Source organism: Delphinapterus leucas, chromosome 17 (assembly GCF_059928025.1).
Source record: "Delphinapterus leucas isolate spDelLeu-1000000601 "Yukka" chromosome 17, BTC_Dleu_Yukka2, whole genome shotgun sequence".
Classification (NCBI taxonomy): Eukaryota; Metazoa; Chordata; class Mammalia; order Artiodactyla; family Monodontidae; genus Delphinapterus; species Delphinapterus leucas.
The window spans coordinates 29,158,834-29,303,012 of NC_143145.1; the positions used below are offsets into that span (position 1 = coordinate 29,158,834).

General features: G+C 37.0%; 2 protein-coding genes across 5 annotated transcripts; one reads left to right on the top strand and one right to left on the bottom strand.

Annotated features, from left to right (window-relative positions):
- Positions 1–8,420: 8,420 nt before the first annotated feature.
- Positions 8,421–18,048, bottom strand: ENY2 (ENY2 transcription and export complex 2 subunit). 2 transcript variants are annotated; one of them, XM_022584578.2, is made up of 5 exons: positions 17,949–18,048; positions 16,384–16,460; positions 12,542–12,612; positions 11,154–11,228; positions 8,421–8,701 (listed from the first exon to the last, which is right to left on the bottom strand). In XM_022584578.2, exons 2-5 carry the CDS (start codon positions 16,449–16,451, stop codon positions 8,625–8,627), a joined length of 291 nt encoding a protein of 96 aa, XP_022440286.1. In that variant the 5' UTR covers positions 16,452–16,460; positions 17,949–18,048; the 3' UTR covers positions 8,421–8,624. The 2 variants fall into 2 exon arrangements, with proteins under 2 accessions (XP_022440286.1, XP_022440285.1); XM_022584577.2 differs by having other exon boundaries at positions 17,877–18,003.
- Positions 18,049–18,224: 176 nt separating this feature from the next.
- On the top strand, positions 18,225–106,273 carry NUDCD1 (NudC domain containing 1). 3 transcript variants are annotated; one of them, XM_022584579.3, is made up of 10 exons: positions 18,225–18,458; positions 29,751–29,905; positions 45,987–46,172; positions 49,986–50,166; positions 53,572–53,754; positions 57,567–57,771; positions 60,874–61,018; positions 65,620–65,745; positions 102,776–102,935; positions 104,946–106,273. In XM_022584579.3, exons 1-10 carry the CDS (start codon positions 18,341–18,343, stop codon positions 105,236–105,238), a joined length of 1,752 nt encoding a protein of 583 aa, XP_022440287.1. In that variant the 5' UTR covers positions 18,225–18,340; the 3' UTR covers positions 105,239–106,273. The 3 variants fall into 3 exon arrangements, with proteins under 3 accessions (XP_022440287.1, XP_022440288.1, XP_089754939.1); XM_022584580.3 differs by lacking the exon at positions 65,620–65,745; XM_089898813.1 differs by lacking the exons at positions 18,225–18,458; positions 29,751–29,905 and adding an exon at positions 45,188–45,833.
- The last annotated feature ends 37,906 nt before the right edge of the window (positions 106,274–144,179 follow it).

The window sequence follows — 144,179 nt, forward strand, 5'->3', positions numbered from 1 at the left end:
CTTGAGAAGTAAGGTGTTGTTGAGACCATCTGGACTGAATATGTGACTGCACCCCGTTAAGGCCTCCATATAAACTTTAAAAAAGGGGGTGGGGGGAGGCAGGTGCAGAAATCTACTTGTCTTGAAGCCACCCAAGATAAGCCTCACATGTAAAGTTCCCTTATTTATTAAACCTTCCACCTACCAATCTGGAGTCATCTGCCTCTTTTTTCAGTCTCTCCTTGCCCTCCATGCATGGGGGCCAGTTTCAAATTTCACCTGGTTAGCTCCCAAGGTTTCAAACCAACAGAAATCTAGGAAAGGTTCTAATGTCAAATGTTTTGATACATTGTAGAATTATGGAAATATCTTAACATTTTGAAACAAGCAATGGAGGAATTAACAGCCTCACCATTCCCCTTGAGTATGCACCTGGAAGAAGAATTCTTATTTTGTGAGTTTCTTTGGAAACTATCAAGGCTGTTGACATGTTGGAAATGGTGAAAAGTTGTTTTATTGGTCTAGTTTTTAAAAATTATTTTTCCAAATAAAACTTCAACTGGAAAAAAAGCATTATACTCCTTACATGACTGGTCCCAGCAATGCTTGGTAATATATCTGGTATTGCAACCTTAATGGAATAGGAAGCACCTCATGATGTCATCACTTCTTGTTTTTTTACACAGACATGCACCAGGAATTAAAACTTTTCTTCTAATCTTGGGAGAAGCTTTGCCAACCATCAGAAAAGTCATCAACATTAACCTCTGATAATTCCTCTGAATCATTGCATTTTTAAGAGTGTCAATAAGAGGACCGGGTTAGGAAGTCCATCTTTACCAAATAGTTCACTGGCTTTCCCAGAGAACGAGACCTAAGGGCTTGTTTGAATTAAAGACAGTTGCTTTAGTTTTTCTGAAAGAAAAGAAATTCCGCACTCAATACCTTGAAAAGAATGATTTATCCTTGTGCTGACTCACCTGGCAGTTTTTAATCATATGAATGAGATATAGCATTCATTTCAAGCCCATTATGGTTTCTACTTTAAAATAAAAAGTTGTAAGCTCTCTAGGATTAGCAGCTGATTGGGAAGACCAGAACAGAGACTGACATCCTTTCCAAACTTTGAAATGCTGGAGAAGGTGCTTTACCCTGAGATGGCTATCAATTTTTCTAAAAAAAGAAATCTATGGACACCTAGGAACTACTGAGGACTCCTTCAGAAGTTACTTCTATCTTGATTGTATTAAAGCTGAACCACAGATCTATAACCCTTTTCTTCCTGATATAAACTCTATCAAAGATTTTGGGGCTTCCCTGGTGGCACAGTGGTTGAGGATCTGCCTGCCAATGCAGGGGACACGGGTTCGAGCCCTGGTCTGGGAAGATCCCACAGGCCGCGGAGCAACTAGGCCCGTGAGCCACAACTGCTGAGCCTGCGCGCCTGGAGCTTGTGCTCCGCAACAAGAGAGGCCGCGACAGTGAGAGGCCCGCGCACCACGATGAAGAGTGGCCCCCGCTCGCCGCAACTAGAGAAAGCCCTCGCACAGAAACGAAGACCCAACACAGCAAAAATAAATAAATTAATTAATTAAAAAAAAAAGATTTTGTCCTAGCTTATGACCTTTGATCTTAGAACCAAATCATATTAGAGTTAAACACAAAAAGCCTTTGAGAATTCTGGTGTTCTTTGAGATAAGATTTTTGGCCTTGCAGAGTAAGGTAAAGAAGCTTTAACTCCATTTGCAAAAATATATATATCTTAACCAATCAAGAGTTTCAATACTTGCAACCATTAAAACAAAAAATTGAAATTGATGGAATGTCCAACATACCATGTATAGATGATGTATATATGTTGTCCTGTTGAATACCATCTCACAATTTAATGTTCTTATACAAGTTAATAAATAACTTGAATAAGCCTTTACACTGATATTTTAAAATAATAATACATGAAGCTTACCTGTGTTTGAAATACATTGCCTTATTTTTGCGTTAATAAAGAGGAATATCATGCATTTATTTGGAAATATCTTATAATTATATTTTAGTATAGTTTTCCTGCATAATTCTAAGAATTTTATCTTGTGCATTTAAATATATTATTCTGGGAGAGAATTCATAGGCTTCACTTTACTGCTAAAGTAACACAAAAACAGCTAAGAACCCTTGATTTAGGGAGAGTGCAGATAGAGAAAAAACTAAATCACGTGATTAGGATTTGAGAAACTCTTAACAATTAGAGGTCTAGCCGAAGTCAGCAAACAAGACAGAAAGCAGCTGTGAGTTAGGCGGAAAGTCAGATAGTTTTGTAGCTCAGAAATCAAGGAAAGAATGTGTCTGAGGAAGGAGAGTGGTCACTTGTTACGGTGCTGCCAAGAGGTTGATTAAGGTAGTAAGTCTCTCTTGACCTTGACATGAATAGGTTCACTGGAATGTAATTCCCATGAGTGAATGAGTGGCAGGTGAAGAAGTGGAGACAGTACCTAGAGACAACTCAGTGATGCCGCCTTCCTTGCTTTGAATGGGAGCAGAGAAATGGGGCGGTTCCTTGAGGGAGATTTGTGATCAAGGCATGGTTTTTATAAAAGAGGGACACTACTGCGCTAAGTGACTGTGCTGCTAGAGAGAAACTTCTGACGGAAGAGGGGGACAACCACAGGAGGGCAATCATTGAGAAAGAGAGAGAAGCACAGAGCACAGGCAGAGGAAAGGCTGGATGTGTGGGTGCAGATTCAGGAAGGCTGGTAGTTTTGGTGATGCTGGGTTCTTGTCTGATTGCAGCTGTCCCTTGATAAAGCATAAGGCAGTGTTGTTAGTACAGGGGAGGAGTGTGAAATAAGCGTTTCAGGGGGGTGGGAAAATGTATATATTCAATACTAGAAAAGCGCAGGAGAGTTCTTAAGCAGTGAAAAGTGTTCATTGAGATTTGTGATCATTTCTTCTTTTCAAAATTTTACTTTGAAAAATTTCAAACCTATCTGAAATAAGCATTTACATCCTCTTCTGTTAGATTCACATGATCTTTCTCTCTCTCTCCATATTAAATATGTATACATTTCTGTTGTTGAACCACTGGAGAGTTAGTTACAATGTGACACTTCACCCCTAAATGCTTCACCATGGAACAAGGTCATTCTACTTGAATACAAATGTAACATTCAGGAATTTTAAGTGCCACAGTTCATGTTTAAAGTTCTCCAATTACCCTAATAATGTTCTTAATAGTTGTTTTATTTCTTTATTTACACATTGCTTTAAATACTAATGTATCTTCATTCTCTTTTAACATAGAATGGTTCCTGACCTTTGTGTCTTTTTTTTTTTTTTTTTTTAGTCTTTCATTCTTTCTTGACAGTAACATTTTTGAAAAGTTCATGCCAGTTGTTTTTGAGAATGTTGTTATTTTAGAGTGGAACTTACAGAAGGGTTGTGTGATTTTTCTCAACAGAGTTCAGGTGATCAGGTGCACGCAGCGAGGAAGCGCTCAGGGTAACTAGGTTTAAGCACGACTGTGTGAGGTTAGAAAAAAAGAAGAGAGAAGTTCAGGGTAATTGTATAGGAGTTCTAATGATAAACCATCAAATCTAAGCGGGTAGGGAGGGAAGAGAGAACATGAAGGGAGTGATGGATAATAATGATAAAGGGGTCATTAACTGACGAGGTCTCTACAAAGTCTCTGTAAAGTGAAAGAATTGTATCAGGAACATAGGAAATGCAGCTGATCAGTGAAAGCCTCAGTGCTTTTTCATGAAATAGTCTGCTGAAAGCCTGATGTTTATGGATGGGGTAAAATATGGGAGATAGACTCCATACACAAAACTGTTTTATGAGCACCGTTACAAGGAGAAAAGTACAGCACATATATAAGGACTTGTAAAGTCCTTTACCATAACTTTGACTTTATGTCACACCTCCGAAGAGGAGTGCCCATAATTCCCATACTTTATTATACTCCCAGCATCCCTAGCGGAAAGGAGATGTGTTATTGATAGGCAACTGCACGTAGAACATTTAAGTGACTAATGAAGTCTTTAAGCACAATAGTGGTAGAACTGAGAAGACCAGAGCACTCACTTACATACTGTACTAGCCACACTGAACACTCCCCAAATGACACGATGTGTATCACTACCTAAATCACCCAGTCACACAGGCTGTGGTTTAACGGACATCTCTATTTCAATTACTCTATTTAGTGCCTCTTACCCTGCCGAAGCCCAACTTTGATGTAACTAGCTGCCTAGGAAGGATAAATTCTCAAAGCTGTGCCCTCCACCAATAATTTTAGAATACGAAGGTATAAAGTAAATGAAAGGCATTTATTATCACTTAATTCTGGTGATCCCAGGCACAAAGCCAAAGCATTTATAGATGTGGTAAGTACCAGCTGCTGTACTTGAAACTATTTTATGAGCAACATTGCACCGTGAGTGCAGGTTCTGCCTGCCTTCATTTGTTGGCTTTCTTCACCACTGTCATCCTAAGCCAACGTTCATTGAATGTCCACAGGGTTTGGAACTATATAATGCTCCATTTATGCACATATGTATATTTTTTAACAAAGTTACATAGTAAGAAAAAGGAAAATATGAATATTATTACCTTTTAAAAGGGCGTTCTGAGAGAGGAGCATGACGGAAAATATACTGGAAATTATTTTATGTATTAATGTACACACTGTGCTTCTTTCTTGATAAAATAGCTGAGATAGAATCATTTCAGTTGTGATGTATGCTATTTAAATCAACTTGCTGCCTGAATTACTAACTTGGCTTCAGAAAATGATCCCAGTAAAATAGCATCTACATTATTATTATTCTTATCCCAGTAAAATAACATCTCAGTGTAGCTTCATCTTAACTTATACTAGAAGCACATTCTGAGGTCCTCATATTAAGCTTTAATTCAATTACACTTTCATCTTGAAAAAGCTGACTGGCCTGCTTTTGGGCCTGTTGAAATGAGAGCCCATTTCAGTGAGCCCCCGAGAGGATCAACATACAGGCTTCAAATGCCCCCTGGTGGCTGATAAGCAGAATAACCAAATAAATTCGAAGTCTGGAATAAACAGGTTTTCCCTATTGCCGTTTATTTATTAATTCATTTAAAAGAACATGTCAAGAATTTACTCTGTTTCACACCGAAGATCAAAAGATAAGTGGGATACAGTTTGTGTCATAGTAAAACGAGGGTAAAAAGATAATTTCAACTCACCCTGCTAAGTGCCATTATAGTGATTTTTTTCCTATTCTGATCAAGTTATGCTGGTCTTTATTTTTGTAGGTATTCTCATGGCAATTAATATTATATATAAATTCCTGAAAAATAAAAGCAGCTATTTTCCACACAAGTGTAATTCATGTATCTAAATAAATCTAGAAGACACATAGTAAATAATTACATATTTTTAGTTTTTCCTAGGAGTAATGTGAATCCATATTGCTTTTTCTGATTACCCAGATTGCTTTTTATAATTATCCTAATAATATTTACAGTTTTAAAAATTATTTTCATTCTTTCCAGGTCAGCATTATCAGATCTGTTGAGCAGATGAGGAAACTGAGGCAGAAGAGTCAGCCTTACCTGATAATTCAGTATAATAGATGAGACCACAGTTCAAATTGTCTGATTGCACCTCTTAGTTTTCTTGGAAGATTCATCCAATGACTTTTGTGTGGTTTCTAATGGTAAATATGAGGGGTTTTTATGGAGTCACTGAGTAACATGAGATAGCCATTTACAAGAAGGGTTAACACACACACACACACACACACACACACACACATTGGATCATTTCCAACATCAGCTACTGAGCAGCTGTCACAATTCTCTTGAGTTGGATGGAGTCTTTTTTCAAGTTATGAAATGTCCCATATCCAATTACCAATCCCCAGAAAACCCAGGCCCTGGCTTTGCACTGTGCAAGCAAATGATACACTTGTGATGCCAGAGCAAAGCGATTACATAAATAATTTACTTAGGTCTTCTTTAATCCTATACAAGAGAAGCTTATGGTAATCTTAATTAGTATTTTACTCACCCAGCACAGTCATGTAACAGTAATCTTCTATTGAATTTCCAACATTGAGCACGAAAGGGTGCAAGATTTTTAAAGAATGTGTTCCTAGTTTACATAAATCAGTGATGTGAGTCAAAATATACACAAAGTCGGTTTATTTAAAAGGTATCAGTGTTCTAGATGCAAACTATAATTTCCAAGATGTCAAAAAAAACCCTAGAGGTGGTGGGGGAGTTCTCAGCATTATTATTTTAAATCTAGGCTCTTTAGTATTTTGAATTGCTATTACATATTTTCGATTCAGCTATTTTTGTTCCATTTCAAAATATTTTCATAATAACTTGTTTTCCATTTTCTCATATTTGCTTTTGAGCTATTATTTCTATGAGCAATTTTTGATTCGCTTTCATATACAGTACTATGAAATAAAAACTCATTTTTAACATTTATGTACCATTTAAGATTGTTTCCTTTTTGATAATCGGTAGCAGAATGGTGAATATAACTATCATTACTTTGGATCATTGCTTTACAAGAGATGAGGCAAAACAAAAAATTCTTTGGGGTAGTTTTATGATTTTTTTTGTGTATCTTGGACTCAAAATTTACATAATTAAGTCTAGTTGGTTCAATGACTACACTTAAACTATAAATTCATCAGAAATATAAAGTTGTATCTCTAGAACATGAACCAAAAATTAACATAAAGGCTTTCCTCAGCTACACTCAATTGTTACCTTCTTTGGTGCTCCTATAACGTTCATTCACTAGTGCATTCATATATTCCTTTGTCCATTCATCCACCAATGAGTATCATACAAAGTAAAAATTAGTCATGTTTCCTTCCCTCCAGGAGATGCATGTTGAAGTTGGAAAACCAGTGTTGAAATTAGGCACAGGTGCTTCTTACAGAAAAACAGTGGTGGGGAATCTAAACCAGAGCAAGAAACGTCAGAATATTTCGGCAATGACTCAAGCTGAATTTTGAAGGGCAAGTAGGAATGCTGTAAGTAGAAAGGCTTTCCATTTTCGTGGATTTTCCAATGTATTACAGATGTAACAACTTGGTACTTTTGGGGACTCTTTACCCAGAGAAATAAGTAAATGGCAGATCAAGAAGGGCCTAGGTGGTACGGCAGAGCTTGAATTTTACCTTGCAAACTAAGAAGTTATTGAGAAATTTCAAGTAGGGGAATAAAATGACCAGGTTTGAATTTTAGTAAGGTCACTTAGGCAATAATGTGGAAGATATATTGGAGGAAACATGGAGCAACTGGAGTGCGGAAATATTAAGAGCCGACTGAAGTAATCTGGGCTTGAACTAAGAGGGCCTAAGTTAAGCAGGCAGGGGGACAATTTAGTCTTGCTACACTCAAAATGGTCTTGATCAGCAGCACGAGCATGTTTGAGAAGCTTGCCTGAAATACAGAATCTTGTGCCGTATCCCTTACCTTCAGAATCAGTATTTTAACAAGCTCCTCAGGTAATCTGTATGTCTGGGAAGCACCACACAGTAGGGGCAGTTACTGGAGGAAAAAGAAAATCACTCTCAGGTGGGGTCAGTTTGAGGTGTTTATGGAACATTCAAGGAAGCTGATCCATAGCAGTTGAGTATATGGATCTGGAGGCTGGGCTGGAGATGCAATTTAACATTTATCAACCTGTTAGTATTTGAAGCCATGGTCCGACCCAACTTTCCTGGTATCTGCCCAGGAAATTATATCATTAGGCAGAGGGCCCAGAGGGAGCACTAAGAAACACCATTATTTAAAGTTCCATACAGCAAAAGGTATCCACAAGAAACAGAAGGAGCTTCCAGTGGTAGGTATAAACAACGTGAGCAGTGGGAAGAGTTCCAAGTGGCCGGATGGTCAACATTCTTGTTTTCCAGCAGAGGTCACATAAGAATAGACAAAAGTCCATGGATTTGCCAATCTTGATGTCAGAGTAAAGCTATGGGTGGAGATTATTTCCCATTAAGTTCTTTCTTGACCTTAGTAAGTGGGGATGCAATTTAGTTTCTGCTTTCAAAGTTCAGATGAGTAGAGTATGTGAGAGGAGCTTGGTATGGAGCCAGTTTGCAAATGTTCTCTCTTCCAGTAAGATGGTAAATTCTTTGAGGAATAAGGAAGGCACATAAAGATGAGTAAGACCCGGTCCTAACCCTCAGCGTTTATAACAAATAAGATATCTGTAGTACAAGGTGGGACATATATTATAAAATATTATAGGAATTCAAAAGAGGCATACACTACATCCAAACAATCAGAAGAGGCTGCTTACCTCTCCTCAACTGTTATTACAGAGATTTGCTTACTTAACATTTACATACTTAACACTTAAACTATATTCACTGCCTGACTTTTTCTCTTAACAAATCTGATGAATTATTAATAAAGTTCCATTTATTCCAAAATCCAAGGAAACTTCAAACTCATTCATGAGATATTTATTAAAATAACACATTTAGGGAAAAAAATCAATACAATTGTATACATCATTACTGAAAACTGTATACCATCATACAAAAAAGGATTTTATTTTGGGAAATCAATTCCTAATTTATGGCAAGTTTTACTTTCAGAAATAAAACCACAAAACAACACAATCTAATTCAATCTTAAAGGCTGGCATGCTGAGCAAGGAATGTTCTTATTCTTTGTAGGAGCTCCTTCTTTACACTGTCAGGTACCAGGGCTGAAATATAAAAATAAAAACATAAGAGTAAAGAAGATCCCAATTAATATATGTCAATTTGAGATTTGGTATTTTATTCAGGACTACCAACAAAATAATTTCAAAAGTAACCCTTATGCTTCAATAAAAAAATAAAGACATTTGAGAAAATAAAGTATATTTGCAATTCATTATTTGAATGAATTATCCAATACCTAAAAATATATTGCACATGTGAAAATTCTTTAAACTAGGAACAGAAAAGGCCTTTTTTAAACAGAGGCTGTAAAAGATTGATGAATGTGATTCAAATGCAACAACTTAGTAAGCTTGGTCAAAATTACCATAAACAAAAACAAAAACTGAGAAAACACTGCTAATCTCTCTACTACACAATTTCTTCAATTTGATATGAAAAAGATCAGCAGGCTTACAGAAAAATGAGCAAAGGAGATGAAGAAAAGGAAAGGCATATAGTTCTTGAATGTAAAAGGAGTTTAACCTCACAACAGAAATGAAAATTAAAACCACATTCACATAGCATGTTTTACCAATGAGACTGGCTAAAATCCAAAGGTCAGTAATGTATGTATTGGCAAGACTGAGGGAAAACTGGCCCTCTCATATTAGCTGGTGGGAGAATAAACTGACAAAACATTTTGGGGAAGGTAATTTGGCAATACTGTATTGAAATAAATGCATATGCTTGAATGAGCAAAGATGCAAAAGCTTCAACAGTAGCTGTATTTGTTATAGGCTTATTTTTAAAATTTTGAACCATGTAACTGTATTATCTACTCAGAATATTAAACTAAAAATGGGAAAATGGGAGTTCTCTGGTGGCCTAGTGGCTAGGATCCCAGGCTTTCACTGTTGTGTGGCCCAAGTTCAATCCCTGGTTGGGAAACAGAGATCCTGCAAGCCGTGTGGCATGGAAAAAATAAAAATAATAAAGGAAAAAAAGCCCTGCTCTTTGAAATTTAAATTAATATTAAATGTCAATAAATAAATCTACACTATTTTCCCCCTTTTTGGCTACTAAAAATAAGGACAATAGGGAATTAACTATACAGATACTCCTCTTTATAAATTTACTGTAAGCCTGCCTAGAAATAAAGACTACATAATTAATTCAAGTCCACTGCAAATGTGATCACTCTATATGTTAAATATACTTTTAATCAAAATTATGGTGATGGAGAACAGATCAGCTGCCTTGGGGTTAGAGATGTGGTGTGACTATGAAGGAACAGCTTGAGGGAGTTTTTTAGAGTGAATCTATACATGTGTATAAAGTTCATAGAACTGACACTAAAAAAGGGTCAATTTTACTGTATGTTAATTTAAAACATAAAAACAAATACCTCTCTTGACAATAAAAAGAACACTATGAAAATAAAAGAAAAGATTTATTTTTACTTCTCTTTTCTTTTTTGCTCATTCTCTAGCAAGGGAGCTACAACGGATTGAAATGTCCAACACACAAGTATTGAAGGAGAAGCAAAGGATGATTTCTACCCTGTTAACAGATTAAGTTCTTAAATGTTAACAGATTAAGCATAAATTACAGAAGAAAAGTAGAAAAAGAAATTATAGAAATTTATTTTAAAACATAAATCCATGGGGAGAACAATAAATACTGCTTTTTCCCCCACATGGTAGCAGTTCAGGGGACTAGTATTCCCTAGTAATAATTTTAAAATCATTTACTTTTCACACCTATTCTTTTTACTATTTCTGTGTGAGGAAATAACTAACGGGTCATCTAATTTACCTGCTTCCACTTATAATACAACTCTCCCTCCCCCCACTGACTTCCTCAAATGAAATGATGAAAATAATCTCATTACACTTAATTATATGATGTAATTCCTGACTTAATACTTATTACATATAAATATTTTGTTAATATACTACTTCCTCTCTTTCCTTTGGCTTCTCTAAACAAGGTATTAAAGGGAGAAATTAAGAAGGCAGTTGAAGTATGAGTCTTAAATATGAATTACCCTGACCATGAAGTTATGGAGCTACCAAATTCGTAATTAGACATTCAAGAAGACATTTTTGTTTATTTTTAATAAGGAAAGAGAGCAATGACTCAGGGGCTGGTGTAAAACTCTGAATTATTAAATATCAGGCTAAAGTTTACAAATCCTAGCTTCAGGTAATATTTGCCTCTACAAAATCCTGTATTATAAAAATGATCTAACAACCACATCAACTTACATTTGTGTACTGTTTTAACAGTGCAAAAACGTTTTACACCTCTTACTTGTTTGTTGCTCAAGACCATGCACAAAAGTTGGTGAGGCAACTATAACTCTTCCCAAAGAGGAGATGCAAGTACCCACATAATTTTGGAAAGGGTGCTTTTCCTTGTAAAAAGAAAGAAAAGCTGCACCAGCAAAAGAGAGAAAAAAAAATCATGTCTTAGCCCACAATTCCTTTCACACAATTTGTATTCATTCCTTACCTCTGCCTTTTGGTGTGATTTCAGCCACCAAGTCATCAACAGTAACGTGTTCTAGTCCTTTTTCTTTAATTACCTCTTATGCAAAAGCAAAAAACAAATCATATCATTTAAAATCATTATCTGTAAGAAAGATTTTCATAGAGGAAGGGTTAAGATCATGTTTTTAGAGTACAGACTGGTCTTTAAAAAAAAAAAAGAGGACACTTCTTTTTTTCTTTTCTAATGAAGGTTTATTTCAACCTTAAACACAGTATGTATTCACCAGATCCAAAACATAAAATAATTATAACACTTAGAATGAATCTGAACTGTAAATTCAAATCTAATATTTGTAAAAAACTGGAAACTTACAACTGCACAGATCTTATTTCACGATAATAATATCAGCTCTTGAATGTATGGAGGGAAAAAAATGTAATTTAAGTCTAACTTGTAATTTCACAGCCCCAAATTAAAATATAGAACAACTCCTTTGCTCCTTTCTCTTCTCTAGGCTGGGCCAAAAGAAGGAGAAAGGAGTTTACACTTATTGGACCCCTATTATGTGCTGGGTGCTTTGCATCATTTAATATTCACGATAAGCTGACAGGCTGGGCATTTTTCCCACTTCAGAGGTGCGGCAAGTGAGGCTTAAAGATTAAATAACTCATTCAAACACGACTTGAAATCCAGCTCTAGTCTTACCAGTGAAGGTCTGTATGACCTCAAAGTCTATGCTTTTATTAATTTGGCACATTGCCTTCTTCCGGTTAATGATATAAATAGTTTCTATTATCATTTGTAGAAACCAATACGAGAATTCATTGTAAATATCCAGAATTCCAGCATACCAAAAGCTGAGCCAGAAAGGAAGGAGGCTCATCTTAGTGACACTTGTAATTGTATCTAATGGCATAATCATCAATACCTAATTGCAATTTAACAAGCTCCCATTTTATAATTTTAAAAATACATGTAATTTTCTAAGAGCTTTTATAGATGATTTTTTCAAAAATAACACTGTTAAAGATAGGAGATATAATTCCTGTAAGTCTGCCAACCGTAAAGTGCTCAATGTGTTAAGAAAAACAGACTAGGAATAATTAATGTTTCACTTTGAGTAGGCACAGCAAAAAAGGTGGGATTCCATATTCCATGCCAGAGGAAATCTTGCCTCACTTGTTTTAAGAGAAACACAAAGAAAATTTCTACAAATTAAGGAATAGGTCTACATATTATCACTGAGAGGAGGTAATCTATTACCACAAGCTTCAATTTTCTATTTGTTTAAAATTATGCTTGAGCACTCAATATATCTTAAAATACTGACTATAATTTTTCTAATGAATTCCAAACCAACACAGTTGAGAGCTATGGAATTAGCTTATCTTCTAAATGAAACAGATTACCTTTACAGTGTGCCTTCAACTGATCCTTCCAGCCACATTCAATTAATTTAGCTCTCAGCAACTCTTTGAGGCTGTTGAAAAAGAAGTGTTTCCAAATTAAACTACAATAGTGTTCAAGTGTACAATATCTTAGATAGGAATGCTTGAAGCAAAGCTTCAACTGTTCAATTAAAAATCCCACCTTCCAGTTATAAAACTTTAACCATGGCCTAATCTTGGTTCTACCACTAAAAAGTTCTTTGGTCTTATGCAAGTCATTTAAAGGCTGGGCCTCATTTCTGTCATCAGTAAAATTCAATGAAGTGGATGGGGTACAATTCTTCTTAAGAAACCCTACTCTCTGGCCTTCTTACACACTTTCTACTTCCCTCCACCAACAGGAATATTGTGGGTTTTGTACAACTTCAGAAGGGTATTAGTTGAGTTTGAAGCAGCTGTACTTTTGAAATCTTCAAACTCCAAAATCCATTCTTTAACTACAAATTCTTACCCATTAGCTCTCTTATTGCCCCGTTATATATCTAATCTCAGGCTTGCCCCTCCCTTTTTCTCATTGTCCTTCTAAATTACACATTAACTATGGTATTTCATTAATTCTAAGACTGTGTTTTCCCACATTTTAACAAGTCAGTAATTGGCATGCCTATCATAATTTAATTGGCAGTATTTTCTTTATTCTTAAAGGTTAAAAAAATATTGGTGGGTATTACAACTAATGGCATCATGGGTGCAATAAAATATTTTATCCTTCTGCAATACCTAGTCTTATAAAACCTCAATCTTCAACCTAAATCACCTCATTTCTCAGCTTAAACATGTCAAGTCCCAAACCAAACTGCTTCTTTTTCAGTATTCCTAACATCCACTATGTGACATTTCCATCTAGATGTTTAAGTCATTTAATCGTAACAGGGACAAAACCCAACTCTTGCTTCTCTTCCATCTCAAGCTGTTCTCCTTGTCAGACTGGCAACTCCATTCTTCTGGATCCTCAGACTAGAAACCTTGGCAGCAACCTTCACTCAGCAATTTTTATTTATTTATGATTATTATTTTTTGCCGTACGCGGGCCTCTCACTGTTGTGGCCTCTCCTGTTGCGGAGCACAGGCTCCGGACACGCAGGCTCAGCGGCCATGGCTCACGGGCCCAGCCGCTCCGCAGCATGTGGGGTCCTCCCGGACCGGGGCACAAACCTGCATCCCCTGCATCGGCAGGCGGACTCTCAACCACTGCGCCACCAGGGAAGCCCCACTCAGCAATTTTGATAACACTAACGTCCAACCCATAAGCACATCCTATTGGTTCCAGTTTTAAAATATATACCTGAAATCCAAATGTTTCTCACCACCTCTGCCATTACTACCTAGTTGAAGCCACCATCTTCTCTTGACTGGACTGTTGCCAAAGCCTCCTAACTCGTCCCCCTGCTACTTTCCTTGTACACGTCCTTCTCCTCTCACTGCTCAAAACCCTCCAGTGGCTTCCCAATTTACTCAGAATACAATTTCAAGTCCTTACTACAACCTAAATGACCCTGCAAGGTCTGTCCCCTCCGAAGCAATGCCTCTGACTTTACTGTTTCTCTCCTTCACCCAGCTGACTCAGTCTTATTAGTTTCCATGGGTTCCTCAAAATGCCAGGCAAGGGAACTCCCTGGCTGTCCAGTGGTTAGGACTTGGCGCTTTCACTGCTGGAGCCTCGGTTCCATCCCTGGTCCGGGAACTAAGGTCCCACAAGGCACACAAGGAAAAAAAAAATGCCAGGAAAGCTCCTGTGTCAGGACCATGGCTCTTAGGAGTCCGCTCACTCCCTCATATCCTTTTGATCTCAGTGAAGCCTACTTTTTTTTCTTATCCAAAATAACACACCTGATTATTCTCTGCTTTATTTTCCCTCTAGAACATCACCATCTGACATATTACACATTATTTTCTGTCTCCTCCCATTAGAATGTAAGCTGTGTAAAAGAACAGGCTTCATTTTGTTCACTACTATATCTCCAGCACCTAACAGGACATGGCATATGGTAGAAACTCAGTAACTTTAAGCTGCATGAATGAAAACAGATAAAAAAACAGTAATACATAATACCCTACACCCATTATTGGCAATACTATCCTCTCAGTTTCCCAAGGCACTGTTCTAGAGGCTTTCTTCTTCCTCATTCCTCATGTCAAGGGTTGTTGATTTTACTTAAAAAAAAAACCTGTAAGTTCTCCTTTCCATTTTTGCTGTTTTCCACTTTTAACCTATTATCTTCTGCAATTTATCTCTAGCCCTTCAAGTCTATCCTCCATACTGCCAAAATAACATTCCTAAAGTGCAAATATGATCTAGTCAGTCCCTTTCTTAGAATTTTTTAATGACTCCCACCACCCAAGGATAAAGTCAACAACAGATGTTTTTGCAAACTACCACCTATTTTCCTGCCATTTCTTTGACAGTAAAAACACTTCACAACTCTCGGTGTAAGAAATCTGGGTAGGGCTCTAGCAATGGAAATGTGACCTAGGCAACGCTGATTATGAATGGCCTATTACCTTAAGTAGGATGGTAATCTAGCTAGGTCCTTTGCTGAAACTACTAGGAGAACGGTAGTCTCAGGTGGAGAGATGTAAATTTTGAACCGCTAATTTCTGCCACCTTGTGGGTAGTACCTTCTTGAGAATAAAGCCAACAGAGAGGAAAGCAGAGATGAGAGACCGAAAGACAGACATGTTCTTGGCAACAAGTTTTGAGTGCCTGAAGCACCTAAAAGCCCTAGACTTTTAGTCACACGATCTTATATAGAAATTGGCTGAGCCAGTTACTGAGTTCAGTTTCTTATCATTGTGAATGGAAAGATTTCTGATTATACAAAAGCCACATTTCTCCTGTCCACTGTCTTTCACATTTTAACTGCACAGTTTCCCAGAATATTATCATATTGTAACAAATCTCTTTGACTTTGCATATTGGGTTCCATTTGCCTAGACTGTCCTTTCTCCTTTACCGGGTTGGGGAACTGCGAATCCTTCTTACCCAGCTGAAGTACCACTTCTACTATTTTGTGAGAGCTTTACTGATTACCTTAATCCCCAGGTAGAACTGAGAGATCCCTCTTGTTCCTTATATATATTTCTCTCATACAATTTATCACCCTGCTCCTGGAAGCCTTTTTTGATTCCTTAGACTCTCCTCTGTACTTCCAAACCTGTTCATTCTTCAAATATTTACCTGGCCAATTATGTGCTAGGCACGATGCTCGGTATACAGTAGTATTTCTGCTGTCGAGGAACTCAGATTCTATTGATACAAACTAGCAAAGGAGGTGATTATAATACAAAGTGATTAAATACTATGATGGAACAAGGTATTTGGGAGTTAACAGATTTCTAGAAGAGATGATACTTAAATTAAGACCTGATAATGAGCTAGAATTAGTTAAAGATGGGGGGAAGGAAGAAGAATGTTTCAGAGAGTAGGAATAGCACACACTGCTCTGAGGTTAAGAGAGCTTGGTAACTGAAACTGGTTCCATCATGTTGTCTCCCTGTTAAAAAGTGGGTAACATTTTATCTTCAATTGTAGTTATCTGGGTATGTATTTTTCTTCTCCATTAGATTAGACATTTTTTTGAGAGAGAGTCACTTCCTGTTCATCTTTGTACATGATCCACTTCCCCCCAAGTCTTGCAATATTGAACAGACCTAAGCATTTTTAACAGATGTTAGGAATTGCTTTTGATAATCTCAATTTTCTGTAATTATTTCCACTGACATCAGTTTTGTTACTTTTTAGATTCTTATAACTGTAATTTAAAGATGTTAAACGTAATTAATTAACACAATCGATTACTTACCGTTCTCTTTCTCCAGTTTCTATCAACTTTTGGTTAATTGCTGCTCTCATCTGCGCATCTTTGTTCATCTTGCTAACCTGAACATCAACATGTATTTTCAGATATAGAACACTTACAAAGCATTTTCTTCTAAATCCTCTCAAGCACCTCAACACATTTAACATTCTGTCTATCGACTGAAGGGGTGATAAATTTCAACAATGTGTTAACAAGGTCCTTACTCCTAATATTATTTACTGCATCCCAAGAAGTCATGATCATGACTTTACAATTTTCTTCCCCCATGTACCCTTTATTAATGAGTCTCTGGATAATGACAATTACTGTAACATTTATTAAACACTTATGTACCTGGAACTGAGCTAACGCACTGAGTTTTTAATCTCATTTAATTCCCAGATCTTATTCTTTTATGCAAGTACTATTAACATAGTTCGTATTTTACAGATGAGGAAACTGAGGCACCGAGATAGAAAAGTGGTGAAGGCAGGACTTGAACTCAGGTACTGTGACCCCAGAAGCCGCAAAATACTTTAACCGCACATAATAACTGACTGCTAATCATTTCTGCATCTTAATTAACTGTATTCAAAATTTGGGGTAAGCTATATAACCTAAGTATCAATAGAAGAGTAAGCACAGTTTGTGAAAAATGAAATTCCTGGGTAAGGATCTGAAGTGCTTTACTTTACTTTCCACTAGTATGTACCCAGAATTACAACTGCCAAACTAGCTGTAAGTATGTGTGTGTGTATATGCTCTTTATCAAAGCTTGCTGGTTGGGTTAAGGAGAAAACAAGTATCAAATTAATTCCTAACTTAGAAAATTCTCAGTTTTCAGTAAAAACGGACAACCAAAACGGTGTAAAAAGGACTGGGAGGATAAACTGTAAAACTTGGAATAAGCTAACGTTACTCCACTTATCTGTCACCAACTTGAGACTACTTTTGTTGTCCCCAACCTCGCCGCCTCTATGAAGACTCAAGACTGGCAGTGAGTTTTCGGAGTTTTTTTTTTTTTTTTTTTTTTTAATGGAACAGGAAAAAGGAGAGATTGAGAAGTGACTAGGATATGTTTGCTTTTGCAGTTGGAGGCTAACATTTTCAAAATAATACTAAGGTCTAGTCCGTACCATTAGCAGAATACTGAACTTGATCTTGCCTTGGCCCCCAAAATACGGAGAGTGACCTTGGACAAGTCAGTTCTTAAAGGCCTCAGTTTTCTCACTGGTAAAACAAGGGCGCTAGGGGATCCCTCCCAGTTCAGACAGTCTTTGGGAAAACAGAATAGGGCGGAGACAGCGGGAGAGGCGGGAGGGGAGGAGCCAGAAACAAAGCGAGGACTGGCTTCAGGCCAACTCCGGTAGCACGCCCTGTCGGAGAGCCCTACAGGCCCGCGAGCGCGGGTCGGGGAAGCTAACGAAAGACAGCACATCGAAAGGAGCCTGGGCTGGGCCCGGGTCCCGGCCCTGAGGACCACGGGCATAGCTCACCACCATCACCGCGGGCGAGGGCCGTCCCTTCCCAGCGACGAAATGACCCTTGCGCTGACGACCGTTACCTACCACACTCTTCGGCTGCCCGGACCTAGACCCTCAGTAGCTCGGGCACCTAAGCACACAGAAAGCTAGCACACGCATTTCCGGGGCGGGGTCTCGCCACCCTGCCTATAATGTGAGAATTTAACCAGCGCGGGCCGCCTCCTGGTCGCTCAGCCCTCTGGGTAAGAGAGTCCAGATCCTACTGTCGCACGGGCATTAAGTTCCCTAAAAACTACATATCCCAATATGCAACAGAGCCAACTTCCCCGTGGGCACTACGTTACCCAGAAGGGATGTTACGCCGCAGTGTTTTCTGGGATGGGAAGCACGCCGCCTCCCAGCCACGGTAATATGCGTGAAGCGCGGACCTTTCAACCCGAACTTTATTAATTCTCCGGCTAGGCCCCTGGAAGGCGATGGAGGTGGCCGCTAATTGCTCCCTGCGGGTGAAGAGACCTCTGTTGGATCCCCGCTTCGAGGGTTATAAGCTTTCCCTCGAGCCACTGCCCTGTTACCAGCTGGAGCTTGACGCAGGTGGGTAGCGGCGGTGCCCCCTAGTACTCTGTTCCTTTCTCCTTTTGGCTTCCGAAACTCGACGCTTCCCGCATTTTCTTCTTTTCTGACTCCGTGTAGCCAGGCGACCGTGGCCTTCCTCACGGCCTGCCGGGCAGGGGTGGACCAGAGTGGCTGGTTCTGGAGAATGATGCCCATCCCCGGCCCCCGAGGGAGCCGCCTTCGAGTGGCTCTGCCGTATCGGGACCCTGGGCCGGCTCTAGGCTCCGCTGCCCGTGCTCCGAGGTCCTGCATGCGGGTGCTTTCTGGGCTCCGCCCGCCTGTCGGTCCTGGCCTGGCCTCTGCTGCGGAGAGAGCTCAGGGCAGGCTTTCCTCCTGGAGCATTCCCTGTAAACGTGTGCGTTGAGAAGTCACACCTCTTTGGAGGACCTTCTGCTTCTGTTTCCTCTGGCCGAGACCCAGTTCTTAGAAGAGAAACTCCATTGCAGTTAGGAGCGTTTTCAATTACCTACGCGCCATCAGATTAAGGACTCTATCGTAGATTACATCTCGAGAAATACTTGAGGAAAAGTTGGTTTAGTACCCAGACTTCTACTACTTGTTTTGTTTATCTGTAGGTGGCGGGAATATTCATCCTTGTTTTTACAAGGTATGTCATTTTTGTTAATGATAAAGAGCTCAAAGATTGCATTTTTAATACACAGCCCTGCTGATTCTGATGCATGATGTCAGTGGATCACACTTTGAGAAGCAATCTAGAGTTAATAAGTTTTATAGAATCAAATACATGTTTATTCATTTAATATATAAATTATATAAGTTCAGAAATCTCTGTTGAGAGCCTGTTTTATGTTACATGTTGATACAATCAAGATGAATATGACACAGCCAGTAACATAAAAATGCTGTTGTCTAGTTAGGAAGAAAAGTGTAAGCAAATAATTACAAGACAGTAAGGCAGTGATAGGGATATGTACAAAACATATTGATAATGTTTCAGTATCTTTCCCAAACCAGCCTGGGACATCTGGGAAAGCTTCCAAAAGAAGTTGATATCTAAGTTGAGCTTTAAAGAATAGGTAGTTGATCAGGGTAAGAGAAAATGAGCTTGATGTTTCTTTTCATTCCCTTCCTTTCTCTCTCCCACCCCATATAAATGAATGATACCACCATGTTAGTTAGCCTTGCATTAAAAAACCACCCCAAAACTCAGTGGCTCAAAACAGTAAGCAGTTATTATTGCTTACAAGCCTACAGGTCAGCTAGGTGGTTCTAGTCATGACTGTACTTTCTCATATGTTTGGGGTTTCTCTGGCTGTAGGCTGGTTTAAGATGATTTCAGATGGTCTTTATCCTTCAGCATGCTGGCACAGGGTTATTCCAAGAGTCTTGTCTTGAAGAGTTTTTCAAGCTCTGATTGCAGTAAGTGTGCTATTGTCCCGTTGGCCGAAGCAAGTCGTATAATCAAGCTTAGAGTCAATATGGGAAGCTCAAACCAAAGGGCATAATAGGTCCAGGGAAGCATAAAAAATTGGGACTACTAGTGCAGGTTGACATAATTGCTCATGCGAGAGTCACCTTTGGTGTATTTCTTCTCTTTTATCCCCTATTGTTTCTCAGCAAATCTAGTCAGCTCAAAATCTTGACTTCTCCATGCCTCTACCGTTGTGCAAATCCTTGTTATCTCTTACCTGAACTATAGTACCTTCCTGACTAGGCTTCCTGCCTTCGATTTTGGGCTCCTTCATTCCATTCTTTGGAAGGCAGTACTTATAGTTTTTATTGATAACTCTGCATTTGTTTGATATCTGTTTCCTCCAGTAGACTGTGAGCTCCATGGATACAGTGGTGTTTCTCTTGTGCTTGGCATAGTGGGTACTCAATACATTGAGTGAATGAAGAAGAGAGGTTGTTGAGGTCATTCCATTCATGGGAAGCATGAGCAAACCGAAAAAATTAGATTGTGTGCAGGGCCCTACTGCTGTATTGCCTGAGCAAAAAATCTACTGGGAAAATGAGAGGACTTAGGTGAGGGCACGTTTTGTCTTTTGGACTTTATCCTGTGAGTCAGTGTTTCCCAGACTTTTCCATGGGCAATTACAATAAAAAATAAAGCTCAGCTGTCATTGATTTACCAACTTTTTAATTTGCTAAGTGCAGGTGTTTCTTAAGAACTGTCACGTACTCACCCACCCTTTCATAAACAAAAGGATATTTTGACACCAAAAAAGCAGGAAGCAAAATCTCACAATAAATAGTCCTCTTAATCGAATACATTAACTTTATGAAAAGCTGAGTTGTTCTTTTACGCCCCTCATTTCACCAGTGTTGGTCTTAGATTCTGTTTGGGATGCACAGGTGGAGGTGATGAGGTGCCATTTAGGGTTTTAAGTGTGGAAGGGAAGTGGCAGGTTTGGGGATTCAGTAGTTCACTCCTAGGCTCTGTGGAGATTGAGTTTGGAAGATGAGGGGAATGGAGATGGGGAGACCAGCTTGGAGGCTTTACAACAGTTCACATGAGGAGCTTTCATTAAGAATTAATTACTTGAGGAGGAGGATGAAGAAGAGGTTAATTCTTTTAAAAACTGCCATTTCTAGAGGTATTGTGAGGTGTGATTGAGCTACTTCTCCTGACAGTTTGATTTCTTTTATAACCAACCTAAAGGGTTCATGTTAATTCAGCAGACTGTTGGTGGGCACCTGTGGTGTGTGAAGCTTCCCAATTGGGATGTGAGAATGAAGATGTGGTGTCTGGTCTCAACTTGCTTGGAGCTTTGAGTTTTATTCTCTTGTCTTAAATGTTATTAAGTTGTTCTGAAACCCCCTATGCTACATAAACAGTAAATGTCACTTTGTCTTTTTCTTTTCCAAAGAACTAAGCAAAAAAACCTTTTGTATAAAATTGTAACTGCCCTTTGAGCCAGCAGTTCCACTTCTGGACATTTATCTTATATTTTTTCCCTAGACTCTTCATTAAGTAAATGTATATATTTTCCTCCTATATTTCACCTAGCTAACTCATACTCTGTTCTTTCATCTTGGTTTACATGTTACTCAGATTCCTTTCTTGACTATCTAGTAAAAATCTATACTATAGAATCTATACAAATTACAATCTGTACTTTTCCACAGTACCTGATTCTTCATAGACTTTATCACACTTTAGCATTTGGTGTTTCTCTGCTATATCCATTTCTCTGCTAAGACTGCTAGTTCTGTATTGAGGGTCCTGTGTCCGTCTTTTTCAGTGTTTCATCTCTGGAGCTGCAGCATGACTGATGAATAATAGAAGATTTTATATCAAAACCTAAACAGCTTTATTGAGCTATAACAATAATCTACACATATCTAAGTGTATAGGTTGATAAGTTTTGACATATGTTCATATACACTCATGAATTCATCACCACAATCAAGATATTAAACTTAGGGCTTCCCTGGTGGCGCAGTGGTTGAGAGTCCGCCTGCCGATGCAAGGGACACGGGTTCATGCCCCGGTCCGGGAAGGAAGATTCCACAGGCCGTGGAGCGGCTGGGCCTGTAAGCCATGGCTGCTGAGCCTGCGCGTCCGGAGCCTCTGCTCCGCAAAGGGAGAGGCCATAACAGTGAGAGGCCCACCTACTGCAAAAAAAAAAAAAAAAAAAAAAGATATTAAACTTAGCTACCATCCCCAAAAGTTCCCTTGTGTCTTTCTGTAACTGGCCCTCTGTTCCTCCCTCTCCCCTCTCAGTCCCTAAGCCACAACTGCTCTGTCACTGTAGATTCGTTTGTATTTTCTAAAGTATTATATACATAGAATTACACAGTATGTACTTTCTTGTCTGGCTTCTCTTACTCAGCATAATTACTTTGAATTTATTCTTGTTGCATGAGAGAGAGATTTTGAAATCTCTGGCTATAATTGTGGATTTTTCTCTTCTTCCTTGCAGTTCTGTCAGTTTTTGCTTCATATATTTTATGTTGCATAAACATTATTGATTATTATGTTCTCTTGATAAATTGACCACTTTATCATTATGAAAGAACCTTTATATCCTTGGCGATAGTCTGCCCTGAATTCTCCTGTTTGATAGTAAAATAGTCACTTCAGCTTTCTTCTAATTAATGTTACCATAGTGTATACATATATATCTTCCATTCTTTTACTTTTAACCTATTTGTGTCTTAGTATTTAACATGCATTTCTTTCTTTTTTTAAAATTTATTTTATTGAAGTATAGTTGATTACAATGTTGTGTTGATAACATTTCTTTTTGGCAAAAATAGGTCTTTTTTATTCAAACTGATAGTCTTTATCTTGTGATAAGACTTTACATTTAATGTGTTTATTGATTTTGTTAGGTTTGGGTCTTTCATCTTGCTGTTGGTAGTCTGTTGGTCCCATTTAGTCTTTGGGAGAATGGAAGTTTCCTGCTTTTCTGCCTTCTTTTGGATTGAGTGTTTTTAAATGAATCCATTTTTATCACATTTGTTGGCTTATTAGCTATAGCTCTTTGTTTTGTTATTTTAGGGTTTATAGTATACATCTTTAAATTATTACATGGTGCATTCAAATGATATTGTACTGTTTCATGTGTAGTATAAGAACTTAACAAAAGTATACTTCCATTTCCTTTATGCTATTGTTGTTGTGCATTTTACTTTTACATATTACTATAAACTTGTAATAAGTTGTTATTATTTTTGTTTAAATAGTTAATTATCTCTTAAAGAGAAGTAAAAAGTAGAGAAAAAAATCTTATATATTTACATTTCTGGTGCTCTTCATTCCTTTATGTAGATCCATATTTTTATCTGTATAATTTTCCTCCGCCTGAAGGACTTTTAATATTTCTTGCAGTGTGGGTCTTCTGGTGATTAAATATTTCAGCTTTTGTATGTCTGAAAACATTTTTATTTTGCCTTGATTTTCAAAAGATACTTTTGCTATGTGCGGAATTCTAGGTTAACAGCTTTTTGCTTTCAGTACTTTAAAGATGTTACCCCTTGTCTTATTACTTTTATTGTTTCTGATGAGAAATTGTATGTTAGCCTTTGTTCTTTTATGCATAATATCTTTTTCTTCTCTGGCTGCTTTTAAGACTTTTCTCTTTCATATTGGTTTGGAGCGGTTTGATTATGTTGTGTGTTGATGTGGTTTTCCTCATGATACTTGTGCTTGGGGTTTGTTGAACTTCCTAGATCCATGGGTTTATAGTTTTCATCAAGTTTGGAAAGTTTTCAGCCATTATTTCTTCCAGTTTTTTTTTTTTTTTTTCCTCTGTTTTCTCCTTTGAGGAATCTAGTTACCCATTTTTGGATTACTGGAAGTTAACCCCAGCTCATCAATGTTCTTTTTATTTTTTTCTGTTTTTTTTACATCTTTCTTTGGGTTTTTTTGTTTGTTTTTTTGGCCCTGCTGCGCAGCATGCAGGATCTTAGTTCCCCGACCAGAGATTGAACCTGTGCCCCCTGCAGTGAAAGCATGGGAGTTTTAATCACTGGATCACCAGGGGAGTCCCTTAAATCTGTTTTATTTTGGATAGTTTCTATTTTCATGCCTTTAATTTCACTAATCTTTTTTTTTGCAATGTCTATTCTGTCATTAATCCCATCTAGTGTATTTTTCATCTTAGCTATTGTAGTTTTCATCTCTAGAAGTTTGATTTAAATGATTTTTAATACCTTTCATGTCTCTGGTTGTCATTTTGAACATTTGGAATGTACTTTAATAAATATTTTAATTTTTTTAATTTAATGTTTCATTAAACATTTTAATGTTTTAAAACATTTTAATGTTTTGTTCTGCTAATTATAACTTCTGTGTCAGTTATGTGTTGCCTTCTGTCGATTGGGTATTCTCATTGTGGGTTTTGTTTTCTTTCCTCTTTGCATGCCTGGTAATCTTTGGATGCAAAAAGTTGTGGATTTTACCCTATTGAGTGTAAGACATTTTTGTATCCTTATAAATCTTCTTGAACTTTGTTCTGTGATGCAGTTGAGTTACTTGGATTAATTAGATTAATTCCACTAGGTCTTGCGTTTATGCTTTTTTAGCCTTGTCTGGAGCAATGCTCAGTCTATGGCTGATTATTCCTCACCACTGAGACAAGACTTTTCTGTGTACTCTGCCTATGAATTCGGAGTTTTCTCTGGTCTGCCTAGTGGGAACAGTGACAGCTCCTAGCCTTGTGTGAGTACCCAACACTGTTCCCTCTAATCCGTTCAGACGGTTCTTTCCCTAGTCTGGGGTAGTTTGCTCAGACATATGCCATTAGTTCTCTGCTGAATATTTGAGAGAGACTCTCTGCAGATCTCTGGAGTTCTCTCTCTCTATGGCTCTCTCTTCTCTGGTACTCTGTCCGATGAACTGTAGCTGTCTTGGTCTCCCCAGACTTTCAGCTCAGAAATCTCAACCCAGGGAGCTGGTCAGGTTCTACCTCACTTTCCCCTCTTTGTGATGTGGGCTGGAAACTCACTCATGGCACTAAGCTGGGGCAGTAGTAGAGCTCACCTCATTTGTTTCTCATCTCTTAACGATCACTATCCTTTGTTGCCTGTTGTCTTGTGTCTTGAAAGTTATTGTTTCATGTAATTTTGTCTGGTTCATTTTATTTTGTCTTACTGGTTGTTTCTGAGGGAGGGATAAATCTGATTACTATTATTCCATCTTGGCTGCTCAACGCATATTTTTAAGGGAAAAATAATTTTATAGAGTGGTAGAGCTAGAAACAAAATTAAAATGGGTTAATGAGGGTAATGAGAAAATGGGAGTGTAGACTCTTTTTTAGAGAAGTACAGGGTGGGAGAGAGCTCTGCTTTGAGTGCAGAGCAAAGAAGAGGAAATCTTTTTCATGTGTTTTGAGAGTGGGGAAGTTTTCAGCATATTTAAGTGGAGGAGAAGGGGCCAGTGGAGAGGAGATAACCTGAGGAGAGGCCTAGAAGAGGCAGGAGAGAATGGAATCATAAACAGCTGTGAGAATTAGCCTTGGGAGGGAGAAGAGGAACCGGGAGATTAACACTTACTCTTTTTCTTAGGTGTCACGTAGCAAATACTTCACATAATTTAAACTTGTCAATAATTTCACAGGATAAGTATTATTAACTTTTATTACAGGTGAGGAATCAGGGTAGAAAGTTAGGTAACTTAACCTTAGCCATCAGTGGCTAACCTGACCCTACAGCTCATGCTTTTTCTAATGCACTTTGTGGTCTCTGGGCTGTTTCTTCAGGGCAGGGAGAATAAAAGCTGGCGAAGGTTCAGGCTATAATTGGAATAAAGGGAGAGAAGAGCCATGTAACTTATTTATGTAAGTTTACTATAAAATTCATGCCTACTCTTCTGGAGGAAAATTTGGGGAAGAGAAGCTGTGTTATGGTGCAGAAGCATTGTATAGAAGAGTAGCGGGAGCAATGCTGCTAATTCTAGCCCTGCCTTGTTCTGTACATTTTGCTTCAGAACTAATACAAACCTGTACTCTTGCTGTTTTACATCTTTATATGCAAAGAGCAAACACAGTAACTAGGTGAACAGAAGACTTAACTGATCATTTTTAGAAGATAAATGGTCTAAGAAGTGACCTTTGTGAGTTAACGTTCTTTGGCCCTTCCCCTCCTTTAAAAAAAATACTGTACTTATGTAAGTATTAGATTGAATCATATTCAGTTGGTGTCAAAAGAGTTGAATATTGACAATTTCATGTGGTTCAACCTAACTGTGTATTTTGAAAGGACAAGAAGCAGTAATTGTGACCACTGTTAGCACGATTAGGACACAGAGATCATGTCTGTTTTATTTACCAGTATTTGCCCAATGCCAAGCACCATGTCGGGCCCATAGTAGACATTCAATAAATAATTTGTGAATGAAAAACTATAGGTTTTTGAGGTTCCATGCATGTTTTATAAGAAATATAGGTAAAGATTAAGGGAGATTCCCTTTTTGTTAGGCCCTAAGTTCTTTTTCATAGAATAAGAGAGAAGGCTTTTTCAGCAAAGCTGTTTTATTTCTAATGTAAGATAATGTTAATAAAATATTTTACTACAGTGGCTTCTTAGCCCTCTGTTAAAGAGGTTCCTCTTCTTCAGTCATATCAAAGATCAAGCTGGATTGGAGACTCCCTGCTGTCCACCCCTCCCTTAGTCTTTACAAAAGAGCCCCATCAGTGGTTAAGCTCTGTCACATTCTGGACATTGCTTTTCTCCTTTCATTTTTCTCTGCCTGCCCTTTTATACTCAAGTTGATTGACAGGGTAAATGCAATAACTTTTCCTTTCTCATTTGGGGCCAGAGAGGTGGCCTTTTTCTGAGCACTGTCAGCTTTTGCAAAATAGCAAGTATGTAATGTGCCCTTCATTTGTGTCCTAATAACCTACATAAATTAATCTTGTCAGAATGCAGCAACCTAAGACTTAGACTATTTCATGGTTTCCTAATAATGGTTTTCCAGAATCAATACAGTTACAGACAAGGTGTTGTACCAAGGCAAATGGCTAAGAAGTCTCTGGCTTGTTCAGGTTTGGTCAGGGGTCTTTGGTACAAATATGAAGAAAATGTATTTGTTGTATCATTGCCTAATATTACTGCTTTGGAACATTCTGTTACCACGTACACTTCCTGCAGCATCGAGTTGAATCCACACAGTGGTGCTAGAAAAACAAGAATTAATGATTGTTTCCCTTCTAATCAGTGAATATGTATTTTTAACTTCCTTATAAAATAAACACTTCCTTGAGTCATGTAATAATTTCCTCAGCCTCTATCAAATCCATCACAAAGTTAAAATGATTTAACCTCTGATAGGTCTCCAAATTTCAACCATCCTTTACCTGGATGACTGCAGTAGCTTCCTGGTGGATCTTCCTGGGCTTACTTTGCTTTGCTCTGGTCTGTTTTCCATAGGTAGTTATAAGTAACCTTTTTTTAATTTTTTTATTTTTTTATTTTTGGCTGCGTTGGGTCTTCGTTGTTGCGCGTGGGCTTTCTCTAGTTGCGGCAAGCGGGGACTACTCTTCATTGCGGCGCATGGGCTTCTAATTGCAGTGGCTTCTCTTGTTGCAGAGCATGGGCTCTAGGCACGCGGGCTTCAGTAGTTGTGGCATGCAGGCTCAGTAGTTGTGGCTCGCGGGCTGTAGAGCACAGGCTCAGTAGTTGTGGCGCGTGGGCTTAGTTGCTCCGCGGCATGTGGGATCTTCCTGGACCAGGGTTCGAACCCGTGTCCCCTGCACTGGCAGGCGGATTCTTAACCACTGCGCCACCAGGGAAGTCCCTATAAGCAACCTTTTATACATTCGAATCTGGACTTTACTCTCCTGCTTAAAAGTTCTTAAATGAGCTCTTATTACATTGAGTTTATCAACAATGACAAATAAAGGCAAGGCCTTTTGTGATCCAGCTTCTGCCCAGTTCTCTAGCTTTATTCACCTGTTGCCTTTCCTTGTGCAGTTCTCCATGTTGCTCTGTATTTCAGCCAGTCTGGCTGACTTTTAGTTTTTTGAACACAAGTGTTTCCTTCTACTTTCGCCTGCTCTCATTTTGCCTGTGATAAGTAGTTTGTGTGTGTGTGTGTGTGTGTGTGTGTGTGTGTGTAGGGATGTTTCTTAACTCTACCTTGTCCTTTGTAGCTTGGCTCAAATTTTTTAAAGCCTTCTTTAATCTCCCCAAGTAGATCAGCTTCCAGTGTTATTTGTTCTCACAGTATCCAATACTTTTCCTTTATAACATTTATTACAGTTTAATTATATATTTATTTATTTGACTAACGTCCATTTCCCCACTGGATCATAAGTGTTAAGAAGGTAGATTCTGTGCTCTTTTCTCATCATTGTATCATTTGTGCCTATTAAAATATTTGCTAAATAAATGAATGAATAAATGTAAGTCAGCCAGGCCTCAAGGCAGGTAATAGAAGTACGAACAGGTGAGCATTTGGGGAAAAAAGATGAAAATACTTGCAATCAGAATACAGTAAGGTGAGCTTCATAATTAAGGTAAAATATTGGCCCAGCATAGTCTACTTATGTATCTCCTGTTGGAGCAGAAATTAATTCTAGGTCACTGGTAGCCCTGAACTATAAGTTTCTCTCTACATAGAAGGGAAGGAGGAGTGGGAGGCAGAGATCAGGCTTGGCAGATTTAAAATTATGGAAGCAGGACTTCCCTGGTGGCGCAGTGGTTAAGAATCTGCCAGGGTTTGGGCCCTGGTCCAGGAAGATCCCACATGCCACGGAGCAACTAAGCCCGTGCGCCACGACTACTAAGCCCGTGCGCCACGACTGCTGAGCCCGCATGCCACAACTACTGAGGCCTGCGCGCCTAGAGCCCGTGCTCTGCAACAAGAGAAGCCACCGCAGTGAGAAGCCCATGCACCGCCACGAAGAGTAGCCCCCACTCACCACAACTAGAGAAAGCCCGTGCGCAGCAGCGAAGACCCAATGCAGCCAAAAATAAAATAAATAAGCAAATAAATAAATAAAAAGGAAACATAAAATGATGGAAGCAGCTAAGAGAGTAGATCTTAAAAGTTCTTATAACTAGAAGAACAGTTGTAACTATGAGGTGATGTCTGTGTTAAGTAAACTTATTTTGATAATCATTTCACAATAAATACATATATCAAATCATTATGTTGTGTACCTTAAACTTATACAATGTCATATGCCAACTACATCTCAATAAAGCTGGAACAAGGTAAAATAAAGTTATGGAAGCTTCCAATGCCCTAGTGGAAAAAACACTGTTCTTTAAATAAGAAACCTTGTTTCTGTTCCAGATATGATCACTGTTTTGTTCTGTACTCTTGGGAAAGATGTGGTATAGCATTAGAGAAGTCACCATTTGCACTTACATTTATTTCCATAATTATTTTGTGGGATAATAAAAACATTCTCTTTATTTCTTAATGTGTGGTAAAAAATGAACGAGGTGATAGAGGTAGAGCATTTTAAAAAGCACACACTTTATAAAGTGTACTTAATATTTGCCCAGAAAACAGGAAATCTTTCAATTTTATGATTTCTCTGTCCTTTTTATTTATAATTACAAGGAAGAGGTACCTAAAAGAAAAGAGTGTGGTATGAAGAGCTCTATCTCCTCTGGCCACTGTATTCTGAGTTCTGTAAGGGCAGGGGCCTTGTCAGTTTTACTCACTGTTTATCCTCTGCACACAGTGCCTAGTAGGGGCCCAGAAATTGTTTTTGAAATGAAAAATGTAGTGAATTGTCCTGAGGCCTTGGTAATTAGTATTCTGTGATTTTTTTGCCTTGTTGGCATTCTGCAGAAAAGAACAATCTGAGGCAGAACTCTTGATGTTTGTTTATTTTTCTTATATTTCAGCTGTGGCAGAAGTAAAACTTCGAGATGATCAGTATACACTGGAACACATGCATGCTTTTGGAATGTATAATTACCTACACTGTGATTCATGGTATCAAGACAGTGTCTACTATGTTGATAGCCTTGGAAGAATTATGAATTTAACAGTGATGCTGGTAAGAAAAAAATTTGTAATACTAGGATTTTCCAATAAATTTGTTACTTAATTTTCCCTTTTCATCTAATGTCTAGAGAATTGAGGTACACATACCTTTAATATATGGAATCCTATCATCAGTTTATGTAAGGCTTCATTTTGTTTAATTCAATTTTAATTTTTCCCCTTATTCCTGTTACTTAAATTTACTTATTCCCCTCCACTCTTAGCAACAGGCAACTACTCTGATGTGTTGTATATGTCAATATTGATGTAACTGCTTTTTCTATGTGAGTAGTTAATCCTATGACAGTGGATTTATCTGTTTTTTCCTTTTAGTTAATTTTTGCTTTATGTATTTTTAAGTATGTTAATTGGGTGCAGACATTTTATCAATAGGATTGTTTTGTCTGTTATGCAACGTCCTTTTAACATTATAAAATATCCCTCTTTATCTCTGGGCTCTGGGAATAATTTGTCTTGAAGTCTTCTGATATTAATATAGCTGTCCTGGCTTTTTTTGTTTGTTTGTTTAATTAGTATTTGTCTTCTTCTTTCCATTTTCTTTGAATTTGTCAGTGTTGTTATTTTTAAAGTGTGTCTCTTGTAAAGAGCATATAGTTGGGTCTTGTTTTTTATCCAGAATGACAATCTTTGTCCTTTAATTGGCTTAGTACATTTATATTTAATGTCATTACTGATATGGCTGGGTTTATGTTACCGTTTGCTAATTCTTTCCATTTTGTCCCATCTGCTCTTTGTTCCTTTGTGTCTCTCTTCCTATCTGTTTTTTTAATTCATCACAGTTTTTCTTTTTAAAAATTTTTTTTCTTAAAATTCCACTTAATTTTCTCTTTTAGCTTTTTATTTAAACCTGTTTGTATTGTTATTATTTTTAATGGTTAATGTAGAGATTGTAGTACTCATCCTTAATTTATCCTACTTTGCCTCCAATTAATGTTATTCCACTTTAAAAAAAATGTAAAAATCTTATGATATTATAATTCCTTTTACTTTTCCATCCTCTGCGCTATTGTCATACATTTTATACTTCTTCATATGTTGTAAGCTTCACAATACATTGTTAATGTATTTGCTTTAAGTAATCAGTGGTCTGTCAGTAGCTTCCTGACTACTCTGCTCCTTTCAGCTTTCCTTTGTGTTGCATCTACAGAATAATCTATCCAGTTTGCTTGTTTAATCTTATCACTTCTCATTTAAATTCCTAAAATATTTCCTTTATGACAAAATCCACACTTATTAATATGTAATTTTAGAATAGATAATGCATTCATGTGATTTAAAAAACAAGAAATTTAAAAAGGTATTTAGTAAAGTCTCTCTGACCCCAGTTTTATCTGTCCTGTGTTCAGTACCCCTTTTCCCTCCGTAACTTCTTCTTATTAGTTTCTTGTATATTCTTCCAGAGGTGGGGTTTTTTGTGTGTGTGTTTGTTTGATTTTGATTTTCCTAGCAAGTATAAGCATAAAGTGATGTATTTGTTTAAAAAATACAAACTCCTCACCTTGGCAAATGCAGCTTATAATGCCCTTTTCTCCAGCCTTGTCTTTCACCACTTTGTACACTACATTCTAACAATACTAAACTCTTGCAGTTACTGAAACATGCTCTGTATCCTTTTCCCTCCAGCCCTTTTCCCACATAATTTACTCTACCTGAAACATTCTCTCTTACTTGTGTGTCAGGTTGTTTCCCAGTCTTCACTTGAGTTTCAGCTAACTATTTCATCTAGGAGGCTTGATGACGTCCTCCCTTTGTTCCCCCAGGGATATTCAAACCATTGGCTCTCAGATCTGCACGGACTTTGAATTCCTGCTAGGCCAGGGGTTGGCAGACTTCTTCTGCACGGGGCCAGATAATAAATGTTACAGGGTTTATGGACCAGTCTTATGTCACAGGTGCTCAGTTTTGCTGTAGTAATGTTAAAACAGCAGTTCACGATATGTAAACAGTGATTGTGGCTGTGTTCCAATAAAACTTTATTTGCAAAACCAACAGGCTAATTTGGCTCATGGGCTATAGTTTGCCAACACTTGGTCTAGGCTGTGGGTCTTTCTTATATTTCTGTAATCCTAGCAGCCAGCAGAAGGCTTAATCAGTATGTTTATACAATGGATAACAGTTGTTTAAAGCTTGTTCTTACTCTTTGGAGTTGGCTTTTCATTCTTTTTTTTTTTTTTTTTCCCCTTTGTGGTACGCGGGCCTCTCACTGTTGTGCCCTCTCCCGTTGCGGAGCACAGGCTCCGGACGCACAGGCTCAGCGGCCATGGCTCACAGGCCTAGCCGCTCTGCGGCATGTGGGATCTTTCCGGACCGGGGCACGAACCTGTGTCCCCTGCATTGGCAGGTGGACTCTCAACCACTGCGCCACCAGGGAAGCCCGGCTTTACATTCTTGATAGGATCTTTTTATTCTTCAGGTACAAGTATGAGTCTGGTTTGTTGAGATAATTTTACTGAAAAAGAAAGATTTATTTTTCTTCAACAAACATGTATTGAATACAGCTGCATGCTTTGTAGCCACACAGACAAATAAATTGATAATGTCACAGCGGAAGTAAGGATAAGATGCAGAAGTAGTATGGAGGAGGAAATAGTTTACTACTATGCATGGCTAGGAGAGGGATGTGGATAGGGTCACATTTTAGAGCCAGAAGCTTGGTTTCATCAGTTCACTCATTGATAATCATGATTTGGGATACTAATTCCAACTTAAATCAAAAGATTGGAAATCTAGAATTAAAGCTCATGACTGCATTTGCAATACTGTAGATAAGCAGTGTGGACTGGTCAGTATATTTTTCTTCTATTGCAGAGTTTCCATAGGAAATAAAATTATTTTATTTATTTATTTATTTTGAGGAGACTATTTACAGCTTTCTTTTTTTTTAATTTTTAAATTTTATTTACTTTTTATACAGCAGGTTCTTATTACTCATCAGTTTTATACACATCAGTGTATACATGTCAGTCCCAATCGCCCAATTCATCACCCCCCCACCCCCACCCCATCCCCCTGCGGCTTCCCCCCTTGGTGTCCATACGTTTATTCTCTACATCTGTGTCTCAACTTCTGCCCCGCAAACCACTTCATCTGTACCATTTTTCTAGGTTCCACATACATGCATTAATATATGATATTTGTTTTTCTCTTTCTGACTTGCTTCACTCTGTATGACGGTCTCTAGATCCATCCACGTCTCAACAAATGACCCAATTTTGTTCCTTTTTATGGCTGAGTAATATTCCATAGTATATATATACCACATCTTCTTTATCCATTCGTCTGTCGATGGGCATTTAAGTTGCTTCCATGACCTGGCTATTGTAAATAGTGCTGCAATGAACATTGGGGTACATGTGTCTTTTTGAATTATGGTTTTATCAGGGTATATGCCTAGTAGTGGGATTGCTGGATCATATGGTAATTCTATTTTTAGTTTTTTAAGGAACCTCCATACTGTTCTCCATAGTGGCTGTGTCAATTTACATTCCCACCAACACTACAAGAGGGTTCCCTTTTCTCCACACCCTCTCCAGCATTTGTTGTTTGTAGATTTTCTGATGATGCCCATTCTAACTGGTGTGAGGTGATACCTCATTGTAGTTTTGATTTGCATTTCTCTAATAATTAGTGATGTTGAGCAGCTTTTCATGTGCTTCTTGGCCATCTGTATGTCTTCTTTGGAGAAATGTCTGTTTAGGTCTTCTGCCCATTTTTGGATTGGGTTGTTTGTTTCTTTAAAATTGAGCTGCATGAGCTGTTTATATATTTTGGAGATTAATCCTTTGTCCGTTGATTTGTTTGCAAGTATTTTCTCCCATTCTGTGGGTTGTATTTTTGTCTTGTTTATGGTTTCCTTTGCTGTGCAAAAGCTTTGAAGTTTCATTAGGTCCCATTTGTTTATTTTTGGTTTTATTTCCATTACTCTAGGAGGCAGATCCAAAAAGATCTTGCTGTGATTTATGTCAAAGAGTGTTCTTCCTATGTTTTCCTCCAAGAGTTTTAGAGCGTCGGTCTTACATTTAGGCCTCTGATCGATTTTGAGTCTATTTTTGTGTATGGTGTTAGGGACTGTCCTAATTTCATTCTTTTACATGTAGCTGTCCAGTTTTCCCAGCACCACTTATTGAAGACACTGTCTTTTCTCCCTTGTATATCCTTGCCTCCTTTGTCTTAGATTAGTTGACCATAGGTGCGTGGGTTTATCTCTGGGCTTTCTATCTTGTTCCATTGATCTATGTTTCTGGTTTTGTGCCAGTACCATACTGTCTTGAATACTGTAGCTTTGTAATATAGTCTGAAGTCAGGGAGTCTGATTCCTCCAGCTCCGTTTTTTTCCCTCAAGACTGCTTTGGCTATTCAGGGTCTTTTGTGTCTCCATACAAATTTTAAGATTTTTTGTTCTAGTTCCGTAAAAAATGCCATTGGTAATTTGATAGGGATTGCATTGAACCTGTAGATTGCTTTGGGTAGTATAGTCATTTTCACAGTATTGATTCTTCCAATCCAAGAACATGGTATATCTCTCCATCTGTTGGTATCATGTTTAATTTCTTTCATCAGTGTTTATAGTTTTCTGCATACAGGTCTTCTGTCTCCCTAGGTAAGTTTATTTTTATGTATTTTAATTTTTTTGTTGCAATGATAAATGGGAGTGTTTCCTTAATTTCCCTTTCAGATTTTTCATCATTAGTGTATAGGAATGCAAGAGATTTCTGTGCATTAATTTTGTATCCTACTACTTTACCAAATTCATTGATTAGCTCTAGTAGTTTTCTGGTGGCATCTTTAGGATTCTCTCTATATAGTATCATGTCATGTGCAAACAGTGACAGTTTTACTTCTTCTTTTCCAATTTTATTCCTTTTATTTATTTTTCTTCTCTGATTGCCATGGCTAGGACTTCCACAACTATGTTGAATAATAGTGGTGAGAGTGGACATCCTTGTCTTGTTCCTGATCATAGAGGAAATGCTTTCAGTTTTTCACCATTGAGAATGATGTTTGCTGTGGGTTTGTCGTATATGGCCTTTATTATGTTGAGGTACGTTCCCTCTGTGCCCATTTTCTGGAGAGTTTTTATCATAAATGGGTGTTGAATTTTGTCAAAAGCTTTTCTCTGCATTCATTGAGATGATTATATGGTTTTTCTTCTTCAGTTTGTTGATATGGTGTATCACATTGATTGATTTGCGTATATTGAAGAATCCTTGCATCCTTTGTCATGGTGTATGATCCTTTTAATGTGTTGTTGAATTCTGTTTGCTAGTCTTTTGTTGATGATTTTTGCATCTATATTCATCAGTGATACTGGTCTGTAAATTTCTTTTTTTGTAGTATATTTGTCTGGTTTTGGCATCAGGGTGATGGTGGCCTCATAGAATGTGTTTGGGAGTGTTCCTTCCTCTGCAATTTTTTTGACGAGTTTGAGAAGGATGGGTGTTAGCTCTTCTCTAAATGTTTGATAGAATTCACCTGTGAAGCCATTGTTTGTTGGAAGATTTTTAATCACAGTTCCAATTCCATTACTTGTGATTGGTCTGTTCATATTTTCTACTTCTTCCTGGTTCAGTCTTGGAAGGTTATACCTTTCTAAGAATTTGTCCATTTCTTCCAGTTTGTCCATTTTATTGGCATAGAGTTGCTTGTAGTAGTCTCTTAGGATGCTTTGTATTTTGACGGTGTCGTAACTTCTCCTTTTTCATTTCTAATCTTATTGATTTGAGTCCTCTCCCTCTTTTTCTTGATGAGTCTGGCTAATGGTTAATCAATTTTGTTTATTTTCTCAAAGAACCAGCTTTTAGTTTTATTGACCTTTGCTATTGTTTTCTTTGTTTCTATTTCATTTATTTCTGCTCTGATCTTTATGATTTCTTTCCTTCTGCTAACTTTGGGTTTTGTTTGTTCTTCTCTCTCTAGTTCCTTTAGGTGTAAGTTTAGATTGTTTATCTGAGATTTTTCTTGTTTCTTGAGGTAGGCTTGTATAGCTATAAACTTCCCTCTTAGAACTCCTTTTGCTGCATCCCATAGGTTTTGGATCGTCGTGTTTTCATTGTCATTTGTCTCTAGGTATGTTTTGATTTCCTCTTTGATTTCTTCAGTGATCCTGTTGGTTATTTAGTAACATATTGTTTAGCCTCCACGTCTTTGTGTTTTTTACCATTTTTTCCCTGTAATTCATCTCTAATCTTGTAGAGTTGTGGTCAGAAAAGATGCTTGATATGATTTCAATTTTCTTAAATTTACTGAGGCTTGATTTGTGACCCAAGATGTGATCTATCCTGGAGAATGTTACGTGCACACTTGAGAAGAAAGTGTAATCTGCTGTTTTTGGATGGAATGTCCTATAAATATCAATTAAATCTATGTGGTCTCTTGTGTCATTTAAAGTTTCTGTTTTCTTATTTATTTTCATTTTGGATGATCTGTTCATTGACGTAAGTGAGGTGTTAAAGTCCCCCACTATTATTGTGTTATTGTCGATTTCCTTTTTAGCTGTTAGCAGTTGCCTTATTGTGTTATTGTCGATTTCCTTTTTAGCTGTTAGCAGTTGCCTTATGTATTGAGGTGCTCCTGTGTTGGGTGCATATGTATTTATAATTGTTACATCTTGGATTGATCCCTTGATCATTATGTAGTGTCCTTCCTTGTCTCTTGTAACATTCTTTATTTTAAAGTGTATTTTGTCTGATATGAGAATTGCTACTCCAGCTTTCTTTTGATTTCCATTTGCATGGAATATCTTTTTCCATCCCCTCACTTTCAGTCTGTACGTGTCCCTAGGTCTGAAGTGGGTCTCTTGTAGACAGCATCTATATGGGTCTTGTTTTTGTATCCATTCAGCAAGCTTGTGTCTTTTGGTTGGAGCATTTAATCCATTTACGTTTAAGGTAATTATCGATATGTATGTTCCTATGACCATGTTCTTAATTGTTTTGAGTTTGTTTTTGTAGGTCCTTTTCTTCTCTTGTGTCTCCCACTTAGAGAAGTTCCTTTATCATTTGTTGTAGAGCTGGTTTAGTGGTGCCGAATTCTCTTAGCTTTTGCTTGTCTGTAAAGCTTTTGATTTCTCCATCAAATCTGAATGAGATCCTTGTAGAGTAATCTTGGTTGTAGGTTCTTTACTTTCATCACCTTAAGTATATCATGCCACTCCCTTGTGGCTTGTAGAGTTTCTGCTGAAAAATCAGCTGTTGACCTTATGGGAATTCCCTTATATGTTATTTGTCGTTTTTCCCTTGCTGCTTTCAGTAATTTTTCTTTGTCTTTAATTTTTGCCAATTTGATTACTGTGTGTCTTGGTGTGTTTCTCCTTGGGTTTATCCTGTATGGGACTCGCTGTGCTTCCTGGACTTGGGTGGCTATTTCTTTTCCCCTGTTAGGGAAATTTTCAACTATAATCTCTTCAAATATTTTCTCAGGTCCTCTCTCTCTCTCTTCTCCTTCTGGGACCCCTATAATGCGAATGTTGTTGCGTTTAATGTTGTCCCAGAGGTCTCTTAGGCTGTCTTCATTTCTTTTCATTGTTTTTTCTTTATTCTGTTCCGCAGCAGTGTATTCCACCCTTCTGTCTTCCAGGTCACTTATCCGTTCTTCTGCCTCAGTTATTCTGCTATTGATTCCTTCTAGTGTAGTTTTCATTTCAGTTATTGTATTGTTCATCTCTGTTTGTTTGTTCTTTAATTCTTCTAGGTCTTTGTTAAACATTTCTTGCATCTTCTCGATCTTTGCCTCCAGTCCTTTTCTGAGGTCCTGGATCATCTTCACTATCATTATTCTGAATTCTTTTTTTGGAAGGTTGCCTATCTCCACTTCATTTAGTTGTTTTTCTGGGGTTTTATCTTGTTCCTTCATCTGGTACATAGCCCTCTGCCTTTTCATCTTGTCTTTCTGTGAATGTGGTTTTTGTTCCACAGGCTGCATGATTATAGTTCTTGCTTCTGCTGCCTGCCCTCTGGTGGGTGAGGCTATCTCAAAATAATTTTATTTGATAGCTTACTTGACGTGAATCAGAGCGAAGACTAATATGTCTTTGATTCCTTTTCCTGTCCTATTGTCTAGCTTCTGTGGACACCTTAGAATAATTTGTTATAGTTCCTTATTTGGTTTAGTCTCTCTTTGCCTGTCTGTTGACTCATTAAAGACACTAAATACACACACACTCTATATACACTATATACTGGATAGTGTATGCACACAGCCAGATGCCCTATAGACATACATGTGTGCTATATTGCCCATACATGATCATACACATCCATACTCTGCATATGCATAGTTAGCATTTTATTGTGTGTTTTAAATTTAAGGGCTTTTACTTTTTTTTTTAAGATTCTGTTATATTTTGTTTAGAAAGACAAATCTAAAATCTGGATATTCTTTAAGAATATTTACTTATGGAGCCTAACTCAGTCACATAGTCTAATATAATACTATTCATTCAACATTCAAAATGTTTATTGAATACTTGCTATATGTTATGCATTATTGTAGGCACTGGGAATGCTGCAGTATACAAAGTAAAGTCTCTTCCAGTTTATTAATTTACAGTAGAATATGAACAGCTCCCTTCCCTCTCTTCCCCAATTTGAACTTAACATTGAAATAACAACCTCTTTTGTATGTTTGTACATCTTCCTAATTATAGTGTACATTTAAATTTGTTTAGTTTCCTGGTAAAATTGGAAAGTTGTGTTTTTTTCTCCTCTTCGAAAGCAATAAGGAAACTATAATTTAGACTGCATGACTTCTGGGAAAGTTTCTACAAGGTGCATTCTTTCCTAGTTCTCAGTTGTCATTCTCATCCCTGAATTGTTTTAGCACTTCATATGTATTCTCTTTTTAGCAATTGGGTTACAAAGTCCTTGAATTATTTAGTCAAAAACATATAATACCCACTCTAAAAATAGTTTATTAGACCCTCTATCAAAAAGACCTACCATATACCTATGTATACCTTTTTTGTTTTTTTCCCCAACTGTTAAGTGACAACTGTATGTTTGAGTGAGAATCCCCTGACCTGAATGTTAGTTTTTGTAAGTTATATCTCCTGGGCTGGCAGGTGTCCTCAGAGAGGAGTCCTCTGGTTTCTTGTCTGAGAAGTATTAAGGCCTGATTTTGGCTTTCTGGGATCCAAAGGAAAGAAAAGAGTTTGTAGTCTCATCTTTTAATATGTGGGGATTTGCTGATTCCTCTGTTTTCTTTCATTGGTGTCCTTTACCCCTGTACTTAGCTAGGCCTGATGGCCAGAGTCAGTCTAGTTAAAACTTTCATTAGAGAAATCTCCAGTGTTTTGCTAGAGTGGGTAGTTTTTTTTGTTGGGGAGAATTGGCTTTTTTTTTTTTTTTACCCAAGAACATGGTATGTCCTTTCATTTATTTAGATCTTCTTTTATGTCCTTAAGTAAGAGTTTATAGTTTTCCCTTGATCTTATGCTTATTAAGTTTATTCTTGAATATTTTATGGTTTCTGCCTCTCATTAATATAGTTTTTTCTGTTTTCTTTCCTAGATGCTTATTGATAAAGACTATTTGTTGTATAAGCAGTCACCTTATTTGACAATTGAGTAATTTTTACCTACTCCCATTTAGGTTTTCAAAGTACATAGACAGTTCCATCCTTAGCAAAAGGAAATGGTTTTATCTCTCCTTTTCCAGTATTTATGAAAGTAGAAATAACATTCCTGTGTCATTTTATTTTTGTCTTATTGAGGTTAGTAGACAGAACCTCTGAGACAATGTTGAATAATAATGTGGACTGCAAGTATCCCTGTTTAGCTTTTGATTTTAATTGTAATGGCTTTTAAATTAAGAGAATACTTATTGTCAGTTTTAGATAAATAGCTTTTATTGTTCTAAAGTTGCTTCTTTGAGTTTCTGTTTCTGTTTAATGTTTTTATTATGCCTGCTGAATTTTATTGCATGCCTTTTCAGAACCCACCTATTAATGATTGTGTGCCTTTTATTAATTTGTCAGTGTAGTGAATTAAATTGATATATTGTAGTTTTAAAATTCTTTAATTTCGTAATTCCTTAAGTTCCTGGAATAAATTATTTTTGGTTAGAGTGTGTTATTCTTTTGATACATTATTGGTTTCTATTTGCTGACATTTGTAATATTTGTATTTGTTTTCACAAGTTATATTGGTTTTTGGTTTTGATTTTGTTGATATCTGTCAGATTTTGATTAAAGTTTTTTGCTGGCTTCCTTGAATTGGAGAGCTTTTTGGAACTGGAATAGTTTCAGATTGGAATAATCTGTTATTTTTCTGATCAGCAACAAAGGCAATTGACTTGCTCTTTGAACTGTGCTGGGGGCAGGTGGAGAGTATTGGCTGCTAGATACTCATTGACTTTTTTTAAAGCAGAAAACAGTTCTAAGATACATTTTATTGTCTGATTTTTTTTTTTTTTTTTGAGTCAAAGGCACACATGCACAAATCCCAGAGAGGTTCTTTTCTTGTGGCTGATTTACAAAAATGACCATCCATGTTAATCTGGGCTAAACAGTATTGTGGTCAAGATGAAGGCTGTAGGGCCCAGGAAAGGAAATCCACAAGTTGCTTGACCGTTAGGTTTGTCAGGAGCCAGCAGGTGGCAGCAGTTCAACACACAGGTTTATAGAGGCATTACACTTCTAAGTCAGTCTAACTTGTGGTTTACAATTGTTAATTTTAGAGAAATGTCAATTGGGAGGAAGTACAGTTAGGAAGTAGAAAATTCCTTAGGAAAGAAAAATAAATTGTGTTTTAAAATTTGGTTCTTTATTATTTTGTCATTTTATTATGATATTAGGGCTTATTTTAAAGTAATGTGTTCTGTTTCTTAATATTTACGGAATTAATTTTGTCCTAATTTATTTTTCCGTTTATCTGAAAAACTCATGTTTTTGCTACTAGAGAAGAGCGTCATCTTGTGGTGTCTCTTTAAATTGCATGTAAAGATGGAGAGGAGAGTTACTGGATTCCATTTGAAGCATGCATTTGTGAGGTTGCTTGTTAGTCCAGCTCAGTTGTATGCCAGTATGTTCTTATCTAGACCTGAATCTAGCTTATTTTCTACAGCTGAATTTATTAATAGGGAGTCAGTAATTTACCTGGTTAAAGAAAAACGAGTGGAGTAAGTTCTTGGAACTGTGTGTGCTTAATGCATTATTGAAAGCTTTGTGGTACATAAAGACGTTACTCAGTCAAATTGCAATTAATTTAAAACACCCTTCCTTAAAGCTTTAGCGCAAAAAAAAAAAAAAAGGGTGGGGGCAGAAAAAGGAAGACTTTTTTTTTCTTCCAAATAAAATTAATAGTTATTAGTGATAAAAGCCTTTCTCCAGAAAAAGATCACTCCCTTTTAAAAGGGCAAATTTTTAAATGTCAGTGTCTAATAATACTAGTAAATGGCATCCGTATTTAATTTAGCTTGACCAGTTTTTTGAGTAGTGTTTTCTGTAAATGTACATGTATTAGAAAAATGCTTTGTCAGTTCAGAGCTTGTCTCCTTGTAGCTGTAACTAAGAGATCCCCAAATGGTTTTGAGATGTTTTCATAAATATGTACAGTTTATGAAAACAGTACTTATTTACTGTTTAGTGTCATTTATATACAATATGTGGACATTGAGATTTTTGTATTATGTTTTGTTGACTCAGGAATCTAATTAAAATACTGCGTAATATATTAGCCTGAAAGAAAAACTGAATATGGTAGTTTCGTTCATATTAGGGGTTTTTTTTTGGCGGGATGGGGAGTTATTCTATAAGTTGCATTGAGTTCTGGGGTATCATTTGTTTAGAAAACCTTGAGAATTGGTTTCTTCTCAAGAAAGTGTGGAATACAGGAAAGACCAGCTTTTGGAGTGTGGTCAAACAAGATTTGACTATTGGCCCTGCCATTTTCTAGCAGTGGAATTCCAGGCAAATTATTTAATCTTTTTGAACAGAGTTCTTTATCTTCTTAAAGTGGGATAATAATTTCAACTTCATAGGGTTTGGAAATAATTAAATGAGATGGCAAAAAGTCAAAGCACTTATTTAATACAATACTGTACATTGTAGTCATTCAATAAGTGCTCCATTTATCAATGAAATTTTAAGTCTTTTGCAATTCACCTGTGAAATGTTAGAATGATTTTCAACAGCTTTGAACATAGTTACGTTAATTTTTTTTTTGACTGGAGGAAGAAAATGATTGGGTGGGACCAGGACATTATAGATGCACATTACATAAAGCTTTATTATTAGGACACTGTAAAACTGTTATTGAAGGTTATTCAGAAATAACTTAGTACTGTAATTTACACAAGAAAATATTTTATTGGTACAGTCCATTTAAAATTAAAATGTACTCTTTGAGAATTAGGTTTCAAAAATCAGGAACATTTAGGTTCTTTCACATAAACTATCATATAACTTTGAGATACTGTATGTTTTCTTTTGAATTTTAATTTAATTTTGGCCTCACATTTATAGACTTGAATATCTTAATCATTCTACTAGATATTGCACTCATTTATCTGATAATTAGATACCTAGCAATCTCAGTTATATGGAACCTTGTATTTAAAAGAAGATGGCTTAAAGCCACCTTTATAATTGAATATGAAATGAAGAATAGTGGCTTCCTAATAATGCTTCCCTAGATTAGACATAGTGAAGAGCATGTAATGGAGGAGACCACTAGAAACTTTTACTTTGAAACAACTATTCTGAGGAAGAAGTTCCATTTTATTTTATCTTATTCACATCCTTTAATTATGTATATCACATGTAAATTATTCAATATGGAAAAAAAACAGTCAAGCAATGTATTTGAAGCAGTAATGGAAAATTCTTCTTTACCCCCAATCTCCCTTACCACCAGTTGCACTTTGATCTCATTTTCCTAATAGTAAACGCTATTAACAGAATAGCACGTGTCTGTCTACAGCTTACTCTGTGCTGTCATATCGCAGTGTTTGTTTCAACGTACATGGATTTATACATATTCTGCATCTTTTTTCCCGGTTATTATCTTGGTGATCTTTTTGATGTATTGTAAATCTACTTCAGTATATTTAACAGTTATTTGGTATTCCAAAGGATGATTATTCCACAGTTAACCATTCCTCTGCCAATGCTCTCCAGACAATGATGCCAGGTACACATCTATAGTTGAACACATTGGATTTATTACTTTTTGCAGCAGAGGAGAATGCATACCATGTGGAACCATAGGGTATCTCAGAAGATGTTAGAAAGGACTTATTGTAGGATTGAGCTTATATTAGATGATTTGGGGGGAGGATTTAAGAGACTGGGGCTTTGCTCTGGATTGGATACTGTCAGGAAACTGGATAATTCCATGATGGATATCTTAATAAGTCTTATCCAGAAGGAGGGAAGAAGACTGGGCCAAGGCTCAAGCTGTGGTTAGTAATAGTGGCATGGATTAGGGTCCTGTTTGTAGCTTTGGCAATGTACATGTTTTATCTGTGTTCAGGTACCATTACAGGGTGATGCTGTTTTTGTCTTGTTCTGTTATGGTGACAGAGGTCACACAGCGGCCTTGTCTGATGACAGTGTTCTGTGAAGTTGTTTATATTCATCAGGAGAACATAGCTGTTAGTGTCACCAGCTCATAGCAAAACCAAGGCCTAGCTGATACTACCAGGCTAGCACTGGGATGCCAAGGGCTGCTATTTTCTTACTTACTGTTGATAAACAGCTAGGTTGTATCTTAGTTTTTATTGACACAACTTTTCATTTTCATCGTTAAAATAAACATTCTCGTTATATGGATCTTAGTGTACATGTGCAAGTATTCTTATAATATAAATTCCTAGAAGTGGAATTATATTAAATGGTATATAATGCATCATAAAATTTGATTTATAATCATTGCTGAAAGCCTATACTTATTTCTGTTCCCACCAACAGGGCACCTTAGCCAAGAATAGACATTAACAGTCTGAGATTTTTTTTTTCTGGCTAATAGAGATATCTTATTATTTTAATCATATATTTTTTTTACTAGTGAGTTTGAGCATTTTGCTCATTTTTTTAAAGCAATAGTTTTCCTGTTCATATTCTTTTCCCATTAAAAAAATTTTAATAACCTTGTCTTTCTTGTTGAGTTTTAAGGGTACTTCGTATGTTATAGATATTTGTACTGCTTTATATTTGTGGCAAGTATTTCTCTCCCTACCTCCTATATGTCTTTTATTTACATAGGAAGGCTTTCTCCACCTTGAGATTATTAAAACATTATTAATCTTCTAGCACAGTTATTTTACTTTTCCCTTAAGACATTTATTTTATTAATCTATCTGGAGTAAGGAATATTTTTGTGTAATTTTTTCCCTAAAGATCCCTAGTGTTCCACTATCATTTGTTGACCAGTCCATTTCCTTCACAATAATTGGAAATACCACATCATGTTCTAAATGCCTACGTAGACATCAGCCTGCAGTAAAATTTCTCTTACTTGCCCTTCACTTAACTAACTGGGTTAACTGATATTCTCTATTCTCTTTGAATAACATACTGACTCAAGACCACGGTAAGCTTAATGTTTATTGCCAGTAGGCTACTCAGTACTATGCTGTTACAATTCTGTTTCTGTTAGTTTAGCTTTACATCACTAATACCGAGATTTTGTCATTCTAAAAACTTTATGCCAGCTGTGTTTGTCGTTGCATTTTCATTATTTAATGCAATATTATGTAAATCAGTAAAATATGAGTACAGAAAGAAGGAAAGTTGCTGTTTTAAAGAAAATTGCATGCTTTAGAAAGAAACAGTGGGTCACTAAAAAACTTGAGGCTAATAAGGACATAGTTTACTTAAATTTTTTTAATATGTACATATATTGACCTAAACAGTTCTAGGAGTAGAGAATGAAATACATGAATCAAGGATTATTTTTGTACTGCAGGAAAACCTGTTAACTAAAAACTAAAACAACAATAAAAAATTAATTGAGGGCTTCCCTGGTGGCGCAGTGGTTAAGAATCTGCCTGCCAATGCAGGGGACACGGGTTCGAGCCCTGGTGCGGGAAGATGGCACATGCCGTGGAGCAACTAGGCCCGTGAGCCACAACTACTGAGCCTGCGCGTCTGGAACCTGTGCTCCACAACGGGAGAGGCCGTGATAGTGAGAGACCCGCACACCGCGATGAAGAGTGGCCCCCGCTTGCCACAACTAGAGAAAGCCCTCGCACAGAAACGAAGACCCAGCACAGCCAAAACTAAACGAATTAATTAATTTTTAAAAAATTAATTGAATTGAATACAGTTTGGTGTATGAGAGGAAGTTTATTTTCTCAGTTGTAGCCCTTTTTATATATTTTCTTGTAAAACATTTTAATGATGTGTAATCCATCTTACAACTTTATATTGTAAGGACATATACATGATAAAAATGTGTCAACAAAAACCCAAGCTGTTAATAACATAATACAGCATTTTCATACCACAGGAATGTCCGTGTAGGCGTTTAGAACATGATGCAGTATTTCCAATTAGTTAAAAATACTGATCATTAATTTTAAACTTAGAAGAATGAAGACTAGATTACTGCATTGTATTAGTTTTCTGCCATATTGCTATGTAACAACTTACTTCAGAGCTTAGTGACTTGAAACAAATGTTTGTCATCTCACAGTTTCAGTGAGATATCAGAGTGGCTTAGCTGGGTGGTTCTGTTCCAGGGTTTCTCAAGAGAATGTAGCCAAGGTGTCAGCCAAGACTGCAGTGATCTGAAGGCTTTACTAGGGCTAAAGTGTACACTCCCAAAATGATTCACTCACAGGGTGCTGGTTTTTGTCAGGAGCCCTCACTTCCTCCTCATGTGTGTCTGCCATGTGCAATCCAAGAGAAAGCAAGATAGAAGATGTAAAGTCTTTTATGACCGAGTCCGAGAAGTCACATACCGTCGCTTTTATTTCTTCGAAGTGAGTCAGTGGGACAGCTCACACTGAAAGGCAGGGAAATTAGGCACCTACTCTTGAAGAGGAGCGTAACCAGTGCACTGAAGATATTTATTCTGTGTGTGTATGGGTCACGGAGAGGGCGGGATTCATTTATAATGTTTTGCTTCTTTTTAGGACACTGCCTTAGGAAAACCACGAGAGGTGTTTCGACTTCCTACAGATTTGATAGCATATGACAATCGCCTTTGCGCATCCATGCATTTCACATCTTCTACTTGGGTTACCTTGTCAGATGGAACTGGAAGATTGTATCTCATTGGAACGGGTGAACGTGGAAATAGTGCTTCTGAAAAATGGGAGGTGAGGTTTTTTTTTTTTCTTTAGACTTAGCAAAGTCTGGAAAGTATATTCAAATTAGATCTTAATGATTTTGAAATAACACTTTTTTAGGGATAGTTTACATGTGACCTCTTGATTTTTATAATATATAATGTTTTGGATATCTTTTTAAGTTAAATTATAAAATGTATACCTTTTATGAAACTGATATATTAGCTATTCCTGTTTTGATCTGGGGTGCGTGCAGTTGTCAAGAATTGCATTTGCTTTTCAGCAAATACCTATTGAGTGTTTTATAAGTGTAAAGCAGTACACTAAGCAATGATGCTGCCACCTTCTTCTTCTTGAAGAGTTGGCCAGAAAATTGCATTGTCATGTCTTTTCTCCTCTACTCTTGTTTTATTTGCTGGTATGTTTAAGGGCCCAGCACACTGCTGCACCACTCTGCTAACTGTCTGGTATGTTTAAACTGGTCAAATAGTAACTATACCAGAGTATTCCCAACGTAGAAAAATATACTGTAGAATAAATAACTATAGTTACGTACCAGTCTCCAAGATGTCATTTTTACTTCAGTTTTTTAAAAACAATGTAACAGACTTAAATCTGAGGGGCAGGTGTTAGGATTTTAATAGTAATAAATATGGAATTATTTTCTCTAGAGCCACAGTTTTTGAAGGTAGAGAAGAATGACACTGAGTTGTGCTAATAAGTACAATGTGATATTGCTACTGTCTAAATCTCAGCAGGTGGCCTTTCGTTCTGGGTAGCTAAAGCGATATGAATTTAATATTTTACATCTTATAAAATATTTTTATCAGACCAATAGGTGCCTACAAAGACCAGGCTTTAATTATTTGAGAAAAACCAAGAAGGCCTTAGTGGTTTACCTTTCTTACTAAGTTATACCAAATGCTATACTTCCAAATTGTAGTATGTTCAAAAAACTAAACAAAAAACACAGTAAATTATCAGAACAACAATAGCCTGTTTATAGGGGGCCTTTGTAGTCACAGTTTCAAATAGTTATTGGACATTGTGACATTTTCTGTTCTGGCCTCCAGTAATAACTTTTTTTTTTTTTTTTTTCCTTGCTGAGGCAATGTGGTATATAGCACAGCTACCTGAAATAGTTGGAAGGAATTTGGAGAATGATGGGCAGGAGAGATATGAATGAGAATTTATCTGTTATCAAGCCGTGTGGATTCTGTTGGTTTTCAGTAGTAAGAAACACACTGACCTTGTTCACCTTCAGATTAAAAATAACACCACATATTCCACCAGAAGGAAATTCATATGGGTTTATATTTCATTTGGTTTTTGCTGTGTATATCTCCTTGGCACATATTAGGCCTTCAATAATATTTTGTAAATGAATTCAAAATTTAAATTCACTCCACATCCTCTTCAGTATTTGTACTATCATAATGAAATCAACACTCTCTGGGGAGGTGGGGGGAGTGGGAAAGGGATGGGACTTGGGCATTACTGAGGTGGGAGGAATACTGAGGGATATTGGTCGCTTTGAGAGAAATAACTCAGTAGAGTTTCGAGACTTTGGGGGAATTCGTGTAAGAGAGGAGGCTAAAAGTGAGCGTGACGGGGGCATGGTAGGGCCTAAGGGGGCCAAGCAGGCGTGGTGGTGATGACTCAAATGTAGAAAGAGAAATAAAAGAAGGCAAGGAAGACTGCCTGTTTCCAAATGTGTGGCCTCTAATGTGATGGGGGTGCTATATATCAACAATATCACAGTTGATTTGCTAGGTTTGTTCAGAAGACTGGAAACTTCAGCCTAAGAATTTTTAAGAGTCCAGACATCTACTCCTGTGGTCTCATGAGAGAGAAAGAAGAGAAGGAAATAGTAAACTGGCTACTTGTGCTTGGCAGAACTTTCAATTTTTTCTCCCTGTGGTTTATTTCTTGTCCCCCAAACAAAAGCAGAACCCAGTCAACCAACTATAAAAAACCATGTCTGTCATCTCTGTTTTGAGTATTTGAGGTGTTTTTGGTTTTTTATCCCTGCTTATGGAAGACTTTAGAATGGATTTCAAAGCTCTACTATTCGAATAATTTTGGCAGAGTTGCTCAAACATAAAGAGAAAATGATGACGTTAAAGCACACTTTTTTTAAAATTTTCTTTTACTTTTTTTTTTGCGGTACGCGGGCCTCTCACTGCTGTGGCCTCTCCCGTTGCGGAGCACAGGCTCCGGACGTGCAGGCCCAGTGGCCATGGCTCATGGGCCCAGCCGCTCCGCAGCACGTGAGATCCTCCCGGACCAGGGCACGAGCCCGTGTCCCCTGCATCGGCAGGCGGACTCTCAACCACTGCACCACCAGGGAAGCCTTTCTTTTATTTTTTATTGAAGTATAGTTAACTTACAATGTTTTGTTAGTTTCTGGTATACAGCAAAGTGATTCAGTTTTACATATATATATTCTTTTTCATATTCTTTTCCATTATAGTTTATTACAAGATACTGAATATGTTCCCTATGCTATACAGTAGGATCTTGTTGTTTATCTGTTTTATATATAGTAGTTTGAATCTGCTAATCCCAAACTCCTAATTTATCCCTCTTCCCCTTTGGTAGCCGTAAGTTTGTTTTCTGAGTCTGAGTCTGTTTCTGTTTTGTAAGTTCATCTGTATCATATTTTAGATTCCACATATAAGTGATGTCATATGGTATTTGTCTGACTTACTTCACTTAGTATGATATTCTCTAGGTCCATCCATGTTGCTGCAGATGGCATTATTTCATTCTTTTTTATGGCTGAGTAGTATTCCATTGTAGGTATACCACATCTTCTTTATCCATTCATCTGTCAATTGACATTTAGATTGCTTCCATGTCTTGGCTATTGTAAATAGTGCTGCTGTGAACATTGGGGTAAAGCACATTTTTCTTTATAAGGCTTTCAGGTAGGAGCTGATATGAGGGGATTCCAGATAATGGGTTTAAAAAGAATAAAAAAGCTAATTTTTGTCTCAGATTAGTATTCAGCTATTTATTTTTTCATTTATTTGAAAAGCTTGTTTAGAAATTAGTCTTAAAACCTCTCCTATTTGGTATTTAATAAAAATATAATAGTCTTTTAGATTATGTGTTTGTCTTATAAAAAGAATTTGATAAGATTTTGTGTGTCTTTGCATAATGCTTTGATTCGCTTTTTAAAAAGGAGCTTCAGTATTTAAATAGAGTTGGTGGAATTATACCTTTTAAATGTAAGTGGGCTCTTTTGTTTTTGAAGAACAAGAAAGTTTTTGTGATTTGTTCTCTAATTCCTTTGACTCTTACCTTTGTAAATTTCCAGAAAACAAAGACAAACAAACCAAACCAAAAACAAAAGGAAAAAGCATACACACACCCACTCACAAATACACACGAACTGTATTCAGAAACTAAGAGGAAGAAAGCAGAAATAAATCAGAGATGAGACAGGGGAAGAGATGCAGTAATGCATGTTGACTTGCTCATGTCCTGTACAGAACATTCTTTAAATTTGACAGTTCTTTTCTAGAAGATTGCTTTTAATTCCCTTTCTCCTTTAGATGCTGTTTGGATGCCCTGTTGTTTTCTTTGTTTTTAAGCCAAGAGTACTGATCAGTTTTTTCTGTTAAACAATTAGGTATTTTCCAAAAGTTCTTTCTTCAAGCAATATGATTTAAACTTGTACGCTTTATTTAAGGGCTTTTTTCATTTTTGTATCCTTGTAGTAAATATGGATGGTATCCGAGTTATTTGTTGGATTGTCAGAATTCTGTATATTTCCTCTGTGCCGTATACATTCATCTGATACATTTTTGTGAGTGGCATCTTTTTTCTTTTTTGTAGATTATGTTTAATGAAGAGCTTGGAAATCCTTTTATCATAATTCACAGTATCTCATTGCTGAAAGCTGAAGAACATTCGATAGCTACCCTGCTTCTTCGAATAGAGAAAGAGGAATTGGATATGAAAGGAAGTGGTTTCTATGTTTCCTTGGAGTGGGTCACTATTAATAAGAAAAGTAAAGGTAAAACAACAAAAATCTGATCTCTCTGTAGTGGTTGCCGTAATTTAGTAGGTTTTGAAATGCAAAGAAGTTCCTGTAAATGCTATTTGCTTTTTCTTAGGCACTGTGTTATGATTCTGGTACCTGCCACCCGGTGGAATGAATATTTATACATAGTTTCTCCTTAGGTATGGATTATAAAAAAATAATAATGTGTTTCCATAGTCAGATGTGCCTTTTTGTGTAAAAGGAGACACTATTACATAATTTTGGAATAATTTAAGTGTATATTTTTAATATATACAAAAGTATATGTTAATATGTGTATGTGTATGTACACACACACACACACACACACACACACACACACACAGACACAAGATTTGTTCTTCGAAATATTTAATGTAATTTGTTTTTTCTTTCCAGTGTTGTAGTTTTATCTCTGGAGGAACACAGTAACTGAAAACTTTAGATTACGTGTTAGAAAGTTTCTGTAAAGGGCTAGATGGTAACCATTTGACTTATATCATAACTACTCAACTATGATGTTGTGGTGCAAGAGCAGCCATAGATGAATGCATAAATGAATGAGTAAGGCTGTATTCTGGTGTTTATGGACACTGACATTTGAATTTTATAAAATTTTTACATGTATTTAAATATTCTTTTGATTTTTTGTGATTTAAAAATATAAAATTCATTCTTTGGCTCACAACTTTCTTTTCTTAATATCTCAGTTCCTCTTGTCCCTGAATTACTAACATAATTGTGTTACTTTTTATTTTCCCTGAACATTACAGAGCAGTGTTATATTTCTAAACTCTTTTGAGTGGAACATTTGATGTTATATTTTATGGTCAAGTAAGTTTGAAAATGTGGGCATACGATATCTCCATTTCACATTAAGCATATTCAAGTTTCTAGAAATTTTGAGTAGAAAAAATTTAATTTTGACCCAGCATTTCCCAACTCATTTAGCCATGGAATAATTCACTTGAGACCTACTGTTTTCTGTCCCACACGTGTTGGGAAAAACCATCCAGTAAAATATACAGTGTCTAAGTTTGGGTCTTTAGAGGAAGCTAGGACTCTTTGCTGTGCATGTACCTGTGGAGGAAAAATAGGAGTTTTTATTTCATTCATGAAATGAAAAGTCTATTCCTAAATATGTATGAAGTGAATGTGTGAATGTAGGTGAGGATTTAGAGAAAAAACACTGACAGATGTTTTAGAACAAATTGTATTATTATGTATGTATATGTGTTACTATGTGTAACTCATGACATTGAGTTATGATTTTTGACTGTTCATTATGAAGCTTACAAGCACTACCCACTGTAATAAAAATTTGTTACCCACAGTAACAATATAAGTAAAGGTACGGACTCAACTGAAATGTTTGGGTACTTTTTAAAGCAAAAAACAAAGACAAAAACCCCTTATTTTCATAGAATAAATTCAGTTAATTTACCAGAAACTCAGAATACAGTTAATTGTTTATATCTTAAAAATTCCAAGTACAGTTATTTATATTTGGTTATAGTAGGCAGATAGATCTATATCTGAGTGTGTATAAAAATCATTTCTGCCATAAACATATTTCATTTAAAAAAAGACCCTTATCAGTAGCTAGAATGGGAAGAAAATAGTCCACACCACACTTTTTCTGGTATCATCAGTTTGTAGCTTTTTTCAGAAGACACTTATCATATACTGGCTGAGAAAGTAGACAGGCTGTAGTCAAGGAACGGGTAGTTTTTTTCAGAGGTTGATGTTTCAGGTAAGGCAGTCACTTTTATGATTTAGAGCACTGCTCTCCAATAGAAATTTTTCCAAAATGGATGTGTTTATATGTGAGCCACTCAATGTGATAGCAGGTAGCCATGTGTGGCTTTTGAGCACTTGAAGTGTGGCTAGTGTGACTGAGGCATTGAATTTCAAATTTTACTTAATTTTAATTAAATAGCTACTCTGGCCAGTGGCTACCACTTGGACACCACAATCTAGAACAAATTTCATCAGACCCAGTATTTTTTTTTTAACATCTTTATTGGAGTATAATTGCTTTACAATGGTGTGTTAATTTCTGCTTTATATCAAAGTGAATCAGCTATACATATACATATATCCCCATATCTCCTCCCTCTTGCATCTCCCTCCCACCCTCTAGGTGGTCACAAAGCACCAAGCTGATCTCCCTGTGCTACACGGCTGCTTCCCACTAGCTATCGGTTTTACATTTGGTATTATATATATGTCCATGCCACTCTCTAACTTCATCCCAGCTTACCCTTCGCCCTCCCCATGTCCTCAAGTCCAGTCTCTATGTCTGCATCTTTATTCCTGTCCTGCCCCTAGGTTCATGAGAACCATTTACTTTTTATTCCATATATATGTGTTAGCATACAATATTTGTTTTTCTCTTTCTGACTTATTTCACGCGGTATGACAGACTTTAGGTCCATCGACCTCACTACAAATAACTCAGTTTCGTTTCTTTTTATGGCTGAGTAATATTCCATTGTATATATGTGCCACATCTTCTTTATCCATTCATCTGTCAGTGGACACTTAGGTTGCTTCCATGTCCTGGCTGTTGTAAACAGAGCTGCAGTGAACATTGTGGTACATGCCTCTTTTTGAATTATGGTTTTCTCAGGGTATATGCCCAGTAGTGGGATTGCTGGGTCGTATGGTAGTTCTATTTTTAGTTTTTTAAGGGACCTCCATACTGTTCTCCATAGTGGCTGTATCAATTTTACAGTCCCACCAGCAGTGCAAGAGGGTTCCCTTTTCTCTACACCCTCTCCAGCATTTATTGTTTGTAGATTTTTTGATGATGGCCATTCTGACTGGTGTGAGGTGATACCTCATTGTAGCTTTGATTTGCATTTCTCTAATGATTAGTGATGTTGAGCATCCTTTCATATGTTTGTTGGCAGTCTGTATATCTTCTTTGGAAAAATGTCTGTTTAGGTCTTCTGCCCATTTTTTGATTGGGTTGTTTGTTTTTTTAATATTGAGCTGCATGAGCTGGTAAATTTTGGAGATTAATCCTTTGTCAGTTGTTTCATTAGCAAATATTTTCTCCCATTCTGAGGGTTGTCTTTTCATCTTGTTGATGGTTTCCTTTGCTGTGCAAAAGCTTTTAAGTTTCATTAGGTCCCATTTGTTTATTTTTGTTTTTATTTCCATTTCTCTAGGAGGTGCAGACCCAGTATTTTAAAATAGGGATTTATTTACAGAATATTAGGTTGTAAGTTTTTTTATCCTTTTTAAAAAAGATACCTAATAGTGTGCTTTTTAATAGTACATTTAAAATATTTAGTTTAAATTAGAATTAATATACAAATATATTCAAATATTTTTATTATATAGTTTTTTATTTGTAATTTTTTTGTTCTAAAATGCTTTATTTTCTTACAGATAAAAAAAAATATGAAATTACTAAGCGTAATATTCTCCGTGGAAAGTCAGTGCCCCATTATGCCGCTATTGAGCCCAATGGGAATGGTCTAATGATTGTCTCTTACAAGTCCTTCACATTTGTTCAAGTTGGTCAAAATCTTGAAGAAAGTAAGGATGAAGACATGTCAGAGAAAATCAAAGGTAATTTTACTTCGAATATCCATAGAGCTCCTGTGTAAAATATATCTGATTTGTCCTCCCAGCTAGGTTATGAGTTTTACCAGGTCAAGATAGGTGCTTAATTTTTCTTTATTTTCCTTTATATTTCCCAGAATGGTCTTTTATAAAATATACCACCTAAGTAGTGTGAACTGTTCAATTTAATACTTTTGTAATTACCAAAAATGTTTTTAAAACCTATATATTATCTTACCTGACTAGATATTTAATAAATACTTATTGAATGAATAAACAAATACTAATGTCTACTTGTTGGTGTTTGAAAATCCAGCATATTAGTATTGTCAATAATAATTTTTAAAAATAAGCTAACCTCTGTTCATTATAGGTGTCCTAATTACATGTTCTTATCTTTCATACTAAACTGAAAGAAGGTTCCTTGGGGGTAGAATCACTAAGTTTTCTCAGTGTTGCATTCATTCATGAATGCATGAGTGAATGAATGAAGGTAATGTTTTAGAATGAAAAGAGTAAAAAGGTCTTTCAGGAGAAATTTATATTTGTATACAAAGAGTACATATTCTTTAAAAGTATTCCAGAGAACATTTTTCTATAATCATTACTGTTTATATTTCTGGTATTTATAGCCAGGGACTAGTATATTTTACTTAACAGAGATTTTCACAATATTTAACAATTATATATATTACTCTTTGAATCTACCCTTTTTATTACTTTAACAACTTAATTATTTAAAATAAAAATTAGTTTCACTATTTTTATAAGTATATTTTTATATACTTTTATAGCTTAAAAAATGAATCCTTCGAAAAGTATTTAAAAATACTTTTCAAGCACTTAATTTATATGTTATATAATATTTGAATATGAAATAAATATTTGAAAAATACTTTCTCCAGGTTTGTAAACATGTACAACTCCAATTATAAGGGTTGTGCTTGGTAGCGTTTTATTTAGCATCTTGTGATGTTTTTATGTGAGATGCCTTTCTGAATAAATTCTACTATTTTGTCTTAATTATAATGTTAAACTCTCCTAAAGCTTAGCCAGAGCAGCTATCCATATCTCTAGACCACATGCGCTTTTGAACTCCTTTGGTGAGCGATTGTGGAAGAATGAAAGACTGCCTTAATCCTTAGAACCAGTCTGCCTAGTAGCTAGGACCATGTGGTTCCAAGACAGATTTGCAGGCTAGTTGGGACACATCATGTGTTTAAATCACTAGCCACTAGTCCAGTGTTTCTTTTGTTGACATCTCACACTATATTTTGCATTCCTCCTGAATTCGTTTTCCCCTTTTAGTGTAAACCACAAGTCCCTTCCATTTTTCTGTTTCCTTTCTAATAAATAGCCCTTTCTTGTACCCACTTTCTCTTGGGAAATTTCTTCTGTATTTATTTTATCATTGGACTTTCACAATAAGAAAGTAAAATTGTTCTAATTTTTAAAAATTATGCATAGTTTGTTAATTAGTATGCTTTCTTTTAAGCACTCTTTTGAGTATGTATACCGGTTTCATTTTCTATAAACTTCAAGAAGACTGATATTATCTATTACCTATTTGGTATTGTCATGATATTATAAATAATGATATTTTCTTTGAAGACCTAATACAGTCTATAGAGTTATAGAAAGGTACTCAAAGCAACCAACAATGGAAAAAATTATTTAGGTGTTTGTATAGTTTTGATGGAGAGGGGAGTAAGAAAATTCTGGCTTTCTCTTCAGTCTATGTCCATGGCCTTAATTTATACTAAAAGCTCATGTGATTTTGCAGGTTCCTCCCATCCCCATATCTGGCAGAAATTATATATTGCATGATTATTATGTATAAACTGCCTTGTTAATGTTTGTGGGAGACGAGGGATGAGTAAAACATTTCTTAGAGAGCTTATAGTATGTCTTTTAAGCTATATTTCAAGCTTTTTCAGTAAGTTTTTATTAAAAGTACTTCTAAAGGCAAAAGATAGAGGATCTGAGACTTAAAGGAATGTGATGCAAGTTAGATATTACCCCGAAGTAACAATTTTATCCTAAAAATTCATGCTTTTTTTTTTTTTTTTCGGTACGTGGGCCTCTCACTGTTGTGGCCTTTCCCCTTGCGGAGCACAGGCTCCGGACGCACAGGCTCAGCGGTCATGGCTCACAGGCCCAGCCGCTCCGCGGCACGTGGGGTCTTCCCGGACCGGGGCATGAACCTGTGTCCCCTGCATTGGCAGGCGGACTCTCAACCACTGCACCACCAGGGAAGCCCCCCATGCATTTATTTTTAATTTATTTTATTTTTGGCTGCGTTGGGCCTTCTGTTGCTGCGCGTGGGCTTTTCTCTAGTTGTGGCGAGCAGGGGCCTCTTGTCTTTGCAGTGTGCGGGCTTCTCATTGCGGTGCCTTCTCCTGTTGCAGAGCACGGGCTCCAGGCGCGTGAGCTTCAGCAGTTGTGGCTCACAGGCCTCCAGAGTGCAGGCTCAGCAGTTGCGGTGCCTGGGCCCAGTTGCTCCGCAGCATGGGGGATCCTCCCAGACCAGGGCTCAAACTTGTGTCCCCTGCATTGGCAGGCAGATTCTTAACTGCTGCACCACCAGGGAAGCCCGCATGTTTTATATTTATTTCTATATTATCATATTTGTTAAAAGAAAAATTTTAATATCAGATAAAAGTGACCCTTCCAGGAGACACACCATGCTTATGCTATATCTTTCAGCATATCAAGTACCCCCCCAAGTTTTAACATAAAACCACACAAAAATAAAAAGAATAATAACCCACATTTAGTGAGAGTTTATAATATATTTAGCTAACAGAGTTGATATTAAATGTTTTACATGCATTAACTCATTTAAATGTCACCAGTCAGTCCTAAGAGGTGTGTAATATTCTGTTACACTGTTTTACAGATTAGAAAAATGAGGATTGTGTATCAGAATTATTAAATGGTTGAACCAGGATTCAGACCATGGACTAGCCAACTCTGGAGCACTAGTTCCTAACAGCCCTGTTATATTCCTTTCTGATGAGTGGATAGACAGATTAATGTTTATGGATGCCATTAAGCAAATATTCATTTTGCATTTAAGCCCTATTTTCCTACTTCCATGGTGATAGTATGATGGGTCTCAAAGTGTCTCTTTAGTAGATAGCTTTTTAGGAGACAAGGTGAGGAGTTAAGAGAAGGTGATGAAGGGAGGATTCTTTTATTGGGAACTTAGACAAAATATACTGACAGCCCTTGAATTTGCTATGAAATTGCTTTCATGTTGTGAATGAGGTAGAATAGCCAATACCTTTATAAGGAAAATATCTTTTATTTTTGTGTGGACATGTATCCCACCAAATAACAGTAGTCTCCTGTATCACAGAGTTACTATATTGCTCCAACATTGGCAAATCAAGGCTGTGGTGAAAATTTCAGACAGGAGTTTATGACATATTTGGTATTCTTTTGAACTCGGAATCCACTGTGTGTGTGTGTGTGTGTGTGTGTGCGTGCGTGCACGTGTATAAGAGGAAGAGGGAGAAGTAGGGAAGTAGGGATACTGAGAGGCAGGGAGAGAAGGAATGGGGATGAAAGAGTTGCTATGATTTGTACTTTATGAATGTGTATCTCTTGGAGCATGAGGTAATCCTGGAACAGGAAAATGTCAAGTAAATTGCTACAACTCTTTAAGTGAAAATTCCCCATGGACATCTCTCTGTGTTTGTTCATAATTATTTTTTTGTGAGACGATCACTAGAAAATATGCTAAGATAGGTTTTCTTTTGTATGACCTAGTCTCAGCTTTTTAATTACATAATGCATTTTTCTTTTCCTAAAAGAACCTCTGTATTACTGGCAACAGACTGAAGATGATTTGACAGTAACAATATCGCTTCCAGAAGACTGTACTAAGGAAGACATTCAAATACAGTTTTTGCCTGATCATGTCAACGTTGTGCTGAAGGGTCAGAGGTTTTTGGAAGGAAATCTCTATTCATCTATTGATCATGAAAGCAGTACATGGATAATTAAAGAGAATAATAGGTATTTTTATAGTTTTATTTATATTTAAAATTTTTATTATTTCACTTTTTCCTTGTTTTCTTTTTATACTTTTTGCAGTGGTTACATCATAGGGGAATACTACAATAGGTCCATCATTATTGCTGATTATTTTTCTTAAGATAGATTAAAAATGGAATTACTGTAGTTAAGATTAAAGATACTATTATTGTTTACATTATACTGCGTGCTTTTCATTACCAGCTCTGGATACAATAATAATAATAACAGAAACAATAATAATAATAAATAGGTGAAATTGGTCATTTATTTAAATTTGTGCTTTTTAAACTTTTTGATAGAAATAATTTTTTTCTATTAACTTTAATTTGCTAATTAGTGGAATGCTACTCTGCAATATGAACCTCAAAAACGTTACGTGGACTGAAAGAAGCCAGAGACAAAAAGTATGCCCTGTGCAATTCCACATAAGTGAAGTTCTAGAACTGGCAGAACTAATCTATGGTGATACAAATTAGAACCGTGGTTACCTCTAGGGTGCAGGAGGATTGGCTGGAAAAATGCACAAGGGAACTTCCTGGATGTTTCACTATCTTTATTGGGTTATACGGGCGTATGCATTTGTCAAACAGTGAATTCTACACTTAAAATCCATGAATTTCATCTATAAATTACACCTCAGTAAAAAGAATATGTAAATAAAAGGTAAACAAAGGTTGTGTCTTGTAAGACTATAATCCTCTATCCCAACTACCATTCCTCTTTGTAAATCTATTGTTCCAGATACTTCATTCCCTAATCATTTGGATTAATAAAATTAGTCTCTTTCATTTTAGATCAAGTCTTAGTAATTATTGAATTCAGTGATGGTTAATGAATGGTATTAGGCACTTAATTTTTAAAATGGTCAGATTTTGTCAGAAGTGGATTAAAATTAGATATTTTTATTAAATATAATTCTTGGTTAGTGGTATTTTACCCATCCATGTGAGTCTTGATGTGACTCTGAATTCTGCTAGTCTAAGAAATATATATCTAGTTCAAAATTGTTTTTAAATTAAGCAGATACCTTGAAATCATTTTATTAATGGAGAAATTTGGTGACTTCGTTATACTTTTTAATGTATTATTTTAAAAACTCAATATCTGAAAGTTTCTTTCAAAAATATTTTATATTTCCATATATTCTATTTAAACATATCTTACTAGTGTGTGTGAGAGATGAGGATAGCATTTTTAAATTGGCAAACCAGCTGGAACATACTGCTAAATATAAGTCATCAAGCAGTAACCCAGCCAAGGTTTAGGAGAAGAGCTGGACCTTATGCAAATAGTTTCAGCATTTAACACATGAATATAGACCAGTGTTCTTTTTTCATTAAATTTGAGGTGCTTGATTACTATTTTATGTTACAAAAGATAATTACAGTGCTGTGTTGGTGGTATCATTGGTTTAAAAATACATGATTTTTTGGTACTTGATTATATTATTCATCTCATTTTCAGTAGTTAATGTTCCTTGTAGTTTTGGAAGGATTTGTTAACTAATCTGTAGTTTATTATGTATGGGGCTGTGTGTTCCTTTTTGCTTGGATGATAGGATGTGATTCTAGTTTTAAAATGTAGAAATGCATTTGTGCTAAAAGAGTAACATTGACTAGATATGCCAGTTTAATGATGGTTCATAAATTCTTTATAACTAAAACTGTACGAATTCTAACTTCTTTAGCTAGCAACTGACTGAGAACAGTATTTATGCATTCTGGTCACTAGGTACAAGTTCTTTAATAGTTATTTACATATATTTTTTCAGAGAGGCAGAATAGTGCAGTAGTGAAGAACATGGACTTGGAGCCAGACTGCTTTACTAGCTTGTGACCTTGGCAAGTTACTTAACCTCTCAGTGCTTTCTTTTCTTACTTGTAAAATGGAGATGATAATAGTGCTTACTTTATTTGTTTGTGGTGAGCAGTAAATGAGTTAAAACATGTAAAGTGCTTAAGATAGCACCTAGCTTACGGTAAGCATTAGGTAAGTACAAGCTGCTGTCATTATTTTTATTATCATCATTATCACCATCATCATCATCATTCAAGATTAGCTTTCTCCTTAGAAAATGTAACTAAGTCTGGGCATTATTGACCATGGTGGTAGTTTTTAATGCTAATGATAGGAACTCATTACATAAGAAAGATATTATTTTGTATAGTCTCTTAAAATACAAGAAGTTTTAGAAAATTTTAAAGTACTGTAATTAATTCATGAGGTAGTGATAATAGCCTTGAAAAAGAATATCTGATAAGTTTGCATGTTCTATTTGATAATTACGATAATAGTTACTATCGTGTTCTTGCAATTGTTTCCTTGCAATTGTGTTCCAGGGCATGGGTTAGTATGGCCCACGTGTACCAGAGATGGCACATGGAAAAGGTTGCTTTGCTGTGAAACAGCTACCACCAACATCACTTTTCTCTGTATTATAGCAACAGCCAGCTTACCTGGATTTCCTTTCCTATTCAAGAGGCACGTGGGCAACTCCCTATCCCATGTCCACAGTCTGCCCTGACTCAGCTCTCTCTCCCTTTTCTGCTGCATCAGTCCTTAATCTTAGCGTTCCCCAATGGGTCCTTTTTTTATTGATTTAACTAACGTTCCTGATATTTAGGTTAATAATATATTATGGCTACTAGTTTGTGATAATGAAAGTAATTGTTGGCTCCAGACACAAAGAGGTACCTTTAGTTATAGGCCCTTTCCAGTTAACTTTATGTGCCCCCCTGACCATTCCCCAGTGAAATAGCTCATAGATTCATGCTGCTTGCATTTTTCTATTACTGAAGATTGGTAACACACAGCACACCTGAACTGCAGCAGTACTTTCTGAGTGGTGTTACTCTTCTCAATCACTCCAGTGGTGCCTTCTTGTCTATTAAATCTATATTGTTTACCCTTGGATGATAGGTTTTCCATCATATGCAGAATGAAAATGAACATGATTTTTGGTAAAACATCCTCTGGACATCAGAGGGGTAATTTCTGTGGAAGATTCTTCTGTTTGGTATTGGTTGTATAACTTGTATAGTTGCTCAATGTAACATTACTTTTCTCATCTTAAACTTCTAGCTTGGAGATTTCCTTGATTAAGAAGAATGAAGGACTGACATGGCCAGAGCTGGTGGTCGGTGATAAACAGGGGGAATTTATTAGAGACTCAGCCCAATGTGCTGCAATAGCTGAACGTTTGATGCATTTGACCTCTGATGAACTGGTAAGCAATTGCAATAGCAGTGTGATTTCCCAAGGATCCAGAAGTATGTTATGTGAGGATTATACCATGTTTTTCAAACATTATTTTGCTTTTCCTAATGTAAGAGACAGATTAGGTATCACTGACTAGTGTTTGAATATGGCTTAAAATTCTAATATATATTCCTTATACTGTGTGAATATATATATGTGTGTGGGCATGTTGTACATATAGGGTGGGTGTGCATGTATGGTTGTATGTATATATGTATCTCTCGCTCTCTCAATATATGTACAGAGAGAAAAAAAGAGATATATAGTTGACACTTGAACAATGCAGTGGTTAGGGGACCAACCCTTGTACACTCAAAAATCCAAGTATAACTTTACAGTTGGTCCTCTGTATCTCCTGCTCACATCCTCAGATTCAACCAGTTGGATATTATATATTTCTGTAGTATGTATTTTAAGTGGACCTTTCCAGTTCAGACCCATGTTGTTCAAGTGTCAGCTCTATCTCTGTGTATATCTATATTCTCTTTTAGAAGAATTGACTGACCAAAGCTGACAGGGACAGAAATTATGATTTTACCCCCTACCTTGCTAATAATCTACGTGTAGTCATTGAAATTTTCTGGGTACTCTTAGAATATCACAAGGGGTGTTTGTGTGTGTGTGTGTGTGTGTGTGTGTATACATATAAAACATACAACTGTGAGATTTTTGTTGAGTATGTTCCTACTCCGATAACATTTAAGATAATGTTAAGAATTTGAACAAATTCAGCAATACACTAGAACTTCAGTTATGTTCCTTTACCAAAACATATCAGCAAATTTAAAATGTCTGATTTATTGCCATCTGGAATTATAGCAATGAGGAAGATTATATAAAGAAGTATTTATACTCTAGGGTTAGTTGCATCCTAAGGTAGAAAGGAAAGATTAGAATATTGAAGGTAAATGTCTCTGACAAAAGAAAACATGACCAAAATGGAGAAACCAAGTTTCACATTTTCTAGCATAATGGAAAATTTCAAGAATCACTGGAATTCATATGTATGACTATAGAACTTTGATTTCATAGCCCTCTTGTTACAAGCCATGCAGACTGCATTGCTCTGTGTTCATTCAATATTCAGCAAGTATTTATTGTGATAGGGCTCTGGGGATATAATTATAGTGATAGTAGTGGGGGTTTGTTTTGAGATTGTAGATAATTGCTACTAACTGTCTTTTAAACTTGATGATTTCAAATGAATATTCATATATATGAGTAAGTTATTTATGCCTAAACACTAGTATGTTTGTTACTTTTAAAATAAAAAACAGAATCTTGTCATCTCTAACTGAAGGCAGTTTTGTGTTTTTCAAATCTTTATACTTTTTCTTGCCTTACTGCATTGATTAGAACCTCTAATCCACTGTAAAATAGGAATGGTGAATAGTGAAAGCAGATATTCTTGCCTTATTCATGATCTTGGGGAGAAGACTGAATTTTCACTATTAAGTATGATGGATTCTTTTTATCACTTTGAGGAAATTTCTTCTATTCCTAGTATGCTAAGGGTATTTATCATGATGGTCATGATGTATTATTATTCTTTTTTACATATCACTGGTTTGGTTTACTAATATGTTATTGAAGAGTTTTACATTTATGTTTGTGAGGAATATTGGGGCCTATGGTTATTGTTTTGTTTTGTGTTTTTACTGTCTTTATCTACTTTTGGTATCTGGGTAATGCTGAGTTCATAAAATGAGTGGCGAAGTGTTGCTATCTTCTATTTCTGGAAGAGATTGTGTAGACTTGGCATTATATGTTGTTTAATAGACGTTGCCAGTGAAACTATCTGGACTGGAGTTTTCTTTTTTGAAGGTTTTAAACCATGAATTTAATTTCTTTAATAGTTAAAGGATTATTTGGGGCATCTATTTCTATTCACTTTATTTTTCCTTTTTTTTCAGTTTCCAATTTCATTCATTTCTGTTATTACATTTATTTCTCTCTTTTGCTTGCTTTAGATTTATTTTGCTCTTTTTTGAAGGTGAAAGCTTAGATGATTGATTTTTGAACTTTCTCCTTTTCTAATGAAAGCATGTAATGCTATACACTTCCTTCTAAATACTACATTAGCTGCATCCCCAACATTTTCTGCCTGTTTTCTTAATCCCGTTACTGATTGATTTGATTTGATGCTGGATTTCAGTTTTTTGCATGGCTGGTTTATTCTTTGTTTGTTCTTAGTCCTAGGGCGGAACTTTTCATGAATCTCAACTGAAAGTCTGGAATGTTTACCAGGGTTTCTCCTCCTGTGTGGGCCCTGATCTCTAATTTTTGTCTCCCAAGCACTTTGATAATTATCAAAACTCAGCTTTTTAGCCCCTTATCCTCTGCTTTCCACTTGTCTTTTTCAGCTCAGCTTGAAATAACAGATAACTCTAGGAAAGCAGCATAGTCTTGGGTTCTCCTTGCTATTCCCTTTTCTCTATAATCTTGTCCTGTTAAATACTGGCTGCTTTGATAGTCCTTAGCTTTTAATTTTTGCCCTCCCATCTCTAACATATGGGTAATTGAAAGGAGAAGGGAGGGAGGAGTGGGGAGGGTGCTTTCTTTTCTGCTGGATGTATATATCTTCTTGAGACACTGTGACAAAATGGCCCCAGCTAATTGCTGGAATTACCTTCTCAGCCAGCCACTGCAACCAGAATTGTTTCATTGGTACTTAGAAAGGAGAAGACAGCCACAGCTAGCTGGGTGCTTTCTTTTCTGCTGGATGTGTATATCTTCTTGAGATACTGTGACAAAATGGCCCCAGCTAATTGCTGGAATTACCTTCTCAGCCAGCCACTGCAACCAGAATTGTTTCCATTGATACTTAGAAAGGAGAAGACAACCCCAGCTAGCTGGCTCCATATCCCAGCTGGAAAATGGACAGATTTGATAATGTCTGTAACTTCCAGACATTTAGTTTCACAGACTCTCTGGTCCTTTCATTAGGTTCTCAGTAACATGACTGCATTTTGGCAAACTAGTTGTGTGGACATTTTATCAGTTGTTATAGAATTGTATTTCTGTTATATGCATGTGAATGTATAACTTATCTTTTAAGTGATCCTTTTTTACTCTTTGAGGGATATAAGACCAAACAGTGATTTTTGCATTCAAACAGTGAACATATTAAAATTACTTTAATGATTCCATTTATCTCTACTTTTGGCATATTTTTCACGATACCTCTGTGTTTTTGTTTGGGTGGATATTTGTGTGTGTGTTTAGTGGTTGTTCTAGAGTTTATAGTATAACATCTTCACCTTATCACCATCTATCCTCAAAATATATCACTTAACTCATAACTTAAAAACTTTACAGTATATTTCCATTCCATCCTTTGTATTATTTTTGTCATTTTATTTCTGTGTTGTAAACTTCATGATATGTTATTATTTTAACTTTAGTCAGTCAGTTTTCTTTTAAAGAGATTAAAAATGCAGGGTGAAAAAGCCTTATATTGATCCAAATATTTGTCATTTCCTCTTTTTTACATTCCTTTGTGTTGATTCAGATTGCCATCTTGTGTCATTTTTTTCCTGGCTGAAGAACTTCTTTTGTCATTTCTTGCAATGTAGTTCTGCTGGATAAATTCTTTCAGCTTTTGTTTGTCTGCAGAAATACATGTCTTCCTTGTCTGCAAAAATACTTGAGTTCCTTCTTTTAAAGCGATTTTTGTTAAGGGTGTAAGTCAGTGCTGACAGGGTTTTTTTCCCTTTCAGAACTTCAAATATACTCCATTGTTTTCTGGCTTGTGTAGTTTCTGATGAGAAGTCAGCTGTCATTTGTAATTTTGTTCCTCTGTCAGTAATGTGATTTTTCCCTCCTGTAACCACTTTTAAGATTTTCTCTTTATTACTTGGAGAATAATTTCATTTTTCTCATTTTTAGCAATTTCATTGTAGTGTGACTTGCTCTGTGTTTTTTTTTTTTTCTCTTAATGTTTGTTATGCTTGGGGTTCTTTGACCTTCTTTAATCTGTAGGATTATAGTTTTCATCAAATTTGAAAAAAAAATTGCCATTATTTCTTCAAAATTTTTTCCATTCTTCTTGCATTCTTCCAAATACTCATATGTTAGACCATTTGATATTGTTCCACAGGTCACTAGGGTTCTCATCTTTTGTGTGTGTTTTTATTTTTTGTCTTCTCTGCTTCATTTTTAGATAGACTCTATTACTATTTTAGATAGACTGTTACATTTTAGATGGACTCCAACTCACTGGTTGTCTTTTCTTCTGCAATGTCTAATCGGCTGTCAATCCCATCTAATATTGTGTTTTCCATTTCAGATATTGTATTTTCATATCTAGAATTTCAGTTTAGTTCTTTTTTATATCTTCCATATTTCTCAATGTGTTTGTTTTTCTTTACATCTCTGAGTATATAGAACAAGTTTATAATAGCTGTTTTCATATCTTTCTCTGCTGATTCCATCATTCTTTTTTGTGTCTGTTTTTAAGTTTTTATTGGTCATGAGTCTAAAATTTAATATTTAATTATTGCTGTAATCTTAACATTGTTGAGTATGAAGAAATTCATTCTCTTGTTGTTATTTCTTTTATGGTCTAAGAATCCAAATCCAGATAAAGGTAAACCTCCTTGTAATGCTCAAGAGTTAGAAGAATGTGATATTTTCTTTGAAGAGAGCTCCAGTTTATGCAGATTTGATGGCAGTACATTAAAAACTACTCATGTGGTAAGTTCTTGATAATGATATTTCTAAAAATTTGTGAATAAATAAAAGTTATTCAGATGAGATGATAATTGATTGACTAAATACTATTTTGCAAAGACAGGTTGATTGTCAGTTACTGGCTGTGACGTAAATTTCTTCACTCCCTAAAGTAGCCATCATTTTATATCGTCATCCCTAATTAAACAATGTTGTATGTTTGGCAGTACTACATATTGATATCTTTCAGTGGGCTTTTTTTTGTGCAGTTTTTCTATGTGTAGTTGTGCCTGTAATATATAACAACTTAATATCTAACTTTCCTCTCACTCACTGTCCTTTCCTAACTTTTTTTGGATACTTAACATTTTTTTAACTAATGGCTGGGTATTACAATACTCAAAGGTGTTATAAAAATGAGCATTTTTTTGATTATACCTATGTAGACAAATGAGGTGGAATGGCATAAGACCAGTGGGTAGAAAGAGGTATCATTCAAGCTTGTACCAAAATTACTTACTCTTATGATTAATTTCTGCATCTGCTTTGCTCTCCTATAACTAACTAACTCCAATAATTTCTAAAAAGCACAGAGATGACATTTTGCTTACCACAGTGTACCTAACACCCACCAAAGGTTCTGATTCTGATAACTGCTTAAAAACATTTTTAGACTGATCTCTTGGTGACAGTCATAGAAATAGAAATTGTTTCAGGTGCATCTTGGATCTCAAGAAATTTGCATACACTTTTATGTTTCCCTTCTTTGTCAATCACTCCTCTAACTGAAGAGTAAACAAAGTTCTTGGTCATATTATTTTATGCAATCTGGGCATTGATCCAAAGCCCAGATGATCAAAGTCGTTAGATTTTTTTAGGCGTTTTGCTTCTTAGATATTGTTTAGTTCTGACATAATCCCATAGATAACTCCCTTAATGGTGAGTGAAGAGCCATTACACAATTACTCTTACTTCCTTGGGTTAGATTTTAGAAAATCATTCTTAAGTGTGACTGATGAAAGACTCTTCAATCTGACTAACTGTAGCTTATTTATTCTTGAAGAATCTGGCCTTTCTTCCTAAAGTTATAGTCTTAGGAGCTATAACTTTTAGGTACTGTTTCCTGCCTAACTTTTATAGAGAAGACACCTGATCTTAGATGTCGTAAAATGTTATTGTTTAAGCTTAGCTTCTCCAAGAATTTCATTTCATTTTAGTATAGCACTACTAAGTAGTACTGATCAAGTAGTTTAAGGTTGGTCATTGAGAGGCACCTAGTTAATGATACCTCTCTTTATTTGCTATGTTTAAGCATACTAAAAATTAAAACCAAGGAGTAACAGAAGGGGACCAAAGTAAAACATTTGTTACTTACAAATTAGGGTACAAAAGCCCCATCTGCTGACTAAATCCTAGAATTTAGCAAATTTAACCTTAGTCACAGGCAGTGCCAAACCAGATCTGCTGACCCTGGTGGAGCGGTGGAAACATCTTATTCCCTGAGGCCTCTAGCTCCTTAGAGGAAGAAGTTGATACTACTACTTACATACTTATGTAAATATATACTCTCTTCTGTTTTTCTAAGCTTTGTTGAAGTTCTCACTTTGTTCATTCTTCTCCCAAGCTCAGTGGGCATCTTTATGACCATTATTTTGAACTCTTTATCAGTTAAATCACTTATCTGTTTCATTAAGGTCTCTTTCTGAGGTTTTATCTTATTGCTTCCTTTGAAAGATATTCCTCTGTTTCTTCATTTTCCTTGACTTGCTGTGTTGGTTTCTATCCGTTAAATAAAATAGCCATCTCTCCCAGTAAAGACGTGGTCTTGTATAGGAGATGAACCTTATTGTTCAACTCTGCCCCTAGTTCTTAGTTGCCTCTCAGACTTTGTGATTGTCTGAGCAGCTTTTTTTTTTTTTGGCTCCCCGTAATTGAGGGTGTGCCAAGACCTGTTAGTGTCCCAAAACGGACGATCTCAGTCAGCACCTGAATTCAGGCTGGTTGGAAGCCAGACCCTCAGGCATCAGGTTTTGAAGTACACAAATGTGTACAGTCCTGTGGGATCTCAAACATAAGTCAGCCCCACTGTCCACCAGAGCCAGATGGTCTAGAGGTATACCCTGGGCGACAGTCGCAAAAATTGGGGCACCAGATGAGTATGCAAGCTCCTTTCCTGGAGATACCAGTGACTTAAGAGTAAGGCAGAAGGAATGTGCAAAGATGGCAGTCATTGGCCTCTGTCCACACAGAGCAGCAGCACCTCAGTAAGCCTCTAGGTGTGTGTCACACCAGAAACCTACCACTACTCTGAAGCTTTAGGACAAGCAGAGAGGGTTTTTTCACAGAAAGACTGGGGGTGTGTTTCGGTCTGCCATCTCCGTTGAGCCCTGTAGTGGTAGTCAGCCAGGAACTGTCTCTAATTGCTATAGTCCCATGGCACCAGGAATGCGAGCCTTACTGGCTGCCAGAACCAGGCAATCAGTGAGCATCCCCTGGGCAGAAACCACAAAAATCAGAGCACCAGATGTGTGTACAGGGTTCCCTCTGGGAGATTACTGGTGCTCTGAAGTGAGGCAGAGGAAGAGTGCAAACGATGGCACTCACTTCCTCTCCCTGAAGTATATTTCAGATGTGTGTTGAATTAGATGCTTGCCCCCTCCTTCATGGGAGGAGGTGAGTTCAGTATCTTTCAGTCTTGAACCAGTATCTCAATTGAGTTAAATTTGAGGCCAGAGTTTCTTTTTATAATGGTAAGCACTTTGATTTTTCTATCATTAGTCATTTTTTATGAATATAAGGCAAAGATTCAGTGAAGTAAAAATGCATAAACATTGATGTTTGGGAATAAGTGGAATGGTAATAACTGAAACAACAATTAAGTACTAAGTCCATCTTCTTTCTGAAGACAGATTTGGGGACTTCCCTGGAGGTCCAATGAAGGGGGTGCAGGTTCGATCCCTGGTCGGAGAACTAAGATCCCACGTGCTGTGCGGTGCGGCCAAAAAAATAATAATTAAAAAAGTAAAAATAAAGACAGATTTGGTAGGTCAGTGTATTGTATGAAAGTCAAGGTCTGTCTGGTCAAATGTAGCTTGTTCAAAAATAGTTTCTTGGTGTACCTAAGAGGATACCAGTTGGCATGTCATGGGGGAAGGGAATGAAGGAGGCGCCAATATTGTGGATATTCAGTGGTACATCCATTTTAGGCATCAGATAGTACTATATGGGTAATTCGTACTCCTTTCTGCAATGTTTACTTCAGATTTATCTTCTTGATATCATTTGTCATGACTTTGGACAATTTGAAATTACCTGTACATGGAAAGGTCAGTATATGTCCTTAATTTAGAAGAAAAAAAAATACTGTAACAAAAAGGTCAGAACTCTATATTGTAAATGACAGATTTTCCAAAATATAAAATTCCCTGAAAGAAATGTAAATTAGGGTTAGAATTTGGCATTTGGAAAGTAAAATGTTAAATGAATATATGCAGCAGCAGAATAAAAGAGAAATATTAAATTTCAGAAGTGAAGGAGAAAAGTAATAAGATGTGATCACTGGGGTGTAAAGCTCAAATCAGAATTTAGATACAGTTGAAGATGAATTATTTTTGCTTTTTTCTAGAGCTGTGTTATCCAAAATATTAGTCACTAGCCACATAGCTTTTGAGCACTTGAGATGTGGCTAGTTTGTTTGAGATATGCTGTAAGTGTAAAATACACAACCAGATTTTGAAAACTTAGCATGAAAAAAAGAATGTGAAATATATTATTAATAATGACTTTTATATGAATGTTCATGTTGAAATGATAGTTGGTTATGTTTGGTTAAGTAAAATACATTTATTAAAATGAATATATCCCATTTCTCTTTTTTTTTTCTTTTAACATCTTTATTGGGGTATAATTGCTTTACAATGGTGTGTTAGTTTCTGTTTTATAACAAAGTGAATCAGTTATACATATACATATGTTCCCATATCTCTTCCCTCTTGCGTCTCCCTCCCTCCCACCCTCCCTATCCCACCCCTCCAGGCGGTCACAAAGCACCGAGCTGATCTCCCTGTGCCATGCGGCTGCTTCCCACTAGCTGTCTACCTTACGTTTGGTAGTGTGTATATGTCCATGACTCTGTCTCGCCCTGTCACAGCTCACCCTTCCCCCTCCCCATATCCACAAGTCTGTTCTCCAGTAGGTCTGTGTCTTTATTCTTGTCTTACCCCTAGGTTCTTCATGACATTTTTTTTTTCTTCTTAAATTCCATATATATGTGTTAGCATACGGTATTTGTCTTTTTCCTTCTGACTTACTTCACTCTGTATGACAGACTCTAGGTCTATCCACCTCATTAAAAACAGCTCAATTTCGTTTCTTTTTATGGCTGAGTAATATTCCATTGTATATATGTGCCACATCTTCTTTATCCATTCATCTGATGATAGGCACTTAGGTTGTTTCCATCTCTGGGCTACTGTAAATAGAGCTGCAATACTTAAAATTATATATTTGCCTTGCATTTTATTACTGCCAGACAACACTGATTTATAGAGATCAAATTAAATATAGCCTTGAACAATCAAAAGATGATAGGATGTTTTTAAAAAATTACAGTGAATTTTGCAGATCAGGTGGTATTCATCATTTACTGCTTAAAACATGAGAATGAAACAGTTGAAAAGAATATTTGTAACTTATAAACTCACTGAGACAGTAAGCAGAGGAAGTACAAACAGGAAGTAATTCTTTTAGGTTAATGTCACTAAGAAAGGTAGTAGAAATGGCGTGTATTCAGTATACTAATTCCTTTAAAAAGATATTAAGAATTAATGTCAAGGATCAGAGTTTATAGAGGAAGGAAGTACATTTAGAAAGTATCTAAATCAGTGGTTCTCAAGCTTTTAAGCTCCTTGAGGTACTGAATTTATAATTTACCTGATTATATCAAACTTGACTATATTAGAAATGAAGCTATGTAATAATTTCCCTGCCTTCATGCTCAGAGTAGGTATATATCTCTGTAACAGTACCTGAAAGTGGGAGGAGACATATCCTAGTGCTAGTTGTTACTATGGGATGGACCTGAGGCTCACCATTAGGTTGGTGAGGAGGTATTCTCTTCTGGAAGAGTTAGAAACAACCAGAGCACCATTCAGGCAGCTGTCTATGAACCATCTTCCCTGGAAGCAGTCTGCACCCCTCTCCCCAAGTCTTCCTAATTACCAGGCAGTAAAATAGAGGACCATTTGTTGCCTGATTGGCCATACAATTTGGTCAGAGAATTTGCTACCAGTACCCACAGACTTACCTCAAATTGTATAAATTGAACCATAAGGCCCTCATATTTTTTCTTTAAGAGAGCCATGTCTCTATCAGCATCCCATCTTTCTCTCCAAAATCGCAGTGCGTTTGAGATTTTTAACTTCCCCATAAACTAGCAAGTTAGCCTGCCATAGTTTCATAGATGCTGGTAAAAGACATGAGACTCTTGGGTCAGAAACAAAGGACAGTTTATTACTGACAGCAGTAATATTAGCTAGAGTATCAACATTTGGACCAATTCCCAGTGCCCCAGTTCCCACAGTGTAATATGGAGATGACAAGAAAGCTTGGCTGACCTTGCTCAGGAGAGAGAGATTATGTTCATGCCACTGGACAGTAAAAAAAGCCTGCCTTTTGCTCTGGAGGGAGGCAGTTTACCTTCCACAGTTGTTTGCTTTAAAAACACCTTGAAGTAGTAGTCTAGAACATATTAGTGCTTCTGCTAGAAAGATGTGCAGAAATGAAAGAGTCCTTAGGATAATTGTCTCCCTGCAAGTTAATGTTCAGGTATCACAGTAATACTGGTGTCATAATGAGTGTGATTCAACTGAAAGCACTTCAGTTTCTTTCAGGGTTATGAGAATATAATGGATAATGTCAATTATTTGTTGCCAGTGGTTATTATTGACATTACTTGTGATGGACCTATTTGAAGTAGTCTTCAATTCCATTTTTACCTTCTGTTCTCTGAAAGGAAAGATAATTTTAGTTGCATATCACATATTTCTTGATTCTTAAAGTTTCTACACAGTTATCAAGCCCTCAGTCCACTAGAATTTAGCCTTTCCCTTGAGATATCAATGAGATTGTTACTTGACTGACAGAATTTTTTCTTAGAATATGAGTTCATATATACTGAGCATCTCTACAGGAAGAAACTCTTCTTAGAAGTTTTTGTTTTAGATAGAATATTTAATAAACTTTCATCTAGAATCTTAAAGGACAAGGATATTTTCAGAAACTATCCTAAGTGACAATCCCAGTTGGAAGACCTTTTATCAGACAACCTATGGCTCTTTTCTTTCTTTATTCAGCAGCCTTTTTCCCAGGATGATTGCCCCTCACACACCAGATAAGGGAAATTCCCTTATCTGGGAATTTATAGATACTTGACAATAATTTATTATTGTCAATTTATAGATACTTGACAATAAATGTAGTTTGTTTGTTATTATGGACAATAAGCCTAACACAGGAATACAATTAGCCTGATTTGTGGCAAGGATAATACTACAATATAGTGGGGAAAAAGATGGTCAAAATAAATGGCTCTTAGTCTGTTAGATATCCATAGGAAAAATAATTTATTGACATTTACATCACACCATATGCAAAAATCAATTACAGATGGATTGCATGTCTAAACATGAAACAGTAATTTAATAAAGCATATAGAGGAAAACAGACATTTTTGCGGCACAGGTAGAGATTATTTGAACAGGACATGTAAAACACTAACTGTAAAAAAAAGATGTTCAGTTGGATCAAAATTAAAAATATTAAAAACATCTGTTTATCAAAAGATGCCATTATGAGAGTGAAAAAGGAAACTTGCAATGAGAAGATATTTGTAATACACGTATTTGACAGATGGTTCATATCTGGAACAGGGTCAGTAACCGTACTGGTTACCTACAGCCACCTGATTGGTAAAAAAGTTTTATTGGAACACAACCATAGACATTTATTTGTATATTGTCTGTGGCTTCTAATATACTACATCAAGAGAGTTGAATAGTTTTAACAGAGACCATATGGCCTTTAGGCCTGAAATATTTACCATCTGGCCCTTTGAGTAAAAGTTTGCTGATCCCTTCTTTAGACAGTACTATACTGGCTTGATTCTGTAGCTATGTAGTGAGTCTTGATTTCAGATAGGGTTAGTCTTGATCTTTTTTTTATTTTCCTAAATTGGTTTCGTTTTTGTAAAAACTTTACAATCGGCTTTTCAATTTGTACAAAAACATCTGCTGGGATTGTCATTGGGATTGTGTTTAATTTGTAGGTCAACTTGAGGAGAATTGATATCTTAATAATATTGAGTTGTGTCATTCATGAACATTGTATGTCTCTGTTTATTTAGGTTTCCCTTAATGTTTCCTAGCAATATTTTGAAGCTTTTAGTGTTAAGTTTAACACCAGTATGTCATATTTTGGAAGCTGTTGTAATTAGTATATTTTTTTAATTCCCAATTTGTCTTTTACACAGAAATAAGGTTGAGTGACTTTATATTGTAACTTATAAATTCTTGTTCCAGTGCTTTTTTGTAGATACGTCAGTATGTTTATGTATAGGATAATGCCTGTGAATTAAGATAGTTAACATTTCTTTTCAGTCAGTACACCTTTTATTTCTTTGTCTTGTCTTATTGTACTAGGTAGGACATCAGATGCAGCGTTGAATTTCATTGATGGGAGCAGAAATCCTTGTCTTATTCCTAGTCTTAGGAAGAAGGATTGAGTGGTTTACCATCAAATATGACGTTAGTTCTAGGGCTTACGTATGTTAGGTTGAGGAACTCATTTATAGTCTAGTTTGCTGAGATTTTTATCTTTTTAATCATGAATGTGTGTTGAATTTAAGTGCTTTTTGGGGCATTTGCTTGATTATATGGATTTTCTTCTTTCTGTTAATATGTTCAGTTTTATCATTTAATTACAAAATTGTAACATGAGCATTATTTTAAGGATTTTTATTTCTATATTCATAAGGGATATTAATCTATGGTTTTCCTGTAATTTCTTCTTTAGGTAACAGTAATGCTGTCCTCATACTATGAATTGAGAGGTTTATTTTCTGAAAGAGTTTGTATAGGGTAGATATTATTTGCTCCTTAAATGTTTGGTAAAATTTATCACTGAAATTACCTGTGCCTGGAGATTTTTTGTGGGAAGGGTTTTAGTTACGAATTTAGCTTTGTTAGTAGATACAAAGCCATTCCGATTTTCTCTTTCTTCTTTAGCTTGTGTTGATCATTGTTGTCCTTCAAGATATTAATCCATTCCATCCAAGTTGTTGAATTATTGCAGAAGTCCTCCAGAATACTCTCTCATTGTCTTTTTAATGTTTGTAGGATTGTAGTAATGGCCCCTCTATTTACTAATTATGGGTTTAATTTACTCCTCTTTTTCTAGTTTCTTAGGTGGAAACATAGGTAATTGATTTGTAGCACCTCTCCTCTGATAAATGCATCTAGAGCTATAGATTTCCATCAAAGTATCACTTAACCTTCATTCAATATATTTCATTTTATTTCAGCTTAACATATTTTCTAATATCCTTTGAGATTTCTTCTTTGACCCATGCTTATTTATAAGGTGGTGTTTTAATTTCCAACTATGTAGGGATTTTTGTGATGTGTGTGTGTGTGTGTATACAGGTTTTTTTTTTTTTAAACTGATTTCTCCTTTAACTTCATTGTGGTTAGGGATAACCAGTCTTTTAAAATTTATGCAAACTTGTTTATAGCCGAGTACATACACGGTCTCTAGGTATTTTTTCCATATATACTTGAAAATATGTATATGCTGTGGTTGGGTGACCTCAATTTGTGTTTGGTCAAGTTGTATTAGGTTCAATAGCTGAGGTTTTTTTTTTTAAATTTTTATTTTATATTGGTGTATAGTTGATTTTCAGTGTTTTGTGTTAGTTTCAGGTGTACAGCAAAGTGATTCAGTTACACATATACATGTGTCTATTTTTCAAATTCTTTTCCCATTTAGGTTATTATAGAACACTGAGTACAGTTCCCTGTGCGATACAGTAGGTCCTTGTTGGTTATCTATTTTAAATATAGTAGTGTGTATATGTTAATCCCAAACTCCCAATTTTTCCTCCCCCCCCCACCTTTCCCCTTTGGTAAACATAAGTTTGTGAGTCTGCTTCTGTTTTGTAAATAAGTTCACTTGTATCATTTTTTTAGATTCCACATATAAGTGATATCATATGATATTTGTCTTTCTGTGTCTGACCTACTTCACTTAGTATGATAATCCCCAGGTCCATCCCTGTTGCTGCAAATGGCATTTCATTCTTTTTAATGGGTGAGTAATATTCCGTTGTATATATGTACCACATTTTCTTTATCCATTCATCTGTCAGTGGACATTTAGGTTGCTTCCATATATTGGCTATTGTAAACAACAGTGCAATGAACATTAGGGTGCATGTATCCTTTTGAACCATGGTTTTCTCTGGATATACCCAGGAAAGTGGGATTGCTGGATCATACGATAGCTCTATTTTTAGTTTTTTAGGGAACTTCCAATACTGTTCTTCATAGTGGCTATACCAACTTACATTCCCACCAACAGTGTAGGAGGGCTCCCTTTTCTCCACACCCTCTACAGCACTTATTATTTGTAGACTTTTTGATGATGGCCATTCTGACTGGTGTGAGGTTGACACCTCATTGTAGTTTGATTTGTATTTCTCTAATAACTAGCGATGTTGAGCATCTTTTCATGTGCCTCTTAGCCATCTGGATGTCTTTTTTTTTTTTTTTTTTTTTCTTTTTTGGCTGTACCGCATGGCTTGTGGGACCTTAGTTTCCTGACCACAGATTGAACCCAGGCCCCCAGCAGTGGAAGTGCCAAGTCCTAACCACTGTACCACCAGGGAATTCTCTGTATGTCTTCTTTGGAGAAATGTCTATTTAGATCTTCTGCCCATTTTTTGATTGGGTTGTTTGTTGTTTTGATATTGAGCCACATGAGCTGTTTGTAAGTTTTGGAGATTAATCCCTTGTCGGTTGCATCGTTTGCAAATATTTTCTCCCATTCTCTGGGCTGTCTTTTCGTTTTGTTTATGGTTTCCTTTGCTGTGAAAAAGTTTTTGAGTTTAATTAGGTCCCGTTTGTTTATTTTTGTTTTTATTTCCATTACTCTAGGAGATGTATCAAAAAAGATACTGCTGCAATTTATGTCAAAGAGTGTTCTGCCTGTGTTTTCCTCTAAGAGTTTTATAGTATCTAGTCTTACATTTAGGTCTTCAATCCATTTTGAGTTTATTTTTGTGTATGGTGTTAAAGAATGTTTTGATTTCATTCTTTTACATGTAGCTGTCCAGTTTTCCCAGCACCACTTTTTGAAGAGACTGTCTTTTCTCCATTGTATATTCTTGTCTCCTTTGTTGTGGATTAATTGACCATAGATGCGTGGGTTTATTTCTGGGCTTTGGTATATCTTTCCATCTGTTTGTGTCATCTTCAGTTTCTTTCATCAGTGTCATAGTTTTCTGACTACAGGTCTTTTATCTCCTTAGGTAGGTATATTCCTAGGTATTTTATTCTTTTTGATGCCAAGGTAAGTGGTATTGTTTCTTTAATTTCTCTTTCTGAGCTTTCTTTGTTAGTGTATAGAAATGCAACAGATTTCTGTGTATTAATTTTGTATCCTGCAACTTTACCAAATTCATGGATGAGCTCTAGTAGTTTTCTGGTAGCATCTTTAGAATTTTCTATGTATAGTATCATGTCATCTGCAAACAGTGACAATTTTACTTCTTCTTTTCCAATTTGGATTTCTTTTATTTCTTTTTCTTTTCTGATTGCCATGGCTAGGACTTGCAAAACTATGTTGAATAAAAGTGGAAAGAGTGGACATCCTTGTCTTGTTCCTGATCTTAGAGGAAATTCTTTCAGCTTTTCACCATTGGGTACTGATATTAACTGTAGGTTTGTCATTTATGGCCTTTATTATGTTGAGGCATGTTCCCTCTGTGCCCACTTTCTGGAGAGATTTTATCATAAATGGGTGTTGAATTTTGTCAAAAGCTTTTTCTGCATCTACAGAGATGATCATATGGTTTTTATTCTTCAATTTGTTATTTTGGTTTATCACACTGATTGATTTGCAGATATTGAAAACTCCTTGCATCCCTGGGATAAATCCCACTTGGTCATGGTGTATTATCCTATTAATGTATTGTTTCTAGTTGTGGCCTTTTCTTTTCCACCTAGAGAAGTTCCTTTAGCATTTGTTGCAAAGCTGGTCTGGTGGTCTTGACTTCTGTTAGCTTTTGCTTCTTTGTAAAGCTTTTGATATCTCTATCAAGTCTGAATGAGAGCCTTGCTGGGTAGAGTGTTCTTGGCTGTATGTTCTTCCCTTTCATCACTTTATCGTGGCACTCCCTTCTGGCCTGCAGAGTTTCTGCTGAGAAATCAGCTGATAACCTTATGGGACTTCTCTTTTACATTATTTGTTGCTTTTCCCTTGTTGCTTTTCTTCTTTTTTTCTTTGTCTTTAATTTTTGTCAGTTTGATTATTATTAGTGTCTCAGTATGTTCCTCCTTGGGTTTATCCTGCCTGGGACTCTCTGTGCTTCCTGGACTTGGGTGACTGTTTCCTTTCCCATGTTAGTGAAGTTTCCAGATATTATCTCTTCAAATATTTTCTCAGGTTCTTTTTCTCTCTTCTCCTTTTGGGACCCCTATAATTCGAATGTTTGTGAGTTTAATGTTGTCCCATAGTTCTGTTCGACTGTCCTCAGTTTTTCTTTATTCTGGTCTGTGGCAGTGATTTCCACTGTTCCGTCTTCAAGCTCACTTATCCGTTCTTCTGCCTCATTTATTCTGCTACAGATTACTTCTATTGTATTTTTAATTTCAGTTATTGTATTGTTCATCTCTGTTCTTTATATTTTTTAGCTCTTTGGTAAACATTTCTTGTATCTTCTTGGTCTGTGCCTCCATTCTTTTTCTGATATTTTGGATCATCTTTACTGTCATTATTCTGAATTCTTTTTTGGGTTGACTGTCTCCACTTCACTTAGTTGTTCTTCTGGGGTTTTATCTTGTTCCTTTGTCTGCGACATGTTCCTCTGCCGTCTCATTTTATCTAAATTCTTGTGATTGTGGTTTCCATTCTGTAGGCTGCAGGGTTGTAGCTTTTCTTGCTTCTGCTGTCTGCCCCAATCTCGTTGTGCCTTCTTCTTTGTCTTCGCATGTAGGAATATCATTTTTGGTAGGTTCCAGTGGTTTTTTTGTTGATGGTTGTTCAGCAGTTATTTTGGTGTTTTTGTGAGAGGAGGTGAGCTTACATCCTCTACTCCGCCATCTTGTCTCCACCCAACATTTGACACTCGAGCCTCTGAATTCACAGGGGCAGGTGGTCCTCATGGTTGCCGCTGAGTCAGCAGAGTTTGTGGCTGCAGCTCTGCCTCCTCTCAGTTAGTTGAATTTTTAATATCCTTTTTGTCCTTCTCTCTACTTACTACAGTTTCCAGGTGAGGAGGGTTACAATCTTCAACTGTAATTGTGAATTTTAAAGTTTCTCCTTTTAACTTTTAGTCTTGTCAGTCTTAATTCAAGTATTTTGAAGCTGCATAATATTAGGAGCATACACATTTAAGATTTTTTTTTTTGTTCTCTAGATGAACTGACCCTTTTATCATTATGAAATGCCTGTTTTTATCTCTGGCTAATACTCCTTGTCATGAAACATACTCTGTTTGATATTAGTGTAACCACAACAGCTTTCTTGTGATTAGTATTTATAGGATTAAATTTTTTCCATCCTTAACCTGCAACATGTGTCTTAATATTTAAAACATGTTTATTAGTTATCTGTTGCTATATAACCAGTTATCCCAAAACTTAGTGATTTAAAACAGAAACATTTATTATCTCATACTTTTGTGGGTCGGGAATTTGAAAGGCATTTAGCTTGGTGGTTTGGGTTCAGGATATTTCTTACGGTTGTACTGAAGGTGTTGGCCTGGGCTGCAGTCATCTGTAGCTTGACAGGGGCTTCAGGATCCACTTACAAGCTCACTCACGTGGTTGTTGGCAGGAAACCTCAGCTTCTAGCCATGTGAGCCCCTTCATAAGGTTGCTCATGACATGGCCACTGCCTTCCCTTAGAGTGAGTGATCTGAGTAGGGTTGTGGGGAGAACAGAAGTGACCAAGATGGAAATTGTAATGTTTTCTATAACTAGATCTTGGTAGTGATATACTGTTATTTCTTCTATATTCTGTTGGTCACACAGGCCCACTCTAGTACACTGTGAGTGGGGAAGACATAAGGCTGTGAATAAAAGAAGGCAGGGATCAAAGGGTGCCACTTTGGTAGCTGGCTATCATAGCCACTGATATGGGCATTGGGGGCACTGGCATACCCATTGTTGCCAATGATTTATGGCCTTCTCACATGCAAAATAGGTACCCTGCAAAGGTCTCTTAAAGTCATATTCTAATATAGCATTCAATCAAAGGCAAGTATATCATCACCTAAATCTTGTCCGGGTGTAGATGAGGATCCTTTAAGGACAGCTCCTTGGGTACAGTTGCTCTTGATCTGTAGCCCTGTGAACTAAAAGACTAGTTATCTGCTCCAGTATATCCAATATAACATGATGGGATAAGCATAGGATTATCACTGTACACATTTCTGTACAAAAGGGGGAATATGGAAGGTACACAGGGGTGACAGGTCCAAAGCAATTCCAAAATCTAGCCAGGCAAAATGTTGGAAGTTTCTCAAGTAAGACTCAACCCTACTCTTCTTTGGAAGTGTTTCTCCCTGGCTCTTGGTTCTTTCTTCTGCCCTCTGGGCTCTTGATTCCACCCTTTAGGTCATCTTTCCTTATTCCTGAGAGATTACAGGCATACCCCGTTTTATTGTGCTTTACTTCATTGCACTTCGCAGATACTGCAGTTTTTACAAATTGAAGGTTTATGGCAACCCTGTGTTGAGAAGTATCCTCTAGTTGACTCTTGGCTTTTTTTTTAGTAACATGCTTAATTGAGGTGGTATTTTAGAACTGACAACTTAAGATTCAGCATCTGAATTCCTCAGTTTTGATATGCACATGCCTCTGGCCAGGGCAGTAACTATTCCTGGGTGAAGATTGGTGGTCGGAAAGAATATGGTAGCTACAGAAACTGGCACCTGGATCAAGCTTCCAACAGCACTGTACAAGCTACCACTATAGTATAAATCTAACCATGGCTGGTGTTCCAAAAAGCCTAAATTTGTCAATACAAGCATACCTCACTTTATTACGCTTTGCTTTGTTGTAGTTCTCAGATATTGCATGTTTTTGTTTTTACAAATTGTAGGTTTGTCAAAAGTGTGTGTCAAGCAAGTCTATCAGCAACTTTTTTTCCAACAGCATTTGCTCACCTTGTCTTTCTTTGTCACATTTTGGTGATTCTCACAGTATTTCAGATTTTTCATTATTATGTTTGTTATGGTGATGTGTGATCAGTGATCTTTAAAGTTAGCATTGTAATTGTTTTGGGGCACCCACAAACCATGCCCATATCAGATGGCAAACTTAAGAGATAAAGGTGTGTGTTCTGATTGCTCTGCTGATTAGCAGATTAGTGTTTACTGTTCCCCCATCTCCCTCTGCTTGGGCCTCCCTATTCTCTGAGACACAATAATGTTGAAATTAGGCCAATTAATAACCCTACAGCAGCATCTAAGTGTTCAAGTGTAAGGAAGAATTGCATGTCTATCACTTTAAATCAAAAGCTAGAAATGATTAAGCTAAGTAAGGAAGGCATGTCCAAAGCCACGATAATCTAAAAGCTGGGCCTCTTGTGCCAGTTAGCCAAGTTGTGAATGCAACAAAAAAGTTCTTGAAGGAAATTAAAAGTACTACTCCAGTGAACACATGAATGGAAGTCTAATTAAAGTCTAATGGAAGTCTAATTCTCCAGTCTAATTACATGGAGAAAGTTTTAGTGGTCTGCATAGAAGATCAGACCAGTGACAACATTCCCTTAAACCAAGGCCTAATCCAAAGCAAGGCCCTACTTTTCTTCAATTCCATAAAGACTGAGAAGATGAGGAAGCTGCAGAAAAAAGTTTGAAACTAGTAGAGATTAGTTCATTAGGTTTAAGGAAAGAAGCTGTCTCCATAACATAAAAATGCAAGGTGAAGAAGCAAGTGCTGATGTAGAAGCTGTAGCAAGTTATCCAGCTAAACATTATTACACAACAGATTTTCAATGTAGGTGAAACAGCCTTATATGGGAAGAAGATAGCTAGGGAGTAGTCAGTGCCTGGCTTCAAAGGATAGGCTGACTCTCTTGTTAGGGTGAATGCAGATGGTGACTTTAAGTTGAAGCCAGTGCTTATTTACCATTCCCAAAATTCTAGGGCCCTTGAGAATTACACTAGATCTCCTCTGGCTGTAAATGAAGCAACAAAGCCTGGATGACAGCACATCTGTTTACAGCTTGGTTTACTGAATATTTTAAGCCCACTGTTGAGATCTACTGCTCATTGACATTGTACCTGGTCACTTAAGAGCTCCAGTTGAGATGCACGATGAGGTCTATGTTGTTTTCATGCCTGTTAACATAACATCTATTCTGCAGCCTGTGGGTCAAGGAGTTGTTTCAACTTTCAAGTCTTATTTAAGAAATACACTTTATAAGGCTGTAACTGCCGTAGGAAGTGATTCCTCTGATGGATCTGGGCAAAGTAAATTGAAAACCTTTTAGAAAGAATGCATCATTCTAGATGCCATTAAAAACATCATTATTTATGGGAAGAGATCAAAATATGAACATTAACAGGAGTTTGGAAGAAGTTGATTCCAACCCTCGTGGGTAACTTTGAGGGGTTTAAGAATTCAGTGGAGGAAGTCACTGCAGATATGGTGGAAATAGCAAGAGAACTCGATCCTGAAGATGTAACTGAATTACTGCAATCTCATGATAAAACTTTAATGGGTGACAGGTCACTTACTCCTGGTGAAGATGCTGTCAAGACTGCTGAAATGGCAACAAAGGATGTAGAATATTACTTAGTTGATAAAGCAGTGGCAAGGTTTAAGAGGATTGATGCCAATTTTGAAAGAAGTTCTGTAGGTAAACTGCTGTCAAACAGCACTGCATGCTACAGAGAAATCAGTCGTCCATGAAAGGAAGAGTCAGTTTTTGGCCAACCCAATATTTTTTAAAGTAGGTACATTTATTTTTTCAGACACAGTGTTACTGTGTGCTTAACAGACTGTAGTATAGTGTAGACATAACTTTTATATTCACTGGGAAACCAAAAAACTCGCTTCATTTTGATATTCACTATGTTGCAGTGGTCTGAAACCGAACCTGCAATGTCTTCAAGGTAGGCTTATACGTGTTTGCACTTTAATAGTTTTCTCAGCCTGTGTTATGGGCTGAATTGTATACCCGCCAAATTCATATGTTGGAATCCTAGCCCCTAGTCCTATCCTAACCTTGAGAATGTGACTATATTTGGAGATAAGACCTTTAAAAGATAATTAAGTTAAAATGAGGCCATTATGGTGGGTCCTAATCCAGTACGGGTTGGTGTCTTTGTTAGTAGAGGAGATAAGGTCACTGATACACATAGGAAGGACCATGTGAAGATAAAGGGAGAGGAGAGCCATCTATAAGCCAAGGAGAAAAGCTTCAGAAGAAACGAACCATGCTAACACCTTGATCTCAGACTTCTAGCCTCCACAACTGTGAGAAAATAAATTTCTGTTGTTTAAGCCATCCAGTCTATAACTAAGTGTAGTTATGGCAATGCTAGCAGACTAATACAGCCTACCTCCTGGAACTTGTAGAAATTGCAAGCGTGGGGGGTGGGGGTGGGAATCTAAGGACCACTTTTCATTTTGTATTGTGTCCATTTCAGTCCAAGCTGTTGTTATTCCTGCTGATTTAATTTTCTTAAAATTTTGTGGATATTCTGTTAATCTTACTAGGATTTACTCCATTATACAAAAGCCACACCCACAATATCTTGTAGATAAGGCCTTTCTCTACCTTGAGTTTCTGTTGAGATTCAGCTGATGAACAATGTCCTTAAGCTATTTAGAAGCCCGTTGTTGGATTAGTGAGGCATACTCTTTAAGTCTTTAGGGAGCCTTTTGTCTGACTGAGTGGTGCTTTCTTTGCACTTTGAGTAAAGAGTTTTACAGTTATACCCTTGCTTTCATCTTTCGATTATGCTTTCCTGAGAGTACCCTGGATGTGATCTTTGCAGAGAAGCCATTTCTTAATTTTAAATTTAATAGGTAGAACAGTATGTGTGTGTGATGACAGAGTCCACAATACATGTGACTTCCTGTAGTCAGCGTTGAATTCTGAGGTTAAACAATGACCAGTAGAAAAAAGACTTACTGGCAAATAATATTTGTTTCATTTTTGTAGTTTGTGTAGGATAGGATTGTCCATGTTACATCTCTGAAGGCAGTGAGTATCTGATGGGCAGCAGAAAGATTTGGTATACATTTAACACATGGAAACATCAGTCTTAAACCTTTAACCTTAAATCTTAAACTCTCGAATAGGTGAGATTTCAAATTACTCTGCAAAATAGAGTATGTAACCCAGCCTCTGTCTAGCTAATTTTTCTTAAAGGTGTATCTTAATGTATAACTAACCTATTAATATAAACTGTTCATGTAACACTAGCATTGACACAGCTGCATTTAATCCTTATAATTCAGTCTTGGAAGTTTCCATTTTATTATTGTCCCACTTTACAGAGTGAGTTGACAATTGATTTTTATAAGCCAATTTTATATTTAGTAGCCACAGTGACCCATTTTATTTTAAAATTTTGACTTTGTGTTTTCAAAAAAATTCAGATTTACAGAAAAGTTACAAAAATAACAAACTACTATGTACCTATATTAGTTTTCTGGGACTTGCCATAACAAAGTACCACAGACTGGATGGCTACACAACAGAAATTTATTTTCTCACAGCTCTGAAGGCTAGAAGTCTGAGCAGGGTTGGCTTCTGGAGCCTCTCTTCTTGGCTTGTTAGATAGCTGTCTTCTGCATTTGTCTTCACATGGTCTTCCATCTGTGTATCTGTGTCCTAATCTCCTCTTCGGGCACCAATCCTATTGGAATAGGACCAACCCCAATGACCTCATTTTAAATACCTTTTTGAAGGTCTTCTTTCCAAGTATAGTCACATTCTGAGGTGCTGAGGATTGGAACTTCAACATATGAATTTGGGAGGGGATACACCTCAGCCCATAACAGTATCCTTCACTTAGATCTTAGTAACTATAATATTAACATTTGCCAAATTTTTTCTGTTTCTCCATTTCTTTTTGTTTAAACATTTAGGAGTAAGTTGAAGATGCCATGCTCTTTTACCCCCAGTACCTCACAATATATACTAAAAATGAAGACATTTTCTTGTAGAACCACAATATAATTCAGGAAATTTAACGTTGGTATATATTAATACTTTCATCTCATATAGAGTCCATATTCAAATTTTACCAGTTGCTCAAATAACATACTTCACAGCAATTTCTTTTCCTGATTCAGGGTCCAATCCCATGTCTCATATTGCATTGAGTCGTAGTGTCTGTAGTCTCCTTTAATTTGGAATATTCAATTATGTAGCCTTATGACACTGACTTTATTTTCTATAGACTATGTCCAGTATTTCCTCAAGATCAGATTCTGATTTTGCATTTTTGCCAGGAATAATATTACATAAATGATGTTTCCTTTCCAGTGTATCACATTAGGAGGTACTTGGTTGACATCTACTGTTTTCATACTATTGTGGTGTTAAATTTGATTACGTGGTATCCACCAGATTTCCTTATTTTAAAGTTATCATCTTCCCCTTTGAATTAGTAAGTACTTTGTGTGAAGTTCAAAGTAATCGTCGTAAAGGGCTTAGATTTTGTCATTCCCCTGTTTCTTTCCTCCCTTTACTGGCTTCCTGTCACATTTAGAATAATGCCTCACTGTGGTCTACAAGCAGCCTTATGACTCACTGTATTTTGTATATTTTAAATTGAGAGATCAGGATACACATATAACATGAACATATCTGAAGCAAAGATTTCATAAAACAGTACTATCCTTATTGTACAAGACATATTTGAGTACTCTACTCCATACTATTTTTAGTGAAGTAAAATAGAAAATTCTTTTCTTGATCTACTAAATTGATTTTGCTACCAATGTTGAAACCCATAGTTAAAAATCACTGCCCTCCAGTACTTATTGCCTCTCATTTTTTACCATTTTTTCCCCAGCTTACTTTTCTTAAACCACACTGGCCTTCATGCTGTTCCTTGTACTAAACATGCTTCTCCCTGAGGGTGTTTGCATTTGTTATTGTCTGAACCTGAAATGTTCTTCCTTTTCTTATTTGTTCCCATACTTTATTCACACCTCTGTTCACATGTTAGCTTCCATCCTTACACCTATAGGAACCACAACCCCATTATCTACTCACCTGTTTGCTCTTTTTTTTTTTCTCACGGCACCTTCTATTTTCTGGTATGTGTTTCTGTTATCTGTTACATTTATATATATGTATATATATATATATCCTCCATTAGAATAGTCAGTGAAATTTGATATTAATTATGATACACACAGCTAAAGATCCAACTTGATAATTTTCAAAATGAAAAAAAATCAGCTTTTTCTCATATTTCTAAGTAATATTTTCTTTCTACGGCTTTTATTTAAAAATGTAAGTGCATTTCCCCCCATTTCATTTTACACCACTTAGCTAAGATCTGACATCTTCCTATGCTACAGTCTCTAGTCAGTATTAGGACGTCTTTAATTATATGGTTAACTTTATGGATGGATATTCAAACAGAAATGTAACTCAGGATTTTATAAGACTTTTCTGTAGTTTTCAGACATCAATTTTAAACATATCACACATGTACAACTTAATCAACACAACTTAACTGACCAAACAGAATATATACATATTATCAGCTTCTTAACCTAAATCTCTTAACCTCTTGAGTTTGAGTTTCTTCTTCCATAAAATGGGAATTCTCAGGTAGTGAAGATTCAATAGGATTAAGTAAGGTAGCTGTGAAAAAGTATATATTGATCTCTGTCCAGTTCCTGATACAGAGCTCCTAAAACCTTTGTAATTTCCTAAGTGATAAGAGCAGTAGGACCAGGAGCATATTTTGGTGCTTGGTCTCTGATCCCAGTTCCTGACACAGCTCTTAAGTCCCTTGGAATTTCCTGGGTGATAGGAATGTCCTTTATGCTAATGAGGCGGTACTCTTGGTGAGCTCCTGGATAGCTTCGTGATGGGGGATGGTCACCAGAAAGACCAAGTCATGATTACAAGATTGGAACTTTCAGCAGCAGCCCTCCTCTAACCTCCAGGAAGGGGAGAGGGACTGGAGACTGAGTTAATGATCATGCCTAGGTGATGAAATGTCCATAAAAATCCCAAAAGGACAGAGTCTGTAGAACTTCTGGGTTGCTGAACACGTGGAGGTACTAGGAGGGTGGCGTGCCTTGCAAGGGAATGGAAGCTCTGTTCCCCTTCCTCAGAAGCTTGCCCTATGCATCTCTTCCATCTGAATGTTCACAGTTATCCTTTATCATATACTTTTATGGTAAACTGGTAAATATAAGCGTTTCCCTGAATTCTGTGAGCCATTTTAGCAAATTACTGAACCCTAGGAGAGTCGTTGGAATTCTTGATTTATAGCAGTCAGTTGGAAGTACAGGTGACAACTTGGGATTTGTGATTGGCATCTGAAGTGGGGTGGTAGGGAGAGCAGGGGAGTGGTACTCAGTCTTGTGGGACTGAGCCCTTAACCTGTGTGATCTGATGCTATCTCCAGGTAGATCGTGTCAGAACTGAATTAATTGTAGGACACCCACCTGGTGTCAGAATTGCTGGATGTGTGGAAAACCTACATATCTGGGGTCAGAAATGTTTTGAGTGTGGTGGTATTGTGAGTAAAGGAGAAACACCAGGGAGTGTTTTTCCTTATGCAGTAGTAGATGCAGATCAACTCAATACTTCATGCCTAGTAAGAATAGAGTAAATTTTAGTAATTTATTCTATGTACAGAATATGAATTTGGAGTTAAAGTTTCATGTCATTAACTTTTCAATCTGACCTCCAACTTATTTATGAATAGATAAAACCTTTTTCTTAATATTACTTTTCAGTTCAGTTTGGTAATAGCAGTGATTAAAGGTTGTTTAAATGTCTTCACTTTGACATATAATCTTCAGAAGTCTTTAATTGCTAAGTGTTCTACAAAGAGAAGAAAAAGACAATCGACTACTTGAAATTCATGTTCCAAATTTTTCTCTAGAGAATATTTTACTCTAATTGTGATCTTCACTGGTATTTCAAAGATAAACATGAGAATAGAAGAAATGTGGGGCTACATTTTATTTATCAAAGGGTTTATGAATTTAAGAGGTTTTTTTTTAAGACAGGTTATTGTTTTTGAAATATATACATAATCATTTATTTTTTTAACATCTTTATTGGGGTATAATTGCTTTACAATGGTATGTTAGTTTCTGCTTTATAACAAAGTGAATCAGTTATACATATGTTCCCATATCTCTTCCCTCTTGTGTCTCCCTCCCTCCCACCCTTCCTATCCAGGTGGTCACAAAGCACCGAGCTGATCTCCCTGTGCTATGTGGCTGCTTCCCACTAGCTATCTACCTTAGGTTTGGTAGTGTGTATATGTCCATGACTCTCTCTCGCCCTGTCACAGCTCACCCTTCCCCCTCCCCATATCCTCAAGTCCGTTCTCCAGTAGGTCTATGTCTTTATTCCTGTCTTACCCATAGGTTCTTCATGACATTTTTTTTCTTAAATTCCATATATATGTGTTAGCATGTGGTATTTGTCTTTCTCTTTCTGACTGACTTCACTCTGTGTGACAGACTCTAGGTCCATCCACCTCATTACAAATAGATCAATTTCGTTTCTTTTTATGGCTGAGTAATATTCCATTGTATATATGTGCCACATCTTCTTTATCCATTCATCCGATGATGGACACTTAGGTTGTCTCCATCTCCGGGCTATCGTAAATAGAGCTGCAATGAACATTTTGGTACATGACTCTTTTTGAATTATGGTTTTCTCAGGGTATATGCCCAGTAGTGGGATTGCTGGGTCATATGGTAGTTCTATTTGTAGTTTTTTAAGGAATACTGTTCTCCATAGTGGCTGTACCAATTCACATTTCCACCAGCAGTGCAGGAGTGTTCCCTTTTCTCCACACCCTCTCCAGCATTTATTGTTTCTAGATTTTTTGATGATAGCCGTTCTGACTGGTGTGAGATGATATCTCATTGTAGTTTTGATTTGCATTTCTCTGATGATTAATGATGTTGAGCATTCTTTCATGTGTTTCTCGGCAGTCTGTATACTTCTTTGGAGAAATGTCTATTTAGGTCTTCTGCCCATTTTTGGATTGGGTTGTTTTTTTGTTATTGAGCTGCATGAGCTGCTTGTAAATTTTGGAAATTAATCCTTTGTCAGTTGCTTCATTTGCAAATATTTTCTCCCATTCTGAGGGTTGTCTTTTGGTCTTGTTTATGGTTTCCTTTGCTATGCAAAAGCTTTGAAGTTTCATTAGGTCCCATTTGTTTATTTTTTATTTCCATTTCTCTAGGAGGTGGGTCAAAAAGGATCTTGCTGTGATTTATGATGTCATAGAGTGTTCTGCCTGTGTTTTCCTCTATGAGTTTTATAGTGTCTGGCCTTACATTTAGGTCTTTAATCCATTTTGAGCTTATTTTTGTGTATGGTGTTAGGGAGTGATCTAATCTCATATTTTTACATGTACCTGTCCAGTTTTCCCAGCACCACCTGTCCAGTTTTCCCAGCACCACTTATTGAAGAGGCTGTCCTTTCTCCACTGTACATTCCTGCCTCCTTTGTCTTAGATTAGTTGACCATAGGTGCGTGGGTTTATCTCTGGGCTTTCTATCCTGTTCCATTGATCTGTATTGTGCCAGTACCATGTGCCAGTACCATACTGTCTTGATTACTGTGGCTTTGTAGTATAGTCTGAAGTCAGGAAGCCTGATTCCTCCAGCTCCGTTTTTCGTTCTCAAGATTGCTTTAGCTATTAGCTATTCGGGGTCTTTTGAGTTTCCGTACAAATCGTGAACTTTGTTGTTCTAGTTCTGTGAAAAATGCCATTGGTAGTTTGATAGGGATTGCATTGAATCTGTAGATTGCTTTGGGTAGTAGAGTCATTTTCACAATGTTGATTCTTCCAATCCAAGAACATGGTATATCTCTCCATATATTTGTATCATCTTTAATTTCTTTCATCAGTGTCTAATAATTTTCTGCATACAGGTCTTTTGTCTCCTTAGGTAGGTTTATTCCTAGATATTTTACTCTTTTTGTTGCAATGGTAAATGGGAGTGTTTTCTTGATTTCACTTTCAGATTTTTCATTAGTGTGTAGGAATGCAAGAGATTTCTGTGCATTAATTTTGTATCCTGCAACTTTACCAAATTCATTGATTAACTCTAGTAGTTTTCTGGTAGCATCTTTAGGATTCTCTATGTATAGTATCATGTCATCTGCAGACAGTGACAGCTTTACTTCTTCTTTTCTGATTTGGATTCCTTTTATTTCCTTTTCTTCTCTGATTGCTGTGGCTAAAACTTCCAAAACTATGTTGAATAAGAGTGGTGAGAGTGGGCAACCTTGTCTTGTTCCTGATCTTAGTGGAAATGCTTTCAGTTTTTCACCATTGAGGATGATGTTGGCTGTGGGTTTGTCATATATGGCCTTTGGGTTTGTCATATATGGCCTTTATTATGTTGAGGAAAGTTCCCTCTATGCCTACTTTCTGCAGGGTTTTTATCATAAATGGGTGTTGACTTTTGTCAAAAGCTTTCTCTGCATCTATTGAGATGATCATATGGTTTTTCTCCTTCAATTTGTTAATATGGTTTATCACACTGATTGATTTGCATATATTGAAGAATCCTTGAATTCCTGGAATAAACCCCACTTGATCATGGTGTATGATCCTTTTAATGTGCTGTTGGATTCTGTTTGCTAGTATTTTGTTGAGGATTTTTGCATCTATGTTCATCAGTGATATTTTCTTTCTTTGTGACATCCTTGTCTGGTTTTGGTATCAAGGTGATGGTGGCCTTGTAGAAGGAATTTGGGAGTGTTCCTCCCTCTGCTCTATTTTGGAAGAGTTTGAGAAGGATAGGTGTTAGCTCTTCTCTAAATGTTTGATAGAATTCGCCTGTGAAGCCATCTGGTCCTGGGCTTTTGTTTGTTGGAAGATTTTTAATCACAGTTTCAATTTCAGTGCTTGTGATTGGTCTGTTCATATTTTCTGTTTCTTCCTGATTCAGTCTTGGCAGGTTGTACATTTCTAAGAATTTGTCCATTTCTTCCAGGTTGTCCATTTTATTGGCATAGAGTTGTTTGTAGTAATCTCTCATGATCTTTTGTATTTCTGCAGTGTCAGTTGTTACTTCTCTTTTTGCTATCATTTCTTTCATTTCTTTTTCATTTATTTCAGATCTGATTTTTATGATTTCTTTCCTTCTGCTGACTTTGGGATTTTCTTGTTCTTCTTTCTCTAATTGCTTTAGGTGCAAGGTTAGGTTGTTTATTCGAGATGTTTCCTTGTTTCTGAAGGTGGGCTTGTATTGCTATAAACTTCCCTCTTAGAACCGCTTTTGCTGCATCCCATAGGTTTTGGGTCGTCGTGCCTCCATTGTCATGTTTCTAGGTATTTTTTTATTTCCTCTTTGATTTCTTTAGTGATCACTTTGTCATTAAGTAGTGTATTGTTTAGCCTCCATGTGTTTGTATTTTTTACAGATCTTTTCCTGTAATTGATATCTATTCTCATGGCGTTGTGGTCGGAAACGATACTTGATACAATTTCAATTTTCTTAAATTTACCAAGGCTTGATTTGTGACCCAAGATATGACCTCTCCTGGAGAATGTTCCATGAGCACTTGAGAAAAATGTGTATTCTGTTGTTTTTGGATGGAGTGTCCTATAAAGTTCAATTAAGTCCATCTTGTTTCATGTATCATTTAAAGCTTGTGTCTCCTTATTTATTTTCATTTTGGATGATCTGTCCATTGGTGAAAGTGGGGTGTTAAAGTCCCCTACTATGAATGTGTTACTGTCGATTTCCCCTTTTATGGCTGTTAGTATTTGCCTTATGTATTGAGGTGCTCCTGTGTTGGGTGCATAAATATTTACAGTTGTTATATCTTCTTGGATCGATCCCTTGATCATTATGTAGTGTCCTTCTTTGTCTCTTCTAATAGTCTTTATTTTAAAGTTTATTTTGTCTGATAGGAGAATTGCTACTGCAGCTTTCTTTTGGTTTCCATTTGCATGGAATATCTTTTTCCATCCCTGTACTTTCAGTCTGTATGTGTCTCTAGGTCTGAAGTGGGTCTCTTGTAGACAGCAAATATATGGGTCTTGTTTTTGTATCCATTCAGCCAATCTGTGTCTTTTGGTGGGAGCATTTAGTCCATTTACATTTAAGGTAATTATCGATACATATGGCAATAGGTTATTTATTCGGCATTAACAAAGAATGAGTTTTCCAAATAAATTGTCTAGTATAAATTACTTCTTCTCATTTAAGTGCTAAAACTATATTTAGAGCTTTTTTTTAATGGAATCTTACTAAAATTTATTATTTGCCCCAAATCTAATGTAGAGTATTCTGAAGAGAAAGTAACATTTTATAGATTGTCGAATGTCATCAGAGTGAATATTAATTACAATGCTGTATATGTCTATAGTAAAGCCATTAGAAGCATTTGAAGTTAAGTTGGGTTCTTTACTCCCACACTAAGTAGTCTCAGTGTACTCCATTTAAAAATACCTGCTCTGGGTCTGCATGGTTTGTTTTTGTTCTTTCCACTGCTAATAAGCTATTGGGTACTATTCTTACCTTTTACAGTGTGTGCCCTAAACAGTCATCCTTTTCTTTTCCTTCTTTCTTATTTGCTGTCGCATTTTGCTTTTGGCTACCAAGTTGTGAACTCAGTCGGAATTTTGGCATCTGTTTTTTTTTTTTGAAGCATAGTTGATTTCCAGTGTTGTGTTAATTTCTGCTGTACAACAAAGTGAATCAGTTATATATATTCTATTTTATTTTATTTTCTATTGTGGTTTATCCCAGGATGTTGAATATATTCCCTGTGCTATACAGTAGAACCTTGTTGTTTACCCATTCTATATGTAATAGTAGTTTGCATCTACTAATCCCAAACTCCCAGTCCATCCCTCCCCTACCTGCCTTCCCTCTTGGCAACCACAAGTCTGTTCTCTATGTCTGTGAGTCTGTTTCTCTTTTGTAAATAGGATCATTTGTGCCATTTTTTGATTCCACATATAAGTGATATGGTATTTGTCTTTCTTTCTGATTTCAATCTCTGGATGCATCCATGTTACTGCAAGTGACATTATTTCGTTTTTGTTTTTGTTTTTTGTGGTACGCGGGCCTCTCACTATTGTGGCCTCTCCCGTTGCAGAGCACAGGCTCCGGACGCGCAGGCTCGGCGGCCATGGCTCACTGGCCCAGCCGCTCCGCGGCATCCTTCCGGACTGGAGCATGAACCCGTGTCCCCTGCATTGGCAGGCGGACTCTCAACCACTGCGCCACCAGGGAAGCCCCTATTTCGTTCTTTTTTATAGCTGAGTAGTATTCCATTGTATATATATACCACATCTTCTTTATCCATTCATCTGTTGATGGACATTTAGGTTGTTTCCATGTCTTGGCTATTGTGAACATTGCTTCTGTGAACATAGGGGTGCATGTATCTTTTTGAATTACAGTTTTATCTGGATATATGCCCAGGAGTGGGATTGCTGGATCATATGGTAATTGTACTTTAGTTTTCTGAGGAACCTCCATACTGTTTTCCGCAGTGGCTGCACCAACTTACATTCCCACCAACAGTGTAGGAGGGTTCCCTTTTCTCCACACCCTCTCCAGCATTTGTTATTTGTAGACTTTTTAATGATGGCCATTCTGAGAAGCATGTGGTGGTACCTCATTGTGGTTTTGATTTGCATTTCTCTAACTAATTAGCGATGTTGTGCATCATTTCATGTGTCTATTGACCATCTGTATTTCTCTTTGGAGAAATGTCTCTTTAGGTCTTCTGCCCATTTTCCAATTGGATTGTTTTCTTGTTGTCAAGTTGTATGAACTGCTCGTATATTTTGGAAATTAAGCACTTGTCAGTTGCATCGTTTGCAAATATTTTCTCCCATTCTGTAGGTTGTCTTTTCGTTTTGTTTATGGTATCCTTTGTTGTGCAAAAACTTATGTTTGATTAGGTCCCATTTGTTTATTTTTGTTCTTATTTCTATTGCTTTGGGAGTCTGACCTAAGAAAACATTGGTACGATTTATGTCAGAGAATGTTTTGCCCGTGATCTTTTCTAGGAGTTTTACGGTGCCTTGTTTTATTCTTTAAGCCATTTTGAGTTTACTTTTGTGCATGGTGTAAGGGTGTGTTATGACTTCATTGATTTACATGCAACTGTCGAACTTTCCCAGCACCACTTGCTGAAGAGACTTCTTCCCATTTTATATTTTTGCTTCCTTTGTTGAAGATTACTTGGCCATAGGTATGTGGTTTTATTTCTGGGCTCTCTATTCTGTTCCATGGATCATAGGTCTGTTTTTAGTGCCAGTAACACACTGTTTTGATTACTGTAGCTTTGTAGTATTGTCTGAAGTCTGGGGGTGTTATGCCTCCCGCTTTGTTTTTTTTCTTCAGGATTGCTTTGGCAATTCTGGGTATTTTATAGTTCCATATAAATTTTAGGATTATTTGTTCTAGTTGTGTGAAAAATGTCATAGGTAATTTGATAGAGATTGCATTAAATCTGTAGATTGCTTTGGGTAGTATGGCCATTTTAACAATATTAATTATTCCAATCCAAGAGCATGGGGTATCTTTCCATTTCTTTGAATAATCTTCAGTTTCCTTTGTTAATGTTTTATAGTTCTCAACATATAAGTCTTTCACCTCCTTGGTGAGGTTTATTCCTAAGTATTTTATTTTGGGGTTGCTATTTTAAAAGGTTTTTTTTTCTTTTATTTTCCCTTTCTGATATTTCATTGTTGGTGTAAAGAAATGCAACCAATTTCTGTATGTTCATCTTGTATCCTGCTACCTTGCTGAATTCATTTATCAGTTCTAGTAATTTTTTGTGTGGAGTCTTTAGGGTTTTCTATATATGGTATCATGTCATCTACATATGGTGACAATTTTCCCTCTTCCAATTTGGATACCTTTTATTTCTCTTGTCTGACTGCTGTGGCTAGAACTTCCAATACTATGTAGAATAGAAACGGTGAGAGTGGGCATCCTTGTCTTCCATAGTTTTGTGGAATGCTTTCAGCTTTCACTGTTGAGTATTATTTTGACTGTGGGTTTGTTATAAATAATTTTTATTATGTTAAGATATATTCTCTCTGTACCCACTTTGGTAAGAGTCTTTATCATGAATGGATGTTGAATTTTGTCAAATGCTTTTCCTACATCTATTGAGATGATCGTGGTTTTTATCTTTTCTTTTGTCCATATGGTATATCACATTGATTGATTTACATATGTTGAACATCCTTGTGAACTTGGGATGAATCCCACTTGGTCATGGTGTATGATCTTTTTTATGTGTTGTTGGATTTGGTTTGCTAGTATTTTGTTGAGAATTTTTGCATCTATATTCATCTAAGAAATTGGCCTGTAATTTTCTTTTTTGGGAGTGTTCCCTCCTCTTCAGTCTTTTGGGAGAGTTTGAGAAGGATGGGTAAAAGTTCTTTGTATGTTTGGTAGAGTTCGCCTGTGAAGCCATCTGGTCCTAGACTTTTGTTTGTAGGGAATTTTTTAAAATTACAGATTCTATTTCACTTCTAATGATTGGTCTGTTCAACTTGTCTGTTTCTTCTTGATTCAGTTTTGGTGGGCTGTTTCTAGAAAGTTGTCCATTTCTTCTAGGTTGTTGAATTTGTTGGCATATAATTGTTCATAGTACTCTTTTATTTCTTATTTTACCTTTCAAAGAACCAGCTCTCGGTTTTATTGATTTTTTTGTATTTTTTTTAATCTCTTATTTATTTTCTCTCTGATCTTTATTCTTTCCTTCTGCTGACTTTAGGTTTTGTTTGTTCTTTTTCTTTTAGGTGGTAGGTTCAGTTGTTTGAGATTTTCCTTGTGTTTTGAGAAAGGCCTGTATCGCTATGAACTGCTCTAAGAACTGCTTTTGCTGCATCCCATAGATTTTGTATGGTTGTGTTTTCATTGTCATTTGTCTCCAGATATGACCTGTTGCTTTTTTAGTATGTTGTTTGGTCTCTTTTTTTTCTCATTTCCATGGTTGATTTCTAGTTTCATGCCATTGTCAAAGATGCTTGAAATAATTTTTATACCAGATTTTGTTTTGTGCCCTGTTTGGTCAATCTTAGAGAATGTTCCATGTCCACTTGAAAAGAATGTGTGTTCTGTGTTTTTTGGATGTAATCCTGAAAATGTCAATTAACTCTAACTGTTCTGTTGTATCATTTAGGATATCTTTGCCTTCTTGATTTTCTGTCTAGAATATCTGTCCATTGATGTGAGTGGGGTGTTAGTCTCCTACTATCATTGTATTCCCATCAGTTTCTCCCTTTATGTCTGTTAGTTTTTGTTTTATGTACTTGGGTGCTCCTATATTAGGTGCATATATGTTGACGAGTATAAAGAGTGTAAAATCCTCTTTTTTTTAACATCTTTATTGGAGTATAATTGCTTTACAATGGTGTGTTAGTTTCTGCTCTATAACAAAGTGAATCAGTTATACATATACACGTTCCCATTTCTCTTCCCTCCTGCATCTCCCTCCCTCCCACCCTCCCTATCCCACCCCTCTAGGTGGTCACAAACCACCTAGCTGATCTCCCTGTGCTATGCGGCTGCTTCCTACTAGCTATCCACTTTACGCTTGGTAGTGTATATATGTCCATGCCACTCTCTCACCTCATCACAGCCTACCCCTCCCCCTTCACATAGTCCATGCTCGAGTAGGTCTCTGTCCTCTTCTTGTATTGATCCTTTTATCATTATATAGTGTCCTTCTTTGTCTTTATGGCCTTTGTTTTAAAGTCTGTTTTGTCTCATATGAGTATTGCAACTCCTGCTTTCCTGTCATTTCCGTTTGTGTGAAATATCTTTTTCCATCCCCTCACTTTCAATCTATGTGTGTCCTTTGCCCTAAAGTGGATCTTATGTATGCAGCATTATGTAAGGCTCTTGTTTTTTTTATCCAGTCTGCCATACTGTGTCTTTTGATTGGAGCATTCAGTCCATTGACATTTCAGATAATTATTGGTAACTATGTATTTATTGCCATTTAAACTTTGTTTTCCAGTTGACTCTATGTTTGTTTCTTTTTGTTGTTCTTTTTGTGGTTTGATGATTTCCTTTTATTTTATGCTTGTGTCCTTTATTTGGTTTTTGTGAATCTATTGTTATTGATTTGTGATTACCGTGTTTTTCAAGTATGTTAACACCCCTTCCAATAGCTGCTTGCTTTAGACTGATAGTCATATAGGCTCAAACACATTCTAAAAAAAAACAATCTACATTTTCTTACTCTCCCCCACATTTTATGATTTTGATGTCCTCTTTTACATCTTTATGTTTATCCTTTTGCTGTCCCTTGTGTTTATCATCACTTTCACAAATAGTTTTTTTTTTTTTCTTTTTGATGTGTATACTGGCTTATTTAAGTGATTTACTTTCCAATTGTGAGCTTCTCTTTCCTGTATCTTCTTGCTTCCGTTCTATTTAGAGAAGACCTTTCACTATTTCTTTTAGGATAGGTTTAGTATTGCTTTAGTCTTTTGGTTTTTGCTTGACTGAGAAATCTTTCTCTCTCCTATTCTAAATGATAATGTTGCTGGGTAGAGTATTCTAGGTTGCAGATTTTTCTATTTTAAGACTTTGAATTGAACATCTTGTTCTTGATTCTTACAGGTAATTGCCAGATAATGAATAACATCTTATTTCCCTGTTTTGTCTGCTTCAAATTAATGATGATATGTCTTTGTTGTTCTTCAAACTTTTCCTTGAGTTTTTTTGTTTCTATAGCATCATACAAAAAGTGCACTTAATTTGAATTGTATTTTAATTTTTGCACTTTATTTTCATTCACTTAATCAACTTATTAGCAAATTAATTAACTTATTAGCAAAACTAGTTTGCTTCAGTTTGCAATCTTAATTCTGATTTTCTTTTTTGGACAAAATCCTTTCATCTGGACTTTCAAAGGCTGCAAAGAGCAGAGAAGACCTCTCATTACCACAAGTTGTACTTAGTGTGAACATATGTGGCGACTATAAGGAATAGTGGAAACAATCTCTTTAGATCTCATAGAGAAATAGGTCATTCTGTAAACAAATGCATTTGCAAGTTCGACCTAAAAGAGAAGGGAAACATTGTTTAGAAAATAGCACATAGTTCTGATGACAAGGTAATCTCCTTGTCTCCTGAGAATCAAGTGTCCCTTGCTGTCTACTGTAGTGCTGTGCCATTATCATCACATCACCATCTTCTTTACTTGCTTCTGCTGCTCATACCTCTGTGATTCACTTCCTACCTCATGATTTCTGCTTTCTGTAGTCTCTCTGGGTATGTCTTTTGCCTCTCTTTCTTATTGGCTGTATGTTTGTGTTTATTGTTCATTTCTGGCATTTAAGAAGAGGATTTACTGTTTTTGGCCAGCCACCATCCCCTATGGGGAGCACCTGTTCAAGAAAACACTTCAGTCTAACCATTTCATAAATCAATGGATAAAAGATGTTTGTTTGCCTTTAAGTTAGTTATCTACTCTGGTAGAAGCCAGGGTGTGGGAGCCTACTTGGGTATATGGAAGCTCTTGTGGATATTGAACTATCACCAGTCTGCTCATTATAAGTGGCTTGCTTTTTAGGCAAGTTTGTAAACAGTGAGCAGGGGACTTCTAGTTCAGTCTAGGGTCTGGAAAGTTGGAAAGAGTGTCACTCCCAATGTAACAACAAGAGAAGCCTGGATAATCTGTAGAATCATTACTTAAAAAAAATTTTTCAGAGGTGAAAAAAAAATCTGAGGTTACAGCACAATCAACTAGCTTGAAATCCAAGGGAAAAACAGGTACCACCAAGGAGAGAGTGGATAGGAGAGCTGGTTCATCTGAACATGGGAAGAAGAAAGGATTGCCATGTAAGTGGGTAAGGAAAATCCAACAAACTGCTAAAAGCGTAGTGGGGGCTAACAAGAAGGTATAGAACCCATGGGATTTACAAATCCTCTTTATGGACCTTGACCAAGGCCTGATGCGGAAGACGGGGAGCAGGGGAGGAGACAGACAGGGGGAAAGCCACCCTGGTGATGCAGCATTGGAGAAGGGAAGTAATCTTCTGCCGTGAAAAGAAGAATGAAGTCCTGTCTGCTTTATTTTCCTTAGGTAGCAAAAGCCTTACGCTGCTGAGGGAAGAGCATCAGATCTTATCCTAAGGGCTCAGAATAAGACCCACGGCAGCCGGGGGAAAATAAAAATAATTTTAAAACACCACTGCTATGCCTGGGGCAGGGGCAGGAAATCAAGGGTAGATTATTAGAATTCTCCTATGGCAGTATCACTAAAAAGGCCCAAACCCAAGGACACAAGGCCCAATACTGAGGCTGAACCAAGAGAACCCTCTGCCTATATCCTTCCATCCACCATCATCAAGGCTGAGAAGCACCAAGTAACAGGCAATAATAATCTACCACTAGGGAAGGAGTAAGAGCATAGGGAGACTCTCTGAAATGAGGATGTATGGTGAAGGCCTAAAGTTAGGGGTGGAACAGTACAGTTGGGGAAAATCCTCCAGCATCTCAGTCCCCACCAGAGTGCAAAGTAACACTGAAGGAATTTGAAGTTGGTGATGCACTGAAGGTAACCATAGCAACAACAGAATTCAAGCTCAGATCAGCCCTTTCTTAGCCCTTTCTCAACCTCCCTGTCATGACCACCCACACGAATGGCCTAGCAGAAGAAATGTGTCCATTACCAGGCATAAATACTGCTTACCTCAGTCTCTACAGTTTTTTACATCCAGTGTTCAGTCAAAGGTTACAAGACACACAAAAAGAAGTAAAACACACAAAAAGTAAAAAATATCCTGCTGTCAAGAAACAAGGGGAAACAAACCAGACCCAGAGATGACCCCTATTTTGGAACTACCAGACAAAGGATTTAAAATAACTGTGGTTAATATGTTAAAGCCTCTAGCAGAAAAGTTGAATAAATTAATACAGAATTTTAGCAGAGAGAAACTGTAAAAGAGTCGATTAAAAATGCTTGAAGTTTAAAAAAAAAAAAAACCCACAGCAACAAGAGAAGAATGCCTTCAACAAACTCATCAGTATACTCAATACATCTGAGGGGAAAAAAAAAATCCGTAACCTGGAAGATTGATGTCAGTTCTGCTAATTTTACTAACCTAAGAGGGTGGAAGTGGGGTGGGATTAAAAACAAAAAAACAGAGCATCCAAGAGCTGTGGGGCAATTGTCAGATGGTCTACTATACATCTAGTTGGAATCCCAGAAGGGACATGGAACATTTGCCAAAATAGACCATATTCTGGGCCATAAAATAAATGTCAATAATTTAAAAGAATAAGAATCATGAACAGAATGTTCTCTGGCCATAACAATTAAATTAGAAATTAATAATAGAAACATCTGGAAAATCCACAAGTATTTGGAAATTAAATACATTTCTGAATAACCTATGAGTCATAGTGGAACTCACAAAGGAAGTAAGAAATATTTTGAATCGAACGAAAATGAAACAGCACATATGGGATGCAGCTAAAGCAGTGCTTAGAAGGAAATTTATGGCATTACATGTTATATTACAATAGAAAAAGTGTCTCAATTTTATAATTTAAGCTTCCATCTTAAACCAGGAAAAGAAGAGCAAACCAAGTCTAAAGCAAGTAGGAGGAAGGAAACTTACAAAGCAGAAATGAGTGAAACTGAAAACTGAAAATAATAAAACAATGAAAAGATCAAAATTGGTAAGTCTCTAGCCAGAGTAACCAAGGAAAAAGACAACACAAATTACCATATCAGAAATAAAAATGGACGTGTCAGGACAAGTCCAAAAGACAGTAAAGTGTAATAATGGGATGTTATAAACAACTCTATTTTCATATATTTGACAATTTAAGTGAAGCTAATTCCTTGAAAGACAAGCATTACCACAGTTCACTGAAAAAGAAATAGATAACCTTAATAGTCCTGTATCTGTTGAAGAGACTGAATTTATTGTTAGGAACCTTCTGTCAAATCTCCAGACCTAGGTGGCTTCACTGGTTTGCTCTACCAAATGAACAAACAATACCAATTCTATACTTCCAGAAAAATAGAAGAGGAAGGAACACCTCCCACCTTGTTTTATAAGGCCAGCATTACCCTGATGGCAAAGACATGACAGAAAGGAAAACAGGAAAAAAATTAAAAAGCACACCAGTATCCCTCATGAATATAGATCAAAAGTCCTCAGTAAAATATTAGTAAATGAAATCCAGCAGTAAGTAAAAAGGATAATACATCATGACCAAGTAGTGTTTACCCAGGGAATTCAAGGCTGATTCATCAACATTCAAGTATCAATCAACATAATTCAGTGTATCATCAGACTAAAGAAGAAAAATATTTGACCATTCTAGTAGATGCAGAAAAAGAATTGACAAAACTTAGTATCTGTTTATGATAAAAGTGCTTAGCAAACTAGAAGTTGAAGGTAACTGCCTCCTTGAAAAACCTAGTGTTAACATCGTATTTCATGGTAAAAATAGTAAAAATACTAGAATGCTTTCCCCTAAGATTGGTAACAGGCGGGCTTCCCTGGTGGCGCAGTGGTTGGGAGTCCGCCTGCCAATGGCAGGGGACACGGGTTCCTGCCCCGGTCTGGGAGGATCCCACATGCCGCGGAGCGGCTGGGCCCGTGCGCCGTGGCCGCTGAGCCTGCGCGTCCGGAGCCTGTGCAAAAGATAGGCAAGGGTGTTTGCCCTCATTACTCCTAGTCAGCATCATGTGGAGCTCCTAGCTACTGCAGTGAGGCAAGAAAAAGTAGTAAAAGGTATAAAGAATTATCAAGAGGTTTCAGTAACTACCATGAGAAAGATGAAACCATTTTTAGGTGTTATCTTAAAAGCAGTGTTTATCTGCAGTTCCTTTGTCTACTCTTAGTGAATGGAATTATAAATTTTCCTAACGTGGCTGCTGACCAACCTAATAAGTATCATACATCTTAAGTGGTGTAATCTTTTTTATTTATCTGTATGGAATACTTGATTTTAAAATGAAGAATAGGAAGGCTAGAATTTATTAAATGAATATCACAAGTCTCTTACTACATAAAGAAAAAATTATCTCATGTAAAGGGAGTGTTTTATCTCACAGTAAATTATATTTGCAGTTAGTTCCATCAGACTAGTTTATTATAATTTGTTTGTAAAACTTACAGATAATTAGTTTTGAGTATATTTAAAGCATCCAAATCTTATTTGAGGAATAATGTGTTCACTTTCTGAGGGGCAGATCCACAAACTATTTGCTGAAACATGCATTAATGGAAAGTATAAAACTGCAAGTAATGAGAACACAGTTGAAACTACATAAAAACTGAATTTGACAATAAAGCTTACTGTAAAATGTAATATAAAAGGCCAGTCAGTTGGCAGTGATTTTGAAAATAAACCTCACTTAGCCAGTGATTATCAGGAGCAAAGGGAGAGAAGAAATAGTCTGTGAACACTGTGTGCCAGCCTGTTCCCCTTCTGCAGAGAACAAGTACCGGCCCCACCCAAAAGCCCTATCCCTTGGCATTGTTGCAGCAACACAAATTAGGTTGCTCTGTCTCTGGATGCTCCTGTGACCAGTAGCCTGTGTGGGAGAGCCACTTCACAGCTTTCCCTATTGAACATAGGTCAGGTCTCCACCTTTAATTTCAACCCAACATTTTATTCTCCAGTCTGCTCTAAAACTCATGGAAGCAATTCATTGTTTATTAAGTGCTATGCATATTTTATGTTTTCTATATCTGATATGATTTTTGTTGGTATTTAGGCATTTTTAACTCTGATAAACAGCATTTGTAATGAAGAATGTCACTGCAACCTCTTTCCATTAAAAAAAAAGTATTCCTATAGATGAAATCCAGTTATGAGCCTCAACCTAATGAGTCTGTAGTAAAATGAGTTCCTTTAGCCATCAATATTGCAATAAAATTATTAACATAATGAACATTCTTGACATTTTATTGTAAATAGGCAATACAAAGTCAATAATTTGTAAACAGACCTGCGTTTGAATCCTAGCATTGTGATTTTTCTGTGTAGCCTAGAATAAGTTACTCAAGCTCTCTCAAGTATATTCTTCCATCTATGAAGATAATAACAGCCTAGTGGGTTATTGATGTTAATATTTATAACGTGTCTGGCACATAGATTGTGCTCATAAATCACAGTAGCTATCGTTGATTCTTGGTAGTTATTATTACAAGTTAGCATTTGTAAACTTCATATTTGTATTCTGTGGTTTAAAAAATATTCTGCCTATAAAATTGGTGCTTTATAGCATGTTGTAAACGAGTTACTAACAGTTGACAAATACTATAGTGTAGTGGCTAAGAACATAGACTCCAGATTCAAATCTCAGCTGCACAACTTATTACCAGGCTGACCATGGGCAAGTTACTTAAATCCTTTGTGCATCACTTTCCTCAGCTTTAAGATAGACCTAACAATAGCACATTTCTCCCAGGAGCATTATGAAGATTTATTCATCAGTTTTAGGTGTGTAAAAAGTTTAGAACAGTTGTTGACATGTAGTTCTGTGTGTCAGCTGTCATCCTTATTATTATTAATTTGTTGTTGGGTAAATGATTTTTTGTCACTTTTTATTTTAGGTGAATCTTGGAAGCAACCAGTACCTTTTCTCTGTCATAGTGGATCCTAAAGAAATGCCCTGCTTCTGTCTGCGCCATGATGTTGATGCCCTTCTCTGGCAACCACACTCTGGCAACCAAGACGATATGTGGGAGCATATCGCAACTTTCAATGCTTTAGGTATAAGCAAGCTCTTTGACAACCTTTTCCTTTATATTGAAAATTAGTCAATTCTTTTTTTTTTTAAGTTTTTGGGTTTGTTTAAATTTGAGCTGTCCTAAGTATACTTGGATTGATTTGTGCTATAATTTGGTTGCTTGCACATAGTTGATGAATGTTAGTACTTTTGGAACAGTAGGACTAATTTGTTTTTATGCTTGTGCAGAAGATCAGCACAGAATAGAAATCAAAGTGGTTATCTAACTGCATGAATCATTCTAATCAGTTATTTGCTTATTCCAACTAAGCTATACAATATCAGAATATGAACAAGGGGCTTGACAGTACCCTACATGGAACTTGTATTCAGGTTTCTTCAGAGTAGTCTTCGGTAATCATGGAATTGCTCTAAGGTAAAGCACATTATGAGACATCTTTCATGGAACTTATGTGAAAAACAGCCATTATAATGAAAACACTTAGGGAAGATGATGATAAGCAGAAATGAAATTTATTCTGTAGGATAAAAGGGAAATTACTGGTTTTAAAACTAGAGCTTGAAACATTTTGAGCTACATAATTGTAGACTTACACAATAATTGATTTAATGATAAAATACATTAGTATTGTGTGGGAGAAATTTTTTATATGAATTGACCACAGCTATTGCTTTATTGAAAGGTTATTTTAAACTGCCAGCAGGAAGTAAAATTATGCATTGTGATTGCTGTATATGTACAACCCTAATTGTAGAGGAGATTTTTTTCAATTATCCCTTATAGTTAATAATATGGGCTGTTAAACTGGTTAATTCAGACTCCAAATGGATTTTTATGACCTGAAATAAAGTTTGATTGAATAATTTAGCCACGTAATTTCTAGTTCTACTAAAATTCCTGATTTTTTATTCTCCTATTTTTTTCAGTAAGAGGAAAGCTTTATCTTAATTTTCAGATATTCCTTTTGTATTCCTAAATCCCCTAGTATAATGGAATTCTATTATGCTTGAGTTTAAGTTAAATCAACATTACATTAGATGTGTAGTCTTGAGATGTTATTTCGTCAAGATTAGCCTGGAGAGCTAAATCTAGGCTCTCAAATAGGTGTCTGTGTCCTCTCTAATTTTTCCTCCTCAAGCCCTGCTTAATATTAAAAAACCAGCATTGATCTGCCTGTGCTCAGTGGTTCCTTTGCTCATTCATTGTTTGATGAGGTCTCAATTTACATTAGTGTTATATTTCCTTTCCTCTCTCACATGTTATAATGTTCAGTAATCATGTCCCAATCTGAAAATTCTGATTTTTATTTCAGAACATAAATGCTCTTTTAGACTATAAAGATAATTTTTAAAAAGATTATTTCAAATTTTAATTAGTTTTCAAGGGATATCCCAATGGAATTTTTTTAAAAAGATACTTGAATTTTCTTTGAATTTGTAGTGGTCTCAAGGCTCTGCTTATTCTGAGAGGTGAAGTACAAATCCTGTTACAGTGTTGGTATTTGTGTATAAAAATACCACTAACATTACAGAAATAATGGGAATGCATTGTGCATATTAGTACCTTTGGGCATGGGGTCTGCATTATGCACACACTCCTAAAATAACTTTATAATACATACTATAAACATTTTCCCATTTATTTGATAAGAAAAAAGAAAAGATGCAATGCCACATCTCTGATTGATGTACTCTGTTATTTCAAGATATTTTGGCATGTTTTTAGTGTGTTAGATTTTTAATGTTTTAATTATTCATGGAAATTATATAGGAACTATACTGTGCTTTTCTTTGAAGGGATGAAACACTATTTTGTTCCTTAGGAATTAATGCTTTAATTTTGCACCATTTGGGAGAGATTGATTGTGGTTAGTCATTCATGGTTCAGAATTTAACAACTGTTGAGTATCTATGATATATATTTTTATTTAATCCTTTCAATTTATAATAAGATTTATGAACTATTAAATGTTTTTTCCCCTTCTGTTTAATATATAGTTTTTCTTTTTTTTTTGTCTCATATTTCTTGGCAGGCTACGTCCAAGCATCAAAGAGAGACAAAAAATTTTTTGCCTGTGCTCCAAATTACTCTTATGCAGCCCTTTGCGAGTGCCTTCGACGAGTTTTCATCTATCGTCAGCCCACTCCCATGCCCACTGTACTTTACAATAGGAAGGAAGGCAGGCAAGTAGGGCAGGTTGCTAAGCAGCAAGTAGCAAGCCTAGAAACCAGTGATCCTATTTTAGGCTTTCAAGCAACAAATGAGAGATTATTTGTTCTCACTACCAAAAACCTCTTTTTAATAAAGGTAAGTACAGAGAATTAATTACTCCAACATGTTGGCTTCTCTGTACTGGAAAAGTATTCAGTGGTAGCTGCAAGGGTGGGCAGTTGTGCTGTAATCTGTTAAGTTTTTATTGTGTTAAAATTATCTTGTATGAATTTATTTTTTAAAGGATATTGGAAATATATTCGAGATTATGAGTCTATAAAAGCTATGGAATGAAGCTGCAAATTTAGAGAAAATTAGCTTCTGTAAAAAATGTAAAGATAGTATTAGCAAGTATAATTAATTTTTTAAAAACAGGCTAGAATCTCATCTTTTATATGAAAGATGTACAATTCATGTTTAAATAAAAATATTTATTATGTATTCTTTGCTCACTGATACAGTTTCTACTTCTTTACCTATAGAATGTATAGGATAATAGTTAAAGTGCTGATTCTTGTAAATACTTTTTAAATGGACTGAATAGCTGGGGTAGAGGGAGAAATATAACAGGTACAGCAGGTCTAGTACTGTTAAAGTTTGCTGAGAGACCTTAAGTGTTTTTTCATATTAAATATAGCTTTATTTTATTTAACTTTTATCCATTTGGTCTTCCACAGACATAAATAAAGAGAGATGATAAGGTTCTATGAAGTGTAGCTCTTATCCACTGCCATATAACAAACCACTCCAAAACTCAGTGGTTTAAAACAGGATGTTTTATAATTTTTCATGGTTCATTGACTTGACTGTCTCTGGTCTGCATGGCCTTTCCTCCTCCAGTAAGCTAGACCGCGTTTCTTCCCATGACAGAAAAAAGCATTACAAGAGGGCAAGCCCTAATGTACAAGAGTTTATCAAGCCTGCACTTGCATCATATTTGCTCATCTTCCATTGAACAAAGCAAGTCTAGAGTCAGTGTGACAGTGGAGTACACAAGGATACAGATAGCAGGTGGTATGATTCACTGGGAGCCACTTATGTAACAGTCTACCATACAAATTATAATTCATCCTGGTAGTTCTCCTTACATTTCTACAGTTAAGAAAAAAGTAATCCTGTTTGTTTATACATTAAATATGTTTTGCCATGAATTTTAGCTTCTTATATTATTTCCTTGGATTTCTTTTGGTGTGCACTTACCTGGAAAATTGTTTACTTCTATACCATTTTTGTATGCTTCTTATATATACTTCAAGTTAAATTTTATATTATAATAGGGGAATTGAGACTTTAATATAAGAGGCAGAAAATGAAGAAGAGTACAAGATAGGAAACATTTGTTCCTAACATATCTCTTGCCTATCTAGACAAGTGTTTGGCTGAATTAAATTTTAGTGAAAGAAGGAAAAATAAGTTTGAGAGACAGAAAAGGAGGAAAAAGATGGGGATTACATGCATGTTCTAAACACTATGTCAGAAAGCGGTTTCCTGGAGAGAAGTACTGGGACGCTAGATAAAAAGTTGGGAAAAGCCCTGAGAACTGGTAGTGACAGTGGAGTCCTAATGGTACTCTGTTAGTACTAGGAAAGAGGACTAGAGAGCTATCGAGCATCAAGAGATCATGAACACAGAAAAAAAAAAAAAAAAAGTATGGCTGAACCAAAAAACAAAACAGTGATATTTGCAGAACTTTTTAGTGTCATTGTAAAATTTAATGAAACAAGACTATTTTGACAGTGAACTATTAAAAGCCTTTGTTATGTGACAGTACATTTAAATTTTCTTTAAAATTTACCTCAGAGATCATAAATACCCTCTTAGGGAATTTAAGAAAAATACAGATTAATGTGGTGCTTAATTAACCATATGACAATATATATATGCAAATTTACATATGGTAATTTCTTTCCTTTGTATATGTGATTTTTAACATGATTAATGTTGAATTGAAACCTATCAGGATAACTAGTCCTAAATATTTTTGCATATTGATCTATGTTAAGAGAGTAACAGGTCTAGAGCAGTGATTGCAAGTCATGTTTTCTTGAAATGTTTCAAGGATTCCACAAATATTTAACTCAGTTTGAATAATGTTCTAAAGAGATATATACAACAAGTGCTATGAACGTAGTACCTTGTGTTTTGTTGATTTTTTTTTACCATAAATTATAAATGGGAATTTATAAAATATTAATGATAGTAATAAAGTAGTATTTTGTGTTTTTCATATGGAGTCATTTAACAATATTCATTATATCAGTGTTTAGTAAGCATCAGCTATGTACCATAACATATTTTCAGGGCTAATGATAATACAGTGTTAACTTAAAGACAAATATTCTAGTGATTTCCAGGTGAATTTTCTCTTTGAGTAAAGAAGTAGGTGGGGGGTAGGTGGAGTTGCTCTTTTAGAAAGACATTTAACCAGGTCTGGAACCCATATGAGAACAGACAAAAGAGTTGCCAGTGGGAAGGGTCAGGAAGAGGATAATAAAGTTCAAGAAATTAACCAAAGAAAAGCATCATAAGGGACTACTATGAAAAATTATATGCTAACAACTTTGTAACACAGAAAATGGATAAATTCCTAGAAACGTATAACCTATCAAGACTGAATCATGCAGAAATAGAAAATCTTAACAGACTGATTACCAGTAAGGAGTAATAAAAAATCTCCCAACAAACAAAAAGACCAGGACCAGACGGCTTCACTGGTGAATTCTACCAAAATTTAAAGAATTAATACCAATTCTTCCCAAACTCTTCCAAAAATACAGAAGAGGGAACCCATCCAAACTCATTTGAGGTGACCAGCATTACCCTGATACCAAAACTATACCAGGAATGCCACAAGTAAAGAAACTTACAGGCCAATATCCCTGATGAACATAGATATTAAAATTCTCAATAAAATATTAGCAAACCAAATTCACAATATATCAAAAGGATTACACACCATGATCAAGTGGGATTTATTATAGGGATGTAAGGATGATTCAATATTTGCTAATCAATCAACGTGATACATCACATTAATTTAGATACAGAAAAAGCATTTGACAAATTTCAACATCCATTTATGATAAAAAGTCTCAACAAAGTGAGTATAGAGGGAACATACCGCAACATAATAAAGGCCGTATATGACAAGCCTACAGCTAACATCATACTCGATGAAAAGTGAAATCTTTCCCTCTAAGGTCAGGAACAAGACAAGGATGCCCGCTCTCGGCACTTTTATTCAACATAATATTGGAAGTCCCAGCCATAGCAATTAGATGAAACAAAAGGTGTCCAAGTTGGAAAGGAAGAAGTAAAACTCACTATTCACAGGTGACATGACTATATATATTAAACACTAAAGACTCCACCAAAAAAACTTAGATCCAATGAATTAGGTAAAGTTGCAGATTAAAAAATCAATATACAAAAATCTGTTGAGTTCCTATACACTAATAACAAACCATCAGAGAAATAAAGCAATCCCATTTACAGTTGCATTAAAAAAGAACAAAATACTTACAAATAAATTTAGTCAAGGAGGTGAAAGAAACTGAAGAAGACAAAATAAATACGAAGGCATCCCATGCTCACGGATTGGGAGCAAATGCTACTCAAAGCTATCTACAGCTCTAATGCAATCCCTGTTAAAATTCTAATGGGATTTTTCACAAAAATAGAACAAACCTGAAATTTATATGCAACCACAAAAGACTACAAAAATCCAAAGCAGTCTCTTAAGAACAATGGTGGAGGCATCATGCTGATTTCAAACTGTATTACAGAGCTATGGTAATCAAAACAGTATGGTATTGGCATAAAAACAGACACAAAGATCATTGAAACAAAATAGCCCAGAAATAAACCCACCCATATATATGGTCAATTAATTTATGACAAGAGTCAATAATATACCAAGGGGAAAGGAAAATTTCTTCAATAAATGGTTTGGCAAAACTGGACATCCACACACAAACGAATGAAAATAGACCACTGTCTTACACTATACACAGTAACTCAAAATGGATTAAAGTCTTGAATGTAAGACCTGAAACCATAAAACTCCTAGAAGAAAACATAGGCAAGTAAGCTTCCTGACATCAGTCTTAGCAATGATTTTTCTTTTTTGTTTTTTTTTGGATCTGACACCAAAAGCAAAGGCAACAAAAGCAAAAATTAACAAGTGGGATTGCATAAAACTAAAAAGCTGCACAGCAAAAGATACCATCGACACAATGAAAAGGCAACCTACTGAATGGGAGAGAATATTTGCAAATCATATCTGATAAAGGGTTAATATCCCAAATAAATAACTTACACAACTCAAAAGTAAAAAAAAATCCAATTAAAAAATGAGAAGATCTGAATATTTTTCAAAAGAAGACATAGAGATGGTCAACAGATACATGAAAAGTAGTGCAACGTCACTAATCAACAGGGAAATGCAAATCAAGACCACAATGAGATATCACCTCGCACCTATCGGAATGGCTATTATCAAAAAGACAGGAAATAACAAGTGTTGGTAAGGAGGCAGAGAAAAGGGAACCCTTGTGCACTGTTGGTGGAAATGTAAATTGGTGCAGCCACTATGAAAAACAGTATGGAGGCTCCTCAATTAAAAGTAGAACTACCATATGATCCATCAGTTCTACTTGTGGGTATTTATCTGAAGGAAACAAAAACACTAACTCAAAAAGGGATATGTGCCCCCATGTTAACAACAGCCAAGATATAAAAACCTAAGTGCTCATTGATGGGTGAATAATGGCATATATATATAATTCAGCAATAAAAAGGAAATCTTGCCATTTATGAAAACATGTATGGATTTTGAGGGCATCATGCTAAGCAATGTAAGTCAGACAGAGAAAGACAAATGATCTTTTATGTGGAATCTTAAAAACACACACACAAACCAAAACCGAACTCATAGATAAAGAAACGGAATGGTGGTTACCAGCGGTGGGGGTGGGATGAGGTGGGGTGGGGGATTTGAATGGGTGAAGGGAGTCAAAATGTACAAACTTCCATTTATAAAATACGTAAGTCATGGGGATGTAATGTACAGCATGGCAACTATAGTTAATACCACACTGCTTATTTGAAATCTGCTAAGAATAGAACTTAAAAGTTCTCATTATAAGAAAAAAAAATTGTAACTATGTATAGTAACATGTTAACTATCCTTACTATGGTGATCATTTTGCAATTTATATAAATATCAAATCATTATGTTGTACACCTGAAACTAATACAGTGTATGTCAATTTAAAAAATGAGCGTGAAAAATAATTATGGAAACAATGTGCAGAATATTTAATTGAGTCACAATTCAGTTGCCACATTAAGAAAAAAAAACAAAAAGGGCCTGAGGGATGATCCTAGGGCAGGCAGGGATAATGGCTGCTGGGGCAGGGCTCTCCAAGAGGTCTTTTCCAAATGGGATCCAGAGATCCCATTTCTTCTTGGCCCCAGCCCACTAGGAAGACAGGTCAGCAATGCACTGTAGCACACGTAAGAACTGCACTTCGTAGTGTGAAGTAAAGGAAGTTAAAGTGCTTAGGGAGCTGCCTGTGGACTGGCAGCATTTGGGTCTAGTTCCCACCTGCCCACCTCCTCATGGTCATATTCCCGCCTTTCTTCACAAGCTGCTATCTAGTTCTGCCTTGTTCTTCCGGATAACCCCTAAAATTTCAAGTGTTGATTAAGGGAGCCCTTTTCACCATTTTATATCCAGGGCCTGATACAGGTCTTAATGTGTAATAAGTATTTAATATATGTGTTAAATAACTGATTTTTAAAAAATATATTAAGAATGGTTAACAATATTAAATAATGCTTTGAAATAATAAACTACCACATTTCTACACAGAATGGAAATTACAGGTTAAATTATCATTGCACAGGTATTTCTAACATTTGTGACTATCTATAGAGATAAGAACAATGGTAAGTTTATGTGTGGCAAATAATAAATAAAATTGGTATTGTACTAGTCATTGATGATAATGAAGAATATTTTAATTGCTTAGTACTAAGTGTGTCTTACTGAACAAGTGATAGTAGTTGAGCTAGTAAAAATTAGGCCTAATGTTGGGATGTTGGAGTAATAAACGAGAAGTAAGCCCTTCTAAAATTATTATGAAAGAAAAATAGGCAAAAACGGCCAAGCCAACTAGATACCAAGATATGTTATGAAGCAGTAATTAAATGAGGTGGTATCATTGAATCAGTAAACAAATACACATTTAACTTCTATTTACTTACTAGAAGGAAATGTTTATAATCTCAAGGTTGAGAAGGCTTCTTTAAGACCCAGAAAGCAAAAATAAATTAAGGAAAAGATTAATGAATTTGATCATTACAAAATGTAAAATTTCTTTATGCCCTGTTCTACTAACAGTGGTAAAACATAAGCAACAGACTGCGAGAAGATCTTTGCCAGTGCATAGTGTATGAGGGAACTACTATCAAAGAGAACTATTAATAATAAAAAAGGAAACAAATCACATGATAGAAAAGCATGCAAAAGAAAGAAAAGTCAATAGGAAAAGAAATAAAGATGGCCAATACAGTTTTTTTAAAATGCCTGGTCTTCCAGGTAATCAGAGAAATAGGTAAAAAATTTTCAGTTTTATAATAGTAAATATTGGCCAGGATATAGGAAAATGGGAACTCTCCTACCCTGTTGGGCGGGGGGGGCGGGTATAAATAGGTATATGTGAAGGACACTTGGCAGTATGTTTTTATATTAGAATTCTATGTATTAGTGTTTTTAGGAGAATAGGTTAAATCCCTCTTAATGGGCCTGAAAACTTCCTGACACTCATATGTAAGTAATATTTTTTTCCTTTTCTCACTGAAGAAAGATGGAGTTAAATTGTAACATATTGGCAATTTACAACAAGATTTGTGTGCTGTTTTCTAAGAAAATAGATACTCCTGCGAAAAGTCTTGGTTCATAAAAACATGTTTTTCTGCTCTTTAATGCATCTATTAGAAAATAAGAGGGAAACACCCCTTAGTGTCTCAAAGGAAATAAGAAAATTGAGATTGAATATCACCTGGGTTCCAAAGTTTCTGTTGTGGGAAGGAAATCAAAGGAGCCACCCTTTCACTTTGCTTTCAGCAAGTATTTTGGGTTTAAAAGCAGGCAAGTCATGTTTCAAGAGAAGCAACTTACGATGGATCCATTGCTAGCCACATCCATCCTGAGATTCTGTTCCACCTGTCTTTTTCTCCAGCAGACTAGCCCAAACATGTATTATGGCTATGTATCAGAATGCGAGAAGGCAAGATCAATTGCACAAGCATTTTTCAAGCTTCTGCTTGTGTCACATTTTTTGATATCATATTGGCCAAAGCAAATCACAGAGTTTATCCCAGAGTCAGAGTGGAGTACTCTGCAAAGTTATGTGGTAAAGACATGAAAATGGACGAGGTGAAAAATTGGAACCATCTTTGAAATCTACCACACATATCCATACTATTTCCCAGCAATATCATAGATTTCTAACCTTCCCCCACCCCGACTTCAGGGCACACAGAAAATTATATGGCAGAGTGGGGCAAAAAAATGAAGCTGCTCTTGGCCAGAAGTGACCTTGGCTATCCAAGGGCCTAAATATCTAGGCAGCTGGTAACCTATTTGCAGCACAATGATGTAAAGTCTATAAAGAGGTGTGTGCATACATTGAAAAGACTGCCAATTATAGTTAAGTGCTGTACTCAATTCTCAAAAAAAAAAAAAAAATCAAAAGTATTGAAAAAAATTTAATTTAGAAAAATATACTGGGTCATTTAGATCTAAAATCTATGATTATTAATATTTCAAATGTACATATTATCACTGTATCAACGTTTAAAATAAATTTTATTGAGGTATAATTTGCACACAATAAACTGCCCATTTAACATGTACAATTGGACCAGTTTTAATATATTTAATATATATTTTGATTTAAAAGTATTCATCTGTAATAATATGTACATTGTATGTATATTCATATATATGAAACCACCAGTATAAAATTAGTTGGAGTGGCCATATTAATATCACACAAAGTCAATTTCAGACCAAAGAATAATACCAGGGATAAAGAAGATTATGTCATGGTAATACAGGGATTAGTCATTTAAGAGGACGTAATTCTAAATGTTTATACACCTAAAATAACAAAGTTTCAAATACAAAAAGACTGATGAAACTGCAGCAATAAACAGGCAAATCAACAATTATAGCTGGAGATTTGAATACCCTTCTTTCAATTATTGATAAAATAAGTAGACAGAAAGTCAGCAAGGATATAGAAAATTCAAATAACACTATCAACAAAGTTGACCTGATTGACATTTACAGAAAACATTACCCAATAACAACAGAATCTATAGATTCAATGTGATCAGTCAATCCTAGCAGGGACCAAAAACAACAAACAGGTCTTACACCACCTGACTTTAAGGCTTATTGTAAAGCTACAGTAATCAAGTCAATGGACAATGTGGTATTGGCATCAAGATAGACAAATTGATGATCCACAGAACAGAATAGAGAGTCGAGATACAGATGCATATACGGACATACACGGTCAATTAATTTTAGACAAAAATGTGAAGACAATGCAGTGGAGAAAGGGTATCCATTTTTGCCTCTGGGGTAGACTGAGTAATGGTTACCCAAAGATATTAAGTTCTAATCCCTATAACCTGTAAATGTTAACTTATAAAGAAAAAGGGTCTTTGCAGAAGTGATTACGTTAAGGATCTTTAGCTACATTGAGAGATTATTCTGGACTATCTAGGTAGACCCTAAATCCAATTACAGTATCTTTATAAGTGAGAAAGAGATTATAAACACACAGAAGAAGCCATGTGAAGACAGAGGCAGAGACTGGAGTGATAGGTCCACAACCCAATATGCTGACAGCCACCGGAAGTGAGAAGAAGCAAGGAATGGATCTCTCCCACAACATGGAGAGAGAGGATGGCCCCACTGACACCTTGATTTTAGATTTATGTCCTGAGAACTATGAGATAATATATTTCTGTTGTTTTAAGTCACAGATTTCATGGTACTTTATTAGAGTAGCCATATGAAACTAATAGCCTTATACCCAAAGGAACTCAAAATGGGTCACAGATCTAAATGTAAAGCCTGAAACTGTGACACTTCTAGAAGATAACATAAAAGGAAATCTTTGCAAAGATTTCCTTGCAAAGATTTCTTGCATGTAATAACAAATGTGAGATCCATTGAAGAGAAAGCTGATAAATTGAACTTTGTCAAAATTAAGAAATTATGTTCTTGGAAAGACAGTCTTAAGGAAATGAGAAACAAGCCACAGGCTGGGAGAAACTTCTGCACGCGTATGTCTAATAAAGGACTAGTATCCAGAATAAAGAACCCTCAAAACTCATAATAAGAAAATAATCAAATGAATAAACTTTTTTAAATGGGCCAAGGTATTAAACCCGACATCACATTAAAGAAGATATATGAACTGTAAGTAAGCCCACAAAAATATGCTCATCATTATTAGTTATCAGGAAATTGCAAAATGAAAGCACGAGATATCACTACACTTCTATTGAAATGCCTCAAATTTAAGACTGACTATATACCAAGCTTTGGCAAGGATGTGGAGCATCTGAAATCCCATACACTGCTAGTGGGAGTGTAAAATGGTAGAACCACTTTGGAAAACAGCAAATAGCATTTTCTAAAACGTTAAACTTACATCTACCATATGACCCAGACTTTCCACTTACCCATATTGCTCCCTCATCTGCCATCTTTATTTTTCTCCAGGAAAAATGTAGTTCAGCATGCAACATTAATTCAGTCACTGGAGTCACAAAATGAAGAACTTTCAAGGAAACTATATTCTAAGGTCCTTTACTAAATAGAAAATATGTATTCAGTGTTTTTCTCTGCCTGCAAATATGTACCTTACAAGAGGAAAAATGAGAACGGTGAGGCTATCTTAGTGGAGGAACAGGGTAATAAAAGTATGAAGCATATTATTCTACAATGTTGGTAATAGTATGTTCTGCTGGGAGAATCAGGTGTGAGAAAAAATAACAGAGAAATCAAGAGCTATGAACAACAATGCAAGCTGCTTTGGAAAACAGTCTGACAGTTCCTCAAAAGGTTAAACATAGAGTTACCATACGACCCAGCAATCCCATGCCTAGGTATATACCCAAAAGAAATAAAAACTGGTACACTTATGTTCATGGTAGCAACATTCATAATAGCCAAAAAGCATAAACAACCCAGATGGATGGATGGATAAATAATACGCAATATATCCACACAACAGAATATTATTCAGCCATAAAAAGAATGAAATACTGATACATGCTACAACATGTATGAACCTTATGCTAAGTGAAAAAAACCAGTCACAATGGGCTATACATTGTATAATTCCATTTCTACGAATAGGCAGATCTAGAGAGATAAAGGAGATTAGTGGTTGCCAAGGACTAGGGGGAAACAGGGAGTGGCTACTAGTGGGTATACATTTTGGGCAGGGGCGGGGGATGATGAAACTGTTCTAAAATTGATTGGGGTGACTGCACAACTCTGTGAGTACACTAAAAATCACTGACTTATATACTTTAAATAAATGGATTGTGTAGTACATCTCAATAAAAAGCTATCATAGAAACAACAACATGAGAGAAATGAACTAAAAGAAAGTCGGTAGTCATCTTCCATGCTAAGTATGCATGGATTTTTAAAACAGTTTTGGTATTTTTGCCTTTGGCCTCTTGAAGTATCTTATTTTTAAAGAAATTTGAAAAGATTTTTGGTAGGGAAATTGTTAAAATCAAATTGTTCATGTAATTTTATTGGGGGAAACTGGGTAGATACAGTGGTGATCCCCTCTTGCCGAAAGCTCTCAGCTGGAATACTTTTCCTGTAACATTATGAGGAATTATTTGGATGAAAGCACCCTCTTTATTTTAGTGTTTTTGTTATATTCTACTGATATTTATATTTTATCTAAAACTAGTGGATCTATAAGAAATAATTTAAACCTATTAGCATTTTTGTTCTTGATAACGTATACAGTCTATGAAAAACCACAAAGAATACTACATTTCTGGTTTAGGATCAGAGTCTCCAAAATTACAAGTATTTAACCCTTTATCCTAGAAACAGAACCTATCTCCTGACTTCAAGACTGCAAAAATACATGGACCATCTAAGTGGTTTTGTCCTTAGAGCAAACTCTGATATGTAAAGTTTTTCTGAACATGTTATAGTTTAAAAATAATATTTCCATTTACTTTGAGTTTATCATTTATATATTTTTGGTAATGAATGACTTAGACCAATAATGAAAACAATCATTGCTTACACGTCCAGAGTCTAGTTGAAAGTCATTGCAGGGGGCCTAGAAGAAATATCACAAATTATATGCAAGGGTATGAGACCTATGAAGGCCCTTTGGATAAGGGAAAAGCATTAGTGAAAACATCCATGCACTGGAGTTTCTCATGATCTAGAACTTCTGGCTTTCTTTCTGTTTTCTTCCTCCCCCTCTTTCTCTACCTACCTTCCTCCTTCCTTCTGCTTCTCCTCTTCCTTCTCATTTCTGTCCCTGTCTCTCTGTCTCTCCCCAACCTTCACCCCCCAATGGCAGCCACAGCCTCAGCAAAGTTTCCTCCCTTCTTCACTCACGTACTCACCTGCTGTACACCTGCCAGGAGAGACCCAATATCTAATAGAAAAATCTATCAGCGCTAACACAAAAAAATTAAGAGAATGCATTTGACAGCTCGTGTATTAAGTTGATCTCCTTAATACATAAAGACTTACCAGTCTATAACTCTGTTAACAAAGACACTTCTTTTTTATCAAAACATCCTATGTCAAAACCACTGTAAAAAACTAACACTCCTATAGCAGAGGGTGAAGTCTTAGATAATGAGAGGTGCTTGACATCTGAGCAGAATACCTGGAAAACTGTTTGAAAGAAGAGGTTGGTGACAAAAGGGCCTGATCTCATAATTACCTAGTCAGCTTTATTTTACACTATGTGTGGGAGGAAACTGCTTTCACATGATTTTTGTTGTGCATAATTATGAAGATATCTATATCTATAATCCATCTGTTAGTGGTAACGGCTAGAACCTGGCTGTGTTCAGTATCATAGCTATTCTATGTGGGAGATAATTAAATATTCTCCAAAGAGAGAGCCATTTCCCAAGTGTGAGCAAGCTTCAGGTACATCAGTTCATTGTTCAAATATTTCTTGTGTTGCAATTATATGTTTTCGGGTAATTTTGCTAGGTGCTGAGGATGATCAAAATGTAAACACAGATCTTCAAGGAGTTTTGTTTGGTAAAACGAACATGATTTAGAGAGTCAGATTTTCCCCAATACCTACTATGCAAAATGGAGACAATAATACATTCCCCAGAGAGTTGTGGTGAGGGTCATATATGTTATGCAGAGTGTCTAGTTTTCAATGTGTGCTAGTTTCCTCAAAAGGGTTTATATCTTAAAGAATATACAAGAGATAAGAAATGACTTTGACAGCTTGATATCTGATGTTTAATGAGATTTTTATTTTTCCTGTCATTGACTACTGGAGGAGCTCCCAGAAAGAAAACAAAGGTTGCTTTGCTAAGCACCCTACCTGATAGGCCTGGGGGAGCACCTTCTATGAGAGTAGGAGGGCCTGCTGAGGCGTCAGTGTTCAGCAGAACCTCTGTTACCACCATGCACTTCTACTGTCTTCAGGGAATTGCAGAGGGAACTATAGGAAGTTTGGGGCTGGAGAGTAGTGAGATTCAAGTAGTGCTTACAAGTATGTCTAACATACTTCATCTGTAAAAGTATGTAGACAACGGAGAAACTGGAGGCCTGAGACCAGCATGAGGGCCATTATAACTGCAAGAGCTCATGAGAAACTGACCTGGAGTAATGACAGTGGCAGTCAAGAAGAGAGGACAGAGAGACCATATCAGAGGACAAGGAAAAGTAGGAAGAATAGTACACATTTTCCTTTTATCACACATTCAGGATTAGGAGTAAGTTGTAGAAGGAATACACCATCTTTAGTTTGGGACATGTTAAAAGTCCAACCTTTTGGAACCCTCCTACACTGTTGGTGGGAATGTAAGTTGGTGCAGCCACTATGGAAAACAGTATGGAGTTTCCTCAAAAAACTAAAAATAGAGTTGCCACATGATCCTGCAATCTCACTCCTGGGCATATATCCAGAGAAAACTCTAATTTGAAAAGACAGGTGCACCCTAGTGTCCACTGCAGCACTATTCACAATAGCCAAGACATGGAAACAACCTAAATGTCAAATGACAGAAGAATGGATAAAGATGTGGTACATATATATACACAATGGAATACTACTCAGCCATAAAAAAGAACGAAATAATGCCATCTGCAGAGCAACATGGATGGGCCTAGAGATTATCATACTAAGTGAAATAAGTCAGAAAGAGACAAATACCATATGATATCACTTATATGTGGACGCTGAAATACAACACAGATGAACATATCTACAAAACAGAAACAGACTCACAGACATAGAGAACAGACTTGTGGTTGCCAAGGAGGTGGGGGGGGCAGGGGAGGGACAGATTGGGAGTGTGGGATTAGCAGATGCAGACTATTATATAGAGAATAGATAAACAACAAGGTCCTCCTCTACAGCACAGGGAACTATATTCAATATCCTGTGATAAACCATAATGGAAAAGAATATGAAAAAGAATGTGTATATGTTATAACAATCATTTTGCTGTACAGTAGAAATTAACACAACACTGTCAATCAACCGTACTTCAATAAAATACTTAAAAAACATTTTTAAGTCCAACCTTTTAAATTTCTTTGAATTTTTTCCCAAGTTAAGACAGAATTCTCCCTTCAAAAACAAAAATCAAAACTGTGGAATCTTGAAATAGAAGATAGATTAATAATACTGTCTTAAACTTACACATTTATCTAAATGACAGGTTGACATCTTTGCCTTAATGTTCATAGGAGCCACAGGCATTTCAAAATCCTACTTCTTAAAGGCAATAACAATTACAACTAGTACATAAATAGCACCTACTAGGTACCAGCCACTGTTCTAGCACTTTACATATTAACTCTTTTCTCACAACAACCCTATTATTATATCACAGAAGAGGAAACTGGGACACAGAAGTTAAGTAGCCTGCCTTAGTTACACATTAGTTCTTCAGCCAGTAAGTGGCAGAGACTGGATCTGAAACAAGGAAGTATAAACTCTAGTGAGCTTTTAGCAGCCACTTGTTAAATCTGCTTTGCACACACAGGTAGTGACTTGTCCACATACTTCTTGGTGATGTCTTAAGTCATATATGTCTTAAGTTTCTCAGATTTTAAGCAGATGGAGTTGGGACACAATTTATTTCTCAATCATTGTTTTTCTTTTGCTTTTTTTCTTGCTGTTGTCAGTATTCAATATCTTCAGAGACAGAGGCTTTGGGAAAGTAATTAAAAATATTCAAATCAATGGGAACATTTAGAAACTCGTGATCTCACCCCATGCTTGGTGGGGTGGGTCTAGAGAATTTCCACTGTGGTTTCCATAGCAGTGCTTTTGAACTCCTTCCAAATGCATGCTTTTTAATGGCTTCCCCAGTGATGATGAGTGACTGACCCCAGCTGTATGATAATTCCAAATCAGGCCTAAAAGGATTATTACAGTTTGGTACAATGAGAAGAAAAACTGCTATCCATTTGAACAACCTTCCTTCAGGCAATGCTGTTTTTCATAGTTTTTTTGACTTTCTTTTCTCCAAGTTTTGGCTCCTGTTTTTTTTTTTTTAATGTCACTTGATGTGTTTTAGTTCTCAAGGTATCACTTCAACCTGTGTTGAATCCTGGGCTAAAAGTACTTGTTTACTTACCCAAAGACTTTGTTTTACAAAGATAGCAGCCAGCTAAGCTCCCCGATCCACCCGGTGTCCATGAATCATTCTAACAAAGCAGGAAAGCCTGTTGACCTATTTGCCAAGTGTCTGCTCTGGAGCCAGTTGCAGTGACAGATTTTTGAGATGCAAGAACTCCTCTGGTAGGGATTTAACTAGTGGTTTCCACTGCATTCCTAATAAGACTCTGGAATGATGATTCATAAGAATTGAATCATTATAGAAAATTAAAGAAAGGAGTGGTACAGGCCATCTGTCCCTCAGCAAATGTTCTCACTTTGGTGATAACAAACATTGATCCCAGGTCTGACAGCAGTATGAAGGCAAGTATGCCAACTTTTCAAACTGATGTGAAATTAGAAACCAAAGTCAGTTCGCAATCATCAAACACCAAATATAATGGGATGAGTAGGAAATGTTGCTTTTAATAAACAGGAGAATTCAACATTGCCATAAGCACTTTAAGTTGTTTGAAGAGAAGCTTTTGGCAATTGTATTCCCTAATTTCCTCTAAGAATTGTATTGAAAATCACATTTAAAAAAAACTATTATGTATTGACACTATTATTCTTTTTTCACCCAGAGGGAAGTAATATGCTAAATGACAGCATTCTCTGACTAGTACTGCCAAGCTGGTTTTACCCATTCTGAACTCCACAATCTTAATTGCAATAGGAATCCTAAAAAGATTCTTTAACTTGGTATATTTATTGTTGTATTAGGATACTAATTACTAATTAATTATCACAAACTTGGTGGCTTAAAACAATACAAACTTACATTAACAGCTCTGGGGGTCAGAAGTCCCAAATGGGTCTCACTGGGCTAAAATCAAGATGTAGAGGAAGATTTGTTTCCTTTACCCTTCCAGCCTGTTGAGTCTGCCTGCTTTCCTTGACTCAGACCGTCTCATCTTTAGAGCCAGCAATGGTGGTGCAGATTTTCTCATGCTGCCTTACTCTGACACTGAGTCTTCTTCTGCCTCCCTCTTCCACTTTTTGGTACCCTTTGGATTACACTGGGTCCACCCAGATAATCCAGGATAATCTCCCTATCTTAAAGTCAGCTGATTAAATAACCTTGTTTCCATCTGCAGCCATAATGTCTTTGCCTTGTACTGTAACATATTCACAGGTTCTGGAGATTAAGATGTGGACATCTTTGGAGGTGGGAGGGGTGCTAATCTACTGCCTACAGCTGTCTACAGTCTCCTACCTAGAGATATAGATTTTTACATCAATATTTTTATTTTATTATTTATTTTTGTTATCTACACACACACACACACACATATATATGTATATAAAGCAATCTCTATCTTAAATCCTGTTTGAATGAGGCAATGTATAAACAAAATAATAAAAATGTAAAACTGGTAAAAATATTTCCTATAATTATGATAAAAACTCATATATAAAATGCTCATACACATGGATAATAAAAACCTAAAGATCACCCTCAAATAAACAGGAAGATAGCGGATTAAGCACATTTTGAAACAATTTCTGGAAAACAGAAATTGGAAGTGGGTTGATGATGAAACAGCTAGAGAAGATAATTGTAATACACCATGAGCACCCTGCTGAAGATATAGGAGCCAGTTTACCAAAAGAGAACCCCAGGCTGTGGGATCAGATTGGGCAGGCTGGGCAGGTGGGACAGTGAATGAGACAAATCTGAGGGATTAATTACATGTCCCTATATGGGTCAACCGTACCTGTAGGTGTCCCTATTCTCTATCCCGCTCATGGAGCAGAAGCTGATGGTATTTTCCAAGGCAAACCATTTGTTGCCTTATTTTAAGAAGGAAGAAAAAAAGACTGATTATCTAGAGACAACTAAGACTTCTGGTGAAGATTTTGGAGCTTGCAAGAAAAATATTTCTCATTCTAGAAATTGGGCAGATTTGTAGCCTAACAACTGGTTTTCAGATGGCTCACAATCAGGTGTATCATACTAACTGACATACCCTGAATTTCCTCACTTGAGTTCCAGTCAAAACCTGGAAGACCTGGTCAGAAAAGGGAACAAAGACGCCCAATATAGAACATCCACAGTAGCAATCTGCCTATCTGTTTTAAAGAAAAATGGACAACTTGCAGTGGCAAAAGTTGTGGCGAGAATCCATGGAACGATTATAGGAAAAAAATTTCCAGAACCGAAGAAGAGTCTTCAGGCCAAAGGACCCACCTGTATCCAGGAAAATAAGTGAAGAAAGACCCACACCTAGAGCGTATCATGAACTTTCAGAATACCAAGATTAAATGATGATCCTAAAAACTTCAACGACAAAAACCCACATCGCTTACAAGGAATTAAAAGTCATACAGATACTTCCTCCCCGCCCCCGACTATACTAGAGAATAGAAAATAATGGCAAAACATCAAAAATTCTGTCATAAGGTTATTTTCAATCTAGAAATTTGTATCCAACAAATTATCAATTCAGTGTGAGGGCTGAATATACATATACTTTCTTGCATGTAAGTTCTCAGAAAGTTGAATATTTGCTTAGTACAAATGTAGTCCCACAAGATGAGAGAATAAACCAAGAGAGGGAAGCATATGAAATACTGAAAACAGTGGGCCCAACAAATAAAGCAATAAGAAGGGTGTCATGAGGTCAGTGTCCCGCCGAGTAAGAGCAAATAGTCCATTTAGGGAAAAAAAGACAGAGGGCACTGAGAGAAAGAGCTTCCTAAAATATAATCAGTTTGAACTTAGAAAAGGCTCAGAGTCACAGTATGCTAAATACAAATAATGCAAGAGAAAAACTTACGAATAGAATTCCTGAGCAAAATAAAAATTTGGAGAAGAAAGTCAAGGTTCATATGTGATGGTAAGTGATACATGGTAGGAAGTTAAGCATGTTAACTTTAATTTTCTCTTCAAGTGGCTTAGGTCAAGCTATTGTATTCATGATGGAGGAAACACAATCCAAACACATTACTTGAGTTTTTAATGACAATGTTTGTATAGAAATGTTGTTTATTGGGTCTCAATTTTTAGAGTCAATCTAAAGACAAAGAAGGCTTGACTGTGGTTGCCAGATACACGTAAATATTAACAACCTTGTTAAAGTGTAGCTGAAAGGGCTTCCCTGAAAGGGAAGCGCCTGAAAGGGCGCAGTGGTTGAGAGTCCGCCTGCCGATGCAGGGGACACGGGTTCGTGCCCTGGTCCGGGAAGATCCCACATGCCATGGAGCGGCTGGGCCCGTGGGCTATGGTCGCTGAGCCTGCGCGTCCGGAGCCTGTGCTCCGCGATGGGAGAGGCCACAACAGTGAGAGGCCCGCGTACCGCAAAAAAAAAAAAAAAAGTGTAGCTGAAAGAGGGTGGGATAGAGAAAGAGGGAGGAAAAAGTTGAGAAATGGCTGAGCAGGGCATGGTGCTAATCTCCTTATCTCACAAAGCAGGGAGTCCATAAGAGATAATGTCAAAAGTATCTGGAGTGTCTATTTTAAATTATCAAGGTAACCAACAGAACAATCAAAAAATAATTGAAGCATGAATATCATACTTTAGGAGGAAGAATGTAATGGATGCTGTGGTGCCCTACCCAAATCCCTGTAGCCTACCCTGGAGGCCCCCACAGCCAGGTCCTGCACACACTGACCTGGTGGCCTCCTATGTCTCTTTCTCTCTGCTGGGATGGGATTGGCCTGCAAACTGGACAGGCCAGAAGTGCAGGGAAGATGGCACAGGAATAACCCTCAACCAATGAGGATGAGAATCTGTTTTCAATGACACACCTTCGAGTGCTCCATTTTTAGAGGGTCCCCTGAGATACTGAGCCCAGTTGCCCAGGTAACTCATTAATCCACCTTTCATTGTTTTTTCTCCCTTCTGGGTTACACTTCTCACTCCTTCACTGTGCTTCCCAGAATTGCCTTCCCAAATAAACTACTTGTACATAAATTCTTGTCTCAGGGTCTGTTTTTAGTGGGAACAAAACTAAACTCTAAAATGTGATTCAAATCCTTTTTTTCATACTCAGGAGCTGATATATATTTTCTACAAGAAATGGCAGTTTGAGCATATTATACAGTTATGGTGAAAACCACCAGAACAAATTCAAACAGTAACATTAAAAGAGTTTTTCTAGAACTTCCCTGGTGGCGCAGTGGTTAGGAATCCCCCTGCCAATGCAGGAGACATGGGTTTGAGCCCTGGTCCAGGAAGATCCCACATGCCGTGGAGCAACTAAGCCCATGTGCTACAACTACTGAAGCCTGTGCTCTAGAGCCCACAAGCCACAACTACTGAAGCCTGCGTTCTAGAGGCCGTGAGCCACAACTACTGAGCCCGTGTGCCACAACTACTGAAGCCCGCGCACCTAGAGCCCGTGCTCTGCAACAAGAGAAGCCACCGCAATGAGAAGCCTGAACACTGCAACGAAGAGTAGCCCCTGGTTGCCGCAACTAGAGAAAGCCCATGTGTAGCAACGAAGACCCAACGCAGCCAAAAATAAATAAATAAATAATAAATAAAATTTTTTTAAAGACGAGTTTTTCTCTGATGGACGGAGAGGTGGGATGGGAGACTCTGCTTTTTATTATGTAAGTGGCAAAGGACATGAACAGACCATTTACAAAAGAAGAAAAAGCTAAAACGTGTATAAAAATTTCTCAGCTTCCCTAGTTAATCAAAGAAATATAATGATGAATTATTTTTCATTTATCAATTAGAAAATCTTTAAACACTTGGTAACCAAGTTTACACAGGCAACAAGGGTGAAGCGAAAGGAACACATTTTTTATACAAGGTGAAGTGAAACAAACACAAGGTAACAGGGATGAAGTGAAACAAGCACTTTTCATACACTGCCAGAGAGATTTTAAACTTACACAATCTTCCTGAGAAAGCAACTGAGTGATTTGGTTAAGAGCTTTAATATTTTTCATAGCCTCTAAGTCTGTAATTTCATTTCTTGGGAACAATTCCAGAAGATGAATAAAAAATACAAACAGTCATGCATAAAGATGAACTGTCATTTACAGTAGTGAAAACTAAAGTTACCTAAATACTCAAAATTTAGGGGAATTATAAGTAAATTATCATATATTTATATAATAAAATACCAAGAAGACATTAAATTTGGTTTTGAAGAGTTTTTACTCACATAGGAAAATACATCTGGTCTCAAGTGAGGTGAAGAAGGTAGAATATAAAATTAGATGTACTGATAATTTATCTCAAATATCTAAAACTGTATCTACTTTTTACAAAGAAAAAATGTTATGTAACATGGTAAAACTCGAGCTGGAATCAGACTTTAAAAGAGGACTTTATGAGGAAATTATCTTAAGACATTTGGGGTTGAACTGAAATATCAAGATGTGTAGGTAACAGATAATGGTTAGTAAATTTCTACATATGAGAAAAACGGACTAAAAATTTTTTTTGTATTGCTGAGAAGAGGCCAAGAGAGAATGAGGCCCTGAGGTATATGACATGGCTGTGCCTCAGGACAGTCTCCACCAAACCTTTGGTACAGTTTCCTAAACTCACACAATATGATTTTTGTGAAGGCCGTCACATTGTGTGATTTGTTCACGGTGTGGTACAGGTAATACGCAAGGATGCTAGGTCCCAGTCACTGGTGTGGTGGGGATGATGTAAACTTCCCAGGAATAAGCTAATGTCTTTGGAAGGGTCATGCGCAGCTGTGGTTTCCACAGATGATGGGTTTGGAAGGGGGTTTAGGAAATTTCACTTATATGGGAATCACCAGACTTACACCTGCATTACAAACCATAACAAGCAAGGACTTTGGTTGTAAGCGACAGAAGCACTTGTTGGAAGGGTCTGAGCTACAGGAACCAGGGCCTGTCTGCGCCTTGGAGTTTGAACTAGAACTTAAACACCATTTACATACACACCCTCTTGGTCCTCTCTCCTCCTCAGCGTATTAGCTTCATTCTCCTCTGGCTCATTGGATTTCTCCATTTGCTGTAATGTGATTGGCAACGGTTTTACATCCTAACAGCTTCGTGATTAGCTTACATTGGAAGAATCCCAGCAATGGCCTCAGATGGGCTTGACTTGGTTCGTGTGCCCATCTCTTTGCAATCATTGTGGCTAAAAGAGCAAGTTTCTCCAATGGCTCAGCTGTGGAGTGGGAATTAGGCCTGATGCTAGATTACAGGAGGTCAAACAAAGCCCACGGGAGAATTCTGAACCCAGTTTTGTCTTCACAACCCAAACAAGCAAGCAATAAAAAATCCAAGGTTAACACAAAGAGCACAAAAAAATTGTAAATCAGGGCTTCCCTGGTGGCGCAGTGGTTGACAGTTCACCTGCCGATGCAGGGGACACGGGTTCGTGCCCCAGTCCGGGAAGCTCCCACATGCCGCAGAGCGGCTGGGCCTGTGAGCCATGGCCGCTGAGCCTGTGCGTCCGGAGCCTGTGCTCCGCAACGGGAGAGGCCACAACAGTGAGAGGCCCGCGTACCGCAAAAAAAAAAAAAAAAAAAAAAAAAATTGTAAATCAGGAATTTAAAGAACTTTCATTTGGCTCCAGGAAAGAGAGTTGAAACTATGGACTGAGACCTATTAACCCATCGGGTTACGGAGATCAGGATACGTGAACACCTGTTCTACAAGCATCCAAGAAGAGTTGCCCACATTACTTAACCTTATAAACCCATACAAGGTAACTTTCTAACATAGACTGACAACCAGAGGATCATGCAATACACATTAATCAGTACATAGGAAATCTGCTAAACAAACAACAAACCCAATAAACTTCCCTAGCAATTCCATTATTCTTTTTTTGTTAGTTTCTGCTTTATAACAAAGTGAATCAGTTATACATATATATATCCCCATATCTCTTCCCTCTTGTGTCTCCCTCCCTCCCCCGCTCCGCCTTTATCTCCCTGTAAGACAGCTCACCTTCCCTCCTCTCTCCCTTACCTCTTGTCATCCTCCATAGAAACCCCTTCTCCTGTGCCCCCTCCACTTGTCTTCAGGTTCTGCTCTCTGCTGGTAGCAGCTTATCACATAAACTCATCTGTGTTAATGTGTTAACATCACCCAGGTAACAGAACCTACTGTTGACTACCAGGGATAAATCTCCCTGTATCTAAACTCTGTCCTCCTGGGCTGAATTAGTTTCCTCTAAAAGCCAATGTATTTTTCATTAAAATGCTTGCAAACTCTTCAGGTTATTAGGTTTAGGGCAGCCCCATTAAGCAGAACAATAATGATTTATGTAAGAAGTCAGGCCAGGACCTTTGTTTTTTTCAATAAGAAGGTTCATGGTCTACAGCTGCTCTTTTGGGCACTGTAGTCTTGCATTACAGGAGTGTTTCTGTGCGGCTTAAATCATTTCCCTATTTTGTTTTCCAGGAGGATATCAGTCTTCCTTGGAATTGTTCAATATTTACAGCCTGGGAAGTCCAGCTATGATGTTCAACCCTCTGCTGAGAGAGCAGCGGGGGCTTTAGATCAGGACGGACTTTGGTAAAACCTCCAGGTTTGCCCCTGATGGGCCTTATGACTTTGGGCAAGTCACTTAATGAGTTAAGTTTCCTCGACTGTAAAAGTGGGTAATAATACCTTACTGAGAGTGTTGTCCAGATTAAATAAATACTGAGTGAACTACCCTGCCCGGCTGTGGGGGGCCACTCCTTGCCTTTCCCCTGCCCTGCATCACAAGTGGGTTGACCCCTAAAGACTGCATTTACCAGGTTCCCAGCTGGGGTCAGTCAAGGGGTTGGGGATTATTCAAAGTGTCTGGGAACCAAGAAATAATAACCAGGTGAGCAGAAACAGCATAACCACTATGAATTTCAATATATATTGGTGGTATTAAATGTCATCTCCCTGGATGGAACACTTAAGAGTATTTCATTTAGCCATATGATGATCAATATCCTATGGGCTCACGAACAGCTCATACAACTCAACAACAAAAAAACCAAACCCAATTGAAAAATGGGCAGAAGACCTGAAGAGACATTTCTCCAAAGAAATACAGATGGCCAGTAGGCACATGAAAAGATGCTCAACATCACTAATTATTAGAGAAATGCAAATCAAAACTACAATGAGGTAACACTTCACATTGGTCAGAGCTGCCATCATTAAAAAGTCTACAAATAACAAATGCTGGAGAGGGTGTGGAGAAAAGGGAACCCTCCTACACTGTTGGTGGGAATGTAAGTTGGTACAGCCACTGTGGAAAACAGTATGGAGGTTCCTCAGAAAACTAAAAATAGAACTACCATAGGATCCAGCAATCCCACTCCTGGGCATATATATCCAGACAAATCTACAATTCAAATAGATACATGTACCCCTATATTCATAGCAGCACTATTTACAATAGCCACTAAATTGTAAATAGCACTATTTACAATGGAAGCAGCCTAAATGTCCACTGACAGATGAATGAATGAATAAGATGTGGTGTGTGTACACACACACACACACACACACACACACACACACAATGGAATACTACTAAGCCATAAAAAAGAATGAAATAATGCCATTTGCAGCAACATGGATGTGACTAGAGATTATCAAACTAAGTGAAGTAAATCAGAAAGAGGAAGACAAATACCATATGATATTGCTTATGTGTGGAATCTAAAAGATGACACAAATGAACCTATCTATGAAACAAAATCAGGGACACAGAGAATACTGGTGGTTGCCAAGGGGGAGGGAGCGGGAGAGGGTTGGAGTGGGAGAGGGTTGGACTGGGAGTTTGGGATTAGCAGATGCAAACTGGTATATACAGAATGGATAAACAACAAGGTCCTACTGTGTAGCACAGGGAACTATAGTCAATATCCTGTGATAAACCATAATGGAAAAGAATATGAAAAAGAATGTATACACATGTTTAACTGAGTCACTTTGCTATACAGCAGTAATTAACACAGCATTGTAGTTCAACTATACGTCAATAAAAAATAAATTAATAAAACACTGTGTGGGCTTCATCCACTACTATTACTCTGATGTGGAGGTTGAAGAACTAACAGTTTTTGTTTCCCTACGTGACCGCAGCAAGAGGTGATATATAATCAAATAGCATGCAATTTCCCCTTTGGCTGATGATCTACCTTCACTTTGCTGGCAGGTGCATCATAGCAATGGGACATGTGGACAAAGAATGTCATCTGCCATTTCAGTAAGCAAAGAATGCTGACCCTAAAGCCATCAGCCATTGCAGCCTTGGGACAGCCTTCCCCTTGCGCCACGGGGAATTCAGGATGGAGAAAAACAGGATACCGGTCCTAGTTAAGGTGCATATCAAAGGAATAATTTCAAAAAGCCCCAACTCTTGCATTTTCCCATACACAGAAAAACACTAAAATCATTAACTTGAAATGTCTAGTTTTTCTGTGATTAGCAGTAATTTTTGATGTTCAACTACATGTTTGTTTGTTTTTTCAAGCAAAAGCTCCTGTGTATTCCGGGTTTTCTCTTGCCTCTTTGGAACAGTCCCTCAGAGCTACCTGAAAGGCTGTATTCTGGGCCGTAGTCCTCAGTAAGTCCACCAAATAAAACACTTATTCTCAACTTTTAGGCTGTGGGGTTTTTTTCAGTTGACAGACAGGAACCTATCCGAATGCGTCATTAGCATCTCCACAAAGCCCTGCTTCACTTGTTCTCAGTTAACTGCTTCAATAGCCACCTAAGCTCCTGGGACAGCTACCTCAGAGTCACGGTGGACCCTTCTCATTGTGTTACTCCTACATCCGACTCACTTTGAAAGCATCTTTACAAACGCGTTACAGTTCCCCAGCCACGATCTCAGACCAGGGGTGTCTCAGTCTCAGCACTACTGAAATTTTGGACTGGGTAATTCTTCCTTGTGGCAGCTTTCTTGTGCATTGTAGGACGTTTAGCAGCAACCCTGGCGTAGTGCCAGGAACACTCCCCAAGTAATGTAATACAAAACATCTCCAGATACAGCCAAATGTCTTCTTGGGGGACACAACTGCCCCCAGCTAAGAATCAGTCTTAGGCTAGAATCTGGAGACTATTGAGAGAGCCTTTTATCTGAAACCTCTTTTATCTCCCTGTTGTTTGTAGACTGAGTTTAATCTCTAATACAGCATATGAGGGTCTTGACAGCACATAAAACCTTTTGAAAACTAGCCTCCAACCTCTCTGCACCATTTCAGGCAACCTATGCTCTGATCATATTGAAAACAACTCTGTGGATACTCCATACCCCTTCTAGGCCTCAGCACTTTGGCAGAGGTGGTTCCTTCAGTCAGGATGCTTAGTGGCAAACTCATGCTCATCCCTAAATGCTTGGGTGAAATGTACCTTTGTTACCATTTCCTGATGTCTTTAGGCATAATTACTAACCGTCCCTATTAGCTGAGCTCTATAATTATTCTTAAATGACCCCATCTCCTGGTGACACCTGATGAGCCACAAGCTGGTTTAAAACCTGAGATTCTTCCCTCATAGTTTTGAACTTGGGAACAGAACACATCAATGTCTTTCTGGTGGCTGAAGCTGGACACTATAAAACTTGGAAGTTTTTGTTAGAAAAAACAAGGAGAGAAAAAAAAAATGACATTGATATGTAGGAAAGAGAGAAAATATCGGGTCCTAAAGAAATTCAAGACCCGGGTTCTAATATTCATGAAACCCAATGTGTTGGTGAGATTCCAACATTCTTATCATACATCCTCCTTTTTGCTTTCGTTAGCCTGAGTTCAGCTGCTGGCACCTGAGAGCAAGTGTCCTACATATGGCCTCAGCAGGGCCACTCCCTGACAGAAGAAAAAAAAGAGGAGGCCATTAGTTACTGGTCTCAAAACAAACAAGATCAGAATTTAAGACAGTGACTAAATAAGGTCCTTTCCTTGTCTCACCACGCATATTCAGGCATAGGAGAAAATTTGGAATTTTACTTCAAACACTCACTCTTATTAAACCAGGAGACTTAAAAAAAATTTTTTTTTTTGCAAATTCTCCACTATTTAACCTATGAAGTCTCAAGTCAATTGTAAAGCATTTTGTGAAAATTTAAACATTTATCATGACTGGTTTCTAGCTTCTATCTTACCCTCACTCTCCACCCTTTTCTAAATATATAAATCTGGCTTATTTCCCCACGTTGTAACAAAGATGTTTGAACAAAGAACAAGAACATATATTTTCTAACCTCTTCCCACTTTCGCCAATGGTTTGGCAATTATAAAATATTTTAATTACTTGTGTTTTGGTAAGAATAAAAGGATGTATGTCAAGATGAATATATTTCCAATTTAAAAAACAAACTAAAGAAATAGGACATGTGCCCCAAACAATTAAAACCAGTAAAACATAATACAGTGTACCCCTTGACACTGATCTGTGGGTTGCCAAGTGAGACGCTGCCTTAAAAAGCAATTTTGCAGGTATTTAACCCATCTGCAGTTGGCTCTTGATAGGCCTTTTCTTTATTGCCCAGATAGCAGGGACGGCATATTTCTTAGTTTTTATTCTCCAAGCCGAGTACGGGGCCTGTCTATTCATAGATGTTCAATACATGTCTGCTGAAGGATGAAAAACATCCCCGGCTTCTACCAGCTATGTGGCTTGGTCTATGCCAAGGTTATAGTCATTATCACTCTATTAGCCAAACGCCAGTTCAGAAAACAGAAACTGTGTTCGATATTTCAAACAGAGGGGATTTAATACAACTAGGGGATTCTGACGTAAGCCAGAGGTAATGTCCCCGGGAAGAAGCCCTTCCACCATTGCCTCCTGGAGCCAGGGAAAAAATGGGTCCAGTGGGAGTTAGCTTGCAGCTCAGAGCAGAGACCAAGAGGAGCCGATCAGACCTTTGACGAGGGGCACCACCAGTGTGGCAGCCACTAGTAACTCTGAGGGGCCACGACAGGGTTGATTCTGGTAGTGCCAAAGGAAGCCAGAAACGAGAGCAACTGCTACCACTGAAGAAATGCCGAAGGAAATAGGAACAAAGCACAGAAGTCCTGCTCTATTTGTTCCTCCTTCCGACAAACAACCCAATCCAAAAATGGGCAGAAGACCTAAACAGACACTTCTCCAAAGAAGATATACAGATTGCTAACAAACACATGAAAGGATGCTCAACATCACTAATCATTAGAGAAACGCAAATCAAAACCACAATGGGGTATCACCTCACACCAGTCAGAATGGCCATCATCAAAAAATCTACAAACAATAAATGCTGGAGAGGGTGCGGAGAAAAGGGAACCCTCTTGCACAGTTGGTGGGAATGTGAATTGGTAAAGCCACTATGGAGAAGAGTATGGAGGTTCCTTAAAAAACTAAAAATAGAACTACCATATGACCCAGAAATCCCACTACTGGGCATGTACCCTGAGAAAACCATAATTCAAAAAGAGTCATGTACCACAACGTTCACTGCAGCTCTATTTACAATAGCCAGGACATGGAAGCAACCTATGTGTCCACTGACAGATGAACGGATAAAGAAGATGTGGCGCATACAATGGAATATTACTCAGCCATATAAAGAAATGAAATTGAGTTATTCGTAGTGAGTTGGATGAACCTAGAGTCTGTCATACTGAGTGAAGTAAGTCAGAAAGAGAAAAATAAATACTGTATGCTAACACATATATATGGAATAAAAAAAAAATGGTTCTCATGAACCTAGGGGCAGGACAGGAATAAAGATGCAGATGTAGAGAATGGACTTGAGGACACAGGGAGGGGGAAGGGTAAGCTGAGACAAAGTGAGAGAGTGGCATGGACATATATACACTACCAAATGTAAAATAGATAGCTAGTGGGAAGCAGCTTCATAGCACAGGGAGATCAGCTTGGTGCTTTCTGACCGCTTAGAGGGGTGGGATAGGGAGGGTGGGAGGGAGGCTCAAGAGGGAGGGAATATGGGGATATACGTATATGTATAGCTGATTCACTAAGTTATACAGCAGAAACTAACACAACATTGTAAAGCAATTATACTCCAATAAAGGTGTAAAAAAAAAAAGATAGTGCATGATCAATCAATCAAACAAATTAACCATAGACTTTTGCTAAGGTTTTTTGTGTTTAATTGTGTTTAATGTGGTACTGAAGATGAAATTTTAAAGTGATAGCATTCTAATGACCATATTAAATAAATCTTTGTTATAGTGAAAGCTAACTTCATTATAAATGCATTTCATTTCTAGAGGATTTATTATTGTTCCTACTCAGGAAATTATTCTGGCCAGACTCATTTGTCTCCTTTAATCAGGTAGAGAATAAATGATGACCTAGAATTTTTAATATCAGTAAATCCAATGAAGCCTATGCTTTGACAACCCATTCCTAGTCCAATGAAAATTTATGGCCTCAGTGATGATCCTGATGAATTCAGATTCCCTATGTGTCTTTTGAATTACCAAAGGGAAATTAAATGGTATGCCTTATACTTTCTCATACATAAGAGTTTGAGATTTTATAGTTCTTTAAAAATTATTAATCCATGTATACAGTAATCATTCCAGAATAAATGGTTGAATAACTAGATCTTTCCATTCTGTTACCATAATATATAACCAAGGTCATTGTAAAAACAAGAGGATTAAAAATGAGAGGCTTTTCATGCTATCATTATCATAACAGAAAGCGGAAATGTGCTTCAATAAGATTTAGGATTGAGGTGTTCTGAAAAAAATATTTTTTAGGGGAAGTATTATTCTTTTTCTTACACTCACTATCTCTGTCAACAATTGTTTCTTTTTTTTCACACAAGCTTATCTGAGCCTCAAAAGTGAAAGAAACCAATTGAGAGAAAGAGAATGAGGCCTACTGTGCTGGCATTTTATCTACTGGACACACAAAGGGAATCTACACAGTAAAATATTTTTTTCCTCGAAGAGCTCTTTCATTCTCCTTGCTTCTCTGACCTTCACTAGGTAAACACTTCCCACTCAACTACCAGCTCTGAGCTCGCTCCTGGGCTCAGGGTCTCCATTCCCAACTGACCAGTGAACATTTAGCTGTTCAACGACCACATTAAAGCTCAGATGTCTACAGCTGAATCCCCATCCTTCCAACCTAACATTTCAGTGGTACCATTCTCCAGCTTACCCTGACATGAAACTGCAAATTCACCCCTGAATTCTTCCTATTTCTTCTCACCTCTATCCATTAGTCAGTTGACAATGTTGCTTCTTTAAAAAGTCTTTAGCAGCTTCCTGTTGATGCTGCTTTCATTCTAGTTGCAGCTCTTACCTTGCATGTGAACAGCGACAGTAATTTCCCATCTGACCTCCTCGTATTACATGTTTTCCTTCTCCAGACTGTTGTATTACTTCCACCGTAATTAATATCCAAAAATAATGCCAGCAGTGTGAGATCAACCAGGAGAAATAAGGACCAGAAGGGGTCTGGTGGATCAATGTTGCAGACAGCCAGTGAGAGGTCAAGTTCAAAGAGGCATAGAGTGGGTAGAAAGATCAGTGGGTTTTATAGGTTAAACGGGGAAGAATTTGAAGCTCAAAAGATTCTTGAGCCAGAAATGATCAGGTGGTCAAGCACCGTTAAGTTCTATAAACGGAGGACCTTGAGTCTCAATGTCAAAAATGGTACAACTGACCAGGAAGAATAGCTATTTATATCCCAAATGGGTGGCCAGCTCCATTAAGTCTGGAACTATTTGCTAAAGGTGATGTCACCGTCCCTTCTTATCTAGAGCATACCTCCCATACACATAGAGCTGTCATCTCACAGCAGAAGGTGTTTGTCTCAGTCCTGTTCACTTCTCACAGCTGCTACTGGATTACCCTGGACCTACTATAACCAAAGAGTAGTGAGAGAACTGGGCATGAACTTTGACCTTAAACAGATTAATTATACTGGTTTTACCTAGAGGTTCCCCTGTAGGTGGTAATTCCTAATTCAGTAGCTCTGACTCCAACCTAATTCTCTAGCTCCATCCTGCTATTACGCAGTCTGTCTGTCTGAATGCTCTCCTGCTCTACTTTGTCTGTCAGAGTTCATCACGTTGATCTGGAGTCAGACTGCATGGGTTGAAATCTTTGTTTTACCATTACCTCGCTGTGTGATATGAGAAAATTACTCAACCTAAATTGTAATATCCTCATGCGTAAGAAGGTACCGTTGACCCTTGGAGAACACCGTTTGAACTGCATGGGTTCACTTACATGTGGATTTTTTTTTCGCTAAATACGTACTACAACACTACACAGTCTGAGGTTGGTTGAATTCCTGGACACAGAACTGTGGATACGGAGGACTGACCATAAGGTTTTATGTGGATTTTCCACTAAGGGGAGGGTGGGTGCCCCTAACCCTTGCTTTGTTCAAGGGTTAACTGTAATGATAATAGTACCTGCTTCATAAGGGATTTGTATGCGTTAAATGAGACAATAAATGAAAAGCATTTAGTACCTTTCCTGGGACTTACTGATGATGTTAAATAATAAATGTTAAGCTGATACTAATGCCCAAACTTCAGCCACCTTTCAAAGTCCAAATTAAAATACTACTAGATAATATACTGCATCAAGAGTGTGGACTCTGGCTTTGCATCCTAGCTCTGTCCCTTAAACTAGACATGTAACTTTGTGCAAATTTCTTCACCTCTGCAACTGGTGATACTATTTCCCACTTCATATGCTTGTTACTGGGCTCAGGTAGAGGCCGAAGTCTGACCATGCAACACGATGCGACTATGCCTGAGAACTGCGCATTACTACATTATTAACTAGTGTTATGTGAATTGCTGAATCATAAAAACTGAAAGGGATCAGCAAGATTCTATTGTAAAGTGCGAACTGCTAATAGATATTGGATCTGAGGAGGTCCAGATGCACAAGGAAGCTGCATAAGCAGATGGTTCAGACTCATCTGTTTCTATTGCTTTGCTGCCTCTCTCTCAGCGCATATTTTTAGCCTCACAGAGAATTCCCAGGACTAACTCATGAGGGAGGAAAAACATGTGGCCCTGACTTACTGATACACCTGCCTGGGATATTGGCACCAGGCAGCGGTGAATGCTGTTGCACTACAGCTGCACTTAAGGGAGGCTCCAAAAGACAGCGGTGAAAGTGTATATACATCAAGCCAATAGGCATAACTTTAGGTGAGACCGATTGCTCACTTTATCTGGAAAGACAGTGCCTGCATCATAGATCCAAACTGACTTGTGGGCAGGAGCTAATGGGCTGACCAGGTGATCAGGCACTTGGAGACACAATCGGAAAATTGAGGATATGGAAAGATAAGTACATAGACCTCTTAGAAGGGCTTCTTTCTCTTCCTGGAGTGAACATTCCAGGATTCCCCAGGATTTAACATGACTTCTCATCTTTCAAAAGGACTATGTTTAGAACCCTGGCGATTCCCTCAAACGCCTGTTAGCTTTCCTCTGTTGGCAGTTCCGCTCAATGGAAAATAGCAACAACCCCAAGCGACAAAACCACCAAGTAGTTGGATCCTAAAGGTTACCCTTTCATGTAAAACTCCTTTTGCAGCTGAAGGGCTTGCAGAGGGTAAAAGAAACATGGACTGTGTAGTGGCAGAAGGCAATTTTTGCCTCTTGACCAGCTCTAGGAGTGGGGACTGAAGCAGCTGTCTTACGTTAATTAATAACTTCACAATCTCTCTTTTTCATTCTACAACCTAATATGAAAACTAGGGTTTTAGATTTCAGGTAGTAGTATAACCAAATTGATATTGACTTATGATGGAAGTTGACTCACCCGGGTTGAAGATATCGACTTTTCAATTACATAAATGACAAAAGTAGTAGCCAAAGAGCAAAAGCACTTTGATGGGCATCAGCATTTGTTTTTCCAAATCTACACCCTTGTGCCCCCTGTTCTATATCCGAAGAGGCTGACCTGTCCAGGTTACATTCTCAGTCGGAGCTGTAAGTAAGAGAGTCCAAATCCAGTGTTTTATCCACCATATCATACATAGTTGTATCCGCCTGAAGATGCCTTTGTTTTCTCAGCTGAATGATAAGAGACCTAAATTATTTGTGGTGGAGCAGCTGAGGTACCCAATGTCACTATCCATTAGCTATGGATGCATCTAGTGGCAGTGATTGCCAGGTTCTGCGATGGTGTCCAGGGGCAGAACTGTTGTATAGGTGTGTCTGGTGGTGATGGCCTGTATCCTTATTCCTGATGCTTAGTGTTCTTGGCCTCTGGGTTCCAGCCTAATTTCCCAACCCGCCCCTCCAGCTTTCTGTCAATTCTCTGAGCCACTAAGTGTCTTTCAAATTGGATGCAATAAACCAATTTTTGTGTTTTAGACCACCAGATACAGCTTATAATTTAATGTTCGAAGGGCAGTGCCAATAAGCAAACGAATAAGCAAAAGGAATATCGAAAAAGTGACAATTGTATATAGAAGACCGAAGCAGGTTTATTGAGAGGTTATTTTATATCAGGTGTGTCCTGGGAAGACCTCACTGAAGAGATGACACTTAAGATGAGATCTGAAAGATAAGAAGGAACCAGCCATGTGAAGATTATGAGGAAGAACATTCCATAAGGAAGAAGCAGCCACTCAAAGGCCTCAAGGTGGGGAATGAAATCAGCATGTTAAAGGAACCAAAGATAACAGTAATAGGGTCTGAGAAATGAGAAATCGGGGAGGCCAGGATTATAGGGCTTTATGGGCCACGGTGACACAAGAGGGAAGAGATATGGGAACATATGTATATGTATAACTGATTCACTTTGTTATAAAGCAGAAACTAACACACCATTGTAAAGCAATTATACTCCAATAAAGATGTAAAAAAGAAAAGTGTGATGGGAAAACATTGGAGGGTTTTAAGTGGGGAGAGTGATGTGATTGCATTTCTATTTTAAGAACAATCACTTGGGCTACGGTGTGAAGAAAGGATTAAAGGGGGACAAGAGTGGAAACAGGGAGATAATATGAATTAGCATCATAGCCTAATGATCTCTACTCAGAAGGTTCAAGAAAATATAATGAAGGAATTATTTATCGAGAAATGGGGAAATGGGGGAGGTTCAAGTGTTCCAAGGTTCAAGGATTCAAGAAGAATTAAAGATGACTCAGATCTCTGGCTCTACCTGGAGTATTGATTTATCACATTTAAGCATAATTATATTAGTATGTTTGTCTTACTAGCTGATTAAGGGCAGAGACTGGATCTTATTTATCACTTTCTATCTAGTTTCTAACCCATTGTCAGAGTGGACACAGAGTAGGAATGAAATAAATACTGCCAAATGAGCCTGTGTGCACTTTGAATAATAACAATAATTAAACAAGTACTCTCATCTAGTTATAGAGGCAAGTAGTAGAGACCGTTTAAATACCGCTTTCTCTTTTGCTCATTTATGCTTCTCCTTTTTCTTTACCTTCATTTGTGTCATTTATTTTTAGATGTAAAATAATTAAATGTAATAGGAAAAAAGAGAATCAGATATTATATGCAGAGTAGGAGCTTCTTTTGTCCTTTGCAGGAACGTTTTTGTATTGCTTGTTTTGCCTTTTTCTTTAGACTGAGAAGAAAATAAAAAGAGATAAAGATGGGCGGTGGAGAGGGAGAAAGGAGCTGTGGGGCTGAAGTATAATCTGAAGTGAAGACAGGCATATAGGGGAGAAAAGAGGAAGGAAAAGGGGGAGCTGGGATGAAGAGATGAAGGCAAGAATAAAGGCCACCTAAGAGAAGCTGGAGGCACAGCAAGGCCCGTTATCTAACAGGTCCCTTCTCCCCCCAGCCCTGTCTCCCACTCCTTCCCACGATCCACTGCTACTACTACAATCTACATCCATACCCACCCCACAGACAGTTTAAACACAAAATCCCTAACACACCAAGAACCTCTTGGGTATGTGCAGGTGGTATATCTGGATGAAATGACTACATTAGAACAAACAGCTTTTCAACTTTGGTTTCATAGCTTCAATTTAAATGCTTCTGTTGTGCTTCGTGAGGTCTAAATATAGTCAGCATAGCTGTTCTACAGCTTCTCCATTATTATGTGTAGATTTATCTCCACGAGGGCCTTGCTACCAGCTGTCTCCCCTGGGCACCCTGTGGAGGGTATAGTGATGTATATGGGAATAGAGAGAGTCATGCGAGACTGGTAGAAGTGTGGAGGTCATATACAACTAGAACTCCTATGGACCAGAGATGAATCCTTTGCTCCCTTCCCCCACCATTTTGTTCCACTGTAAAAAAAAAAAAAAAAAAAAGAAAAAGAAAAAAGGATATTTATAATCCAGGTAACAACGTTAATGGCTGTATTGCTTGACATTCAGTTGTGGAAAAAATATTCTACTCTAGCTATATAGCTAGAATCTACTCTGGCTGAAAATTTATGTAGGAAGAATTTTATTCTAGGGTATCAAATGGCTTAAGAATTGTTGGGTGGGATAAAGCAACAAAGTCTATGTTGTGCTTTTAGGAAAGCATCCCAAAGCCCCACACAAAACTCGGCTTTTAGAAGTGTTGCTGCCTTACTGTTATAACAGTATTTTTAACCTTCTTACCCTATCAGTACAGAGGAATGCTCTTCTACCTTCCTCTTCTTTTGCCAGCTCTATCCTGTGTGTAACCTCTTTTGGGGCTATGTGGCAAGGTAACGCATAGTGGTTTGTAGCTTTGGCTTTGGCTTAGGAAGCAAAACTCTATTTTAGCAATTATCCCTTTATACTGTAATTACCTATTTGTGTTTTTTTTTTTGCGGTACGGGGGCCTCTCACTGCTGTGGCCTCTCCCGTTGCGGAGCACAGGCTCCGGACGCGCAGGCTCAGTGGCCATGGCTCACGGGCCCAGCCACTCCACGGCATGTGGGATCCTCCCGGACCGGGGCACCCTGCATCGGCAGGTGGACTCTCAACCACTGCACCACCAGGGAAGCCCCCTATTTGTTTTATATATCTCAAATTCCTCATAGATAGTGAATAAATCTTACTTATTTCCTTAACGTCAGCACCTGGAACATAGCGCTCAATAGTTGTAGAACACATGAAGAAGGGAATTTTATTTTTGCCATTATTGAAACTATGCACAAGCCTGACCAATATGAAACTGTACAGGCTTGATTCCCTCTCACTCCCTACCAAATGTGCATAGTTATATTACTGGGTATGCAACAAAATGTTTGATTGTGATGAATGCTATTATAGTTAAGGCATGTTGCTAACATTTGTTGCAATAAACAAGGAATGACTACTTAAAAAAAAAAAAGTGTTGCTGCCTTTTCTGTGATCAGGAAGCTGTTGTTTTCAGCCCAAACCACTATTGCTACAGTCAGGATAGCCTACAGTAGGAAGGTGTTGCTACTGCTGCCAGAGATAGAACAATACCACCTCTTAAAATCTGTACTTGTACCTGGAAAATGGATGCCCGGTATGTATCACTCATGAAGGTAATGACTGGACACTGAAACCTCTTCTAATATAGCCAATGGAAAAACAAATGTCTCCACAATCTGGGTCGACAGCAAACACAAAAGCAACAGGAGCAGAGGAGGAAAGAAGGACAGCGTGCTCCTTACTCTCAGTTTTAGGCAAGTTCACCTTATTTCCGAAATTAAACCACCTCCAGGTCTTTGCAGTGATTTCTTCTATCTGACACCAAAAGTACAGTCAATAAAAGCGAAAACAGACAAGTGGGATTACATGAAACCAAAAAGCTTCTACACAGCAAAGGAAACAATCAGTGGAGTAAAAATGCAACCTACAGAATGGAAGAAAACATAAGGGGTTAATATCCAAAAAACGTAAGGAACTATTGCAACTCAATAACAAAAACAGAAACAACAAACCCAGAACACCAAATAACCCAATTTAAAAATGGGCAAAGGACTTGGATAGATATTTCTCCAAAGAAGACATACAAATGGTCATCAGGTGTATGAAGAGCGCTCGACATCACTAATCATCAGGGAAATGCAAATTAAAACCACAATGAGATATAACCCCACAGCTCTTAGGATGGCTATTATTAAAAAAAAAAATCCCCTCCCCCTCACAAAAAATAACCAGTGTTGGTGAGGTTGTGGAGAAACTGGAAACTTTGTGTTCTGTTGGTGGGAATGTAAAATGGTGCAGCTGCTATACAAAAAAGTATGGAATTCCTTTAAAAATTAAAAATAATTAAAAAGTAAAAATATGATCCAGCAATCCCATTCTGGGATGTTTATCCAAGAGACTTGAAAGTATACTATTACCTTAAAATGCAAATAGTAATAGCTTAAGGATAATATGTACCATGCATGTTTATAGTGAGTAGTCAATGTGATAAAGCACATAAAGGGCCTAGGACACTTAATGTGCCAGGCACTTACTAAAATAGTAATTGCCTTTTATCCAAGAAATACAGAATTTTTATTCCTTAGAAACTCAAAGCTTTTTGCATGTATCATGTCATCTATTTTCACAAAATCTTTTAGTGCTTACCCATGGACCCAAGACATATGTCTTGTTCACTTTTGAACTCTAGATGTTTGCTAAACATTCATTGAATTAATAAATGCATTAAAAATTGGATAATCAAGGGGAGTTCCCAAGATGGTGGAGTAGAAAGACCCTGAGCTCACCTCCTCTCATGCGCACACCAAAATCACTATTTACACAACAACTATTGATGAAAAAAACTGGAACCTACAAGAAAAGTTCTTCTACAACTAAAGATACCATAAAGGAACCACAATGAGATGGGTAGGAGGGTTGGAGTCATGGTATAGTCAAGACTAATACCCCTGGGTGGGTGACCCACAAATGGGAGAATAATTACAATTGCAGAGGTTCTCCCCAAGGAGTGAGGGGTCTGAGCCCCACATTGGGCTCCCCAGCCTAGGAGTCCTGTGCTGGGAAGACAAGACCCCAGAACACGTATCTTCAAAGCCCAGCAGGGCTTACTTTCAGGAGACCAAGAGGACCGTGGGAAATAAAGACTCCACTGTTAAAGGGTGCATAAAGAATCTCACACGTTCCAGGACCCAGGGCAGAAGCAGTAATTTAAAAGGAGCCTGGGCCAGTAGGCACATGAAGAGATGCTCAACATCACTAATTATTAGAGATATGCAAATCAAAACAACAATGAGGTATCACCTCACACCAGTCAGAATGGCCATCATTGAGTCTACAAATAACAAATGCTGGAGAGGGTGTGGAGAAAAGGGAGCCCTCCTACGCTATTGGTGGGAACGTAAGTTGTTGCAGCCACTGTGGAAAACAGTATGGAGGTTCCTCAGAAAACTAAAAATAGAACTACCATATGATCCAGCAATCCCACTCCTGGGCATATACCTGGATAAAATTATAATTCAAAAAGATACATGCACTCCTATGTTCATAGCAGCACTATTCACAATAGCCAAGACATGGCAACAACCTAAATGTCCATTGACAGATGAATGGATAAAGAAGATGTGGTACATATATACAACGGAATTTACTCAGCCATAAAAAAGAACAAAATAATGTTATTTGCAGCAACATGGATGCAACTAGAGATTACCATACTAAGTGAAGTCAGTAAGAGAAAGACAAATATCATATGATATCACTTATATGTGGAATCTAAAATATGGCACAAATGAATCTATCTATAAAACAGAAACGGACTTACAGACATAGACAACAGACACATGGTTGCCAAGCGGGGGGGGGGGGGGAAGGAGGGAGGGAGGGAGAGGGATGGACTGGGAGTTGGAGTTCGGGGTTAGTAGATGCAAACTATTACATTTAGAATGGATAAACCAAAAGGTCCTACTGTATAACACAGGGAACTATATCCAATCTCCTGGGATAAACCATGATGGAAAAGAATGTATAAAAGAAAAAAAAGAAAAGGAGCCTGGGTCAGACTTACCCGCTGATCTTGGAAAGTCTTGCAGAGAGGCAGGAAGCAACTGGAGCTCACCCTGGGGACATATACACCGGTGACAGCAATTTGGAGAAACTTGTTCTACCATGTGGGCACTGATGCTGGGAAGCATCATTCTGGAATCTTCCCTCTAGTCTTGTAGTCTCAGAACCCAGCCCTGTCCCTGCCCACCAGTTTGTAGGCACCAATAATGGGATGCCTCAAGCCATGCAACTAAATGGGAGGGGACACAGCCCCACCTAACAAGACCCCCTGATCCCACATTCACCCCTGAACATGGCCCTGCCCACCAGTGCACAGGCACTAGACCTGGGATGCCCAGGAGCCTGCAGCCAGGGACCCTTTAGCTCTAAATTTTATTCCACTTCCCCTATAGAGTTTCATATTAATATATATTATGCTTAAAATTCTTTTATTGATCCCCTATCATACTTGTTTTAAATAAAACTATGTGTAAAAATCTAAATTAAAATATTTTATTGGAAGAACTGACATCTTTACAGTACTGAGTCTTCCTATCTATGGATATGGAATATTTCTCCTTTTATTTAGCTCCACTTTGATTTCTTTCATCAGTTTTGTAGTTTTCCTTATGTGAATCTTGTACATATTTTGTTAGATTAATATGTAAGTATTTCACTTTGGGGGTGCTGATGTAAATGGTATTGTGTTTATAATTTCAAATTCCACTTGTTCATTGCTATATATAGAAAAGCAATTGACTTTTGTATATCAACCTTCTATTCTGAAGCCTTGCTATACTTGCTTATTAGTTCCAGAAGTTTTTTTGTTGATTCTTTTGGATTTTCTACATAGATAACCTTGTTATCTGTGAACAAGGACAGTTTTCTTTTTTCTCAATAAATATCCTTTATTATTATTTTTGTCTTATTGCATTAGGTAGGATTTCTAGTGTGACAGGAAAGGAGTATTGAGAGGGGACATCCTTGCCTTGTTCCTGATCCTGGCAGGAAAGCTTCTAGTTTTTCACCATTATGGATGATAATAGGTTTTTTAATAGATACACTCTCTCAAGATGAAGTAGCCGCCTTCTATTCTTAGTTTACTTAGAGTTTTTATCATGAATGCTGGATTTTGTCAAATGCTTTTTCTGCACCTGTTAATATGATCATGTGACTTTTCTCCTTTAGCTTGTTGATGTGATGGATTACATTAATTGATTTTTAAAAATTGAAGTATAGATGATTTACAGTGTTGTGACTAACTGATTTTTGTCAATTCCAGTCTTTCATACCTGGAATAAATTCCACTTGTTCATGATGTATA

Excerpts from the sequence above, each read along its gene's own strand:
- ENY2 (XM_022584577.2), bottom strand. Across the intron at positions 12,613-16,383 it reads GAAACTGGAGAAAGAGAACG|CCTCAAAGAGTTGCTGAGAG; the intron begins GTAAGTAATCGA and ends CTTTTTCAACAG. Across the intron at positions 11,229-12,541 it reads GTTGAAGGCACACTGTAAAG|AGGTAATTAAAGAAAAAGGA; the intron begins GTAATCTGTTTC and ends CTTTTGCATAAG.
- NUDCD1 (XM_022584579.3), top strand. The coding sequence starts at position 18,341 with ATGGAGGTGGCCGCTAATTGCTCCCTGCGGGTGAAGAGACCTCTGTTG. Across the intron at positions 29,906-45,986 it reads TGAATTTAACAGTGATGCTG|GACACTGCCTTAGGAAAACC; the intron begins GTAAGAAAAAAA and ends GCTTCTTTTTAG. Across the intron at positions 61,019-65,619 it reads ATTTGACCTCTGATGAACTG|AATCCAAATCCAGATAAAGG; the intron begins GTAAGCAATTGC and ends TTATGGTCTAAG.